At 40.7% G+C, this 144179-nt stretch overlaps 3 protein-coding genes across 4 annotated transcripts; 1 reads left to right on the forward strand and 2 right to left on the reverse strand.

Moving 5' to 3' along the window:
• Window positions 1–35646: 35646 nt before the first annotated feature.
• Window positions 35647–104562, reverse strand: IFTAP (intraflagellar transport associated protein). Of its 2 annotated transcripts, XM_028111308.2 has the most exons (7): window positions 104467–104562; window positions 87922–88077; window positions 59480–59637; window positions 57799–57870; window positions 56357–56423; window positions 44980–45119; window positions 35647–36164 (listed from the first exon to the last, which is right to left on the reverse strand). In XM_028111308.2, the coding sequence occupies exons 2-7, from the start codon at window positions 88052–88054 to the stop codon at window positions 36000–36002; spliced, it is 735 nt and encodes a 244-aa protein (XP_027967109.1). In that variant the 5' UTR covers window positions 88055–88077; window positions 104467–104562; the 3' UTR covers window positions 35647–35999. The 2 variants fall into 2 exon arrangements, with proteins under 2 accessions (XP_027967109.1, XP_027967110.1); XM_028111309.2 differs by lacking the exon at window positions 87922–88077.
• A 349-nt stretch (window positions 104563–104911) lies between these two features.
• Window positions 104912–106495, forward strand: RAG2 (recombination activating 2). The gene has a single exon (XM_028111122.1). It carries the CDS (start codon window positions 104912–104914, stop codon window positions 106493–106495), a length of 1584 nt encoding a protein of 527 aa, XP_027966923.1.
• An 11996-nt stretch (window positions 106496–118491) lies between these two features.
• On the reverse strand, window positions 118492–121676 carry RAG1 (recombination activating 1). Its single transcript, XM_028111099.2, has one exon. The coding sequence runs from the start codon at window positions 121621–121623 to the stop codon at window positions 118492–118494; it is 3132 nt and encodes a 1043-aa protein (XP_027966900.1). The 5' UTR covers window positions 121624–121676.
• Between the last annotated feature and the right edge of the window lie 22503 nt (window positions 121677–144179).

Here is a 144179-nt window from a genome sequence, read left to right on the forward strand (position 1 = left end):
GGAAGAGGAAACAGGAATTATAGTCTCAGACCTTGGACCACAGTTGCATTAGTTCGCCGGGGCCACCATAACCAAGTATCACGGATGGAATGCCTTAAACAACAGAAGTTTATTTTCTCACAGTTCTGGTGGCTAGAGGTTCAAGATCAAAGTATCAGGAGATTTGGATTCTCCTGAGGGTCTTTCTCTTCAGTTCGTGGATGGCTGCCTTCTCCCTGTGTCTTTATGTGGTCTCCCCTCTGTGTACGTCCATACTAATCCCTTCTACTTACAAGGACACCAGACGTGTGGAGTGGGGCCCACCCAAATGGGTTTCATTTTAACCTAATTATGTCTTTAAAGACCCTATCTCCAAATACTGTCACATTGTGATATACTGAGAATCAGGACTTGAACATATGCATTTGGCGGGGGGTGGGGACACCCAATTCAACCTGTAATGGTGATCCTGAGGATAGTGTATATTAGAGCAGACTGTGTGTTTAGTGACAAGCAATAGAAACTAATTCCTGCCAGTAAGTGCAAAGCAGCAGCAAAAGAAAGAAAGAAAAAACTCTAAGGCAGGAATGTAATCATGACTCAAAAAGAGACAGGAACCAAGAACTGAAAAACTCTCAAAACTTCTCCCCCCGCCTACTCCTTCTGCTAATAGGTTTCTTCTCTGTCCACATACCTCCTTTTCCTTCTCCTCATTCCACAGGATAGAAAATGGTCCATAGGCTTCCAAGCCTACACAGGACAGGTATTACCATTTATCCAGATAAATTGGCTAGAAAAACCAGCCCCGATTTCCAGGGGAGAGACTCTGATTGCCCCAGCTTGGGTCAGGTGTTCACCATGGTCCAGCTACGACCCGGCGATGTGGTCACCTGTTTCAAACGTGGCTGTTCTGAGCTTACCCCCATGAACTGGAGTGATCTCTGTAGGAAAGGGGGGCAGGGAGGTAGAGATACATGACCGTGGGCCTGTGAATAGGCCAGATGCTCCAACACTTATTGCTGTGTGGGTAAGGATGTTTGTTTGCATGTCCCTCTCTTTTTTGTCAGACCCCAGTGCATATTGCTTCCCTGCTAACTAGCCTAGCTAGATATTTCTCCTCTTGACATGTAGACAAGAGGTAACTATAGCAACTGGTTGTACAGGTAATTGCTATAAAACATCGCCCGGGGGTTAGAAAGCCATGGAGAAACTGATCCCTACATTAGACCAGGGCATTGGTTCACAGCTAAGGTGAGTTTCTTGTCTCCAGAACAATCAATGTTTTACCTTTTAAAAATAAAGAGAAGTGTGTGTGCCACAATTCTGTCTGAAAGCTCGGGTATCGAAGTAGACCCAGGAGATGCAATTTCAAACAAGACTCACCTCTTCATCTTCAGGTCTGTGACTTGGTTAGGTCTCAGTGGCCTCTAATCGTCTTTGTTATCTTGGCTTCAGCTGCCCACCATTTCCAGAAGCGGGCTGACGGGAAACGACCCTGGTTTAATAACACCACCCTTAGATCTAAAAAGACAACATTCCTTCAGATTTGGCCAGTTCATCCCCTAGAGGACCAGCCAGCCTGTTAGGCATCCCAGAACCTGGGATGATCTCCCTCTTCATTAATCGCCTCTCACCTGGAACTCAATATAGAATTGGAATCACTCACTTTGGAATTGTTGAGATAAAGAAACAGACATAACCTGGGATTTTAAGAGCTCAGCTCCTCTCTTACCAATAGTTTGGGAGACAGCTCAGTAAGGAGCACGTGGAGCCTGGGGCAAGGCTGTCGAGGTTCTAAGCCCTACTCCACCACTTACCAGCTCTACCTTAGACAAGTTATTAACCTCTCGGAGCTTCACTTTCCTCACAGAGCTGTTGGGATCATTAAATGAGCTACTGTACCTAAAGTGTTTAGAGTTATGCAATTTATTGCTATTACTATTACTACGGTTACAATAACAAATCTGGCCTGAAGGGCTAACTAGAGTTGGTCTTTAACAAAACAGAGGGACACTGCCTCTCCATTCCCCATTCAGTGTGCTCTGCCCTCCTGCCCCCCCCCCTTTTTATTGCATTGCCCCAGGACCCAAGCATCTGGGAGCCTCCTGCAACCTTCCCCATCAATACCCACTGGGAACTCACTCCCCAGGTAGCAGCACTCTCTGAGAGTACTGTCTGAGAGGCAGTTCTATTTTCTCTGAGAAAAATACCTTCACTACCTTCTGTTTCCTTTTTTTTAGAGTTTTTTTTTTTCTACTTTTTCTCCCATAGTGTGCACGCATCTATAGCCAGTGGAGTTATACCAATTACACTAAGAAGTAGTAAGATGCCAACCTCCTCAAGCTGTCCCTGCCCTCCATACTCACTGCAGCTTAGTGTGGACCCCCTCATCTCTCACGGGACCATGACATCAGCCTTCCTACTTGGTCACACCATCAGTACTTTAGCCAGTCCACTTCCCATAGTGTTAGGAGTGAGCTGGACAGTTAGGCAGTCAGGGCCAGGGTCTCCAACAAGAAAATATGGAGTCAGGACAGTTAAAACAGCACTGACATCCTGTTTTGCAGCTTAGACAGGACTACACTAGCATTTTGCTTTTCAGCCTTTGCAGAAATAACTTCTGCAAAACGTCCTAAAATAAGACAATTAACCACAAAGCATTTGTTACCATCACGGGCCAAGGGGCAGTTAAGACATAAGTCCCCAGATGTCAGCAAAAAAGACCATCAGCACGTAGACATTAACCTAATAGGTACACAGATGCGTGACCAAAGCCCTGATTGGCATGACTCAGCACACCCTGGTTGCTTAAGATAGTTCCGCAAAACAGCTCATAAAAACCACTAAACTTAGAAACTCCAACGGCAACCCTCTCAGGCCCCCTCCCTCTCCAGGAGCTTTATACTCTTGCTCAATAAACTTTGCTTGGCTGCCCACCACTCTTCGTCTGGTCTACCTCTTCATTCTTTGAAGCAGTATGACCAAGAAATCCTGCAACAATAGTGCTGACATAGGCTCTTTCTAAACACTTAATTACAAATTAAATACTTTTCCAGATAAAAAACATTTAAAGATTCCTATTATGTAAGAGGTATATTCCAAAATTCTTGGCATGGCCCAGAAGCCCACTTCTAGCCCCAACCTACATTTTCAGTCTATTCTCCAACCATTCCACTTCCCCACCACCCTACACTCTAGCCACAGGAAATCAGGAGCCATTGCCATTCTGTGTATTGTATGTTTCCTCCAGCAGGAATATTCTAGCCTTCCACTCCTCTACCTGCTAACTCTTACCCATTTTTTAAGCTGCCGCTCAGCAGACATCTCCTCTAAAAACCGTCTATGGGTCTCCCCAGAAATAATCAATAATGCCCTCCTTTCTAGTCACTTAATATGATATATATGACAAAGTGCTCTAAATATTAGTTTTCTAGACTCTCTCCCACCTTTTAAAAAAAACACTCTACTGACATATAAAAAACATAAAGAATTCCTATAACACAATAGCAAAAAACAAAGAAATCTAAAAAAATGGGCAAAGGACCTGAGTAGACATTTCTTCAAAGAAGACATGAGAGTGGCCAACAGGTATGTGAAAAGATGCTCAACATCACTAACCATCAGGAAGATGCAGGTCAAAACCACAATGAGCTATCACCTCACACTTGTGGGGATGCCAATCATCAAAAACAACAAGAGATAACAAGTGTTGGCGAGGATGTGGAGAAAAAGGAATCCAGGAACTATGTTGGTGGAAATGTAAATTGGTACAGCCATTACGGAAACAGTAGGGAGCTTCCCTCCCCCACCCCCCACTTTACTGTAAGCTCTTTGAGGTCAGGAATCATGTTTTATCAATCTTGGTACTTCCCTCAGCATCAAGCCCAGAGGAGAGTATGAGTTGTGGGAAAGATGTGATGAATGAATGAATGACAGAGGAGGAAGGTGCTATTCTTTACATACAAAGATTACATCACTACAACCCTAACAGTAGACTTCACTTTTGTCCATGTTTCCCAACATTGGGATGGATTATATGGATATGTCCATATTCCCTCATCCTTGGTACTCTGGGCCCAATGATTACAGAATGGCTGAGTGAGAGCCTTCAACAGTCTCTGACTAGGGACAAAGCCAACTGGCTCTACCCTTGAAGAAAATTCTGATCCTGGCCTCCTTATCAGCATCACTCACTCCCCAGCTGAACCCAGGCCCTTGCATGAAGTTAGCTTACAGCATAGTCTGACAGCAGGTTTGAGAAACGTAAGGACAAATCTTCTCTAACCTGTAATAAAACTGAAAAAGCATGTGTGCTCCATGTAAATGGATGGAAGACTCCCTAACTCCATGCCTGCCTTTCTGCCTTCCTTCTTTTCATACGGAATAGCAAATGTGCTGGTATAAACTAGAACATAACAACTCTGGTGGCTGATTAAACTCTTCATCTTAACTCCCTTGCTAATCAACTACAAAAGCCTTCAATACACACACCAACCTCAGAAAGGTTTTATCACTTAATTACTCTAAAACAACCCCACAGGTTAATGCATGCTTGATCTCAAAGGAGTGGCAGTAACCATTATGTTATTAATATCAATTGCACAGCAAGAGAGAAACAAGTAGAGAGAATTCAGGCCTAGAAATATGGCACAAAGTCTGATTTAATGGGATGGGCTGCTTGCGCCTCCCTCCCCCATTACTTCCCAAAACTCAACCTACCATTCTGCTATGGTCTGAAGTTCTGGAACCAGAAATGTATTCCTTTGGGTTGTTTTGGTTTTTTTCTGTTAAAATGCAAATACCATATAGGTAGATCACATATCAAACCATGGTCAATCATTTACGTCTTAGATAAATCTAAATTTAGCCATTTTTCTAGGCACTGGTGTTTATAGAGGATTGAGAGAGAATACGGGGAAGCAGTGACCTGAGTAGTCAGGGCAGTCCTACCATCATGTATTGAAAACAAGGATGAAGAGGAATGAGGTGCTGAGAGAGCAATCCTTACTCGTTTCACGCATGTACTTCCTGCTTAGCGTTGATAAAATTGTATGTACTCAATTCTATGGCAATAAGAGGTTGAGGGGTCTGACTATAGCTCGCATCCTATTCTACAGGATTGAGTTACTGAAATCTGCGGCCTCTAATTTTGCATCACTAGCATCCAAAGAATGAGGGAGCCTGAATTTCAGCTCGTGTTTCACTGTATACGGTGTATGTGTTTCTGACAAGCTCTGGGTCAATAACTTTTGATAAGTCAAATCACAATGTAGGTACTCCAGGAGAGAATTTGTGAGATCATCTTGAAAAATGAATATGTCTTGACTATTTTGTATAAATGCATGCTTTTTTACATCAGGCTTGCTTGCTAAAGAGGTACACTCAGAGTGCGTGCTGCATTTCCCTCTAGAAGGCAGAATGTTTAGAACTCTACGACAACTACTGATTTAATTTACAAAATGCCTGCTCCGGTGGGCAAGGTTCTGCAGGAGAGTCCTGGTGATCTCAGTATGCCTGTGTGGAATGTGCAGAATAAATATGATCATCCCCAAACTGGTAAGAGATTTGCTCACCTGACAAGTTGGTAGAGGAACAAGCAGACAGACTCTTCTCTTGGGAAACACAGGGAATGCCAGGAACTAGATAAGAGAGTCCTTATAGCTACAGGCTCTTATCATAAGAACAACTGATAAAAAGGTATTTGAACAAAAGCCTCGGTTTCATTGAAGTAGTTAATGGAAACTCAAGAATCATTATGTCTACCATGGTGTTATGCAAGGTTAGACACTCAAGTTTCTTCCAACACGGGTCAACAATATAAAGAGTGTTGTGAATAGGAGAGCACACCTTGTATCTCAACAACATAACTTGGTTTGCACATGATGATCCTTAAGAATATTTTCACTAACAAAAATAATTGACTTAAGGTGGTACCTGGGGGCGAAGTGAAGCCGGTCCCCAAAGAACTTGGAAACAAGGGTGTCCACTGACAGACCAACCAAATAAAGGGATCACTGAATAGGAGAAAGGAAAAGTCTACCAGGCTTTTCCAGAAACATAATCAATGATGTTGGCACATTGGGACCCACCTGGACCCCAAATAAATATCCCTCAAAAGGAATCTGTATCCTTTTGCTTTGAATCTTCATTCAGCTATCTACTGATTAATAATATAGCTCGATGCCCAGAACAGGGGCCACCCAGGCACATGCAGGAGTTTTCTCTTGTAAACAATCACTTTGGCATTCGAGTTTATCTGTTAATCTCCTGTGAATTGACTGGTGTGTATTCACTGCTTTAAATCTGATCAAATCTAAGTATATTGATAAAGCCCAATTTCTATAGTCCAGGGACAGTGGTACATTTACAAAGCTGCTGCTTCATTTTACCAAGGAGACTTTTTTATGACTCTATCCTTTCCTTTCCCGCTGATCTTTTTCCATTCTTCCACTGTTGTTTAAAAGGCTAATTTCCTTTAATGGTAGGGCTCATACACAGTAACTATCCAATACCAAAAGAGCTAGTGGATCCCTTTTAATTATGTGATTAAAAAAAAACCTATTCGAGATGGTTATGGAGCAGCACAGGCTGAGAGGCAAGACTAGACTTTATGATTTTCAATAACACCAAAGCTTAAACTTTTTTAGTGCCACAGAATCTGAGAAATGCTATGGGCCCTCTCTCCACTGAAATGAGCAATCACAAGATTTGGAGTTTGGGGTGGTCCATCAATCCCATCTATACAGAGACTTAAGAAGCCTGATCTCATGGGAACCCTTCATCTTGTAGATGGGGAAACTGAAGCTCAGTGAAGGGAAATGACTAATTCAAGAATTACACGACTAGTTACAGGCAGACACAGAATGAGGTCTTTAACATCTTCAAATCAACGTTGGTATGACGAATTATTTTTTTCACTTTATAACAAGGCTTGTTGACATCTAGTAGACACAGTCAAATGCAGAAAGCAGTCAGTACATTCTGCTTGGGCACCAGCCTATCCTGGGACCTGGAAAGGGACCTGGAAAGATCTCCTCACCCAGCCAATCCCCATTCTCTAAGCCACGCTGCATGTAGTTACCAATTCTTTTTTTTTTTTTTTTTTTTTTTGACAGAGAGAGAGACACAGTGAGAGAGGGAACACAAGCAGGGGGAGTGGGAGAGGGAGAAGCAGGCTTCCCGAGGAGCAGGGAGCCCAATGTGGGGCTCGATCCCAGGACCCTGGGATCATGACCTGAGCCGAAGGCAGACGCTTAACGACTGAGCCACCCAGGTGCCCCATGTAGTTACCAATTCTTAAGTCTTCATTCATATTTTTTAAAAAAAGGGGAGCTGAAGGAGGGAAGCAGAGCTGGCCAAGCCAACCTGGAGAAGAACCCAGGAATTATCAGAGCTTCCTCCATCAACCGGAGCTACATCATGCAAACTTTTGGTTTGCCCAGTGATTTCAGTCAAACAAATGTGAGATTCTGGAAAGAAAATAGCCAATTTCTCTGAACTAACTAGGCTGGTCAATGAAAATTGACCATCTAAGGGACCCAGGAAGGCTTCTCCTAAAGCCATTCCTCTGTAAAATATTAACTAACGTGTCTTTGAGGTTTTATATTTCATAAAGTGCTTTCGGGTACAGAAATCAACTGAAGAAGGACAAATAAAAGGGAGGGAAGGAGCAGCAAATCCTTAATATTGAGTGTTTTCCTTCCAAAACAACTTTAAAATAAAGACCTCTTTTATTTAACCCATGAAGAATCAGACTCTGAGTAGTTAAGTAATGTACAAAGCCACAGAGTAATTAGCAGATCCAGGATTCAAATTCTGGTATCTGAGTAGAACCCTATTTTATAGACGACAGATTTAGGTTCTAGAAGGTTAAGTTGCTGCCCTCATTCATGCAGCTCCTCAATATTGGAGCCTATATTTGAAAACTCACGTCTTTATGTCCTACAGCAAGCCATCCATTCCACGGAGTCAATGTTTCCCAGCCCAGCGTGCGGAGCACCTAAACGAGAACCACCCAGTTGCCCATTTGAGAAACACAGGTCTTGAGTAGGGATTCTCAAAGAGACCAACCGCATTCACTACACCTGGGAATTTGTTAGAACGACAGTTACTCAGGCCCACCCCAGACCTACTGAATCAGAAATTCCAGGGGTGTGGCTCCCAACGCTGTTTGACCAAATCGTCCAGATGATTTGAGCACCACTTACCTAACGGCATACTTTCCCTTCATGCCCTCCATAAAAGAAACTCATTTACCCTTAAACCCTTTCTAGAACAATTCTAACACCTGGAACCTCACCGTAGGAATCGTCAAAAGGTTTTCAGTATTTACTCTAAGTCCCTCAAACTTTGCAGGATTACAAACCCCGTGGCATTTGATTGCACCACATCATTCATTTAGTCCCTTTCCCCCAGACGCACTCAGAACTCAGGGGGCTCAAGAATGGTTCAAAGAATTCTATCCTGAACATGTCCCAGAGATTGCTTCCTACTAAAGAGGAAAAATTCCCAGCAATATCATTTGCTTAGAAACATTTCACAACGCCAGTTTTTTGTTTTTTTTTTTTTTTTTATGGAGCAGTTTATATTAGAAAATAGTTTCCTCCAAGAAACCAGCAGGGTAGGTTGTAAGGCTCTGTTTTGGAGATGAGCTTGGCAACAGGATGTTGGTATGTGGGCCTTTCACAGTTTCCTTATTTCTTGGTGGGTGGTTTGTTTTATGACACTAAATGTTCTTCTCAAACAGGTGTTGGCTGTGGATGGAATAAAACTAATTAGTTTGATCTTGGGGAAAACCGAGCCTATATGCCTGGAATTCAGACTGGGTCTGCATTTGTAATTTGCTTGAATTACAAGAGTGTTCTAACAAGGGGTGAAAATGTATTACTTTTCCTGGAGTATGCTATATTTTATCATGGAAAACACAATCAGTAGTACCAAATACAAGTATAATGTTCGCTGGTTAAACCAACACCGTCCTGCATCTCCCAATTTATTGCTTAGCAATTGAATTTACCTGGAGCCCAGCTGTGGGTGAAGGTTTCGCAAGGAATGATGCAACACTGCCACCATGTGGTCCCTGGATAAAAATGGCAACGGTAGAAAGAAGATCCACCCCCATTAAAATAGATGCACTGTTTCCCAGTCCTCCGGACATGCTTAACCTTTCTGCTTGCAGCTCAGAAATCAGCGAGATGAGGAGAGACGAGACTTATTTCCAGATGGACACAAGGCATCAGTCAGACAGTGCACTAGTACTGGGTAATCAGCTTACCCTTAGGAACTCTCATTTTCACCTCTTGTTCAACATATTCTGTTCTTTCCCTCTTCTGTTCCTTTCTTGTTAGTAGCTATTATAGGACTCCAGCTTAATCAACCTCCGTGCCATTCCTGAATCTCAGCTGCGGGTTATTTAATTCCCTCCCCGCCCCCCCGCCCCCCTGCCACACACACACACATCCCCAGCTCAAATCATGGGCCCCACAACCATTCTGATCCTCCAGGCTTCACGAAGTCTGTGCCCGATCATTAGGAACGAAACCATACTCTGGTCTGTATGAGGGAAAGGAGGGGGAGGAAAAAATAGAAAACTCAGAAAACAGTGATCCCTCCAAGTTAACCTGCCTGTTCTTTGACATTTCTTACCCTTTTATGAGTTAGTATAAATATCAAAGAATCTCACAAGCCACCTATAACTTTGGAGAAAAAGAATTATTTTTCCAAATGAATCAAAGACCTATATTGGTAAGCTTATTTATCTGCAAAGACTTGCATTAGGGTTCCAATATCATATGATGACTTATAGTCAGCCATTGAAAACCTTGAGCATGTACCATGTACCACGTATGTGTTACAAGTAATGAGAAAAACAGACATGGCCCCGGCTCTCATGTTGCTCCCCACTCAGGAGGAAAGACACATGTTTAACTTAAAAAATCGTAGATGAGATCTGTTCCACAAAGGAGAAATACCAGATACAATTTTAGCTCCCTCTGGGGGATTTTCTCATCTCTCCCAAGAGGAGGCAGTAAAGGATAGCCCAAAGAGCATGGCTTTTAAATCAGCCCTAGATTTGAATTCAAACCTTCCCGCCCATCGGCTGGGGACCTGGGCAGGTAGCTTAAACTCTTGAAGCCTCGGTTTTCCTAGCAACAAAATCAGTGCATAAGTCTCTACTCTGTGGGGGGATAGTAAGAAGATTAAAGGTGATATTGCATGGAAAGCATGCACAAGTTCTTGGCACAGGATAAATGGTAGCCCCCTCCCCCACTTCAAACAGCATACTTCTGATGACAAGAGTCACTTGATAGCACTCTCTCACACAACTTGATCTTGCAGCTGGTGTGTACACCAGCTGAAGACTAACTGAATATCCACCCAAGAAAAATCTGGTCATCCCACATTTTTACAGCTATCCCCATATTATTAATAACCCTGTTGCATGCAAGGACCTGGCTAGGTCCTCCTTCTCCATGCTATTTCTCATTCTGAAAATACTTGCTTTCAAAGCTAAATGCACGCACACACACACACTCCCAGTATCTGGAAGAGTTCATTATTGGCAATAGGAGATGGAGAATCTCTTTCACTCCCAGAGTACGGCTGACAGCTTTAGTGTTTCCTATTTTAAAAAAGTTAAATTCAAAGTGGCTTTTACCCTCATCCCTGGAGATGAGTTGGCATTGAATGTAAACTGAGACATCTGGGCTGACCAGGAGAAGGCAGTGTAGGGGACTGTTCTATGGCGATAAGCATACCCGTTTGCTGGAATCTGCTTGCTAGCGGCTCTGGCCAAACCTCGTGCCGGTTGTCCCAGGCTCCCAGACCCTCTGAAGCAGCTGGGAAGCTGTTCTCCCACATTCCCTCCACCTTGGGAGGCACTGCCTCCTGCTGACACCTTTATAAACAGAGGTCTGAGTTGGGAGCTTACAGAGAAAGCTGGGAAATATTCATTCCTAAAGAATTTTAAGAAAGATAAAACACATACTGTAGCAGGATCAATATTCACTTACACTATACTCAGATGTACGAAAACAAATAGACTTTTTATTCCTCTGTAATTGATCTGGCTTCCCTCACAGGCCTGCACCCAGTTATGGCAGGAGGAAAAAAAAAATGAAATGTTTGTCCAGCCTAGTAATCTAGTATACTAGACTGGGTATAACGTCTCTGCTTGGAGGACTTGGATGATGCTCAGTGTTTCAGCATCTGATCCCCTTTTCCTCCTAGGATGGCACCTTTGAGGATGGGAACCATGTGGCCTGTGACCTCACAGGGACAGAGGGGAAGTGGTTGGAGTCCTTAAGATGTGGCTTGGCCTCTGCTGCCAAGGGCTCAGGCTGGGCTGACCCCTGGATGGAGACCACTGAGGCATGACCCTGTGCCCTGGACATTCTGCTGGTATCTCTGAAGTCTATGGCTGGCCTGACAATCTACAGACTAGCCTGACCTCGCTTCTTGCTGGCATGGTGGACATACCCCTGAGGCCTGGCCGAGGAGCCCTGATCTGCTGTCCTCAGCAATACCAGTTCCCCTGCCCACAGAAGCAACCCCTTTCTGCCAACCTCCATAGTCTGGCTCTGTAACCCAGGGCCAACTCAGTGGCTCGCTCTGAGGGCATGAGTAATTCTTAGTCCCCTTTCAGCCACTTGAGAATTCAGGCTGGTTCAGAAAAGCCAGGCCCTCCTCTACCTAACCAGGATGTGCTGACCATCGTCCTCTAGTGAATATAGCCCCAGGTTCCTGCAAACTCAGAATCACCCAGATACACCCAGAATCCCCAACCAACTGCAGGTGTTACACACACACACACACACACACACACACACACACACACACACACACACACTTTCTCTTTCTCTCTCCCTGCCCCCACCCAGGTCTCCAGGAATTCAAAACCATGTGTTTCTACCCCATGCCTGAGGGGTAGACAGCAGATTTTCCACGTTCTCGGCAAATTATTCTCTTTCCCGACATCAAGTCTGCCCTACCTGGCCAAGGCAGAGGGAGGAGCCCCTGCATGTGGAAATCTCTGTGCTTTAATCCACTGAGGCCTCCTTTTGATGGGGTGGCGGGGAGGAAGAAGGGCTCAGGAAACCTTATAGAGGTTTGATAGAGGCCTTATCTTACTGCAGAATCAAAAATACTACTCTAAATACCAAACCCAGAATATTAATTTTTTCCCTTTGCATACCTCTGGTAACCCCTCTAAGAGTTTAAGAGGATGCCTCGGTAATCTAGGGAGATTATGCATAGAGAAGTGCAAAATTAAGTTAAAACAAATTTCAAAACATCACCCTGTAATACCCACCCGCAATTCTTCAGCTCTTCAGTTAAATTCTCCAGATCTTTCCTGAGTACCTGCTACCTTCCTCAAGATTAGAAAAAGTGCTACAAGAAGCACCGAAGAAACAGAAGGCATGGTCCCAGCCTCAAGGAAACTTCAATCTAATAGTAAGAAATCCTCTTTAATAGTAATAAAAGGTAAGACCTGACTTGTCTGAATGAGTGGTAAAGTCAATAAAAGCTCTAACTAGCAGTTCAAAAGGCACTCTCCCGACCCCCAACCCCCGATTTCCCTTCCATTTCTGCTATTGTGAAGTTCTTTATGTTTTTAATGTCGCTCTTGAAAGCAAAGCGCTGAAGCAAAGAGAAAGCCAGCAACTGCTCAAGTGCATGTCTGCATCAGGAACAGCAATTCCCTGGGGTAGAAGCTGAGCGGCTGAGGACACCTACCCCGTATCAGGTCTGCATATGCAGTTTGTGCCCATAATTATTTTGATTACCTCACGGGTCACATAAGGCTTTACCAAGCAAACCACCACTAATTAAATATTATGCAAAATGTCTCGTTCCCCTGCATATGTGAAAGAGTCCACGAAAAGAGAAGTCTTACATCTAGTGATTCTGACCTGCTTTAATTTCAGCAAGATCCCTTAAGAGAATGGTAGAGATCGATTTTTTTTTTAAATCAACTTTGGTATATAGAAGACTTAAAAGGACAGAACTAAATGTTGCCAGGAGTTATCCTGGCTCGTGTCTGTTTTCCTTTGTGCCTTTTTTAAGATTAGCATCAACGTGTAATAAGCCAAAGAGCATGAAAATTCACATTCGGAAGTCAAAATATCTTCTACTGAATTTTCCACAGTTGTTTTGAGGATCACGTAGATTTCCACCAAAAGGAAAAACAAAAACAAAAACGAGAAGAACAGGAGACCTATTGACAGGATCCCACGGACAGATGGACAGACAGGAAGAAGGGAAGGTCACTGATCAGTGACGTCCACAGCAGCTTTTCTATCCCCCAACTCTGGCCATCACAGACTCCCCTGGTTTTCTTTATCCTTCTGCTCAATGACCTTCTCCAGCAAACAGATCCTGCAATGGTCTCAATGTCCTGGTCCCTACCCCACAATGTCATGCTATTAGGAAGTGGGACATTTGGGAGGTGATTAGGATTGGATGTCATCATGTCGCCCTCATACATGGAGTCAGTGCCCTTGGAGGAGTTGTAAGAGAGCCTGCTTCCTCTCCCCTGACCACACCGACCCTGCTTCATGAGGATGCCATGGGAGGTGGGCAACGGAGAAGAGAGGTCTCACCAGAACCCAACCTTGCCGGTGCCCTGACCTCTTCCTGTCTCCAGGACTGTGAGAAGTGAATTTCTGTTGTTTACAAGCCCCCCGGTCTATGGGAGTTTGTTAAAGCAGCCAGCACTGAGACGAAGCCACACCTGCTGCTTCATCAGGCTCACCTGGCAGGCCAACACCTGCACGCCGGCCTTCCTCCACACCTGCATGATTGCCCTGCAGGCCAGACTGGGCCAGTTTGGAATGTCCTCATCAAAGGAGGCTGCCCCCTTCTCAGCGGGCCTCAGGGCTTGGCGTCTCTGGCCTTCCTTTTAGATTCTTCGTAGGTAATTCTCAACACACTGCTCAAGCAATTCTTCACTCATGGGATGGCCTTTGATCAACTTCTGTTTCTCAAATTCCTTTAAAAGATCAGAGACAGATTTGTCCATGGAGCTCACATCTGTAGTAAGAGGACCTTTTTCTTTCAGGCAAGGAATTTTGACTTTGTCAAGTGCCTCCTCCGTCACCTGGGTTAGGATCCCTTCAAACCCTTCTGCAATCTTCCCATCACCAAGCGTTTCTCCCAGAGCTGCTCATACTTGCTTCTCTGTTCCAAGTTCTCCCTTTGCAGGACTTTCCCCAGAGCATCGGGGGCCTCTGGCTGCTTGGCAGCACGTCCTTGTGCGGGGACCACCAGGCAGAGCTGGACAGCGGTCTCAGGGCACCCAGGGAAAGGTCCCCCACACGAGCAATTTCCGCTCCTAAGGAACTAAGTTCCATCAGCTTCACTTCCAGCAGGAGGCTGGTTTGCAACCCGAATTTGTCTCAGTGGCCGCAAGAGTCAATTTATTAGAGCTGTCTTTTGGGAATCGGTCACATTTGAGGTATAAAAACTATTTGCTCAGGGCAGACTCTTTAAATGAGAAAGTTCTAAACTGCTCCAAATAGCCTTCCTGGGTCCTGTGCCTAGAACATCAACAAAGCCTCTGAAGGTCTTCTCTTTGAGGTCCATGGAGACATTGGCCCTTGCTGAGAAGGGGGGACACCGGCTCACTACCCAGACTGCTCCCGGGAACTCAGGAACCGGAAGAATTCACTTCCCACCTCCCCTGATGCTCTTCTAACCTCTGCTGCTGTTTTGGCTTTAAATACATCCTCAGGTGATTCTAATTTGCATCCAAAACTGCAAAGACTAATGAAGAATAGATTTGGTCCCCAGGAGAAAGCCAGGTGAATTGAAGAGGGGGTGTATATAAAAAACTTACACAGTTGTCCCATTTCTCTTGAGCTTGGCTTTTATGGCTTTACTTCATTTAAGTATTTTGTGATTTGCTAGAAAATCAGGCAACTCTTCATATATTAAATTAGAGAATGCACTCTACAGACAAAAGAACATAAATATTGGTTGTTGGTGTTTTTTTAATAATGTTTTTGCTTTTGTTCCCCTCTACTTTTCAAGTTGTTAAGATCTGACTATCTTGGTTAAAGTTCATCTAACATCTTTGTGTCAGATGTCTTAATTTCTTGCCAATTAATTGAGGGTAACATGCTAGCAGAACAAGTGACTAGCTGTCTAATGCAAAGTGCAGCTGAATTTTACTTGAATTATATTTTACTTGAATTATAATTCAAGTAAGATAAAATCCTTCGCCATCCCCACATCCTTTTCATATTACCTGATGTCGACAGTTCTCTGCGAAGATGCTCAGGCTTCTGAGCTTTCATAAGCTCAGGAGCTTATAAAAACAATTGCTGGGTCCATCCCCAGAGTTGCTGTTTCAGTAGATCTGGGTTGGGATCTGAGAATTTGCATCCCTAACTAAAGTTCCTAGGTGATGCTGATGCTCTTGCTGTAAGGGTAAATATGAATTCAAAGTAAAAAAAATTAATTCTCCTTGAGGTAAGGAAAATGGAAAAAGACCTTCCCCTACTCCCTTGCTCTTTGAGAGTCTACCTTTAAAAAGTAGTCATTGTAGGCTCTTTCTCTGCCTCTTTGAAATACATGTAAATCTTTTTAAAAGCTAAACAAGGTTCTTGCCAATTTTACAATCCAGAAATGTTTCCTCAAGGACCAAGGAGTCATTTCTTGGAAAGGTAATCATCAAGAAAGATAGGGCCCCATCTCAGTTTCCTGGAAGGGTAAGAGCCTAACTTCTTGGATCCATATTACAAGCCCACCTCCTGTGGGAAATTTACTTTTCCTTTGAATAAAGACACCTGGCAAACACAGATGGCCATCCCAATTATCAGGTGGATTTGGGATGAACTATGAGTGACAAATAGTACTGTCACATCCTCTTACTTGAGGACTAGTTATCATTTATCTTGAGAACATGTATGTAATGGGTTGTATCTGCTTGGCTATATTAAAGGATGAGTTTTCGGGGCACCTGTGTGGTTCAGTCGGTTAAGCACTGGGATCAAGCCCCGAGACACTGCTTCTCCTTCGCCCTCTGCCCCTCCCCCCAACTCATGTTCTCTCTTGCACACTCTGCTCTAATAAAAAATCTTTTAAAAGATTTAAAAAATGAAGAATGAGTTTTTTGTCTTTGTAATTTCTTAGCAGATTGTCTGTGATGCACATCACATTCTAGTTTAATACTCATTTTTAAAAAAACTGTTTTCTTTCTCTTATCTTTGTGGAGAAGTTTCTGGATTGCCAGGAGGTTTTGTTTTTCCTGTGGCTTTTTTTTTAAGGTTCCAAACTCTGTTTTGAATACTTACCATGTTTGTGATTTTTAAAATATTTTAATATTATACCATGGAATTAATATAAAAATTAAACACATCTGAATGCTATTTAGTTGTCTTGGATTAACAAACAAATAGGAATTAAATCAGGAAGGATGGATAATTCTGGAATATTCTGGATAATCTTCAACACGACTGATTATTATAGACCTTGGTTTCTCCATCAGAACCATGAGGATTATGCAACTTGTTAATCAATTACAGGTTTCAGAAGATGTTTAAACATCTTCTCAATATGTCCCAAAGTATAGTAAACATCTAGCTTGACCAAACACAGACTATAGATAAGCCGTCCCATCTATAAAGCTTTGCTTCTTTTGAAACTATGGCCCTTCTGTTAAGGGAAAGATGACAACAACAACACAGTGCAGGAATTATCCAGTGACTTAAAGTAGTCAGGATACACAAAGTAAAGAAATGGGTCACTTTGACATTAGTATAAACCACTACCCTACCTCATCACATTATCTATTGTATTTTTTTTTAAGATTTTATTTATTTATTAGAGACAGCACAAGCAGGGGGAGCGGCAGAGGGAGAAGCAAATCCCCCCCTGAGCAGGGAGCCTGATATGGGGCTCGATCCCAGGAACCTGGGATCATGACCTGAGCCGAAGGCAGTCTCTTAACTGACTGAGCCACCCAGGTGCCCCTATCTATTGTATTTTTATTTGGAAAATACTCAGAGATTTGCTCATTAGGAGTATTCAGGGTTTTTTTTAACTATGCAATGTATTTTAAATCCTAGAAATAAATACTTCCTATACTCTATTTACATTTAAGGAATGCCACAGCAATGAATAATGACCTCATAACAAAGATCAATAATACTTTCTTTACATTAAACCTTTTATCAACCCTAAATCCAAACACAGCCATGCTAAGATAACTGTGAGCAAAAGAAACAATAGGCTATCTGGACTCTAAATCCCTACATTAGGGGCACCTGGGTGGCTCAGTCGCTTAAGCATCTGCCTTCGCTCAGGTCCTGATCCAGGGTCCTGGGATCGAGCCCTATGTCAGGCTCCCAGCTCAGAGGGGAGTCTGCTTCTCCCTCTCCCCAACTTGTACTCTCTCTCTCTCAAATAAATACATTAAAAATAAAAATAATAAATAAATCCCTACATTAAAAGTCATGGAGAGGCCCCTGGATGGCTCGGTCAGTTAAGGGTCCAACTTTTGATTTTGGCTCAGATCATGATCTCAGGGTCATGAGATGGAACCCTCAGTCAGGCTCTGCGCTGAGCGTGGAGTCTGCTTAAGATTCTCTCCCTCTCCCTCTGGCCTACCCCTCCCACCTGCTTGAGCAGGCTCTTTCTCTCTCACACACACACACAAAAAAGTCATATGAATACACTATTTGACTAAACATCATATAGACCTTATAAGGTATATTTTGTTATTTACATCGCTTAAACCAAGATTAATTTTAGCAATTTAGTATCTACCACTGATCACACAAAAAGCCCCCAAATTCCTAAGATCCTAAGGCCTGAACAATTAAAACCATAGTTTTGAATGCAGGGGAGAAAAAAGGAGAGGCAAACCAAGAAACAGACTCTTAACTATAGAGAACAAACTGATGGTTATGGGGCGGCGGGGGGGGGGGGATAGTTAAACAGGTGTTGGCGATTAAGGAGTGTTAAGGAGTGCACTTGTCCTGACGAGCACCAGGAGCTGTATGGAAGTGTTGAGTCACTAAATTCTATACCTGAAACTAATATCACACTGTATGTTAACTAACTGAAATTTAAATAAAAACTTGAAAATAAAATAAAATTGAATTGAACTGAATTAAATTGAATTGAATAAAAAGACCATAGATTTGGAATCAAACAGATCTGGTTTTAAAACCAGGATTAACCATTAACTAACAGTGGGACCTTGGTCAGGTTAACGTCACTGCAGAGGTTCCTCAGGTGAAAGTGAGTTAAAATCAGAGGAGCTACTACCCTCAGTAAAGAGTAGCCATAGTATTGTTATATAATTGCTCCATCCAGCTCTGTCATTCAAAGGTATCAGAGTTCTTAGCTTCGCAGTCGCCAGTCTCTGTTCATGACCTTGGTGATTTGTTGTTTTAAAGAAAGAAAACAGAAGTTGCCAAAATGCTCTCACAAATTATCGTACAACCAAAAGCCAATAAACCTCAGCCTGGCTTCCAAATAAGAAACAGATCCTTTAATTTGTCCCTTTAAGAAATCAGAATTCTGGAGCACCTGGGTGGCTCAGTCGGTTAAGCCTCTGCCTTTAGCTCAGGTCATGATTCTGGGGTCCTGGGATTGAGTCTGGTTATCAGGCAAGTCTCCCTCTCCCTCTCCTTCTGCCCCTCCTCCCTGCTTGTGTTCTCTCTCTTTCTCTCTCTCTCTCTCTCTCTCTCAAATAAATAAATAAATCTTAAAAAAAAAAGAGAGCGAGAGAGAGAAATCAGAATTCTGGATCCACCACGCAGCCAAAAATAAAAACTCAACTGCAGCTCAGTCCTATCAGAGAAACTTACTGCTTTCAACCCAATTTGTCATTCTGTGGTACAAATCAGCATCACGATGGCATGTTTCAAATTAATTAAAAGACATTCCTTTCCATCCAAGGTATAATCAAGGCAATTTACTTCCAAACATAATCAAGAAATTATGTAAAGGAAGATTAACCATATGAGGAATTTTTTCATGTGTGAAGTTAATTGATTTTCATATTTTTTTAATGTTTCAAATAAGGATTCTGAAAGACTGGGTTTTCTAAAATATCTCAACTCAGCAGAGTTTTGAAATACTTCTTCAAAGGAGATCACACTTTTCACCAAAAAGAGCTCCCAAGCTATGGGGACACTGGGGCACTTAGTGAATTGGTCACAGACCTGCAGCAGCTACATTCAGGGTTCCTGGAACCCTTGGTCAGAATTCCTTCTGAATACATCGAAAGGGGCAGGAAGAATAATGAAACATATCCTCTCAGGAAAGCTTGCAGCTCTGTCTTTGAACAGTCCAGGTGGGGGTGAGACGCTTAGCAGCTCTTAGAATGAAAGAAAGGCGAGGGGGGAAACCGCTAGCCATGTTTGCTCATCTCTTAATTCTCTGGGGCAAAAAACAAAACTGTTCACCTGCAACAATCAGGAGGATCGGTACCCTCTACTGAGAGCCAAGTAAGAGCCTTAGTTAGACAGTAGACACACTGCCATTGCAATGGGGATTCGAAAAGGTTTCCCTGGTCCCAAATCTCTAGCTAGCATTTCCACGGCCCCTTAAATTTACTCCTGAGTCACTCCAGTGAAGCCCCCTGTCTGACACAAATACTGCAGGAGGGCAGCATTACAGTACCATGAGCAGTCATCATGCACGTTTGCCCGATGTCTTCACGATTAAGGATCATTTTTATTATAGCCTTCTACAAACCTCTGTGGAGTCTATGTATTGAAAGATCTTGCCAATCAAACTAATAGCATTTATTAACAACCCTCTGTTCCTTATTTTTTTAATTAATAAAGGACAAAGAAAATGGCAATGTAAGCTGTGGTCAGCACAGAGCTACCCACATACTACAGTGAGTTGGTATAATCCCAACCAAAATCCAGTAAGAGCCCAAACTCCACGACCAGAGCCCCTGGGTTAGAATTCCAGTTCTGCCACTTGCCAACTGTGTGACTTTGGGCAAGTTACACACCCTCCCTGTGCCTCAATTTTCTCATCTGTAAGCTGCTAGTCAATTGGGTTGTTAGACTAAATGTGTTAATATAAAGAACTTGTAACACTGAAATATAGTAAATGCTAATTTATGCTAGCTCTTATTTTTTTAACAACTTTATTTCTAGAAATATCTCCAGGAAATATTCCTAGAAACTTGTGTTCCTGGATATTTGGACCTAAGTGAAGGACGTTACATAAAGGCCTTTTAAAAATTTACCTTGGGGCGCCTGGGTGGCGCAGTCATTTAAGCGTCAGACCCTTGATTTTGGCTCAGGGTCGTGAGATCAAGCCCTGTGACAGGTTCAGCACTTAGCGTGGACTCTGCTTGGGTTTCTCTCTCCCTCTCCCTCTCCCTCTGCCACCTTGCCCCCAGCTCGGGTGTGAGGGCTCTCTCTCTCATAAATAAATAAATCTTTTAAACATTTAAAAAATAATAATAATTCATCTTGTTTTCATGTGACTCTCACCACTATAATTAATCAAACTGCTAATACCATTTCTCTGCCCCAGGTGAGGTGAAAATAAATACAAGTTATCTGTAATGGACTGTGTCAGTAATGCTGTTAATCATTTAAACTCTAGGTCTTTTAAAAATGACTACTTCTTCATTCATAAAGTGTTACTAGGATGTACCCATTGTTTCTTCCCCCTGTTTCATTTGGAAACTCAAGATAAGAACTTTTGTCTGATAGAAGACAAGCAATTGAAAGAGGGGGCAGTAATAGAAAGGCAGGAAAAGTCCATTGGTTCGATCAGATTTCTGGGGGAAATAGGTCAAAATGTCCTAACTGGTAAACTATGTTACTATGCCCAAATAAAATGAAGTATCCAGTAATCTTGGCATAAAGAAAGATCTCTGAAAATGACAGTGGCCCTATCTTTCTAAGTGCTGATATGGATGACCATCCAGAGGGTGAGACAGTTGGGCTGTGCAATCCCCATACCAACCATCCTCAGGGCCACCAGCACTTGGGAACAGACTGTAGACAGACACCCCCTGCCCCTATCAGTTTCCAATACTGGCTCTGTAAACTTTTTTTTTTTCCTGGCTCTGTATTCTTAAGAAGGCACTCTGTGGCTTGATTTCTGCATTTGTAAAATAGAGATAATACCTGTACCTACTTTATAGGGTTTTATAAGGATTAAATGAGTTAATGTATGTAAAGCTCCTAGAACAGTGCCTGACACAGATTAGGTGTTATCTAAGTCTAAAACTATTACATTTATTTTTTAAAAAATACAGGTTTCTAGGCTTCTCCCCAGTTCTAGTGAAACTGAATCTGCAAATCTCCCCTGGGTGATTCTGATGGGGAGCAGCTTTGGGAACTACAGATTGGCAAGTTAATTATTATTTTAAATGAAAGATCATTTGGTTATTTCATTTAAAATAAGTCCAAAAGGGGAGTCCCTGGGTGATTCAGTCAGTTAAGCGCCTGCCTTCGGCTCAGGTCACGAACCCAGGGTCCTGGGGTGGAACCCCAAGTCGGGCTCCCTGCTCAGTGGGGAGCCTGCTTCTCCCTCTCCCACTCCCCCCGCTTGTGCTTGCCCCCCCTCTGTCAAATAAATAAGTAAATAAAATCTTTTTAAAAAATTAAATTAAATTAAAATATCTCCAAATGGGTCAAAAGTTACAAATTTCCAGTTGTAAGATAAGTAAGTCATGGGAATGTAATGTACAGCATAGTGACCATAGTAAATAATACTGTGTTGCCTATTTGAAAGTTGCCAAGACAGTCAGTAGACCTTAAAAGTTCTCATCCCAAGAAAACAATTGTAACTCTGTATGGTGATGGATATTAACTAGACATATTGTGGTAGTCATTTCATAATATATACAAATATCAAATCGTTATGTTATACACCTGAAACTAACGATATATGTCAATTATACCTTGATTAAAAAAACATTTTAAAGGAACAAGGCACTTAACAGAAAGAAGGAAAAAATATCTCCAAATGGCCCAGAAACAGAAATATGAGACAGTTTGATGGATCTAGACCCACAGTTCTAAACTGGAATCAACTTTGCCCTCTCCCCACCCCGCCCAACCAGGGCATTCATGTCAATTTCTGGAGGAATTGTGCCTGTCCTAATTGGAAGGGGAGCACTACTGGCATCTAGTGGGTAGAAGCCAGAGATGCTGCTAAACGTCCTACAATGCCCAAGACAGCCCCAAAATGTCAATAGAGCTAAGATTTGAGAAACCCTGATCTAAACCTTTCTGTACATTTAAATTACCTGGACATCTCGTTAAAGTATATGTTTTGACTCCAGAGATTTAGCGTGAGGCCTGAGAGTCTCTCTTCTAACAAGCTCCACCAGAGAGCTTATTAGAATAATCTCAAGCTCCACCCCAGATTTGTTGGATCGGCATCTGTATTGCGACAGTTTCTCTAGAGGACCTGCATGCAAAAGAGAGTTTGAGAAACATTGCTCTAAAAAATCCAATCAGATTCATACTGATCCACAAAAGAGAAAGCTATTTTTCAGACACTGACAAAGAGTAAGATTGAAACTTACTCTCTAGGCGATTTTTCTTTCATTTAAATATGATGGAGAAGTGTAGGCATTTCATTAGATGAGTCCCTGTGTTGGGTTATTCAGATATTCAGAGTAGGTCTTAATCGAAGCCCTACAGATTGCAGGGGTGCCCTGGGAAACTGAGAGGGGAGGGAAGGAGAGGGGAAAAGAAAGAAGGCAGGAAGGAAAAAATAAAGGAAAAAAAGGAGTGCAGAGGAGGAAAAGAAAGAGAGAGGAAGAGGAAAGGTAGGGAGAGAGGGAAGAAGAAAGAAAGGAGGAAGGAAAAGAAAACGAGACCTCGGGGTTTGCGATAGGCCCCACACAAGATTAAACAAAAAGTCTTCTTTACTGCAGGACTTCTCAGAGTCTTTAATGTTCTAATGTGCAATTGGAAATTCAAAGGAACATATTTTAAACATTCAACCGTACAAGCTATTTACTACAGAGTGTCTCAAAGCCTTGAGGAACTCACCTTTGGAAATGCTAGTCTAAGTAAACCATTCTATTTACCTGAGCATGGAAAGGACGGCCATGTCGTCTTCCTGGACCACTCAACTCCTAGGGACTGTGTACCCCTTAGGAACCAGAAGAGGCACTAATAATAAAAATAGCAGCTACCATTTTTATCAAGCACATACCAGACACCATACTAGACACCGATATGCATTTTCTCTGGTCATCACAACAACCTTGCAAGGCAGGAATTAACTTAATTTACTCCATAGGAAAAATAAGACATGGAGACGCTGAGAAAATTACTCAGATCCATGCATCTTAACGAAGCTCGAGGTGCTCACTTAGCTCCATTTGATGGAACATTGTGTTCTGGCATAGGGATAAAAAACCAAGAGCCCCCCACCAGATTCAAATCCTGGCTATAGACATCTGTTCTCCTTGAAGCCCCGATTTCCCCCTCTGCTAGTAAATGGCCTGACCCTCTGTCTGGATTTTGAACCCACATCTCCCTCATCCTTTTACAGGCTTGCCCAACTCCTTCTTTCCCACAAATGAACCCCTGGGATGGAGATCCACCGCCTTGGAGCTCAGGCTCACTCTCAGATTTCCTAGGTGGATTATGTCACCACTTCTAGCTTGAGAGGATGCCCACCCAGCAGATGAAGGCATTAGCAGATGGACAGCTACTGTCTGGGGTGTCCCTTCACCCCATTTGGTACTAAGTAAACTCTGGAGATTTGGCATCTGTTGTCACATTAGAGTAACAGGTGGTCCTCACACTGGACTTGACTAGGCAGCTGATCTTGTCACTTGATCTTCTATGCTCATTACCCTTCCCTCCAACAGATACAACATCCGTACAACATCCCACTATTGAGTAATCATTCTGTACCAGGCACCCTGTTAAGTGCTTTCAGGTATCTCTTGCAACCCTAACAGCACCATGAAGTAGTATTACCCCCATTCAAAGAAGAGTCAAGTAAGCCCATAGAGGGTACATTATTCACACAATCCCCTAATATGTGCTGAACTCAAACTCTGTTCTTCCTGACCCCAAAACTCATCCTCTTGCCTGCTAAGGCCTGAAGACCCTCAATAAAACAGTTAAATGCTCAGAGAATCCTACTGGAAGCAGATTTAAGAGGGGGCACAGACAAATGGTGCGTGTTGCTTGCTTTCCTCATGAAGTTTTCTTGGCAAATATTTCCAACAACAGTTGTGCAAACTGAGGAAGGCTGCTATAACATGCAATTGTATTTTTCCAGCCCAAATTTACCACTAAACGGGACTTTGGTTTATGTCAAAACAAGAGGCTAAAAATGGGTGCACAAGCTCCAATTTCACAGAGATGTGGATTTGTAAAGAAAGCTCATCAAATCACAACACTGAAAAATGGGGACTGTGGAAAACCACGCACAGCCTCCGCCCGCTTTGGGGTGAAAAAGAAAAGCGAGGGTCCTTTATCCTGGGCTTCGAGACCTTAGAGGCCTTTTTCCTCTCAAAAGATATCCTTAGAATATCGGTTACTTCATCTGTAAAGTGAGAGAATGTAACTAAACAGTTTCCAAGTGCCTTCCAACTCCAACTTTTATGTCTCTGAAATGGCAAAACCAATTTCAAATGGCCCATCGGGAGCAACTTATAGAACATTTCTTGGAAGATGTAGATAAAATCGGTCCTCTCCACACATGGGTTTTCCATCATCTGTTCAAGCTCAATTTCCTGCTTCCCTGTAATGTGGACTCCTGGAATTCCCAGTCATTTCTTGTTGCTGCTTTTTAGAGACCCACAGGGGTTACACACAAGACAAGAGCCCTGGACTCCCCATAACCCACTTGGGATGGGGACAAGCCAAAGGAGGAAAGAGAAAGAACCAGCTCTATTTCCCTGCAATGCCTTCCACCTGTCATGTCATGTCATCTTGCCACCCGTACTTTCACACATGGAAACACAATGACATTGTCTAATGGCCTCGACCAGTGCTTCTTAAACTATCAGCGGGGAGAAAACCAGTTTTGTTTGTCTGTTTAATTTCCCATCCATCTCAGTTGGATATTTTATAAAATAGAATGAAAGCAAACTACTGAAAAAAAATAAGTGCTGCTTGGGTGTCACAGCAATTTCAAATTGCAATAAAACTTTCTAAATGTTGACTCTTCATTTCCAAATTTGTCTTGCCCTGCACCTGTAGCAAACAGCTCAGAACAAACAGTTCACAGAACCACACAGGACTGCAGCCCACACCGAGTGGTATTGCCCTAAATCCCTTTTCAATTCAATTCCAGACATATATTAGGCCATTTCGATGTCTGTGCTAGGTGCTGTGGGCACCAGTGATATTTAGATGACTGGCTTAAAACCTCTTTCAGATGCTGAGATGAATCCGAATGAGGCTGGGCCAATTCAAAGTGAGAGTGTTATTAAATAATCCATAGGGTTTTAACCTGAAAAGAGGGAACATTGCATGTGGCTTGAGAAATATCACATCCAAGTCAGAGAAGATGATGTTTAGTAGGGAACAAAACCTCCTATATCATGCAGTGCTGTCTTTGGAAGTTCAGACAAATCCCAACCCCCTATCAACACGTTTCTCTTTATTCTGGCTTTAACCCTGGGAGGTTGAAAGAGAAACCTGTAAAGTAAAAACTTAAGATTCAGCCTCCGGCCCTCTCGCCCACTCACCCTGCCTATAGCTGAGCCCTCACCGAGTCCCCATCATCTCTGCCTCCAGAGCAGGTCCTGAATCCTTCCACCTGCCACCATCACCTCCCACCCGGATTACTGCAATCCCAGCCACTTAGCTGGTCTCCCTGCTTCTTCTCCCAACCCCATCAAAACCCCATCAGGCAGAATTGATCTAGTAAACTATAAAGCACATTAAAGGTTTAACAAGCAACCCAGTGGCTACCTATAGCACTGAGATGAAAATCCAACCCTCCACCATGACCTACAGTCTCTGGATCCCCCCTACCTGTCTGATCTCATCTCCAACAACTTCTGCGTCCCCTCTTTCCACTCCAGCCACAACGGGCTTTCCTCAGGCTCCTCTGACCACCAAGTTTGTTCTCCCTTGAGGGTTTTAGCCTGACAATTGGGTCAACCAGGAAAATGCTTTCTCCAGGTCCCTGCAAGCTGGCTCCAACCTGCTGGTCCACTCCCAGCTCCCCTCAAACCTCCTTCATGAGGTATGCCCTTCCCACCTAAATGCTCTCTGCCACTTCACCCAAACTGATGCTCCTGGTAGCATTTGTCAGCAATAGGCATTATGTCTTATTCCGTGCTTTCACTGAGGAATGCCAGTGCCTTACCTATAATAAGCACTCAATAAATATTTATTGTCTGAGTTGCTACTTAGTATGAAAAATAACGAATTCATTAAAAAAAAGTGCAGTGAAAAAAGCTGAGGGATTTGTTTGCTGACTTAACTTGAGATTTAATTACACAGAGGATTTTGATGAAAAGAAGGAAAAATACTGTAGTACATTATGGTGTTAATGTGTGGGAGTTTTCATTGTTTACCCCTGTCTTCATCCTAGGGTTTTATTAATGAGCCACTATCTTGTATGTGATAATGTATTACAATGAGTTCCATTTGGTTGTGGGTCAAGATAAAATAGCACAGTGTAATTTAAATGAAACAATGTTTATTTGGTGAATGGCAGACTCATTTAACATTTGCTTCCTTCTTTATGCACAACAGCCATGCACTCCCCAAGCTGAAGAGACCCAGCCTCTCTCCCATCTACTTATGGGAGGAGGTAGATGAGTCAGTGGCTCAGCAATCTCATCTGACCTCTGAAAAATGTGAGAATCAAGGAGGCTCCTCCTTGACGGCCACTCGTCAAAGATTCACCACCTTGCCTGACAGCCTTTGGAAGGATCACGGGTCTCTTGACAGCCGCCCGTGCTTTTCTGAAAAGTCGGGCAGGTATTCACCACCTGGTGACTTCTCGGAAGCAGCTCCCGGTGCCAAAGCAGGGCACTGGTCCCAGAGAGGCGGCATTCCCCTCAACAGACAACCTTCAAAAGATGGGCAGGACCTTACGCCCACCTGTGTTAACTGTCAGCTGCCCACAAAAGCGGGTGCAGTGGTGGGAATACCCCTGTTATCGTGGGCTTTCATCGCTGTGGTAGAAAGAAGCCGCTCTTGTGGGCTGAGAGGGATGGATTTCAAGGGTTCCTTTGCCTTTGAGGTCAACCCTCCATTACCACATGATGAACACGTGCCATCTGTGGTCTAGTAAAGTGTCCAACAGGGAAGCAGGACAGGCTAAGAAAATATAACCATAATACAGGCAGAAGGCAGAATACAAATGTTATTTGCCATTGATGCTACATAATCGAGATGAGCCATCTGTCCCCAAAAGAACACAGAGCTGGGGCACCTGGGTGGCTCAGATGGCTAAGCGTCTGCCTTCGACTCAGGTCATGATCCCAGGGTCCTGGGATCAAGCCCCACATCGGGCTCCCTGCTCAGCGGGAAGCCTGCTTCTCCCTCTCCCTCTGCCTCTCCCCCTGCTCATGCTCTCTCTCTCTCTGTATCTCTGTGTCTCAGATGAATAAATAAAACATTTAAAAAAAAGAACACTGAGCTCAACTTCTAGAAAGTTATAAAGTAAGTAATTGTATTTCTGCTCTTAGCTGCATAAAGTGAGGATTTGAAGCAATGAGTCTAGCTAGCATAGCACTTGGTCACCCCTGGATTTCCTGGGATACGGCATCCACTTCTCTTTCCTGTGTCAAAATGGGCCAGTCTGTGATGTTATAAAGTATATATTCATTCTTTTTTCCTTCTCCTACATCTCACCTAAGATGACGTTGGACATGCAGTAGACACTCAAGTGATACTTAGTATTTTCTTAATACTTTCTATTTTGCTCAATTATTGTTTAAAATGTAGTGACTGTCATATTTTGGGGACATGAACATGGGAGCACGCTTTTAGCAAAATGTATTTCATTTCTCATTCTGAACTATTGTGACAGCATTCAACCGGCTATTTATCTGACATATAGCCTATTAGAGTTTAATTTCAGCATGATGAGAAGGGACCCCTTCAGGTGCCATCTGTGTAAAACTCTCTGTGATCCTTGAAAATTGCAGACAAGGACTAAATCAGATATAAAAGACTTGTTCGGGCTGACAAATACAGAAGCCATTATGTAAGTGATGACACGTTCCAGAAATACTATGACCAGCACTTTACGCGGGCACTGACATGTAAGAAGCTCACATGTCCTTAGTGTTTCTGCACACAAAAGCATCTCAAGGCCAACACCCCAGACCTCCTCTGCAACTTGCATATAACCTTCTGCCGGGCCTAAACTGCAAGCCCTTCTCCAGAGCTCTGTGCACCTGCACTCAAGCAGCCAGCTGTTCGGCTTGTTAAAACACAACACAACCGGCAACATGCACCTGTCTACCTTACGCTTACCCTTGGTGGATTGGGGTAAGCAGGTACAGATGCTGTAGGCAAAGCCACAGGCCAGAACAATAGAAAGGAAGAGAACTGAATAAAAACAAATGCTGCATGGTTTTTTGTGGTGTTTTTTCCCTGAAAAAGGTTAACAAACTCCATTTCAGCAATACAAAAAGGCAACATAGACTAATCTGTGGAATTTGTTGGCATGTGAAAGTAAGTCGGATTCACTGCAAAATAACATACATACATGGACATAGAAAATATATACAAATCTGCATCAATTACAGGACGACACTATAACCGAATGATTTAAAGAGAGGCATAAACTATTCTTTAGGAACTCAAGCCTCTTTAGCAGTCAGTTGACCGTTATTTTCCAAGACACCGACCTTCTTAAACCCAAGGACTTAGGAAATCATTTTTGCAGAGGCATCTGAAACCACGGTTTCAAATAAAAATGCCCCAATCTGTGTAGGATTCAAATCCTTCCCAGGTTTGCCCATCCTTGTGGGGGTGGGGATGGAGGGGGAAGAAGAGGAGAATAATTAGTGGTTTTTTTCTGCCTGGTTGTTAAACACCCTAATTACTTCAAGCGTCATTACCACCACTTGCACATAAGCCGTCCTCTGAAAATACTTTTCAATCTAAACTAAAATTGATGCTAATTTATTCTGAGAATATAGCCAATATTAACACAATTTGGAGAGTTATTGGATTTACTTTTTTAATCTTAACAGGGATGTCAATATACTAAGTGCACAAAATGAAGATAATCTACTGGCATCTAAAGTAGAACCAACAACAAAACTCTCTGGTAAGACTGCCCATTTTTATAGACATGAAAAGTACTATAATTATATATCATGTACCATAACCATTATTACTGGCTTGCCATTATTTTGAGACTAAAGTGTCCTCTTAGACTCCTTCATGCAAAATTTACTTACATTAGAATCATATTGGTGTGGCCCCCCGACACACACACTTTTGTACTGGATGGAATTACTTTTTCTAGTGATCTCAGTACCTCAACATTCTGGCCTTGCTTGTACAGATATTTTGCATTCATTCCTTTACCGTAAATTCAATGGGTTAATAAATCATGACATTGGTTACATGTTTCTATAGCAAACTGCAACAAAGGAAGCAGATACTAGATAAATATTAGCTGAATGAATAAATCTTAATTGATACATTTTTAGGGCACTCAACCGGGATTTTATAAGTCCATGATGCCTGTAAGGAGAACAATGATGTTCAAGAGACAGTGCTTCCTAAAGAGGCAAGAATGATGAGATTTGGTGCTTGCCCTCAGGAATGGGAGGGAAATGTATACATGACCAATACAGGGCAGAATGTGACAGATGATACCAGGGTTCTGGGGAAGATGGAATTATACCTGGTTAGGAGAATGAAGTCTTCATGAAGGAGGTAAACTCTGGGGTACATCTTCCAAGGCCGAGCAGAAATTCAGTGCGCAGAAATGAAGGGTAACCATCCAGAAAGAAAGAACAGTAGGAAGGGAAGCGTGAAGGTGGAAGGAAACACTTGGCAGCCACGTGTGGTCTGTTTTGCCTGCTTCCTGGGGGTACATAGGCGCATGGCCTGAATACTAATGTGAGGAGTTTTTAGCAAGTAGACAGTGAGCAGCTAGAGGTAGTTTTGAAACAGAATAAGCGCCATGAAGGTGGACATGAAAGCAATGTGTAAAACAAGCCAGAATGGAGGGAACAGAGGCAATTCGGGTCTAACCAGGAAGGAAGAAGGCTTCCAGGAGAATACAAGTACAAAATGCAGGCCTGAATAACAGCAAGTGGAGAGGGAATGGAATCAAAAGGTAGCCAGAGGCAAAAACTCTGGCAACCAGTGCAGTGCCATAAACAGGAACAGGAGCATCCGAAAGGGGAAAAGGAGCCGCTTTAGAGGATGCGGTGCCTAACACACGAATGCCTTGTACACACTGAAGGCCAGCAGCCAAGAGATCCACCACCCTGAGGCATCTCTCCCCTCCCTCAGCGTCAAGGATCCTAGAACAGGAATCCTAGCCACCGCATGTCCACACCTGAGGCTTGCTACACACAACAGGAATATCCAAGACCCTCTTGACATCTCACGCCATCTCCTACTGCTCATTCATTCAACATAGTAAGTGCAAGTGGTCCCCATCAAGAAGCACTCTTCTTGACGTGATCGAGGGTAAGACACGCCACCTTCACCTTCCAGGTTCTGATGGTCTCATCCTGATGCAACTCTTGGCAGAGCACGGTGTGTTTTCTTGGTGTTTGTCTTTCGTTTTGTTGTTCATGGAAATGGTTTGACTGTTCTATGGATTTAAAAATAGTATAAAATTCAAAAAAGAAAATGATACACCCACTGCGATAAAAGATGTGGATGATAAAGCTGAAAAGAATCTCAGAAAAGAGAGCAAAAAGAGGAAAACAGGAGAGACGGGAGTACAAAACAGGAGAGACGGGAGTGCATTCGAGAGTCAATCTAAGGAGTTCAACATCTGAAATGTGGACATTCTAGGAAGAAAAAAGAGGAAGAGAATGGAAGGAAGAGAATAATCAAAAAATCATGCAAGACAATTTCTCAGAACTACGGACATAGTTTTCTAAACTAAATGGCTACTGAGTGCCCAGGATCAAAGGATGAAAAGAGACCTATGTCAATAAACATCATCCTACATTTTCAGAAAACTGGGGATAACAAGGTTGCATACACTTCCAGAGAGAAAACCATGAAGAGGCCCTTCAGAGCCCGGCCCTGCATCCCCCCTCCCTCCAGGGCCACCCCTCCCCAGGACAATACAGCCCAGCCCCCTCTCCACCCATCTCCCCTCAAACCTAAGGCAGACCATGTCCTTCCTCTGTTTAAACGCTTCTGTGGATTGCACTGCTCTCAGAATAAATGAAAATATAAAGAAAACAGGGGAATTGGACTTTAAGACACTCTAAAGTTTTATAACTCTCAGGAGCATCAACATTTTTGAATGAGTGGATAAAGGATTCTGCTTTACAAATATAAAAATGGAATTTTCCTCTTCCTACCTCTCTCTTCCAGGCTTATTTTCCTTTCCCTTCCCAGTTTGGCTTTAGTCATCAGTCCACACTTCTTAATGCAGATTGTTGGCAATATCAGTATCACATGAATTGCTCCTGAATGGGATTTTTCATGGAAGGAATCATAACAAAATTTCCAAAGAGCAGCTGAGAAGTAGGTGAAGTTCCCGTGTGAACCAGGATTCTCTCAACTCTCCACGGGGTTATGGTGAGGAAAAAAGAAGGGATGTGGAACATGGAACAGTTCTGTTCAGTCAAGCTAGGCATCCCAAATTTGCAGTAACCATCAGATTACCATGAGTCTAGGAAGTAAGAACTTGTATATTCCCATATATAAGTTGATAAGGTATATATAAAAATTGCTCAACATATGTCTAACCGAACTGATTTAATGAAATGGACCTCCAGGTTATTCAAACTAATAAGCTTATCCTTTCAGACTTGATTCACTCAATAAATGTTTATGAACACCTACTTTACTCCAGGCCCTTTTCATCAATAAAAAGAGTAAGTCCATACCCTCTTACAGCTTATGTCCTGGGAGCATCTGATAACAAACAAGGCAAGGTGAGGGGATACACAGTGACAGGGTGGCAGTTGTGAGACAGGAATTACTTTAGATTGGGTGGTCAGAGAGCGACTCTGGGGGAGATACATTTCACCTGAGACTTGAATAATGAGAGGATCCAACCATACAAAGGCCAGGGGAGACCAGGCAGAAAGAAGAACAAGAGTAAAAGGCCTGGAGGTGGAAACAAGGTGGTGTGTTTGAAAAAGAAAAAAGAATAGCAACTGGTCATAACATAACAAAAAATGAGGAAGATAGTTCAAGATGGGATCGGAAAGGTAAGCACGGGCCATATTATGTAAGGGCTGGAGAGGCCTTGGTCAGGAGTATGGATTCCCCTTCACCTATGGAGAAATGTTTTTCTAGAAAATTCTTAATAAGACTTAATAATAAGACTTAATAAAATGCTACTGTATTCACTCACCATCAACTGCCAAGAAACAAACAAAAGAAATGAAATTTTTTTCAACTATCTTTTTCTGCGTTGATTCAACCTTACAGTCACTGAACACATACGGAAAATTTCTTTTTCTAAATGAGGATACAGTTCTATCACGTTCATGGCAAAAGAAAAGAGAATTCTTGATGAAGGAATCAAGGAAATTCAAGATCAGATCTATTTTTTTCTCCTTGTGCCACTCCACATCAGACGGATCCTGAAAGAGGAAGATTGCTCAGCCGGCCACCACACTGAAGAGCCCGGACGGGTGCTGCAGGCGTGAGGGGAAACTGTCTCTATTCAAGCTAGTTTGTGTTGCCACTGCTGCATTATTGCAAGACACTTTTAAAATGTTCACCTTCCCTCCCATTCCGGCAGGCGTTTCTCCTTATCCTTTGCTCTTATTAATCTTACCTCTGATGCGACTACCTAATCCAGGTAAGCATTCTCCATCAATATAAGTGCAGGCTTCCTCTAAAGGCTCTTGGTTAGGGTTTGCCAGCCAGTATAAGACAAACCATTGACATCGATTCAAGGGATCCATGGAGCTGAAAGTCCATGGGTCCATAGCTAGTTAGGGGAAGACTAACGGTACAACTGAGACACAACTAGTTCATTCAAAGGCTTTAAGGAGCCCATTTTCCAGTGTCACTTTTGCTGTAATGCAGTTGCCCCAAATAATGCAGGAATCAAAATGCCAAAAGGAATAAAGCCAAAATCTAGTGCAGAAGCTAAACAGACAGAATGCTCTGCAGTAATGTCCTCCGCCGGCCATTTAGCCTGGCTGGTTCATAAAACGCTCCACTAAAATGTAATTCTTTTTAAACACTTAGAAAGATAGTTGTGTGTTTTTCTCTATTAAAGAACTATTTAAGTCCATAAAATTGAGATGTCTTAAAAATGGCGAAGTCTCTTCTTTATTCGCAATACCAAAATGTTGCATATATGCCGGGAGAAGAGAGTCCCTGGTCTTGTGAACAATTAGATCACAATGTGTTGTCCTCAAGGCAGTGTGTATATAGATCGTGTGCTAAAATCTTGTCTTAACCTCACAGACGCTCTCTCATTCCCACATCGTATCAATCAATAATCCTTGCTTGTTCTACTTCCAAATCTCTAATCAGATCCATGCCCTCCACCTCCACCTCTGCTGCTTTAATTCGAGCTCTTATCATCTCCCACACAAACTATTCCAACAGCGTCCAACCAAAAACTCCTACTGATTGCTCCTGAATCGGCTCAAATATCACCCCCTCGATGAAGATTCCCCAGCTCTCCGTTCATGATTAAATAACTCCACACACTTTGCCCCAGTAGCTTTCGGTGCACACCACTCTTCCAACACAGGCTGCCCTCTAAGGCGGGGCTGGCAAATACAAATATGCACATGTGTGGAATTTTCAATGTTCTAGGAGCCTCACTAAAAAGGCAAAGAGAAATCGGTAAATGTTAATAATATATTTTATTTAACCAGATATATCCATAATCATTGATCCATATCATTTCAACATGTCATCCACACAAAAAATATAAGATAGTCTACGATTTTTCATATTAATTCTTCAAAATCCAATGTGTATTTCATTTATAGCATATTTTAAATTAGGTACTAAAGTTGTCATCAAAAATAAATGATCTGTATTTACCTGTCATAAAATTTGTAGATGAAAAAAATAGATTCCCAGACCCACATTGTTCCAAATGCATACTTGAAAGTTTTATAGTAACTGTATCAAATATCAGCTTTCTAAAAAAAGACTTGGGCCCTTTCTTTCTTTGTCATTGGCAAACAGTGTATTAATTTCAGGTGTATAAAATAGGGATTTGACATTCCTACACACTGCAGAATGGTTATCACAGTAAGTCTAATCACCTACCACTTGTCACCTTACAAAGATAATGGAATGTTTTTGACTATATGTCCCATGCTGTACAATAGATTACCTTTTTATTTCACATCAAAGTAAAATTCACATTTAAAAATTAGTCCCTCAGTCATACTATCTACATGTCAAGTGCTCAACAGCCATCACAGCTAGTGGCTGTTACTTCGGACAGCATGGCCCTGCTGAAATTACTGTATGTATCTGTCTTCCGAACTAAATCAGACCATGTCTAATTTACTACCTCTTCCCCATTGCCTAGTTTAAGGTATGGCACGAAAATAGTGTTTTATGAAAGTTTGTTGACTAAGATACAGAAAAAGAGATGTGGAAATCACCTGACTCTGTGACATTAAATCAAGAATGTCCTTTGTAAGGAATGTAAGTGGCACACACAAGCACAGGCCTGCATGAAAACTCATTAAGCCTATGCACATTTGACTTGTTACTGATTCCTTTAATAATGAAAATTACTTCATACCTACTATTCCCCCTTTTTCAGTGCCTTCACTGTTCTTTTCTCCTTCTGTTAACACATTTATGGGTATTCTTCACAATGAGCACTTTATAATATGCTTCCACATTCTCCAGTTACCTTCTCTACCTGCCTTGCCTTCTTAAATTATATTTTAAGCTGCTGGAGACAGACACCATTCCTTGTACTTTGTAACTATCATGGCTTAATGGCAATACACAAAGTACAAGAATTTAATATACGACATATAATCAATTCTCAGATGCCTTCTTTTTCAGCGGAGCCTCTCCCCAATCAATTCTAGAAGCCCAACCTCTCAGCACGCACATGCACACCCCAGTCTCTGGATAGCTGGGACCAGTGACCACCCCGCACCGTCAGTTCATCTCTGTGTGCTTCAGTGTTTTACCCCCTAGTAGGTGGGACGATGTTTCCAGTCTTTGTTGCAATACCCCACATTGCCTAGTTGCTGTGCTGTCACCAAAATGGACCCTTCTGTTCTGTGCCCCATGGGCACCCTGGTAGGATGGCTGAAGCTGAAACAGGCACAAGCCAGGGTGTCCCAGGGCATTCTGCACAGGGGGTGCCCTGGCAGGCAGGCTGGAGCTGAGGCAGTGTGTGGGCCGGGAGGTCCCTGAGCTCTCCGAGCAGAGGGGGCCCTGGTGGGATAGCTGAAACTAAAGTGGGGTGCCGGAGAGGAGGGGGTTGAGGGGACGGGCAAAATAGGTGAAGGAGAGTGGGAGACAACAGGCTTCCAGTCAGGGGAATAAAGGCATCGCCTAGGGAATATAGATGGCAGCTACACTTGTGGTGAGCGTAGCATAAGGTATAAACTTGTCAAATCACTATGTTGTACACCTGAAACTAATGTAACATTTTGTGTGAATTATACTCAGATAAAAAAAAAATTTTTTTTTTAAATGGACCTTCTGTAGCTGTTGCTTCCTGTCCCCATTTGCCACCTCCATCTCCCCTCGCCTCCCATGGGATTCCACAACACATGACAGCGGAGAATCCTATAAGTGTACAGATCTCTTTGGTCTTGTTAGTTACATCTCCCTCTTGACAAATAACTCTGATCAATTAATGCACAAGTAAATTTCGACAAAGGGAATTATAGTAGTTTTACCTTTTATTCTAATGTTGCTTGCATAACAACAAAGTAAACATTAACACCAAGATGTCTCAGTGAATCAACCGTGGGGTTCGTCTAAGTCTGTGTTGGTGATCTCTCTCTTTTGCTTGGATAGCTCTGTGATCGCATCTATCTCTGCAGGAGTGAACTTGGGGGTTAGTGTCACAACATCATAATCGAATTCTTCATCAAGTGAGAAGGGCTGAACTTCATCTCCGAGTGTCTGTAAAAGGTAGAAGGAAAAAAATCCTACAATCATTGTAAATGAAGAAAAAGTTGAAAACAAACTCCCTATTAATATTTAATTCAACTTTTTTTTAGATTTCAGCACTCTCTGCTGATTAAGCTGTTTTTAAGTAAAGGAATAAATTCAATTATTCAATCTGACCTAATTTAAGTCTCTTAATATGCCCCATTTGTACCATCCTGCATCTGAATGAATATCATTAACTAATTCTGCCCACAGCAAGAATCAGAGAGTATCTCTTGCACACATTCATTACATTTTTACCACTTGTAGTGTTAGGGCTCGAGGCATATGGAGAAACTGAGAGTTACATTAAAATGTGAGAAAACATATCTTGATATTTGATCAACCTTCAATACACCTTCACCATTTACTAAAAAAGACTTGTATCACTATAACAATTTTCAAAGATAAAAATACTCTACACTTAATGCACTTACTTCTTCAGATAATACCTATAGCTCCCCACCCAGTAACAGTGGGAAGTAAAACACACAACATCACCTCAAAAAGTCCAGGATCTCTTTCTCCTCCCAAGAATTTTAAAAATATTATAAGTCAGAGTAGCTGCAAAGCGACCCAATAATTCTGTACCTATTTATTCATAATCTGTGAGTTTTAAAGACTTCCTAAAGGAAGGTAGATATTTTTCCAATAAACAAAAAGAGAACACCTTAAATCACATTGTATTCACCCCTGAAAGAGCCTCTCCTAAAGCAAATGGTGTGTGATACAATGAAATTATCCGGCACCTCTATGTAGCTATATGATATGTGTGGTGATGCTAAAATAATTGAAAACTATGGTTTATGGAAGAATGAAAAAAAATGCCCTGAAGCTATAATCGGCTTTAAACATTCTTGCATTCAAGATTATCTCATTGAGTGGATTTTGCAATGTTCTTAAAAATAGACGATGTAGCTGAGAAACTATGTGCTGTTATTAAAGGTGGGGGGGAAACATGAAAAGTAGGTATCTCCTATCTGTTTGGCAAGTTGCATCTTGCAGTTAGGTGTGCAGTGCTAATAGCCAACATGCAGCCATCTGCCATCCTTTCTAAGTAAAACCAGCAGGAGAACAGACGTCAGAGACTAGTTCATTTCCCCTTTATTTGAAACTGTCTGCGTGCTTTCCTGACAAAGCAATGCGGGGAGCTGCCATTGAGTGAGCGCCCACCTCGTGTCAGGCCCAGTACAAGGAACGGTGTGGGCATCAGCAGTCATCTTCAAACAACCCCTCTTCTGGAACTCTGAAAGGTTAAGTGACTGGCCTGAGGCTGTGCAATGAGTAAGGGAGAGAAGCCAGATTGGAATCCAGGGCAATCGGCTTCAGATAAAGCTTTACCTTCTCAACAAAAACATCAGCAAAAATCAACCTTGAGCTTTTCCCTAAGCCAAGTCATAGACAGCTCTTGGGGAGAAAAGACCTTTTTTAAATAAGCTAAGTAATTCCCATAGCTTATCATAAAAAACATATCCAAGGCTCCATGTAACACCATGACTGTCTTTAAAAGAGCGGCTGTACACAGGAAGCCAATCTGCAGAGTAACCGATCTGTCCATTTTGGTCACTTTCTAAGATTAAATTTATTACCACAGTGCAAGTGACAGAGTGCTAATATTGTCAAGAACAGCTCAGATGAGGAAACATAAACAATAACATAATATGTTCATTTCCTGAACATAAGCATCCTTGCCATCTCCATCTCTACTCAGTAGGAAGCACTGTGGCTGGCAGGCCTGGCCACACCCCCATCCTGAGCTGATTCCAGCGGATCCTGGGAGAGGACCAGAAGGAGTCCCCTCTCTACCAGTGCGTCCGGTCTGATGGGATTCTTATTGCCCTCTTATGCCTGGTTCAAGGCCTGGCATCCACTTGTCGGCCAAGTTTCAGGCTACAAGTACCCACGTGGGCCCACTGCACTAGAAATTTGAACCCCCATCCCCATCCGAAGGCCTCTCAAACCTTACCTACACCTTACCAGCCACTCACGAGATGCAGGCCCTTTGCTTTCACACACCTCCTTTTGGGGCTGGAATGCAGTTTCCAAGGAGATAAATCTCTTTGCTGTGCTAAAAGCCCAGTGATACCAGACCATCGTCCTCACATTCCCTCTACACAACACAAACAACCCTCACATTCCCACCTCCTTCCCCTTTACCTGTTCACTCCATAAACATGTACCGAGTGTTTAACATGTATTAGATATGGGGAACACAGGGACGAAAACTGCAAATCTGTGTCCACCAGGCTTCCTCACTTCAGGGAGAACACAGAGTAAATGAACAATTTCCACATCGTGTGCCATGCTCTCCAATAGAGAAATGCAAAAAGGGACTGCAAAAGCACAGAGGGGGTGTGCCGAAGCTTACCTTACCCTCAGCCAAGCATTGCCACTCTCCAGAAAATCCTACTTGCCTCCCCACTCAGCACCCACTTGTGACCCACCTTGTATTAGCAACCCAGACAAGAGTACAGCTGTGTGTTGGACTTCTAGACTCTGATAAGGGCTCACTCCCATGGCCAACTTAGCTCTACATATGGCCCAACCCATCATGTCCTCATTCCTCTCCCTTGTCTGAGGTCCCAACATACCTTGTAGCCGTAATATCCAAATTATGGTACTAAAGTTGCAGAAGTTTATTGTTAAGTGGAAAAATCTTATTTTCCTTTAAGTTTTTTTTAAAGATTTTATTTATTTATTTGAGAGAGAGAATGAGAGATAGAGAGCACGAGAGGGAAGAGGGTCAGAGGGAGAAGCAGACTCCCTGCCGAGCAGGGAGCCCGATGTGGGACTCGATCCCAGGACTCCAGGATCATGACCCGAGCCGAAGGCAGTCGCTTAACCAACTGAGCCACCCAGGCGCCCTTAAGTTTTTTTTTAATACACTTAAATTTTTCTCGGTTATGGAGTATGATCCCCTTCATCGGTCATTTGGTGTTAACCGAAACAAGAGCAAGGAATAAAGTTTTTAGCTGGTCAATAAATTTTTTTTAAAGATTTTATTTATTTATTTGACAGAGAGAGAGATAGTGAGAGAGGGAACACAAGCAGGGGGAGTGGGAGAGGGAGAAGCAGGCTTCCTGTTGAGCAGGGAGCCTGATGTGGGGCTCGATCCCAGGACCCTGGGATCATGACCTGAGCCGAAGCCAGACGCTTAATGACTGAGCCACCCAGGAGCCCCTAGCTGGTCAATAAATTTGATGCCAACACAAGAGTTACTCATCTATAATACACTTAGAGTTATAAAAAATATACCTAAAAATATAAATTTCTTCACTTGGAAATGGAATTATTAATGGCAGCTATTGTTAGATTAACTCCCTAGGCAATCAGTTCAATGCTGAACTATAAAAGCAAGAAACCAAGAATAGCAGTAATTTCATATTTGCAATGCCAAAATGTGATGATACTCAAGACATTCTAAACCATGTGGGGTTATCCCTGTAATGTGGCCAGTACATCCCTGATTCCAAATGTCAGAGAGGCAGCCTCCTGCAGTCATTCAGTTACTTTTCATTCTTTCCACGAACCCTATGTTCCTATGAAATTCTAGGCGTTGTGCTAGGTGCTAAGGAGACAAAGATGAAGACTTGTCTGACATCATAGAGAAAGGCGATAGACATATAAACAAGTTAGTACAGTAAAACAGAGTAAGTATAAACAGTATACTTAGGGGGTGATGGGAACAGAGAAGAGATACCTAACCCCACTCAGACTGTAAAGTACTGGGAAGGAATCAGAGAGGGCTTCCTGGGATAGGTGGTATCTAAGCAGAACTTTTTTTTTTAAAGATTATTTATTTATTTATTTGAGAGAGAGCGAGAGAGAGAGAGAGAGGGGAGAGCATGAGAGGGGGGAGGAGCAGAGGAAGAAGTAGACTCCCTGCCGAGCAGGGAGCCTGATATGGGACTCGATCCTGGGACTCCAGGATCCTGACCTGAGCTGAAGGCAGTCGCTTAACCAACTGAGCCACCCAGGCGCCCCTCTAAGCAGAATCTTAAAGGATATTAGTTAACAAAGTTGAGGGAAGAAGAACTTTGCAGATAAGGGGAGTTCTAGCGAGCAGCCCAAGGAAATAAAATGCAAAGTTTCACGTGTGAGGATTTGCAAGTAGTTAAGTGTTAAGGTAGAGAGAAGCAAGAGAGAAAGATGGTGCCAGATCATGACGGTCTTATATGCTGTTTATCCTAGAGATGATGAGGTCACTGAAGGATTTTTTGAACGGAAGGTAGATACTTGGTCATCTTTGCATTTCAGGTAAATTCCTTCATTCATTCAAATTTTAACTGAGCACCTACAATGAGGCAGGTGCTGGACAGGTAGCTTTGTACAAAACAGAAAGATGCCCTACCTCTTGGAGATTACATCTACATCAGTTACTTGAAGAGTAAAAAGAGAGTAGATTTGGAGTCAGGGAGACTAGTTAGGAGCCTGCTGGAGCAGTCCAGGCAAGAGATAATGAGAACAGGGAGCTGAAAGCAGAGATGTGAAAATATCATAAAGTAAAACTGGCAGCACTTGATGACTGATTTGGATATGGAAAGGCAAGAATGTGTGAAGGGAAGCAGGTAAAGAAAGACAAGCTCAGTTTTGAACATGTTGATCTCAAGGTACCCAAAGGAATCCAGATACAGATAACAACAGGCAATTGAAAACAGGAACCTGAAGCTCCGAGAAAGATCTGAAGCTAGAGATATGGATTTGAACACAAGCAGAAAAGGTAGTAACCTAGAGATGAAAGTGGATCCAAGTATGTAAGTGGGAAGAGGTTTAGCTGGAATCTTGAGCAACACCAACTCCTAAGGACTGGATGGAGGGAAAACCCCAAAGGAGGCAGGGAAAGAACCAACAGAGAAATGCACAAAGAATCTGAGCAGAGCAGTAAAACGAGAACCAGTGGACCATGAGGGTCAGGCAGAGTAGAGTGATCCATTAAAATAATGACTGGAGGGGCGCCTGGGTGGCTCCGTCAGTGAAGAGTCCTATTTCAGCTCAGGTTGTAATCTCAGGGTCGTGAGATCGAGCCCCATATAGGGTTCCGCACTGAGCCGCTGCACCTGCTCAAGATTCTCTCTCTCCCTCTCCTTCTGTCCCTCCCTCACTCTCTCTCTCTCTCTCTCTCAAAAAAACAAACAAACAAACAAAAACCTGGAAAGTGTCCACTGGGATCTGACAGTTACAGAGTAACTGGTACCCTTATTCTGAATACATCCAGGGCCTGAGGTAAAGAGAAGGCTGTTTTTCCTTTCCTTTTGTTTTACTCCATTTCATTAAGGATGGGAGAGACTTGAACATGCTTACATGTTGAGGAGAAAGAACCAATAGAGAGGAAAAGAGAGAAAGACCCTGACCGTGTTATCATATCAGAAAAACACTCTCAGTGGGTAATGAGGTTTTTCATTTATTTATTTGTTCATTCAATATTTATTGCATGTCCACCATATGCATATAGCACTGAACTTAGCACTAATTCCTACTATTTTTGCTTTTTAATTAAGTGAGCTCATGAAGACACACATCAGTGAATTCAGGGTCCTCCAAGACAAGGGCCACATATGTAATCCAAAGTAGATGTACACTGCAATTCAGAAGACATCACTATGATCTTCAAAATGGCAGCTTTTAAAATACAGTAAAGTTGCAATTCTATTTATGTATTTCGGCTCTTGGCTACAGCGGCACATGCTGGGAATTCTCTTCCTTCGGGTTGGGTTCATTCCAGGGTTCTAAGCTATACGACTCCAAGGCTTTGGGATTACAAACTGAAATTCTGATTTATTTCAAAGAGAAGAATTTGTGCAATGGAAAACCAAATCCCCTGCTACTAAAAAGAAAACAACTGTGAATTAAGTTATTGTGTTATTTTTGCCTACAGAGCTGAGAGAAGTATGTGGATTTGAGGAGTCTCATTTCAAATCTAACTGAAATCTTTTCATAGCCTCTCAGGGAATAGAATTTGCACACTGTTAGAAAACGGCTAGTTTCCTTAAAATTGTTCATGTGACTTATTCAAAGAGAGACCCTGTTACCAGAGAAATCATTTTCGTTCATAGTACGACACAGGCAAATTAAAGAAAACAGAACTAATGCTCAAATCAGTAAGAGCAGCATTTAGCTGTAGGCTACCTTACAAAGTAATATAGTAAATAAACCATCTTTATAGGTGAAAAAATTTAGAGTCCCATTACGAATTGGAAAAACAGGAGATCTCCCACTGAAATACCACAAAAGTTTCTTCTATGATTTGTGGTTGGGGGAAAGGAATGGGAGGAAGAACACCATTTTTCATCTTCCTAATGTAGATTCTTTTTGTTCTATAAAGCTGTCATAAAATTCATCAAGACAGAATTACTAAGGCACGAAGTTATTCACAAACGGAAAAATGGAAGGTTCCTGGCAAATGTTTGACTCTAAGGGGGAGATACACATATATAAAACCCCAGTGACAAAATTAGGAAAAAAATTAAATTGGTCTAATCTGTATCAGGAACTCATAGCCTCTTCTTAGGCAATTAAGAGGAGGTCAAGACATCCAGGATACATTTTCATCTTTGAGACTGATATCACGGAAAGCAGCTACCATATCTAGCCCAAAATTGCCCATTGGTTGGTCCTTACAGGACATATTTGCTAGAAATTGATTATTATGATCTTTTACTGGCAGTGAGTGCTTTAAAATAAGATTGATACTGTTAAACCAAGGCGCAGTTGGTATAGTATTAGGATTATAGACAGTTCTGAGAAGTTTTTCTAACAAATTGTGGTCAGAAATAAAAATCCCAACCAAGATAGTCTAGGTATTCGAAAAACAGCAAAAGTTCTTCATCTATGTTTCCTAAGTTTGCCAACAGAAAATTTGTTCATATCATTTTGACTGCAACATTTAAAAAATGTTCACATTTTCTGGGAAAGAAATTGATGTTCCTTTTAAAGATACAATCATATCCAAGGTTTTAACCTGCATTTTTACTGGCTACTTGATGGATTCTAGGAATCATTCAGTTTTTTTAAACCATCAACAGAAACGATTTTATAACAATTCCTATAATGACACTAAGTGCCATGACCACTGGCTGGTCCAGCAATTTGTGTGGTCACAATGGAAGTCAAGAACATGAACAAGTCTTTAAAAGAAACTGATTCCTGCTAGAAATAACACTGCAATTTTAGTTTCTTATTACTCGGAGAAAGCAATCTGTAATTCAAAGAGCACACTGAAGAACGGCGGTCCCTACCAGTTTATCTGGTAACCAATTCAGGGGTTTAATATAAGCCCGCAAGCCTCCTAGACACATTTCTGTGATATCTGTAAACAAACATATCTGTGATATCTTATTACTCGGAGAAAGCAATCTGTAATTCAAAGAGCACACTGAAGAACGGCGGTCCCTACCAGTTTATCTGGTAACCAATTCAGGGGTTTAATATAAGCCCGCAAGCCTCCTAGACACATTTCTGTGATATCTGTAAACAAAACAAAAACATAGATATCTCTTTCTATGAGAAAGAGGCAATTTAAAATTGAAACGTATGGATTACCTTTGACTGAACGACTGCTTCTGTAACAGAATATCTTTAAGTGACAAGACCGGTAGTACCCAAATGATCAAACAAGCAAACCCTAGGGGGTTTATTAGGAAGCAATAATAAAGAGCCCTTCACCACTTCTTGTACCTGATATGCTTTTAATGTTGGGAGTAAACAGGGTGATCAAAGTCATTACCCAACACCACCAGCAGCCTTGGTTAGTGTGCATTTGTGACTTTCTACATGTGCCGCTGGGACAGTGCAGGCGTGGCAGAGATTCCGTGCCCCCTGATTGTGAAGCGCTTGGCTAGATGACACTTCCCAGCGCCCCTGGTGGCTGGACAGGGACATGTGACTAAGTGGTCACCAGTGGAATGTGAGCAGAAATGAAGAGTCCTGAGTCCTAAGCTGTGGAGAAACATGCCGCTCCCACGCTCTTCTCTGCCGCCCCTCCAGGTAGGACGGTGACCTGAGCTGGAACTTTCACAGGAGGACAATGTCCTGAGGCACAGTGGAGATCCAGAGAGAAGGAACCTGGGGCCCTGATGACCCCAGGAATAGAGCAAATGCTCACTTTATAGGGCGCCTGGATGGCTCAGTCGGTTAAGAATCTGATTTTGGCTCAAGCCCTGATGTCAGGATCCTGGGACTGAGCCCCATGTCAGGCTCCCACTCAGCGGGGAGTCTGCTGCTCCCTCTGCCTCTGCCCCTCCCCCACTCCCTGTTTATGTGTGTGTGCGCTCTCTCTCTCTCTCTCAAATAAATAAATAAAATCTTTAAAAAAAAAATAGAGGCTTTCCATAGACTGTTACATGAGAGAAATAAAGTTCTATCTCCGTTTCAGCCACTGACTTACTATTGGGATTCTCTCCAGCAACAGCTTGGCCTTACCTTAACCAATACAAGATGTTTATAGGACCTCGGAAGCACGAGTAAAAAGAAAATGGCCAGTCCAGGAAAAAAGAGAGAATCTATTGCATAGTCCCCAGATGACACTGTCCTGTAGCATGGCATACCTCATGAAACAAAAATAGTTTCCACGTAAAAACATAACTGCTCTCCGTGTTTAAAAAGAAATCTATACATTAGAGATAAATGGCAGTCAGGGGGACTCAATTAAGCAACATGAATTCTAAATTTTCCCAAAGCTAAGAAAAAACAAAACAAAACAAAAAACACAAGGATATAGCAGCCTTTCTCTGAAAGGACAAGTTACAAAGTCAAGGCAATTTCAAAACTGACTGAACTCCCTATGGAGTACCTCTTCTGTTTGTTTGTCTCCTCCTCCCACAGCGGGCCCCGGCTTGAACCCAGGAGCAAAGGGCTGGGCCACAGAAGGAATGTAGGAAGGGACACGCGTGCATAGGTCCTCCTCCACTTCTCCTGGAAGCAGCAGCGAATCTGTTGGGTACAAAATATTTCATTTGATCCTTTCACCAAGTTCACAATTGACCTAAATCACCTAAAAGCCCACAATAGTCGAAAGAGTGAAGTAAAAATGCTCAAGGAAAGTAGGTTCGTTCGACAATGCCTGTCCTCATTTGGGGATTTACCCAAGGGATTCCCTTTTCCATAAAATAGAAGTCAGTGGTGCATTTATTTTTATCTTATTGTCTCAAGGTCACATTCCATCCAAAAGGTCTGGGAGAAGGATCATTTAGGGACTGACTTGATCATGCCTCTCACCCCCAGCCCAATTTCTACCTCTGTAGGAAAATAAGGCAAGATGTTACCTTTGCCTCATTTTCCCATATTTTCCGGAGGGATGGAGAAAAAGGAAATGAAGTGCTGAATTCATCCTGAAACACTATGGCAATATTTCAAAATATACATATATTAAAAAACAGTGATGCCAGAAGGAAAGAACTTTAACTTTCAGCGGAAAAATGAAGCACTCTGTCATATGCAGAATTCATGGTCTGATGTTTGACGCTGCAAACAACAACATGTTTCCAGCTTGTTTAGCACCATGACAAGAATTCAATAACCAATCTGGGTTTTCTGATCCGTCTATTGTAAGTGGGATCTGTTGCCTTATTTTTGTATATGTGACAGAACACGGGGGCATCACCATCAGATCTTCCACAGCTTTCTTTAAGGGGGACAAAAAATAAAAACAAATAGAAGCACAACAGGCTTCCTCATCAATCCAAGCTTTCCTAGGACCAGAAGGGTGGCTGGAGCTAGCCAGTAACTTGCAGCTGGCTCAGGACGATGCTGCTTGCTCCTCAATGATGATCCTAATGAAGACACTAATTAAGTTCTCAGTGGAAGTAATTAATTAACAACAGGCCCGCCTTGGCTGTTGCCAATAGCAGCATGTATATAGGGAGATAATTAAGCAGGTATTGATATTCAAAAACTGAAACTTACTTGAAATATGTCTCTCACCGCTACAGATAACACCATCACAAAACACGTAAATTACAAAATTCTTAGGACTCCAGCAACAGAACATAGTCAGCCTAGAAACTGGACCTGTGTGTGGGTAGGGGTATCGCGAGGAATAGATACTTCTACTATGATTAATTATTGGAACCTTAAGATATGACTTAATTAGCAGAAATAAAAACAATAGTCGACACTTATATGAGCTGACATTTTATAGGCATCAATTCAGCTCAACCTCCCAACAGTGCTATTACGTCCTGTTTCACAGGCAAGGAGCTCTAAGCAAGGAGAGTAAGCTCATTCAAGGGGCCACAGCTAGAAAGTGTCAGAACTGGGAAGTCTGTCAGCAGAGCCCATACTCTGCCCACGACGTCACATCATGAACTTCTTTTAAACAAGCGATTTCATTACGTAACTCATTGAAGTTTATCAGATTATACAACCAAACTCAGAGCCAAGAAATGTCACAACTATCGCACATTAGCATGGTTAATCAGTATTAAGTACGCTTAAACATTTTATACCCAGAGAAGTAATTTTTTTTTTTTTTTAAACTCAATAAGGTTGATGGAAAGATTGGCTTTCTAATACATCTACTCATGAGCTCAAATCCACCTCCCTCATTGAGCTCCCTGGTGTAACTGCCTGGTCAGGGGCCTGCCAACAACAAAAGCAAGAAGAGAAAAGTTCACGCCTCTTCATGGGAAAGCCCGTACCTATGAGACCACTGGCTGCCAGCTCCAACATTAGTTCAAATGTGAATCAAAATCAATTTTGCTTTCAGAGCTATTTAAAATCTGATTGACAATATTATGCAGTGAGGAGGACAATTCTCTTATTCCTATGCTGAAACTCTTTGGCTCCCTGACGTGTTTGCAGAGAAGGTAGGATTTTCAACAAAAACTGTTTCTTTCATAAAGATTTTACTGCCATGGAAACAATTCCCTCAAAACAATAAGATTCAGTTTCCTCCGCACCTTAAATTCTTGTCATATGTTTCTTCAGTGTAAAAGCAAAATGCACAAATGCATATTCACTGATGCCTAACACAGCACCTGACACATAGCAAATTCTGAACAAATATTTGAGACGGGAAATGATTTCCCCACATCTTGCCTTTTAAACTCCACAGCAAGTATCAAGAGTCTACCTACCAACACGATATTGTGGATGAAGTAAACTATATATAGTCCTTACCCTCAAACACTAAAGTCTGTTCCAGGGGTAGGATTTTCACACATAAAATCAACCCAAGAATAATCAAGAATAAAACTGAACAGCTCTAGCCCTAAAGAGGACAGATTTATAAAAGAGTGAAACTAATATGAACAGGAATAGTCTGGTAAGGCATATTTTATGAAGAAGGCTACCTTATCTTTCAGCCATTTTAAAATCATATGTAAGTTATTTATATACTCACATTCTCTCAGAGAGAAAAATGATTATATTCATTGATGGGGGGGATGGAATTTCTGAAGTTCTCTGTAAAATTCTCCAAAACTGAAATGCTTTATGAAACTTAATCTGATCTTATTAATTGTTGTTTCTGAAATAACCAAAGGCCTTGTTTTCATCTTAACTAAATACCACTATCTTGGCTGATGTGCACTGCAGAGTCAAGGTATCTCTCAAAAGTGAATCTTCATGTTGGATGGCAAGACTGGTTGAAAACATTCCAATCTCTTCTTTCTCAACTACATAAGAATTTCAACATTTACAAACTATGTGTTTATGCCATTTGTCTTTCCATATTAAGTCAATAATCACAAGTCAAAAGCTATAATCAGATAATCTAATATAACATTAAAAAGTAAGCAATCTACCTGACATCTCATAATTTAGAGAGCAATATTTAATCTGCCTGGCATATTTATAAAAAATTAACCAATCTGTTCCTTTGTTGCCATGTTGAAATGGCCAAAATTTCCTGAAATTTTGGGCCCTCCCCAAGACCAAAAAGAATATAGATAAGAACTGCTTTAGTAATAAGGCCTCTTCAGCACATAGTTTTCTGCTATGATAGTCCATCTCACTGGTTCTTGTTCGTAAAAATTTTTGAAGACCCCAAAGAGCTTTTGTTTATTTGGGTTATATCAATCAATATTCATCATATTAGAAATTAAAACTGACAAATTTGCAAACACTTAGTTATTGAATCATTGACAATACCATTATATATTAAAATAAATATTTTTATGAAAAATCTCTTTTCCAAAAACAGAAAATAGTGGGGAAGAAATACTGTTTTACATTTTAAAATTTTTGTAAATGTCTTCCTTAGGAGAAAAAAAGCTAGGTTTTATATTTGCTTCTGCATTCAATTTTGGAATATGCTGTTTCAGTTGAAGTAAATGAAGAAAATCTAGTCTCACACAGAAATGCAGTCGGAAAAGAGAGGAGTACTTTAATAGTCTTTTTATATAATTGTGGATATTTTTCTTGATGCTATACCAGATCTTGACAAATGATAAAGTTTTTAAAAATAGTTTCAATGTGCAACCTGAAGCCATTTCAGTGAATTTTTCATACTGTTACATTAAAATTCATTGGTCTATCTTACACATAGAATGGATCTTTCTCCTATGCATAATTTTGTAACATCATAAATTGGTCATTTGGAAAATATTGGTTCACTGTTTTATGTAGCTCTTCCAAATGTTGACACATTTCATTATACAGTATAAAGATCACATTAGTTAACATCACCAATTTTATCAGAAAAGTCATTAAATATTGGGAAGCTGTCAAGCTCACAGGACTGGATACAAGTTTTCCAAAAATGAATTTTCACTTGATCCACTGCCAATTTTATCATTGGCAATGAACACTACCAGTGTTTCTCTTGAAGAGACAGGCTTACTTGATTCATTCTGAGAACTATAGTTTGTCTGTCAGTCATTCTTTTAAGTAAAGATGTTATTCCATGAAAGTAAGGGGGGAAAAAAAACTAGTTCAGCATACCACTCAATCACATAAGTGTTTTTCCATGACACAACCACTGTATTTCAGAATGCCCCAGAAGTGCTTTGTGCATACTTAGGATTTCAGCACAGAAAACATTAAAAAAGGTGTACTCAAGAATCACGATTTAGTAAGATTAATAATTTCTACCATTTCATCAAGAACATTTTCAGTGGAAAATAGCACTCATTTTTTTTAAAGATTTTATTGATTTGTTTGAGAGAGAGGGAACCAGTGAGGGGAGGGGCAGAGGGAGAGGGAGAAACACACTCCCTGCTGAGCACAGAGCTCAACGTGGGACTCTATCCTAGGACCCTGAGATCATGACCAGAGCCAAAGTCAGATGTTTAACCAACTGAGACACCCAGGTGCCCCTCCAGCATTCATTCTAATTACAAATTCATGACAGTGAAGATTACAATGACTACTAGTACAGTTTTGTGCCACTACCTTGATTTGCACTAAGCTACCAGCATCTTTACCCACATTGCTTTTGCTACATCAGTACAAACATCAACACATTTGACCTCCAGACCTTGGGGTTTCCCTAGGAGTCCCGAGACCACATCCCCAGGGGTCTGCTGGTCTACCTAATATCAGTCTAACCCTCCCACCAATAACAATAGTAAAGCTGGATAAGTTACCAAAAAATCAACTATTTAAAGGCATTGGTGAGCTAGCAGGGCAGCCCAGGACTTGAGCAGCCAAGATCCCAGAGAGATGGAAAGTACTGAGAAGTGAGTCCAAGAGTCTAAGATGCTTTTCAACTCATGGCATTTACTGTTTTGCAAGGAGAAGCTGAGAAGCCGAAATGCAAAGATGAGAGAAGCTAAGAGGCTGAGAAGCTTAGCAGAATTACCAACAGAATCAGAGTGCTATGAAGACGAAAATTAGAGTTCAGGGCCTCCAAGAAGGCGATGCTATGATTTACCCTGAAGGGCTACACACTAGGAATAAGCAAGAACTAGAAGTAAAGCAGCCCCCACAAGGCCTTAAACCCAGTCCTAAATCAGCCCAACCCCAGATTGGATGAAGGTGATCTATTACTACTCTAACTGCTAGCAAAATGTTGAGGAAAAGCTATGCTAGAAAAAGATAACATCATCCAGACCCTACATATTTTATATGCCATGTTCAGCATTTAAACAAAAATTACCAGGTATATACAAAGACATGAAATCAAAAGGAAAATGAATATAATATAAATGGACCCACAGGAGATCCCAGGTATTAGCATGATAAGACAAGAACTTTAGGGACACCTGGGTGGCTCAGTCAGTTAAGCGTCTGCCTTAGGCTCAGGTCATGATCTCAGGGCCTTGGGATTGAGTCCTACATTGGGCTCCCTGCTCAGCAAGGAACCTGCTTCTCCCTCTGCCTGCTGCACCCCTTGCTTGTGCTCTCTCTCTCTTTCTCTGGCAAATAAATAAGTAAAATCTTTAAAAAAAAGACATGAACTTTAAAATAACTGATTAATATGCTCCCCCCAAAAATACATTAAAAATGGATAATTTCAGCACAGAACTGAAATCTCTCAAAACAGATATTCCAGATCTCTTTTAAAAGTTAAAATAACTGAGGGGCACTTGGGTGGCTCAGTACATTAGATGCTGGACTCTTCAATTTCAGTTCAGGTCACAATCTCAAGGTCATGAGATCAAGCCCCACATTGGGCTCTGCACTCAGCAGGGCTGCTTAGGATTCTCTCCCTCTCCATCTGCCCCTCCCTGCCCCCATTCTGTCTCTCAAAAAAAAAAATCTAAAATAACTGAAATATTGATGGTTGTAACAGAAGACAGACACAATTCAAAAAAGAATTAGTGAACTAGAACATAGGTGGTAGACAAGATTCTTTTTTTCAAGATTTTATTTATTTATTTGAGAGAAAGAGTGCTTACACGTGGGGGGGGTAAGCCAGAGGGAGAGAGAGAGAAGCAGACTTCTCCCTAAGCAGGGAGCCAGTCTCAGAGCTCTATCCCAGGACCCTGAGATCATGACCTCACCCGAAGGTAGATGGTTAACTGAGTGAGCCACCCAGGCACCCCAATGGTAGAAAATATTCTAACTGAAGCAAGAAAGGAAATTAAAGAGGATGGAAAATGCAGAAAAGAACATAAAAGATAGATATATGGGACATGATGAAAAGGTCAAAGCACAAGTAATATTTGAAGAGACAATTGTTGAGAATTTCCCAATATGTATAAGAATCTCTACAAACCCCAAAGAAAATAAATTCAAATTAAATAAAATCAAGTAGTGAAATTACTGGAAAAACAAAAGAGAAAATTATAAAAGCAGCCAAATGAGAGGAAAAATATGTTATCTTCGAAGGAACAACAACCAGATTGACATCTGGTTTTCAACAATTAACACCAAAAAAGAAGAGAATATCATCTGTAAAATACTGAAAGAAAATAACTACAAACCTAGAATTCTCAACTGGCCAAAAATAGCGGGAAATGAAATAATACAATAATAGTTGATTAATCTAAAATAGGCAAGAAATGAGAGGGGGGGAAAGACATAAAACTGGCAGGACAGTAGAAAACAAAATTATAAGACACTAGGTTTAAAGACAAATGTATCCGCAACTACATTAAGTGTAAATGAACTAAATACTCCCAATAAGAGACAAAATTTTAGAATGTGTAGGTATAGATCCATATATATAAACCATATGCTGCTTTCAAGGGACACATTAACTAACACCTATTTTGAGGAAAAAATTGCACAATAAATAAAAACGGAAGTGCAAAAGGAGGAGAAGATCGGGAAGATGAAGGAAGACTTACTTCACTGGGTGGGGTTGACATTTGACAGTGATAATAAATCAGATCCCTCTATCTTCAAGTATAGAAACAAAAGAGAAATATATCCAGAAGTCAGAAAGATAAGGACTAAAACATGAGCTTTACAATTAATATAGCTGAATTTGAAAATAGAGCTTGTCCTGCAGTCACATTTGGGCTTCTTACGTATCAACCTTTCCTACAAGTCTAGACCTTGGGATCCCACCTGACAGAAAGTCCACACAGCTGACACCCGGATCCATCCGGGTATAAGAACTGCTTCACATCACTAGAGCCCTTAAAGTTGGGCCTCAGAGAGTAATGCCTCCAGATGTCTGCCTAGAGATGGTTCCCAGCCTCAACTGCACAGGAGAATCACCTGAGAAGCTTTAAAATGGACACAGACCAGACTCCTGAAAAAGAATCTGCAAAGGCAGGATCCAGATATCTAACTTCTTTTTTAAGTGATTCCACTGTGTCTCTAAGGTTGAAAACACTGAGTAAGGTTGGCAAGGGCCCCATGTAAAGTGTGTCTACTATAAGAAAGGTGGCACAGACTCAGAGGAGAAGACATACATCTTCCAAACAGCATGAACTCAAAAGAAGAAACAAAGGGGCTGATCCATAAATACATAGTTTTCTTTTCTCAATCTCTCTAAGTAGATAAAGCCTTACATTTCCCTTGGGGAGAAAGAGATGGAGGATTTGGAAAGGGCGGACTTATCTTCCCAGTCCTATGCTCTTCTCAAGAATGGAATGGAAGTTTCCTTGTACAACTGTGAGGATCGGGCAACAGGTTTGCCCTTGTGGTTGATGTGGCTTTCAAGCTGGGCCTTCATAGATAGGTAAGTTTGCACATATAAAAATTGGAGGAACAGGAAAAAAAAATTGGAGGAAGAGGGATAAAAGAACATTTGGAAGAAAGGATTTTTCTCTCTCAATGTTTTTAATGATCTTCTGGGCAATGAAAGAATGATTTCTTTTTTTTTCTTAAGTAGGCTCCACACCCAGTGGGGGGCCGAACGCAGGGCTTGAACTCAAGACCCTGAGATCAAGACCTGAGCTGAATCAAGAGTTGGATTCTTAACCGACTGAACCACCCAGGTATCCCTGAAAGAATGATTTTTAACAATACTAAGTATAAAATAAACAAAATGCCTAAACTATAAGTTGGCTGAAATATGTGTTTCTGAGCTCAGGACCTTCAGCTACTTCTCCTTTAGATCTCAGGCTCTCAGGGACCTTTCTCTGATCTCATAGACAAATTTAAGTTCTCCTGCCATATGTTCTCATGAGATCTAGAACAATTTATAATCTTATATTAGTGATTATCTGGTTAATGTCTGGTTAATGAATTCAATGAGGACAGAAGCTGGATCTGTTTATTCTTCATTAGATTCCAGGCTCCAGTCATAGTTGTTACACGTCTGTTGAATAAGAGTCCCAGGCCATTCATTGGCTGCAAAAAGCTGCTTAAAGTTGCAAATAAGGAAAGAATTTTTTAAGAAAGAGGTGACTGATGCTTTTGTTAGAATTGGGAGTACTGGACAGCTTGAAAATGAAAATCAAATAAGGTTGCTAATCTTCACACAGGTGTCAGTTGCCTGTTCTCACCCAACACAATCAACCACAGCGTAAGCACACCCACCACCAGTCAAGAGACCTGTATGAGACGGTATGATTCTGAGACTAAGACCTCAAAAGACTCTCTTCAGTCAACTGCACTCAGCCAGAGCACAGGCTCCGCCAACTGAGGGGAAAACATAAATAAAGACAACCAGAAGTTTCTTCCTGCTCTAAGGCCTCAGCATAACTAATACCTATTCCAAATAATCATTTTTCTGGATAAGAGTCTGGGGCCTGACAGTAACCATCAGGTTAACCACCCTATCTTGAATTCAAAGGAGGAAAAAGTGGTTAACTTGATGTCAAATAAACACAGGGCACCAAACTTCGTGACAAATGTTACCCTCAGACAACTGCTTGATTCAGCTGCATGGCGTTGGCTCCTCTGAAAATTTGTCTCTGCCTGGGCCGCCAAAATGATAAGCTGAATCCTGGGAAAGAATCATGCTCCTGAATCTTGGAGAATATTTATGAAAGCAAATACGTGAACAAATAAAATCAGTGATAGAGAAACAATACATGGCTCTCTTCCTTGTTGCCCTGGGCAAATCTGTTGCTTAAACAATAACAACAGGATCTAATCAGTAAACCTCTCAGCTGCCAAAATTATACAAGCAACTTGCCTATTTAAAATGTCACATTTCCCATCTGATACAAATATCTGCTGTCTGCTCACATTCCTACAGTATAATACAAATTAGGCCCAAACTAAAATTCACCTTGGCACAAACTAGTATTTTTTTTCCTTTCAAATGACCCAGATCTTACATTATAAAAATTGTGAAGCCCTGGCGGTCTTTTCAGTAACTGGAATAGATCACTGAAGCCTGGGTTGCTTTCCAGCCCGGTCTGTCCACCTTATTTTACACGTGGGATGGGCTTGACTAGCTCATTCAAGTCTGCGGAGACCTGGTTCCGCCTCAGCAACCTCTTACAAATGCAACACTGCCTGTTATCTGATTGCTGGAAAAAATCATAGTAGTGAGATGTTTTTATGCTATTTTTTTAACTAAAGAAATAGATCTGGTAATAAAAAAAACCACAACTTAGAAAAATATTTAAAGAAAACAATGTGAAAATAATGGAAAAGGTAAAAAGGTTAATTTGAAAGACTGATATAACCATAATCAGATTTGTTACCTATGTAGGTTTATGCCAGTATACAGACTTTCTCGCTAATGGCAGGAAGCAAGAAATGTAAGCCATGAAAAAATGTCCAACCCGTACACTTTTGTGCCTTCCTATAAAATTAAATTTATACTGCCAATGTACTGCATGCAGACCAGAACCATTTGTCTCCAAGTGTCTTCCACAGACAACTATATCAGAATCCCCTGAGATAGTGGTGAAAAATGCTGTCACCAAAGACCTTCTGAATTAGACTCTTAGGAATGGGATCCAGGAGGGGCGCCTGGGTGGCTCCGTCGTCCAGCGGCTGCCTTCGGCTCAGGTCATGATCCCAGGGTGCTGGGATCGAGCTCCGCATCAGGCTCCCTGCTCCGCGGGAAGCCTGCTTCTCCCTCTCCCACTCCCCCTGCTTGTGTTCCCTCTCTCGCTGTGTCTCTCTCTGTCAAATAAATAAATAAAATCTTTTAAAAAAAGAAAAAGGAATAGGACCCAGGAATCTGCATTTTCAAATCTCCTCTTCCCCCAAAATAGTGTGCTTGCTCTACAGACCCGGCTTCCTGATAAGTCCTTAGCTATCCCTTCTGATCCAATCGGACCCCCTAAGCTGCTCACATAGAGAAACTCAGAGATGCCTGGGATTTTAAAGTTAAGAGAACCTCTCCCTGGAGCATGTGATTCCTTTAGATCTCTGATCTCACTTGAACCAAGTAAGTAAGGAAAAAATCCACGCAAAGTCTCCTGGTTAATACAGTGCGTGAGAAACAACCCCTTCAGTGGAGTACTGTGATGTCTGGAAGCCAAATAAAAATGTTAATTGCTTCGAATTACCAAAGCCTCTCAAATTCGGGCAACCAGAGAAGCCAGAGCCACCCCCAAACGGAGACAACATCCAGCACTGTCGCTCTTTGTGATTATAAACAAATCACCTTCCCCAACAATCAGACCATCACCCATGTTTATGAATACCTAAAGACTGTAAACAACAATTCAACACCAGCAACCAAACCCCCAAGGAAACAGCCCCTTCCCTAACATTCAGTATCAACTTTGAGATACTCTTGCATATTAAATTAGGAATGAGAATTTTCAAAACAAACAACTCTAATTTTGAACATATTTCAAAGGTCTTTTGAGCAACAAAGGATACCTATGTTTACACAGTAATGTTAAGCAGGAAGGGAAAAGGCCTCATCTGCATAAACATCACTGGACTAGCATTAAGCCTTTCCCAGCCCAGCTCAATTGGAAAAATGCCCCAAAGAAACATTTACAATATGTCTTTAGTCTTAAGTGTTTGGCTTACATATTTAATAAATATTTATGAAAGTAAAAATTTTGATTTTATTTTTTATTTTATGATAAATTCTGCTATTTTTATGATCAATTGATATGTTATGTATCACTCAAAAATAACTCAATTTACATGGTGCTTCTAAGAAACAGGGGTTTGACTCAAATGGCTCTACTTGAGAAAATTATCCAAAATTCAACCATATGGGGATGTGGGGGAGGGCACCTTTATTTCATTTTAGACCAAAGACTTTACAACCTTCAACAGGCTTTGACCTTTCGGCTGAAATCTTTGTTACTGAAAAAGAAATTGCAGGACTATAGTTTTCCCCTAAGTCAGGGAAGGTGCAAGTAGGGCTTGCCAAAAAAAAAAAAAAAAAAAAGCTGTCTAAAGTCTTATTTGTAGTTTCTGGGAAGAGATCAGGCAGTATAGAGGGGAAATAGAAAGCATACCCTTGCTCTTTTGGGGCTGAGTCTCTTCATCCACATCCAAATCTTCTAAATCTAGGAAATTGTCTACCTAGAAAAGGATTAACATCATTGTTATGTATATTAGACCTAATGAAAAACTGCAATCAAGAATCAATGAATCCACTTCCACAGCATTCAAAGTGAGCAACTGAATCCACTTTTCTAATTAACTTTTGAGTCCCAGCTAAAGGTCTTTGTGTTCACTGTGCTTTCCCAGAGACATCTGAAAGAAACGGTAAATTTGGAAGTTGGCCTGGATTTTGTAGGCGCCATAGTAAGATCTCTATACTGAAAGGGAAAGAACAGTCTGAGGAGTTTTTGAAAAGGGACTTTGTTCCCAGATTCTCTCCCAGGATATATACCACCACCGTGACAGTCCAAAACAGTGTCTCTGTTATTTGTTTTTGTTTTATTGCTTTTGCTTCTCAAGTAAATGATGGTGGTAGGTCTGGCTATTACCATAATGGTCTTTCCCTCTAAAGAGCCAGAAAGAAGAAACTAAAGAAAGCAAAAGAGAAAGGTTCATTCGAAACAAAATCATCCTGCCCCAGGTAAATCACAAGAGAGGTGAGCAGGGCCAAAAATCAAGTGTTCTCTCTTTCGAGCAAATAAAACCGAAAATTACTTCAAAGGTAAAAAGCAGAGCAAATGACCTTTACAGACACAATAGCAGCATTTCAATGAAAGACTATTCCACATGGAATACTGCTTTCCACAGCAAGCTGACAATGAGACATTTCAGATTAACAAAATGGTAACATTTCAGACACGAACTAATTCATCTCAGGTGAATATCAAAGAGTGTAAATAAGAAAATGATTTCACCACTGGCACAAAGGAGACCTCGTAGAGTAAAGGCATAATGTCGAAATGCCTTTTACGTTCATGACCTAAAACATGTTCATGACAAAATGACATAAAATTACAAATTTAGATCTCATAAGTGGAATTCAAAACATAGCCTGGGTCTTTCTTCCCCTAGCTCTACGTCCCAGACCATGGCTTTTATGTGTGAATTAAAAATGGTAGCTTCCATTGTTTGTAAGTACATAACTGCAGTTCTTTCCTGGCATCCAAGTGACAGCAAAAATTTATCTTCCCACGATGGTTTCAGTACTAAAGCTGTTATATTGTCATTTCTCTTAATGGTGATTGTTCAGGGGGACTAGAGTCATGTTTCTCTACTGAAGCACCCATTCATTTGCTAAGCTTTGAGGAAGAAAGATCTAGAACCCAGCCTTAAGATATTTAAACTCCAGTTTAAAAAAAAAAATATATATATATATATGTATATATATATGGACCAAATCTGCTGAATTCTCCAATTTTGTATGAGAGACAGCAAATGGGTCCTTTGGGATTTTTTTGCTTTGTTTTTACTTTTTCGTATTTTTTGCTATGGAAGAAATTGAATCATGCCTTACCTTCACCTTTCCTGCCCGATTCAGATCACCTTGAAAGGAACTGCCAACTTTTTGGCCTTCATCTATCACTATCTGAAAAAAACAGTGGGGGCATCTTGATGAGAAAATGAAACTACCAAAAATAAAGGAGCTGATCTTGTAGCCCTTCAGGCAATAAAACTCCCCTTCCGGTTTTTGTTAATTAGCTATGCATGATGGACCAGATCCACTAAGCCATAGAAGTGGTCAGGGAATAGTTCTCAGGAGGTCTGACTTCTACTTGTGCCTCTAGACTCAACCACAGAATAACCTAGAGTAAATTACTTAACCTCAGTTTTCTCATGTGTAAAATAGGAACACTCCCCACCTCATTACCCCACCTCCCATCCCAACCCAATGAACCTCTCAAGGACAAACCCGAGAGTGCTAATACAACATTTTTAAATTATTAGGAAACAGTATCATTGATCATGCCTCTCCACATGCTGGTTAAAGACTCAGTAGAAAATATAATTCCAATAGCTAGTGATTGCCAGTAGAAAGTGAATCCTCAAGGGGGGAAAAATGTTCTGGGGGTGCCTGGTGGCAGAGTTGTTAAGCGTCTGTCTTAGGCTCAGGTCATAATCCCAGGGTCCTGGGATCGAGCCCCACATCAGGCTCCCTGCTCAGAAGAGAAGCTGCTTCTCCCTCTCCCTCTGCTGCTCCCCCCTGCTTATGCTCTCTCTCTCTGTCAAATAAATAAATAAAATCTTAAAAAAAAAAAAGTTCTGGTCCCATAATCATCTCATTGGAAGCAAGTTCTGGATTTAAAGAATTGTAGGCCTCTGCCGTATATAAACACTTTCCTAACACAGAGAATTTTGTTCCCTCATTTGAAACCACAATCTAATATACAGTTTTGTCCACAATAACACAAGGAAGACATGATGAGCTAGAAAGTAGAAATTCAAATGTTGTAAAAAGTAGAACAGCTTCCCCTACAGTTCCTTGAGAGTTAAAAACCATAGCTATGGAGAATATGAATATTGTCTATTAAGTCTTAAAGATTAGGAACAGTGCATCCAATATTTAATGACTAAATCTTGGAAAAAACAAGATAACAGATTTTACTTTAAGAGATGAATCCAGAGCAGATAAAAGAAACTCCCATTTTACACACAGAACTATAAAAAGGAATTCTTTTGTCCCAAATAAGAGGACAAGCTAAAATATGTAAATAATTTCAAGAATTTTTAGATGGCAGTTCCTTAAAGGAACTTAAAAATTTGGGGCTAACCAAGTTACCATCATAAACATTGGCTGCTCAAATCATGAAACGTAATGATGATTTTTGGGGTGCCTGGGTGGCTCAATCAGTTAAGCGTCTGACTCTTGGGTTTGGCTCAGGTCATGATCTCATGGGTCCTGGGGCGGGGCTCTGTATTGGGCTCTGCGCTCAGTGGGAAGTCTGCCTCCCCCAACTCTCACACTCACACACTCTCTCTCTCTCTCAAATAAATAAATCTTTAAAAAAGACAGAGAGAAAGAAATGTAATGATGATTCTTAATAAAGTTTCCCAATGGCACTCCTTCTAGAATTAAGAGTCTGAGTTACTGATCCAATAACTGTCCAATGTTTCTTACATTTTTTACAGTTTCTTTCTCTTTTTAATTCATAAAGAATGCTTTTTTTCCTGTTTCTATAAATGTCCTATGGTATTACCTGTTCCTCTTCTGAACATTGTGATGAAGTACAAAGAAAGATGGCTTTATTTCTATGATGATGATCACTTGGTTCATTTTCACGAGCAAATTTTATTGAAGGAAATATGTTTTCTGAAGAATCGGTTTCAAATGCTCCTCTTTTGGTCACATTATCCTCTGAAATGATAAGTTACATATTAGAAAACATATGCCACACCCAGTCTAGTTTATTTTGCATTTCCTGAGAGTCTTTCTTCCAAATAACAACAACAACAACAACAACAACAAAAACTGCTCTTCAAAATCTACAAACTGAATTGAGGTACTGAGCACTCTGAATTTTATAAAATTATTTCTAAAAATGCACACAAAGATAACACTGTTTCATTCACTTTTCAACAAATACTTATTAAGTGCTTACTATATACCCAGCTCTGTTCTCAGCCATTGCTAAAAGGTCAATAAAGTACAGTATTTGCAAAACTCTTAGACATTAACTATCTCTTTTTTTTCTAAATTTAAGGGGAGGTTTTCCTTATATGGAAGCAACATATGGGTGATTTTGGAAAATTTGTAAGAGAAAAAATTAAAATTAGAAAATCACTCATAATCTTATAAAACAGAAAAGCTGTAACAATTGTTTTCAATGGCTATTTTTCTCATATTTTATCTGTGAATCCATATACTTCTAAAAAGCAATGTTTGACTATTCTTGACAATTTAAAACTATAAACAAGGGGCGCCTGGGTGGCTCAGTCGTTAGGCGTCTGCCTTTGGCGTGGGTCATGATCCCGGGCTCCTGGGATCAAGCCCCACGTTGGGCTCGCTGCTCTGCGGGAAGTCTGCTTCTCCCTCTCCCACTCCACCTGCTTGTGTTCCCTCTCTCTCGCTGTCTCTCTCTCTCTGTCAAAATGAATAAATAAAATCTTTAAAAAATAAATAAATAAAATAAAATAAAATCTTTAAAACTATCAACAATACCTTTGTACTAAATCTATGCACATTCATGATTATCTTCTTAGGATAAGGAAAGCCTAAGATTAATCCTAAATTAAGAGGTTGAGAAGATAATGATAACATGATGCCATTAACAGAAATGTGGGGGATAAATTTGGATGAGAGATAATGAATTAAGCTTTGATCATGTTCATTTGAGGTGTCAGTAGAAATTGTGAGGGAAATGTCCCAGAGGCAGCTGCACGTGTAGGCTAAAATGCGGGAGAGATATCGCAGCAATAGGTAAGTATCTGGTAAAAATTACACTGGGATAATCGTTTAAGCCATAAAATTGCTTTCTATATTAGAATTAATAATTAGGGTTAACATTTATTGAGTGTCAGATACTCTTTTATGAGCATCTCATAAATCTCATTTAAAGCCCACAACAACCCTAGAGGTAGGTACCATTAGTATCCCCATTTTACAGATGAGGAAACCAAGGCCTACAAAGAGATTGAGTAACTTGTTCAAAGTTACACAGCTGGTAAACAGCACAGTGGGGATTTGAACCCAGGCCTTTTGACTCAGAATCCACACTCCCAACCACAGTGCTATGCCACTTAGAGTAATATAGCAAATGAAGGCAACACGTCCTTAGAGAACAGAAGAATGAAGCAGAAAAAAGAAAAAAAAAATCCCAGAAAAGAGACAAAGAAGAAAAGTTTACAATAGCACAAGAAGAACCAAGGGTGCACAGTACATTCCAAAACCAGAAGTGACTTGCTGCAAATGACAATAGCAAATGCAGGAATCTATGTAGTGATCAACAGAAGAGTGACAAAGAGATTCAAAAGAGGCCAAGGGCAGAAATCAGGCAGATTGGAGAACCCTGTTCCATCCCCTTATGGTGCTCCGCCATGAAAAGGCTCCAGAGTCACAAGGACTGTCTGACCTGTGAGCTTTGTAGGCAGGTATCTAACTAAAGGGGTTACGAGACAGCCTAACCCAGCCCAGTGGTGGCCATGCTTTGTTTCTCTTGAGCTATTAGTTGCATCAGAGTCAATGAGATTCTTTTTCACAGTCTGCTGCAACTCCAGAGTCCTTTCTTTGCTTCCTTCTACCCTATCATTGGCAGAGTTAAGACTTGTAGGGGTATCTATAGGACATTAACACAGGATTACTGTTGGAGCAGAGAGATAAGGTAACCTAGTCTATAACATGTTATTAATACCCAAGAAGCCAGAGCGGGAAAATGCAAGTACTGTATCACTTTCTCTTTAAAAGGGTTGTATTAATAAATAACACAAGTTCAGGCCAGCTCTTCCTGCTGACTTCTACACCAGCATCTGTGGCTCCTAACTAGCTTCCACGGGGAGAGAAGAAACTTTAATTTAAAGCATTAGCCTTGGTAGCTGGCATGGTGGGCAGGGAGGCGGGGAGGGGGGAGAATGAGTCAGGTAGTGGGAGGGTTGCCAAGAATACTGCTGGAGTAACCAACCAGCACTATGAAAGATCAGGTAAGTGAGGTAAAGATGGTCTTAGGACGTCTCCTCCTGGACTTCCTCCCCTTTCACCGCCCCCAGAAGGGTCCTAAATCAGTCCTAGGGCAAAAATAAGCAATGGTAGCAGGGTAGAGTGAGATACACATAGAAATGCTTGGAAACAGAAGTTATGTGAGGAATGAAACAGTTCCTCAAACTCTGTCAAAGTTAGAGGCAAGAAAACTTCCTGTGACTACCTGTCATTCTTCAGTGCACTGTTCTAATAGGTATAGGGAACAGTTTCCCTTCTCCCTGCTTATCCTTTAAGACTAGCACAATGTAAATCTAGTATTGACTGAGAAAATACTATGTCCCGGCACACTATTGTAATAGTCTATTGACTTAAAAACCTCAAAAGCACAGTGATGTTTGGGAAGAACTGATGCTCTGTAAGGACAAGTTCTATTTATTCTCATAATCACTCAATGTATGCCTCTGCCATTTCGAATCACACGCCAGGTGATCTGACAGGTAACCAGATGAAACTCCTTCAAACTAAAAAGCAATATATAACAAAGTCCCAGGTTCTGATCTGATGTTGAGCTATTGTTGGGGTCTCAAATTGAACAAAATATCTTGTTCATCCTTTTAAAACTTCCTTTCATTTATGAAATGAATACCAGAAGATTCAGAAAAGAACTTGTTCTCTCTCTGATGGAACCTACTGTTTAGGCCTTCTTCCTGAACCTTGAAAGTAGTTTCACAAGAATATATACTCTATCACTCCAAAGACCCAGAAGTGCTTCTCATAAAGGCTTTTATCATTTTTTGAAAAAGCAGCAAAAAGTAAATCTCTTGGCAGAATAAGATAGGAAAAAAGTTCTTTTTTCAATATGATAATGTCAAAATGGCAGATGTTGGCACAGCCCAGAATCCAAAGTAACCTAAAGCCTCCCAGAGTTATCCTAGTGGCAAGCCAAACGGGCCACCCAAGTGTCTGTCTCATCTCCTTCTGTTTCTGTGTTCCATCGAGTCCTTTTCCCCCTTTCATCTCATCCCTAACGTTTCTTGCTTTGAAATACGTGTCAGACATAACACACTTTAGAAATCTAGCAGCAATATTTCAGAGCACAAGTAGATTACTGAGACCCGAAAGAGAGTTTCTTTGGACATTTCTGAGTCAAAACTTCAATACAGATGAAACAAAGGCTTTTTACTGTTGTTGTTGTTGTTGTTTTTCTCCTAAAGGTTGCATTATTCTGAAGCAATGGAATTTCAATTTTCTTTTGATACCAAATAGACAAGCTTCCAACAGATCTCCCTTACAAAGCCACTCACTAGACCTACCATGTCTAATTTCAGGTCAAACAAAAATATTTCACTCCTTGAAAAGGTGGAAACCACAGATGCCTCAATAAATTAAACATTAATCACATTCTGATTGTACATCATCCGGATGAAAGTGATCGCTTTCAGAGAACTCCATTTTGAAAAAAATGTTTTACAAATTCAAATCGTCCATATAAAAGCCAGAGTAGACTACACCCCTTGTGCTGAGAAGTATCACCACACTGGCAGGAGAGTTTTCACAGATCAACACAACCAACATCAGAATTCATGACCAAATCTTGACAACAACCTCAAGTGTCTGTACTTCTGCACCATGGTCAATGGCAATATAAATCAAGAGCATGTTCTCAGTCGAGAAGAGATACTGACTTGTTGCTAGAAGGAAAGAAAAATTCACGGGGGGAAATTCTGTACAACCCTGGGTAGTTGCAAAAAGCCTTCTGCAAAGAGAATAGGGGATAAGCAATCATGCTTGTAACAAGGCTGGGTAGTTTGAAAGTCAGGGGGTGATTTTCACATTATATTCCTAGCCTAGAGCAATGTTTCTCTGGACAATAATATTTGTTCTTGATTTGTCCAGCTAAAACTACTTCACTCCACTGCTTCTTGATCACATGCTCCTTGGTATCTGGCCTCCCCTGGAGCGACAGTCATTAGGATTAAATAAGCAATTTAAAAACCAATCAATCATACATCAGAATAAATCCAAAGAAGCTAAATTCAGCAGACAAATGTTTTGTCTAAATTCCCTTTGCAGTGCTCTGAATTCCAACTGTTTTATGTTCTTCATTTGAAAGGGCACAGGGAGGAGAGGATTACCTCAGCCTGGCCAGTCAGGAATAATTGTGCTTTCCCCGAGGCTGGATGATAATTGACTCATTATTCACAGTCATAGCTCTCAAGCTGCCAAGACACAAATGTACAACCCTGGCCCAGAAAAAACGTGTGTCAAAGCCCAAGATGAGGGACACAACAGCAATAAGTTGAAATTTTTGAAACATCCAGTTTTAGGTACTCACAGAGAAAAAAATATGAAGAGAGAGTAAAGTAGCTGAAAGTTGATTTACGGGAAGAAAATCCAAGTGGCAGTTGAGCTATGCAATCCATTCAATCTGAAAAGTTATATTCCAGGCATCAACGATATGCAAGGCAACAAAGATGGGCAAGACCCAGTCCCTGCCCTTACAGAGTTGACAAACTAAGAAGTTAAGCCCGGTATGCCAACCACCAAAAGAGAACACAACTATGGCAGACAATGGAAGGGAGTCCAAAGTAAGAGAACGGCAAAATCACAATAGGTTTGGGAGAATCATAAAAGGCTTCACATAGGCATGGAGCATCTGAGCTGGGCTTTGGAAGGCAGTGACAATTTCAAAAGGTGAGCACTGTTGAGGTTATCCCACAGAAGGAAAACGGCATGAGCAAAGCCCCTGAGGAAGAGTCACAGGAGTATTCCAGGAAGATGGGAGCGTACGTTCAGTGACACGTGGAAGGGCTGATATTTGGAGGGCCTGACAAAAACTCTATAGTTTACCTAGGCCCTTGGGAGTCACAACTAGAGGTGCGCTCTAAGGAGAGGAAATGGGTAGAATGGAGCAGAGTAGACCAGACACTGGAGCTAGCTGTAGAAAGTAGAGGTAGTAATCCAGGTAGGAACTAAAGGAACCCTCAGCAAAGGATTTAAGGAAGGAGAAAAGAGCTCACAAAGGGAGTTCTTTTTTTGTCTCCAAAACAGAAATGAAGACACTATGTCCAAGTGGTTATATTTCCTCCCTCTAGATAACTCAGAATATTCACCTTATCTTCCCACTGCAATCTGTACTATTCTTTTAATTTAATTTGGCATGCCCTGTTAACTTCTCTTTTCTTTTTTTTTTAACAATCTCTGTGAAGATGGAAGTAGATAATACAGCACGCTTGCAACCTGTGAAATGGATTACACTTTGGTGCAAAGGCTACACATGTCACCCCGTAAGATAAGCTCACCTTCCCAACAGATTTAGCCAAGGCCACAGAAGGGAGGTGGCCCACAGTAGCAGCAGATAGAGCACATTTGAGCACAGCTTTCCTTAGCTCCCAGAACTCTTAAAAGGGTGACACCTGCTGCTGACACTGTCTACACAAGGTAGATCTTGTTGCATCCAAGAAGTTCCTTTCTTTTTGTATCACAGTCCTTACCTACTTAAAACTTTCAAGTCTATGCACATACAATTTATTTTCTTAGTAGGAAATATTAAGAGAGACAAACAGGACTCTCCTCGTTCTTGAGCCAAATCCAGAGTCACAAGGCTGTACTGTATACTCATCCAGTGAAGAACATACGATAAAAATCTATGTATCCATGAATAGTAGCTCTACTTCTCCATTACTGAGGTATAATTTACAAAATTCACTTAACTTTAAATGCACAATTCAATGATTTTTAGTCAACACAGAGTTGTGCAACCATCACCACAATTAAATTTTTAGGTCCTTTCCATCACCCCAAAAAGGTCTCTGGTGCTCATTTGTAGTCATTCCCTGTTCCTACGTCTGAGTGCAGGCTAACCACACCACCAATCTATTTTTTATGGCTATAGATCTGCCTTTTCTAGACATTCCATATAAATGTAATCATACAATATGTGAGCTTTGTGCCTGACTTCTTCACTTACCACAACATCTTTGAGCTTCATTACTTCGCTCCTTTTTAGCCATTGTCTGGATAGCTCCCATTTTGTTTTTCCATTCACCAGTGAATGGACATTTGGGTGATTTCCACATCTTGTACCCCCTTGATTCTGATGTTGAGTTTGATCCAAGGACCACCATTGCTAACCCAATTCCGTGCAGTGCCACAACAGGATGAAACCAAAGCAAAAGACAAGAACAGAGTTCTAGCTTCCCTCCACACCCAGACAATGGGAAGAATGCACATACTTACTGAGGCTAAAACTCTCTGATCATCTTATCTCCTCACATGGTCACAGCCTTGGCATGAGGACACTCTATTACGTGGTCCTGTTTTCTTCAAATTTATCTGAAATCACTAAAACTACTTCTCTTGTTGTTCATTGCCTACCTCTTCCCACTAAAATGTAAGCCTAAAGAAAGCAGGGACCTCTCTGTCAGGAAATTACTCACAGTTCCTGAAAGGGAAAATATTCATTCTCCACTCCAAAGGGCATGTAACATTTAAGAGTGAACGTACAGTGATGCTCAACCCTTCAACCAGTGAGTTCACCGCATGCTGAGCTGGAAGACTCGAGGAGGAGTTAAGAAAGTTATAAGACATGGCCTCTGCCTGTGAGAAACATATAATTCATTCTCTTAAAACTTTTACTCACTCAAAGGCACAACATTTTGCATATCTTTCAGCTAGCATTTCCATGTCTAAGAATTTATCCAAAAGAAATAATTAGGTATGTGGGCAAAGATTTCACTACAAAGTCAAAAATGTCTATCTATTCCCTTGGAAACTTTTACTGAATCGAGGCCTTAAATTTTTGCATATCTTTGAATTTCCATGTGTAAAAATGTACCCAAAGGCCATAAATAAGAAGGGTACAAAGATGTAGCTACTGAAAGAATAAATAAATAAGGCCAAAGGCATTACGAGGACCTAGGAGGCTATCCAGAGCCACGCCTCGTCTGCCTCACCACCTCCGTACCTCTTACCTCAGCTCCCCCTCTCACCCTCGCTCCTGCCACTTCAGCCACACTGACCTCCTCACTGCTCCTCCACAGGACCCAGCTGCCGTCACCAGGCCTCCACACTGGTTATTCCCTTGGCCTCAAATACCTTTCCTTTAAGAATCCACAGGCTTTCCTCCATCAGCTCCTTCCCATCTTCATTCACATTTTACCTTCCCAAGGAGGCCTAACCACATCACTCTACATAAAAATGCAACCCTATATCCCCCACCAGCACTCATGATCCCCATATCCTGCTCTGTGTATTTTTTTTCTTTAACAGAGCAGTTACAATCTTCTAACACAAATATTTTTCTTATATATTATATTATATATTATGTTTACTGTTTGCTGCTCTCTCCCCCTTCTAGGATGCAAATTCCCTGAAAGTAATGACCTTTGTCTCTTTCATTCACTTATGTGAGCAGTACTTGGCATACAGTAGGTGTTCAATAAACATTTATTGAATGAATGAGGATGTGCAATGTAACATCATTTATAATAGCCAAAAATTGGAAATAATTAAATGCCCAACAAAAAAGAGAATGGTGAAATTATAGCAAATCCACACAACTGAATACCATGCAGTCTTTAAGAATTTTGTTAAATAATCATATTTATTAACTGGGAAGTTCATAATACATTATGTGAAAAAGCAAGTTACAAAAAGTATTATAGTATGATATCACTTTTATAAAATAATTATAATAAATTTGCTGAATATATACATGAATGAAAATATTAGGTTGAGCCCTTACTATTAATTTAGGTCTATTAATATAAATAAACATAAATATGTATTTGTAGTTTTTGTATATATAAGTATTTAATCCTAATAACACATCTGTGAGATAGAGGTTATTATATCCATTTTACAAATGATAATACTGAAACTCAGAGATTTTAAAAACTTTCCCAGACCACCTCGTTAGGAAGCAGCAGAGCTCAGATTCAAATCCTGGCTGTCTCTAAGTCCTATGTTCGTCGCTAATAATTGTATCTATACACAAACTAATAAAACAGAACAATACAGCAAGGAGGTATACACCCATGGTTTATCTCTAAGACATAGGATTACAGTTTTATTAATTAGTTAACTTTAAGGATATAGCTTCAGCTGTATGAAACAGACACCTTAAGTAAGCATGGCTTAAATGGGATGGAAGTTTATTTCTCTCTCATGCACTAATAGAGATGCAGATAATCCATAATAATATGGTAATTCTGCTTCACGGAATCATTGTAGATCCCAGGCTCCTTCTTCCTTTCTGCTCTGCCATCCCTAGGGCACCACCCTTCTCCAACATGGTCCACGATGGTGCACAACATATTCTTGCTCCAGGCAAGAGGATAAAAAAAGAGAGGAAAGTGTGTACCTCTGTTCCCTTCTGTCGTTAGTGAAGGCATGATTTAAGCTATTATATCAAGGAGGCACCAAAATAGAGCAGCTCAAACAAGAATTTTATTTCTCTCTCATGTAACAGTTTAGGGCAAGTGGGCAGGCTCTGTTCCATGAGATGGTCCAGGGATCCAGGCTGGCAGGATGTTCTGCCATCCTCGGCACATGGCTTCCATCTCTGTGTCTAAGAACCACTCTGACAATTGCCTATTTCCAGCCGGGGAAAAAGGATTAAAAGAGTCTAGGACATGTTTCTTAAAGATATCACCCAGAAGTTACACATATCAGTTCCCCTCACGTCTTACTGGCACAAACTTAGGAAAACAGCTACTATACCCAGCTGCAAGGAGGCTGGGAAATGTCATCTTTATTCTGAGGGACCATGGAGCAGCTAAAAATGTTACTGCTACAGAAAGAGTGTATTTTTCGTTTTCCCGAAGTGTGTGTGTGTGTATGTGTGTGTGTGTGTGTGTGTGTGTGTGTGTTCATGCCTCTGTATTTTCTAACTTTCCTACGTGAACAAAAAAATAAACTTACCTATAGAGGCAAAAAGCATTTTATCTAACCAAGTCTCTTCTAAACTGTAATCTAGGGAGAATACCTATATGTATCTCCTTCCTTCTTAAAAAGTCGTTCCTAGAAATACTAAGGAAAAAATACATGTGAATACATAATATTTCACATTTACATTTTTTATATCATAGACTCAAGATTATTTTAATATTCAACTTTGACGTCCCTCTTTTAAATCCTAGTTACCTAATCATAAAATTTTACACTTGAATAAGTCTCTAAAAGTACCTTCATATATAAAATATACAGCAAAAAAGGTACCAAAGCCACCAAAATTATTGGAGGCGCATTTCCTAGAAGTACAGATGACAAGATGCCTCTATGCCCATGTGGTCTCCCAAGACTCTTGCCTGTGCACTTGCCAATCGCGAAATGCTCATAAAGAACACAGTTCTTCTGGCAATAACACAAGGAGCCACATTTCCCTGTGATGAAGTTAACTCTGGCCTGTACATAATCCTTCAGACTTGGGACAGAATGTATGCTGAACCAAAGCCCACCCTAAAATTCTGTAAGCAAGCATACCCTAGCCACTGTATCAGAGATCAGCAAGATCACAGTAAAATTTTCCTGTAACCCACTGTTCTTTTTTTTACAAAGTGCCTTTTAAATAATATAAAATGGTGACATTAAACAAAAAAATTATGGTTAAAGAAAAATAATGGTTCTTACCCTCTGGGCAGGGGGTATAGACAATTTCATGAAAGCTGTGGACCTTATTCCTAGGAAAATGCAATATATACAAAAGCAGAGAATTTTATGGAATACACACACCTCCCCATTTAGGGCAGATGTCCTCCTCATTTAGGGCATATTTCTGAAAGTTGGTCCAGAAGTCAAGGCTCCTGGTCCGTACACTAGCACTGCTGAACCAAAATTTGGGGACTGATTCCCCAAGAATTCACATTTTAATAAGCACCTCCCAGGTGATACTTAAGGTAAGACTCCCAAGTAAAGATTCCTTGGAGTAGAACGTAAAAATTGAGACTTAAAAAGAGAGGGAGGTACAGGCTTCTCGTTATGGAATGAGTAAGTCACAGGGATGAAAGGTACAGCACGAGGAACAGAGTCAGTGGAATTTTAACAGTGTTGTATGGTGACAGATGGTAGCTACACATGTGGTGAGCATACTACAATGTACTGAGTTGTTGAATCACTATGTTGTATACCTGAAACTAATGTAACACTGTGTGTCAATTATACTTCAATTAAAAAAAAAAAGATGTAGTATCTGGTATCTTTGTCCAAGTATATAAATACCTTTGCTTAAAGGTTCTGTGTAAACATACTATTTAATCTATCCACCAGAGGCCAGTGTAGCATTATGCCCTGAACTGTGTAGTCTTACACTATACATAGACACTACACAATATATACCATACAGGGCTGGTTTTGACTCCATCAAGGGACAGGATGTGGACAGCTAACACCATAAACAATATTTTACCTTTTTTATATTGTAGATTCAAGATTTCTTTAATACTTAACTTTGATGTTTCTCTTTTAAATCATAATTAGTCCCCATAAATAAAACTACACTGGGGTACATCTTTAAAACCTACAAAGTACCTTCATGTAATTTCATCGGATTCACATAACAACCATATGAGACACACTGAGCAGGCAGAATTATCCCTGCTTTACAGATTCAGAGAGATTAAGTGGAAGGCCTGCAGTGTCAAAGAATTAATAAATGCCTAGACCGGGTCTTCTGAATCCTAAACTTGAATAGAACCCTTTCCATTACACTGGCCCTGCTCGCGACAAAGTGAGAAATATAAGGGTAGCACACTAAACTCATAAAACTAAATCCCATCAACCTAAAAAATTTTCCTTCACCCTGAGATCAGTCATGCCCTCCTTTGCCTGCCTATACAACGATGCAACGACTTAAGACAAGTCGTTGTCTTTTATTTACACAGGTTGGAGAAAGTCAGGGAAAGTGATTTTTTTTCTATCCCTTTACAAATAAATGCTTTTTAGGAGTTTTCAAACTTTATGAAGTGGAATAACATCTTCTGCACAGATCTGTAATAATCCAGGACTCACTCATTGGCACAAAGCATTAGAGCAACACAAGAACACACTTAAATTGTACATCTCTTTCACATTCCCTCATTTTTTTTTTCAGGGCACTTCAGGGCATCCCTCATAAAAAAATTTAAAAAAAAAAAAAGGCTTGAAGTCAAAAAAGGAGATAAAGCGGTCTGAAAAATCCACTGTTCTAATCATTCTGATTGCTCTTTTCTACTCATACAGAGGGTTTATTCTAATCTAAAACTGAGTCCCCCAGACCAAAGGCAATAGTCTGCATATTGTTATATCAGCACTCTGTAAAGAGTAGTCAGTATTAGCTTACCAACTGACCTCTAACTGTACAGTCTGTTTGATTGCTCACGTGCCTTCACACATCTAGAGCATGTGAAACACAGCACACCGAAATAAGTAAGAATGACATATCAGATGAGGGACTCTATCTCATTCATCTTATATTCCCAGATTTTAGCTCAATGCCTAAAATATAGCAGGAACACAGTCAATACTGACATGATCTCAACATTTGCAAGAAGAACTGCACCAACACTTTAATTGGGGACTAAGCCTAATACTCAGAAATTAGATGACTGGCTACAAGTACACAAAGCATAATTGATGGAGAAGAGGAGGAAAATGTGGCACTTGATCCACAATCCCTTTTTTCTAATCAGCAATCCATACACTATAAAACCTAAGGCAAAGGCGGGCTAAGCCCAAAAAACACATGAAAATGGTATGATTCTTCTCTGTGCTAAAGAAGTAGTGGGCTTCAAGGAGAATGAGCTAACTGGTGCCACTTAAATCTATCTCATCTGGAGGGAATCCAAGTAGGGGGAAAAAAAAGACACTAACAATCTCAAACTAGACAGACTGTGGTTTGATTTTCATATAAAGAAGATATGAGTTTGAGTGCGATAAAGTTTCCTGTTTGTATTCCTTTGGGTTTAGCTGACCATTTCAAAGAAAATATTATTGTTCTACGGCTGAAAGGTTCCAGATTTTGAAAGCCACCCAGATTTGAATACAGACCCATTCAACTGAATCAAAGGACGCAGTCTTAAGAACACCTCAGTTTCAAGCTACGTAATTTACTCTTTCTCTTCAAGTATAATAGTACATTTAACAATGACTAGTAAAAATAACGTCTCAAGTTAAAGTCAAATGCATACAAAACAACTGTGCACTCACTCAATATTGTTTTCATCAGCCACTTAAAGGTGACTGTGACCATCTTAAAAGTTTTCAGCCACTTAAAGGTGACCGTGACCATCTTAAAAGTTTATTTGGCCACTAGCAGTTTTCTGCTTACATTTCGTAAAAGTTCAAGATTCCATTTGCCTAAGAAAATTCACCTCTCTCATTTATATCCACACACGAAATATATATAACATATACATGCTCAAAACATATAAAGAGATTTGAAGAAAATTATTTATTTGTACACCAAATTAAAAAGCTCATATTTTATTTCACTGAGAAATAAACTTATTGCAACAAAATACTATGCATCAAAAACACTGCCAAAAATAAATTTAATGGTTATAACTCAAAATGTTGTAAATACATAAACACATTTTCTCTCCTTTATCCAATTACACCTGAACTACAGCAGGCACAGAAAACAAACGATTATCCATGGACCAAATATTCATGGGTAGAATATGAATTGTAACAACTGCAGTGGAACATTTACGCTTATATATCTAAAACAAAATAGCTTAATCAGCTCAAAATGCATCATAATTTGAGGGAGGAAATTTCCTTCCACCACTGAACCAGCAGATTTCTGTTTCCTAACTTGTCAATTTGTTCCCTAAATGTAGTGATTTAGTGATGACAAAAGGAATAGAGAAACAAATGAAAATTGCTTAATTACAATTTACAGGTGTTCCCCCAAAGAGAAAGAATAGGGTAATGCTGCTGGGGCTGTTTCTTCCACCGGGCTCTGCTAGATATGATTTCACTTGGTTCAACACTTTTTCCTCCTTCAGCCTTCCAGGTGATATTTGGTACTGTTTTGACAAAGAAGTCACATACATATGGCTACTGATATAAAACCAATATAAATCAATATAAAACCATGAACATTTTTCTTTTTTTTACTCTTCCCAGCAATTAAAAAAAAAAAATGAAAAGCCTTGACAGGGCTTCCTTATTCTCTCCCTTGGGATGCCAGACTAATTAACGGGGGTTTTTTTAATGGCCTGGTTGCTTTCATTAGCAAGTCCTCCTAGGATGCCTCTTACAACTTTCTCTTGAGATTAACATCCCAATGGCCTATGTCTTAAGTCCAAGGAAGGTTAGTGCTATTTGCTGGGCTGTTTTCCACCTTGCACTTCACTGTTAAAACTTACATTTGCAAACGTGCTCCCAAGCTGCCTTTTTTTTCCCCTCAGTGTAGCTAACGGGAAAAAAAAGAAAAAGAAAAAGGAGTAACAGAAAGACACTGCAAATGGCCTGTGAACTAAAAACACCACTCAATATTCAGTAGGGAATTAAAGCGCCTGATAACAAGTGTGCCGAAAATGGAGCTGAGTGCCACCTGGAAGCAGAAAGCCGGGCCGTTCGTTTCCAGCTTCCTCTGGCAGGCAATCTGCCAGTTGCAAGGGTATCAAAACAATGTTAAGCCCACCGGTCTCCGTCTAATACTCGACTGAAAACAACCGCAAAAAGCTACACAGCAAGGATTATTTTTTGTTGCGGTATTTTCTTTTATGAGAGAAAGCTGTTTTTATGCTCCACTGACATTCCTTTCCTGCTCTGAGACTGGTGAGAGGGCTAGCTGCTTTCGCTATTCTTTTCTCTGCGGTATTTTTCGACAGCAGATCTTAAACGCATCCTTCAGATTGGGAAAAGACTCTCTGTACCCCTACGGAAGTTTAAAGATGTGCTTTTCTAACGTTCCAATTCAAAACAGCTTTGGGGACCAAAATGATATGTCAACTTCGGAAGTATGTTGTTTTATGCGCTGTCACCACTTTCATTTTTAATTACATTTTCTAGAAGTTGTCAAGTACGAGTAGTGCTATTCCTTTGGCTGAACTGACGACTCAAAACTTACCAGTCTGGAAGTGTAAAGCAAATCCAAGCCCAGGATTCTAAGCTCTTGACAGAACAGGCACTCAATAAGGAAAGAAGCAAAAGCCTCCTGAAACGAGAACCGTGTACCTTTGAACAAGTCCCTCAGCCTCTGTGGGCCTCGGCCTCTCCCAGGCAAGACATCTGCGACTCATCTTTGTTTTTTTTATTTTTAAAAGATTTTTTTTTAATTTTATTTATTTGACATAGAGACAGAGAGAGAGGGAACACAAGCAGGGGGAGTAGGAGAGGGAGAAGCAGGCTTCCAGCTAAGCAGGGAGCCTGATGCGGGGTTCGATCCCAGGATGCTGGGATCATGACCTGAGCTGGAGGCAGACGCTTAACCGTCTGAGCCACCCAGGCGCCCCATGCGACTCATCTTTGACTTTTTCTTCTCCCTCATCCTCTGTCACTCACAGGTTGCCAAGTGCCCTCAGGGTCTCATTAGCCTTCCCTGCTTTCTGTGTCCCCCTCCCCGGCCCTGGGCCATACCCCTACAGAGGTATTTCTGTTCAGGGTCCTGACTGTTTCTCCCCTCCTTTGCCTCTGACTTTCAAAAATGTCTGCTTCTCTGTGTAGGGGACAGCATTATCAGAATTGTAGTCTAAACCACCAGTTCTCAAAACTACTGGTACATCCAAATTATTAGTTAAGAGCTTTATGAATGTAAAATTTCCTAGACCCCGCACTATAGAGCCTCTCTTTTAATAAGCCCAGGATAGTGTCTGGAAATCTTTAGTCTTATACAAGGTTGACATTATAAAAGTTTTTCTGATATTCAGCCAAGCTTAAGAACTACTGGTCTGCAGCAGTGCTCCCCAGTTGAAATATAACATAAGCCACAGATGTGGTTTTAAATTTTCAAGCAACCACATTTTCTAAAATTTTAGAAAGTGAAGTTAATTTTAATAACATATTTTCCTTAAGCCAATTTTCCAAGATATTGTCATTTCAGATGTAGATAAAAATAAAACTATTATTGAGATATTTTACGTTCTGTTCTCATACTAAGTCTTCAAAATCCTGTGCATATTTTGCACTTAGAGCTTATCTCAATTCAGATGTGAATTTTTCATCAGAAATACTTGCTTTGTATTTGTAGTAGTCACCACCTCTTCCATGAGGAATTTGTTCCAAGACCTTCAGTGGATGCCTGAAACCGCAGACAGTACCAAACACTATCTATACTGGTTTTTTCCAGTACACACATACCTATGATAAAGTTTGATTTATAAATTTAGGTACAGTAAGAGATTAACAAGAATAATAGCAAAGTAGAATAATTATAACAACATACTATAATAAAAGTTATGTGAATGTGGTCTCTCTAAAATATCTTACTATACCGTATTCAGCCTTTTTCTTCTTGTGATGATGTGAAATGATAAAATGCCTATTGGAAGAGAAGGAGTGATGTGAATGAGGCAGGAATTGTGATTTAGCATTGGCCTACTATGACCTTCTGATGATAATTCAGAAGGAAGACCATCTGCTTCCAAATCCTGGCTGACCACAGGTAACTGAAACCACGGAAAGTGAAACCACGAATGGTGGGGGTTGGGGGGGACTACTCTGTATTTCATAAAATTTACATTTGAAAAAACTGATTCACATACCCAAGTTGTCCCAAACACATTTAAAAGTTTTCCAATAACTGCAAAGATGGCGGAGGAGTAGGAGACCTGGATTTCATCTGGTTTCAGGAATTCAGCTGAATAGGGATCAAACCATTTTGAACACCTACGAACTCAACAGGAGATTGAAGAGAAGAATAGCAACAACTCTCTGAACAGAAAAGCGACCACTTACTGGAAGGTAGGATGTGCGGAGAAGTGAATCCGAGGTGATAATCATGAGGATAGACGGCGGGGGAGGGGACCTCCGTCGGCCGCTTCTGGCAAGTGATAGAGCCGCGGAGCACAAAATCGGAACTTTTAGAAGTCGGCTCCGCTGAGGGACGTCGCTCCAGTGGCTAAGCTGAGGGTGGAACCCTCGTGGGGCAGTGTGGTCTCAGGACCCTCGGGGTCACAGAAAGACCGGGGGTGCCTGAGTGCGGCAGAGCTCCCAGGGATCAGAGCAGGGAAGCCGGCTGCAGAGACGGAGCCAAGGCGCGGGCTCTCAGTTCGGGGTTGCCATAAACTGTGATCCGCGGCCCAGTCAGGCCACTGCTCCTCCAGCAGGGACCCAACAAGCAGCAGAGCTGGGGAGACTCCCCTTCCTCCCCCGGGAGGAGTGGCGCAGGAGCCCACCGCAGGGATCTGCTGAGTTTGGAGACTCCACACGGGGTTGGGTGCCAGAGATAGAAACACTCGGTCACAGGCCGGGTGAGCGTGGAGTGCGGCCGGAGACCGGGGACACAGGAGTGACTGACAGCTTTTCTCTGGGGGTGCACTGAGGAGCGGGGCCCCGAGTTCTCAGCTCCTCCGGGCAGAGAATGGGAGGCCACCATTTTCACTCTAGTCCTCCAAAGCTGTACCGAGAGCTTGCAGGGAACAAAAGCTCCTGAGAGCAAACCCGAGCAGCTTGCTTAGCCCAGACAAACAAGGGCGGGGCAATTCTGCCTCTGGCAAAGACATTTGGGAACCACGGCAACAGGCCCCTCCCCCAGAAGATCAACACAACAGCCCGCAAGCCAAGACCAAGTTTACCGATCAAGGAGAACGGGAGAACTCCAGCGCTAGGGGAATACTGCACATAGAATTCATGGTTTTTTACCATGATTCATTAGTTTTTCAAAGTTAATATTTTTTTAGCTGGTTTTTTTTTTGAATTTTTCTTTTTCCCTTTTTCAACCAACATCTTATCAATCCCTTTTTTAAAAAAAATATTTTTTATTTTTCATTTTTAGAGTCACACTTTATCCCTTCATAGTAATTACCCTTATTTTTGGCATATATATATAAGTTGTTCTCTCTTTAAAATTTTGAGATACAGTTTCTTCTAACAGATCAAAATATACCCTAAATCACTAGTGTACGGCTTTGTTCTAGTCTCCTGCCTGATCACATTCTCTCCCTTTTTTTTTCCTTTTCTTTTTTTTTAAATCTTCTTCTTTCTTTTTTCAAACAACTTCTCATCTTATCAATTCCTTTTATAAAATCTTTTATAATTTTCATCTTTACAGTCATCTTCCATCCCTTCATTGTATCAAACCTTATTTTGTACATATATAAGTCTTTCTCCCTTTAAAATTTTAGGAGGCACATTCTTCTAACAGACCAAAATATGCCCAAAATCTAGTGTGTGGCACTGATCTATGCACTAGTCTGAACATATTTGATCATATTCTGTTTTTTTTGTTTTGTTCTGTTTTTGTTTGTTTTTCTCTTTTTTCTTTTTTTTTTCCTTTTTCTTTTTTCTTTCTTTCTCTTTCTTTTCCCCTGGTTTCAGGTCTTTTCTGATTTGTATAGAGTAGATTTGCTGGGGACGTTGTTAACCTGTTAGCATTTTGTTCTCTCATTAATCTATTCTCCTCTGGACAAAATGACAAGACGAGAAAAATCACCTCAGCAAAAAGAACAAGAAGTAGTACCGTCTGCCAGGGACCTACTCAATACGGACATTAGTACAATGTCGGACCTAGAGTTCAGAATCATGACTTTAAAGATACTAGCTGGGCTTGAAAAAAGCGTGGAAGTTATTAGAGAAACCCTTTCTGGAGAAATAAAAGAACTAAAATCTAACCAAGTCGAAATCAAAAAGGCTATTGATGAGATGCAATAAAAAATGGGGGCACTAACTGCTAGGATAAATGAGGCAGAAGAGAAAATCAGCGATATAGAAGACCAAATGATGGAAAATAAAGAGGCTGAGAAAAAGAGAGAGAAACAACTATAGGATCACGAGGGCAGAATTCGAGAGATAAGTGATACAATAAGACGAAACAACATTAGAATAATTGGGATCCCAGAAGAAGAAGAAAGAGAGAGGGGCAGAAGGTATATTGGAGCAAATTATAGCAGAGAACTTCCCTAATGTGGGGAAGGAAACAGGCATCAAAATCCAGGAGGCACAGAGAACCCCTCTCAAAATCAATAAAAATAGATGAACACCCTGACATCTAATAGTAAAACTTATGAGTCTCAGAGACAAAGAGAAAATCCTGAAAGCAGCTCGGGAGAAGAGATATGTAACCTACAATGGTAGAAACATTAGATTGGCAACAGACCTATCCACAGAGACCCGGCAGGCCAGAAAGGACTGGCATGATATCTTCAGAGCACTAAACGAGAAAAATATGCAGCCAAGAATACTATATCCAGCTAGGCTCTCATTGAAAATTGAAGGAGAGATAAAAAGCTTCCAGGACAAACAAAAACTAAAGGAATTTGCAAACACAAAACCAGCCCTCCAAGAAATATTGAAAGGGGTCCTCTAAGCAAAGAGAGACCCTAAAAGCAGCATAGATCAGAAAGGAACACAGACAATATACAGTAACAGTCACCTTACAGGCAATACAATGGCACTAAATTCATATCTTTCAATAGTTACCCTGAATGTAAATGGGCTAAATGCCTCAATCAAAAGACACAGGCTATCAGATTGGATTAAAAAACAAGACCCATCAATATGCTGTCTGCAGGAGACTCATTTTAGACCCAAAGACACCCCCAGATTGAAAGTGAGGGGGTGGAAAACCATTTACCATGCTAATGGACACCAAAAGAAAGCTGGGGTGGCAATCCTTATATCAGACAAATTAGATTTTAAAACAAAGACTGTAATAAGAGATGAAGAAGGACACTATATCCTACTTAAAGGGTCTATCCAACAAGATCTAACAACTGTAAATATCTATGCCCCTAACATGGGAGCAGCCAATTATATAAGGCAATTAATAACAAAAGCAAAGAAACACATTGACAACAATACAATAATAGTGGAGGACTTTAACACCCCCCTGACTGAAATGGACAGATCATCTAAGCAAAAGATCAACAAGGAAATAAAGACTTTAAATGACACACTGGACCAAATGGACTTCACAGATACATTCAGAACATTCCATCCCAAAGCAATGGAATACACATTCTTCTCTAGTGCCCATGGAACATTCTCCAGAACTGATCACATCCTACGTCACAAATCAGGTCTCAACTGGTACCAAAATATTGGGATCATTCCCTGCATATTTTCAGACCACAATGCTTTGAAACTAGAACTCAATCACAAGAGGAAAGTCGGAAAGAACTCAAATACATGGAGGCTAAAGAGCATCCTGCTAAAGAATGAATGGGTCAACCAGGAAATTAAAGAAGAATTTAAAAAATTCATGGAAACCAATGAAAATGAAAACACAACTGTTCAAAATCTTTGGGATACAGCAAAGGCAGTCCTGAGAGGAAAGTATACAGTAATACAAGCCTTTCTCAAGAAACAAGAAAGGTGTCAAATACACAACCTAACCCTACACCTAAAGCAGCTGGAGAAAGAACAGCAAATAAAGCCTAAACCCAGCAGGAGAAGAGAAATAATAAAGATCAGAGCAGAAATCAATGAAATAGAAACCAAAAGAACAGTAGAACAGATCAATGAACTTAGGAGCTGGTTCTTTGAAAGAATTAACAAGATTGATAAACTCCTGGCCAGACTTATCAAAAAGAAAAGAGAAATGACCCAAATCAACAAAATCATGAATGAAAGAGGAGAGATCACAACCAACACCAAAGAAATACAAACAATTATAAGAACATATTATGAGCAACTCTATGCCAGCAAATTAGATAACCTGGAAGAAATGGGTGCATTCCTAGAGAGGTATCAACTACCAAAATTAAACCAGGAAGAAATAGAAAACCTGAACAGACCTATAACCCCTAAGGAAATTGAAGCAGTCATCAAAAATCTCCCAACAAACAAAAGCCCAGGGCCAGACGGCTTCCCAGGGGAATTCTACCAAACATTTAAAGAAGAGTTAATACCTATTCTCCTGAAACTGTTCCAAAAAATAGAAATGGAAGGAAAACTTCCAAACTCGTTTTATGAGGCCACCATTACCTTGATCCCAAAACCAGACAAAGACCCCATCAAAAAGGAGAATCACAGACCAATATCCCTGATGAACATGGATGCAAAAATTCTCACCAAAATACTAGCCAATAGGATCCAACAGCACATTAAAAGGATTATTCACCATGACCAAGTCGGATTTATCCCTGGGCTGCAAGGTTGGTTCAACATCCGCAAATCAATCAACGTGATACAATACATTAACAAAAGAAAGAACAAGAACCATATGATTCTCTCAATAGATGCAGAAAAAGCATTTGACAAAGTACAGCATCCTTTCTTGATCAAAACTCTTCAGAGTATAGGGATAGAGGGTACATACCTCAATATCATAAAAGCCATCTATGAAAAACCTACAGCGAATATCATTCTCAATGGGGAAAAGCTGAGAGCTTTCCCCCTAAGGTCAGGAACGCAACAGGGATGTCCACTATCACCACTGCTATTCAACATAGTATTAGAAGTCCTAGCCACAGCAATCAGACAAAAAGAAATAAAAGGCATCCGAATTGGCAAAGAAGAAGTCAAACTCTCACTCTTTGCAGATGATATGATACTTTATGTGGAAAACCCAACAGACTCCACCCCAAAACTGCTGCTAGAACTCATTCAGGAATTCAGTAAAGTGGCAGGATATAAAATCAATGCACACAAATCAGTGGCATTCCTATACACCAACAACAAGACAGAAGAGAGACAAATCAAGGAGTCAATGCCATTTACAATTGCACCCAAAACCATAAGATACCTAGGAATAAATTTAACCAAAGAGGCAAAGGATCTGTACTCAGAAAACTATAAAATACTCATGAAAGAACCTGAAGAAGACACAAAGAAATGGAAAAATGTTCCATGCTCATGGACTGGAAGAACATTGTGAAGATGTCAATGCTACCTAGAGCAATCTACACATTCAATGCAATCCTCATCAAAATACCATCCACTTTTTTCAAAGAAATGGAACAAATAATCCTAAAATTTGTATGGAACCAGAAGAGATCCCGAATAGCCAGAGGAATATTGAAAAAGAAAAGCAAAGCTGGTGGCATCACAATTCCGGACTTCCAGCTGTATTACAAAGCTGTCATCATCAAGACAGTATGGTACTGGCACAAAAACAGACACATAGATCAATGGAACAGAATACAGAGCCCAGAAATGGACCCTCAACTCTGTGGTCAACTAATCTTTGACAAAACAGGAAAGACTGTCCAATGGAAAAAAGACAGTCTCTTCAACAAATGGTGTTGGGAAAATTGGACAGCCACATGCAGAAGAATGAAACTGGACCATTTCCTTACACCACACACAAAAATAGACTCCAAATGGTTGAAAGACCTAAACGGGAGACAGGAGTCCATCAAAATCCTAAAGGAGAACACAGGTAGCAACCTTTTCGACCTCAGCCGCAGCAATTTCTTCCTAGAAACATCACCAAAGGCAAGGGAAGCAAGGGCAAAAAGGAACTATTGGGATTTCATCAAGATAAAAAGCTTTTGCACAGCAAAAGAAACAGTCCACAAAACCAAAAGACAACCGACAGAATGGGAGAAAATATTTGCAAATGACGTATCAGATAAAGGGCTAGTATCTAAAATCTATAAAGAACTTATCAAACTCAACACCCAAAGAACAAATGATCCAATCAAGAAATGGGCAGAAGACATGAACAGACATTTTTCCAAAGAAGACATCCAAATGGCCAACAGACATGAAAAAGTGCTCAACATCGCTCAGCATCAGGGAAATCCAAATCAAAACCTCAATGAGATACCACCTCACACCAGTCAGAATGGCTAAAATTAACAAGTCAGGAAAGGACAGATGTTGGCGGGGATGCAGAGAAAGGGGAACCCTCCTACACCGTTGGTGGGAATGCAAGCTGGTGCAACCACTCTGGAAAACAGTATGGAGGTTCCTGAAACAGTTGAAAATAGAGCTACCATACGATCCAGCAATTGCACTACTGGGTATTTACCACAAAGATAACAAATGTAGGGATCTGAAGGGGTACGTGCACCCCAATGTTTATAGCAGCAATGTCCACAATAGCCAAACTGTGGAAAGAGCCAAGATGTCCATTGACAGATGAATGGATAAAGAAGATGTGGTATATATACACAATGGAATCTTATGCAGGCATCAAAAGGAATGAGATCTTACCATTTGCAACAACGTGGAGGGAACTGGAGGGTGTTATGCTGAGTGCAATAAGTCAATCAGAGAAAGACATGTATCATATGACCTCACTGATATGAGGAATTCTTAATCTCAGGAAACAAACTGAGGGTTGCTGGAGTGGTGGGGGGTGGGAGGGATGGGGTGGCTGGGTGATAGACACTGGGGAGGGTATGTGCTATGGTGAGCACTGTGAATTGTGCAAGACTGTTGAATCACAGATCTGTACTTCTGAAACAAATAATGCAATATATGTTAAGAAAAAAAAAGAAGAAGAAGATAGCAGGAGGGGAAGAATGAAGGGGAGTAAGTCGGAGGGGGAGACGAACCATGAGAGATGATGGACTCTGAAAAACAAACTGAGGGTTCTAGAGGGGAGGGGGCTGGGGGGATGGGTTAGCCTGGTGATGGGTATTAAAGAGGGCACATTCTGCGTAGAGCACTGGATGTTATGCACAAACAATGAATCATGGAACACTACATCAAAAACTAATGATGTAATGTATGGTGATTAACATAATAAAAAAAATTTTTTTAAAAGTTTTCCAATAACTGAACTGAGTAGCAATATTTTTATTTAAGCTTAAACTAATTAAAATTAAGTGAAATTTAAAACTCAGTGGGCTGCACTAGCCACAAGTCAAGTACTCAACTGCCTGCCACATGGGCTAATGGCTCCAAATTGGACAATGCAGACCTAATGATCACATCATCTGGTAACTGTACATTCCTGAAATTTGCAATGGTGATAAAGCATTGGCGTAGTTCCTTAAAGAACTAAATGTGAATGAAGTAAAAAATATGGATTAAGCTCTCTTATGATTACATAAGATTACTAAAATCTAAGAAAAATTGAAACCTATGTAGAGGTTTTGAAACTCTAAGAGTTTGGAATAATCTCCACCACCAGTTTATAAAGCCACAGGCATTGGTTATTTGTCCTGAATGTTCTACCTCAGGGGGAATTTAATTCTTATATTAACAAGTATAAAGGGAGAGGGAGGTTGAGTTGATGGGATTTTTTTTCAAAGACATGTTGAACGAATAATAAAACACTAAAAGCACAAAGTATTGCAAATGAAATGAGAATAGCATAAAGAGAACTAGAAACGAACTCACACATCAAAATCAGAAACTAAAATCTTTGATCTAGATATAAGAAAACAGGTTAAAGTAGATAAATATAGGAGTGCATAGAAAGCTGTTATGTGGTAATATAAAAACCAGTAGAATCACTTGGGAACTGGATCTTACATGTTTTAAGATTAAAAGAAAAGAATGAAAACCAAAGACTTATCTAACAGTTAATCATAAAATCACAGATTCTTTTTTTAAAAAAAGATTTTATTTATTTATTTGACAGAGAGAGACACAGCGAGAGAGGGAACACAAGCAGAGGGAGTAGGAGAGGGAGAAGCAGGCCCCACTGAGCAGGGAGCCCGCTGCGGGGCTTGATCCCAGGACCCTAGGATCATGACCCGATCCAAAGTCAGACACTCAATGACTGAGCCACCCAGGCGCCCCTCAGTAGATTCATTTCAATTTCTAAACTATTTTAAGTTAAACAGTTGGTAAAATGGGTAACTTTAATGAAAATTAATCGTGTAGCCTGAAGAACAAAATCAGAATAACAGTGTGTGTGTGTGTGTGTGTGAGAGAGAGAGAGAGAGAGAGAGAGATTGAGAATTGCGTATAACTACTATAACCACCCGCTAGAGTTTCTACTATATGTAACGAAATGGACTTGAAAAGATCGAATGTCCATTTCTAAGTCACTGGCTTCTTAAATATATAATTTCTGTGTGACAGCAATATGAGCAGTAACTAACACCCTAAAAAATGGGAGCAGATGGCTCCCAAATCAGATCACGTGGTAATCTTGGTGTGGAAGGAAATTAGAAATAACTCTCACCCTTACTAAAACAAGGTTACATTTCCATCTCCACCATATATTATTTTAAAGAATATATGTATTAGTACTAAAAAACAAATGGAAACATGATCCAAAGGACAATCAACAATGGAGGCATTTTTAACATCTTTCAATTTGGCTCTTATCTGTCAAAACTTCCTACACTCTATTTTATTTATGTCTTAGGACCCAAGGCAAGTTTTGGTTCAGTGGTTACCACAGACTCACCGCAGACATCTTCTCCAATGGGTAGATTTTATTGCCCTCCCCAACCAAGTAGGGGCTGTATGGCCCTCCTATGAGCTCTCACAGAACTGTGCTTTCCTCCATTACAGTACTTATCATACGCTAGTAAGTTTTTGTTAACTTATTTATCTTTCCTCCTGGACTATGAGCTTGAAAACACAAGCTATATCTTATTTTTGGATCCTGATCACCTAAAACAATACACAGACCATTAGGAGACACAGAATTAATGAACGAATAAATGAATAAATCCATTAACAGAAAATCAAATATGTTTTCACATCTGTGTCTTTATAACTTAAGCACGATAGAAATATGTCAGACAAGGAGAGAAAAGCATGTTTTTCCTTTAGATGGATAGTTTAGAAAGACCTGTAAATTAATCACCTTCACAAAGAAACTGAAATGCCAAAGACTGAAACTTAGCCTCTTATCTTTACCCACAATAATATCAACAATATAATAACATCTTCACCAAATAATGAATAAAACCAAAATCTGCACACTGATTTTCTAATACAAATCTCATGACTTGATCTTACTCTCTTGAACTGATGACACTACTGAGAATTCAATTATAACTGTCTGTTTAAAACAAATAATTAATTTGTCTCTTTAAACATTTTGATAGAACATTGTATTTATTATCAAGTATGTATTTATTATCAAGTGTGTATCATGATTAAAAAAACAGAGTTGCTTTAAAAAAAACAGAGTTGCTTTAAAAAAAAACAGCAACAATTGATCAACATCAGTGTACTGGAGCGAGAATTTTGCTACAATATTTACAGTTTCCAACGATTTTCTAACAGTCTATAGCAGTGATGTGAATTTCTTTCAATCAGGCTGTAGTTTAATTTTTTCCAGGGAAATATTAATAGGAGTACTGACCCTTTTAACACTCTTGGAAAGAAAATGAATCCTATAAGCATTCTGGCATATAACTATTATAAAAATAAATAGAACAATTGATTGGGGAAATTTTAATAGACTTGAGAAACCAAACTCACTCAAGAAATGTACATGAGCGTGCGTGGTGATAACCACTTTCACAGAGAGAAGATTCTATGCATCAGCAAAACAACTGAGCCCACCAAGACAAATGAAGGGCTGGAAAGAAGGGGAAAAATTTGAAGAAACAGCCTTCATGTCTTCTGTAAAACAGAGCTAACAACATTCACTTTGATCAGTTCTGGGGGCTATCACTCAATGCCTAGGCTGTCCCTAAGTGCTGTTTGGTTTTTCAGAAAGTACTTAAATGTTTCGGGAGGGGGAGGGGGGACCCAAGGATGCTTACTGATTTAAGACACATTTTTTGCACTCACAGTTCTTTGTGCTTTAAGAGGAATTTTTTCAGGTCATTAGTTTATAATGTGAACTGGCGCCTAGGGATATTTTGAAAGGAGAAAAAAAAAGTGTGCTTGGAGATGCAGTTTATGTGACTTGCATTATCATTTCAGCTCAATTTGGGGCCCAACACTGAACTCGCAATGAAGTCATCACATCTGCAACAGTTTCTTTCTCAGCATGCAGTGACCTTACAGAAATCTGAAAACAGAATATCCCCCTTACCCTCAAAAAAACCTATCAGAACCTCTTTAAAATATCCAAGTGCTTGCAAGAAGTTCTTACTTTTTCAGAGTATGCAAACAAAGTCAGCTTTACAAGTAATTTCCAAAATAATCTGGATTATCAAAATGCCAGAATGTATTAATCCTGCTAGTTTTAGCCTTGTTTCCAGCACCCCACCCAACCATTCACACTGCTCTGTTACGTACAGAGAGCATGGAACAAAATCATTAGGCTCAGAGAAGGCAAACATCTTCCCAAACCCAAGTTCATAGACCAAAACATGATTTGGTCATTAATCAAGATTAATTTGATCCACATATCCTGTCAAAATAGATCATTCACAGCCCCAAAGTAAACTAGCTATTTCCATTTTAATGGAAATATTAAATATTTTTCCATTAAATATTTCCACTAAATATTTTTCCATTAAGTGTAAACAAAAACACTGAGTGGCTCAGACAGTTAAGCATCTGCCTTCGGCTCGGGTCATGATCCCGGGAACCTGGGATTGAGCCCCTCATCGGGCTCCCTGCTCAGCTGGGAGTCTGTTTCTCCCTCTCCCTCTGCCTCTGCCTGCCACTCCCCGCTACTTGTACTCTGTCAAATAAAAAATTAAAAATCTTTAAAAAAAAAAACAAGTCTAAACAAAAACAGTCCACAGTTTAAAAGTGTAAACAAAACAAATATCGATATTCCAACTATCTTGCAAGAGAAACAGGGTAGAATCACTTTTCCTTTTCTTCATTCTAAATACCCTTATTACACATTTGTTAAGGACACATGAGTCATGACTTAAAATCATGAAGTCAAGTATCTTGACAAGTGTCATCACCCCGGGAGATTATGAAACTCCCTGTTCTTAATTGGGTACACATTAGAACCACCAGAGGAATTTTTACAAAATATGGACTCCTGGGCCCCAGCTAAGATTCAGAGGGGGGCCCCAGAATCACCATGCTCTAAAATACCCTCCGTGAGTCCAAAGTGCAGTAAGGTGGAGAACCAACTGCCTCACAAATGTGGATCAATGACCCACAAAGGACCAAATTGAGAGCAAGCCAGCGGCAGGCCATCTGAAGCAGAACCCAGAACAAAGATTACAAACTCAAATGCCTACAGGAGCCACTTGGGTGAGTGAAGCAGGCAAGGTATATGCACACATTTTTAGAATGTGTGAGTGCCATACGGTGTGACAAACAGGGGGCTCACAGGGCAAGGGCTCCCGAGCTCTAGCTGCTATTGCCATCAGGGAAATAAGAAGTAACAGGTCTTCTCTCTTAATCAGAAGAAAAAAAAAAGTCAATATTTTTATGTAAAATTTCCCAACTTTTAAATGTTGGCTCAATTGAAAAAACACATGACACATAACGAAACACACAACATGGGCCTGGCCTTTAGGCTTTATAGTTTATCACTTCCATCTGAAGGGTTGTTTTCATTCTACAGAAATTCTAGCATCATCGTCATAACAATGACAACAACACAATACCTAGCATTCATTAAGTATTTATGTGTTAGCCACTATGCTCAGAGTTTGACTTGGATTACCTCAATTAACCTTCATCAACCTTTAAGGTACTATTATTACTCCCCTTTACTCAAACCCCTCCCCCAAGACCACCTACCCCAAAAAGTGGCAATGGCAGGATCCAAATGGATGCAGTGAGACTCCATAGCCTATACTATGCTACATTTCTTGAAAGTTTTAAATATGCTTTAAAAAACCTCCACTCTTTGCATTTACAGTTCTTCAAAAATAAAAGAATTATACAAAATGGTTTCTCAGGTCACTTTTAATTCTCAAAAGCAATGGCTCTGACTCCATAATACAACTCTTGGTCATATAAAAATGTTGGTATTTATATGCGTTGGTCTCGAACACCTGATTAGCTGATCAAAAGAAAGAAATGAATGGATGCTTATTGCACAGTCTTTTTGAAAAGGCAGCAAAGACATAAAATCATAATAAAATTCTTTATCTCTACTGCTGTAGAAAGTTTACTTCTCCATTTTACCTTTTGAAAGATGAGTAAAAGTGCTCAGAAATTCTTCATATGTTTGTTCATGGCAATTAACAAACTTATCCAAGACTTCTTCAATTAACTGATCTTCATCCATGATCTCCAATTCTGATATTTGGGCAGGCATTCCTATTCAGGAGGCCACTTTATCTAAGAGACAAAGAAAAACAGGAGCTAGGGAGAGTTGTGCAATGCCAGCCTCCTTGAAAAAGCTGCAGAAATCTGCAGAAATTCAGTCTTTCAAGGTGAGATGGGCTTCAAAGGGTATGTCAACCACCCATCCAATAACAATGATAATAGCTAATATATTTTTTTAAAGATTTTATTTACTTATTTGACAGAGAGAGACACAGCGAGAGAGGCAACACAAGCAGGGGGAGTGGGAGAGGGAGAAGCAGACTTCCCGCAGAGCAGGGAGCCCGATGCGGGGCTCGATCCCAGGACACTGGGATCATGACCTGAGCCGAAGGCAGCCGCTTAACAACTGAGCCACCCAGGCGCCCCGATAATAGCTAATATTTATCAGCTACTTATTTGGCACTTACTATGTATCAAGGGCTGTTCTGAGCATGCTAATGTTAACTTCATAACAATCTGAGCTCAGGTCAGAGCGCTAGTTGGTACAAGTAACAGGTTCTAGAGACGGATCCTTAGAACCCATGCCCTTAAGCACTTCACTATGTTTTTCACTCTATCCATTGCATGACACTCTGCCCCCACCATGTACTATTGTAGCCAAACAATTGACTTGTCTGTGCTTAAGTACATACAGGGACTAGGAACTCCGAACATTCCAAAGAAACCTTTGGACAGCTCTATCCAAGACCTCTTTTAAATATCTCTACCTGTACACTTCCCCAACTGGTCCCTGAGCCCCTGAGATCATACTGAATCATTTCAATCCTTCGTATACAGGACATCTTTCCAAATATTTGAACAAGCCTATGCTGTCCCGTCTCAATTTTATTTCACTCACTTAAATTTCTTTTACAAAACCCAGCTCAGAATTCAGTTTCTCTCTGAAGGCTTCAGCCTTCCATCTCCCATCACCACAGGGAGCTGACTGTAATTTCTCTGTGCTGCCCCTTGTACTGTGGTTACTGTCCCACCTAACAGATTGTACTGGAAATAGCTGCATACACTTCTGTGTCCTGGTAGACACGAAGCCCATGAAAGGCAGGGCCCCCGTCCTTTCATCTTTGTATCCCAAATGTTTAACAGCTTAGGATGTGGCATATACAGCTGGCAGCCAATCGATACGAAGCTGAAATTGCTCATTTGAGCAGGTACAGTAGTCCAACACTGCTAGAAGCTGGCAAAACTTTCAACCAAACTTGCCCACTTATTTCACCTGTGCCTTACATGACATAGCTTCAAGTGTTTCCACCCTCCTGCTCAACCTACCTGGAAAAGGTTTCACACTGCCTGCATCCCCCTTTAAAATATGCCATCCAAAAACAAAGCCAAGACCCCAGATATGGTCTGGATCCAGTGAGACTGGACGGACTCTTACATCCTAAATATGGCACTCCTGCTGTGTAGCTGAAGTGCATTCACATTGCTGGTAGCCTCTTCACACTGTCAGTTCATTTAACAGACTGCTAACTGCCTGTCAGCTAAGACACAATGCCTCCATCCTTGCAGTTTGAACTTTGTTTTTCCTTGTGATATTTCATCTTGTTAAATTCCATTCATTCTGTAGGAAATACCATTCTTGCATAGCTTTGAGAAATTTACTATCTACAGAGAGCAGAAGAGTAATTACTGCCTAAGTAGTCAGTATAATTTGTGGGGGATAACAAAAAAGAAGGGGGTTCTCCAACAGTGTACAGCAGGAAGAGAAAGCACCAAGCTTCTTCTATTTTTCCAAAACAAGAGTAATATTTTGTTACCTGTTATTAACTTTATTTATTTGGTATTTATCAAAAGTTTGGAAAGACACAAAAATGTTTTCATAAGACGATGCCCAACCTCATTTGGGGGCAAGACCTGATCTGAATTAACATGAAAGTATTTATGGCTTTTATTTATTCTACTCAGTGTGACTACTCATACATTTCCCTGAAGAAATATTAACGGGCTTGCTTTTGAGGTGCTTTCCCAGACCCCACTGGAGATTTTGTCATACGTGGGATTATCCCCGATTACCTTTCTAAACTCCAAAAAATTCTGAATTCTGAAACACATCTGACCCTAAGCGTTTTTAATAAGGAACTGTGAATCTACACACACCTCACAGGATCGCTGAGAATCAAATGGACACACATGGCCCCTCAGAAATGGCAGCCATGATGATCGTGATGGTAACAGATCAGCCTTAGTATTCTGTCCTTTGCCTACACAAAGACCTGCTTTGACAGTGACCCCTCTGACTCTGAAGGCACTGATGTCACCTAAAGATAAACAAGATAAGCCCTCATGCTTTACACCCCTAGATAAAAACAAGGGTTGTAGAAGACCGAAAACCACAAGAAATAAAATGGAAATAAAATGAAAATTTTCAATGTAGCTGTAGATGAACTCAAAATGAAAGAAACTGTTTCAAACTATTTGTACCTGAAAATTAAATATAGGAAAAAGCATCAGTTGGGGTTTATGCAAATTTACCTGTAACACTGCCAGGCTTCGGCGAGCCAAAGTTTAATAAATTATGCTGCAGTTGCTAGATAAAATAAATAAATTCAAAGGTGGCTATTATTTCACTGTCAGTAGGACATGTACTTAATTACCAGAATGTTCATGTCAATCTGCTTTTCCAGAATTGGACCCCAGCAAAATTCCAGCTCTGAATGACATCAATCTCTTCCTCAAACCATCCTGGGTAATCTACTTCAGCGAGCAAATACCAAACAGAAGCAGCCAGGTTGTGTTTTATATTGCTGTAAATGTCTCCTTGTGGATGCTTTAAAAGTGATAATAGAAATTCTTTTAAACTTCCTTTCCAATTCTCAAAGTGGTATATTTTGAGGTTTTAGCCTTAACACATCTCAGTTTTACCAAAGGGAAATAATTAACAGGCTATGCACAGCATAAATTCAAACTCCTTCAAGGCCTTTAATTTTATTCATGGGGTTATCACAACCCAGGAGAGGAAATGTTTTCATTGACTTTTTAAAAAAAGACTTTTGGAAAATCCAGTTTCTTAAACTGTCATTATTTGAAGAGTTTAACAAATACCCACCTGCAAATTCAGAACTTACCTTATCTATAAAAATACAAATAACCTAATGTTAAAAGTCCCCAGGGACTGACAGAGCAGATAATCATTTACCAGTCAAGTGGTTTATGCAAATCCTAGTGGTTTTCTGGAAGGAAGCAATGCTTTTTCAGTTGCAATTCATGTACATTTGTGTTTTTATCAAGAAGTATTTTTTCTAAAAGAAAAAAAGGGAGAGAGAGAGAGACACTTGCCCATAATAGGGTTGTTTTGGTTTGGTTTTTCTGTTTTAAGGCTTAGAGCTCTGCATGAAAGACCTAGAACACATTGTGACAATAAGTAAACGTGCAGAAATACTGACCAGTAAATCACACACAACATTTCCACAATCACAGCTGCTAGGAGGAAACACAGGGAGGATGTTTTGCTCTGCTTGGACTACTAAATTTCACAGGAAGACCACAGGCTTGGTTCTCTTCCTCTCTAGTCACTAAGAAATGGAGAGAAAAATCATATAACCTTCCTGGAGTCCTGTTTTCTACCACCAAATAATGAAACAAACACCCAAACCAGTTACTGTTCTGTGCTCTCTGAAAGGATATTATTATGAAATATGGCATGTGGAATTCTCACCATTGATTTAGCACATCTTTGATGTTTATCTTCAGATCTCTGCTTAATGCAACCTACCTAAACAAAATCCAACTTTCAGAGGCAAGAGTAGTTAAATCTTCGGAAACAAGTCGCCATGAGCTAGTCTCTCAAAGTGTGTAACCTGCTTTTTAACAGCACAGAGAGTTGTGTGTTGGTAAAAATAGAGTTGTCTTTTTTTAAACTGTGAGGTTTACTGCTGATATTCTAAAATAATAACTAACACATTTTTAAAGAGTTGTGCAGAGGCTGTCAAAATCCACTTTCTCAATTTTTCATAGTTCTGCTCAACAAGAATCTCCTGCTATGCTGAATGGTAAGACGGAATATTATCAAAAGAATTCACCTTGCCTCCGGAAATGAAACCATCAACCTTGGTATTTCACAGGATGGGTCTCCTTTTATATTTTGGAAAATGGGCAAATCTCAAAAAGACCAAATTACACGGTAAGTGTACAGATTTACTTATGTGATAGAAGAGACTCAGTATGAACTGATTTCCTCTTCCTTGACTGAACTACACCGATTTTGCATCCTCTAATATTTTTCATGTCTTTTAGATCATACTAAAAAGAAAGAAATCCAATGACTGAAACTGTCACAGATTCTCAGGGTTGAGAGAAAACTGAAGGTCATCTAGTCCACTGATAGAGAATAAATGAATAAATGTGGGAAAGACACTTTAGGTAGGTTTTTGTCAAGTAATGACTACTGATGAGGAACAGTAATGTGGTTCTCATATCAAAAGTAGTAAAGACATGCTTTTGATTATGAATTTCAAGGCATACATGAAGTCAGCAGGAAATTAAGGAAAAGGCAGCAATCTCACCCAGATGGGTATACCCAGGCGTCCAACTACACTCTGTACCCCGTAACATACAAAACACCCTGAGGCAAAGCAAGGCAAAGTGTGTGTGTGTGCGCAGTAACTCTTCTACTGTGTTTTATCAGGATGAGAAAAAAACATACAATTCTAGGGGTGCCTGGGTGGCTCAGTCATTAAGCAGCTGCCTTAGGCTCAGGTCATGATCCCAGGGTCCTGGGATTGAGCCCCGCATCGGGCTCCCTGCTCAGCAGGAAGCCTGCTTCTCCCTCTCCCACTCTCTCTGCTTGTGTTCCCTCTCTGGCTGTCTTTCTCTCTGTCAAATAAATAAAAATCTTAAAAGAAAAACACATACAATTCTAGCGTCAAAGAATACACTGCACTTCAAGTTATAAACTTCTCCCAGTGAACCTTTCCTAACACTTAAAGGCACAAAACTCTTCATTATCACCAAAATGTTGATGGCATAAGCACCTAGACCTCTACATAAAGACTTCCCCAGGGCAGCTGGGTGGCTCAGTCAGTTAATTGTCCAACTCTTGATTTCGGCTCAGGTCATGATTTCAGGGTTATGAGATTGAGGCCCACTTAAGATTCTCTCTCTCCTTCTCCCTCTGTCCCTCCAGACTTCCTCTCTCCCTTCTCTCTCTCTCTCCCTCCCACTCTGAAAACAACAACAACAAACACCTCCTCTAGGTACACTTCTGCAGTGAATTTTAAAGGAAACCCTTAGAGTTGGGAAAAGCTTGGGGATTACTATTGACTACAGAGCTTACAAAGGCAGAAGCTGTATTGTCAACCACGCAAAGGTCTTAGTAGTAGGCATGTCTCAGCTATATTTTTTTCCTTGACAAAATCTCACTGTGAGGAAAAGAAAAAAAGGAGACACCCATTCTAAAAACTGCATCTAATAAAAAATGTGGGCTAAGTACATGCTTACCATGAATACAGATACCACAAAAGCTGCCTTAAGAGAAACAGATCTAGTTCCTTTCCTAAAGAGGATTATAATCTATGCATTTTATATAGGACTCCATTTTTGGAACAGGAATGACTCTGATGACCCGTGTGGTGATTATTTTTTTAAAATAGAGCAATATGGAATAGGGTGAAAGTATTTTTAAATGAAGGCTGTGATAGGAGTAAGAACAATAAAAACATCTCAAGGCAAAATAGTGCATTTTATAAAAGAAGCACAAAAAAATATAGACAATCTTTAGGACATAAGACCAGGGAAAGAGTTCTTAGACTTGACACCAAAAGCATGCTCTATAAGAAAAAAAAAAGTGATAAATTAAACCACATCAAAATTCAAAACTTCGTTTTGTGAAAGATCTTGTTAAGAAGAGATCTCGTTAAGATCTTGTTAAGAAGAGGAAAAGAAAAATCAGACTGGGAGAAAATGTTTAAATTACACATACAACACAGGACTAGCACATAAAACATAAAGAACTCTCAAAACCCAGTATTAAAGAAAAATCCAAATTAAAAAAAACTAAAGACATCAACAGACATTTTACCAAAGAGGGTATATAAATGACAAATAATCTCATGAAAAGATATTCAATATCATTAGCCATTAAAGAAATAGATATTAAAACCACAATGAGCTATCCCTACACACTCCTCAGAACAGGTGAGAAAAATCATCAGAAAAAATTGTACGAACATGAAATGCTGGCAAGGATGCAGAAAAACTGGATAACTCATACACTGCTGTGATTCGGCCACTCTGGACAGTAATTTGGCAGTTCCTTTCAAAACTAAAAATGGACTTACAATACACACTAACAACCTTACTCTTGGGTATTTATCCCAGAGAAATAAAGTCTTATTCTCATGCAAAAACTTGTATATGAATGTTCACAGAAGCTTTATTCATAACAGCCAAAAACAGGAAACTACCCAAAAGTCCTTTAACGGGTGAATAGTCAAGCAAACCATGGTACATTCATATCATGGAATACTACTCAGCAATAAAAAAGAAAAACTATTAATTTATGCAATAACTTGGATGAACTTCAAAGAAACTGTGCTTAGTGAAAAAAGCCAGTCTCAAAAAGCTACATACATACTGCATGATTCCATTTATGTAACATTCATGAAACAACGTAATTGTAAAGATGGACAACAGACTAATGGTTGCTGGGATTAGGGATGGAGGAGGGGTGGATTCGGATATAAATAGACCATGAGTCTTGCAGTGGTGGTACAGCTGAGTATCTTGACTGTGGTGGTGGTTATACAAGGCTACACATGTGATACAGTTGAACTACACACACACACACACACACACACACATCAGTGTATATGTAACTGGTGAAATCTGAATATGTTCTGTGGATTGCACCAATATCAGTTTCCTAATTTTTATATTGTACTACAGATATACAAGACGTTAACACTGCAAAAGGCTGGAACAAGGGTGCATAAAATCTCCCTATACATTTTTTTTTTTTTGCAACTTTACTTAAGTCTATCCTGTGATCTATTATAATTATTTCAAAGTTAAAAGTTTAGAAGCGGGGGAAAAAAGAACAGGAAAAGAAGGCTAAACCAATTAAGGCAAAAAAGATTTAAGAAAAGAAAATTATCACTAAAAGTTTACCAAGAATGTTGGAACTCATGCATGTTGATTGTCTCCCTCCCCCGCAGAAAGCTCTGGGGGGATGGGAATAACACTAATCTATAAAATTACATGTTTAAGCAGAAACTTTCCTCTTGAAAAATTTGCTTCCCTTTCCGACTCATCCATCCAAGTTACTGTAATGAGGTTTCTTGAGGCTATCATTCATTAAGCCTTGCCATTCATCAGCAGATTGTTTAAAATCAATTTTATTTCCCCAAAATATACTCTTCCTTCAAGCTGTTTAAGTCAATCCAGAAATGTCTGCATTGACTTACCGAGGCAGGTCAACTGAGTATTAGACTGTTTTCAATTACACAGTTATTAATTCCATTAAACAAAGAAAATGCAAACAGTTAAGCATTCAAACTTCCTCTCCCCACTCTCTACCTATTGCTTTTTAAAAAGCAGATTGCCAGTGGACATGGAATCTGGAGGATATACCCACAAGACAAATTTCAGAAAATCTACTGTTTCGGAAATCAGACTTCTTTTTCTCTACCACTTTTGTTTATCCCCTTTGTGGGGAAAGTTCAAGTTATGGATGATCACAAGTGAATACCCTACCTTCACCCCCTACAAGTACATAAAGCTCCTACAAGTACATTAACTCTAGACTAGTACATTTATCAAGAAAAATGTTCAATACATGGGGCGCCTGGGTGGCTCAGTCGTTAAGCGTCTGCCTTCGCCTCAGGTCGTGATCCTGGGGTCCTGGGATTGAGCCCATGTTGGGTTCCCTGCTCTGCGGGAGGCCTGCTTCTCCCTCTCCTGCTCCCCCTGCTTGTGTTCCCTCTCTCGCTGTGTCTCTCTCTGTCAAATAAATAAATAAAATCTTTAAAAAAAAAAGACTGTGTTTAAAAAAAAAATACATGTCAATACACGTCTTTCAACCACATTCAAAACTGATCTCCCATCTTCAGAAATGTAATCAACTACATCAGTGAGTTACAGATGGTAACAGTTAAGTCTCTGATGGAACTTTTTTTTTCAAGGACCCTAATAAAGTTGTGAATCCAGTAGAGGCAGTAGAGTTTGAGTCAACTTTATAGCTCTATAATCATGCAACAATATTTCAATCATAAGAGATTTTTTAGCTCAATTGTAATCCCACCTTCACTTGGGATGCAATGTCCTATTAATGCTTATGTTTTCTCTACTGCAGAACAACTGTAACACAAAGGCATTCGCTCTTAATTAGAGTTATCCCCTTCTCTCCAGCTTCCTGAGCCTGTCAGCCACCTGCACAGTGCACAGCACTGTTACAACACCAGAAAGCTTGCTTTAAAGCAAAATCCACACAGCTAGTTAGGAGCAGGTATAGACAAACCCAACTAAATCAACTCTGCAGAAATTCATTTCTAAGTGTTTCAAAATGCCAGATCTTGCTAATAAAATCGACCTTTTCATTTGACATTCGCTTAAAAGAAATAGGATTTTAAAGATGCATTTCCCAACTATTTTTTATTCTAAATTCCTATGACTGTGGAATAATAAATGAGCTTTAAGAGCCAGTACAGTGCTTTCCCAGCTTCCAATTAATCTCAGCATTTCATTTGCAATTCTGCCTCAATGTATACAACATAACATATATACACCAACGTGGCTTCTATATCCAAAGATAGTAACTAAGAAACACCAAATCCCTCCTATAGGGGAAATTTTTTGAAGTGAATTTTTTTTCTAGTACAACATTGTAAATCACCTCTGAAATTTTTCTCCATTTTATTTTACGGCAAAGAGTCCACCTTAAATCACAGAACAATGAAACATAGGAAAATACCAGTCATCCCAGTCAGGTCACCATATTTAATTAATTGCCCTAAATAAAAAGTGACAAGTCATTTGTCATGTTCTTCTCTTGACAATCCATCATACTAACTGTAGATTGCTTCCTTCTATATATTTCCTCTTCCTTCCTCTTTTCCCCTCTTTGCCAGTTTCAGTTGTAGCTCCCATTAGGGGATTCACTCAAGTCAAATATCTCCTTTTCCTATGCTATTTATATTATTTCCTTAAAAATTAGCCACTTATTTAAAAAGTAAAAACTGTCTATTCCTATCAGAATGCTATGAAAAATTGTCACTAACACTTATTAATTCATTAAGCAACCATGTAATTTGTTTCTCCATTTATAAAATGGGGATGGAAATGCTTGAGAGGAACAAAAACAGTCATGGGTTCACACAAGACTGCTTCTCTCCTGCCTCCCCTCAACCCACCATGTATACACACCCCCACAGCTGTGTTACCCTTGTCATGCGGTTTAACTTCTCTGGCCTTAAGCTGTTTGAATGTAAAACTAAAGGGACTGGACTTGAAGCTGTCTACCATCACTGGCATTCTGTTTTTCTCCAATTATGCTTCCTAATTGTTCAATTACTATGTCAGGACAGCCTGATACTTTCATCTCCGGCTGCTAAATAAAAATTATTTTCTTCTGGAATTGCACTGACTTGCATTCTTTAATTATCCACTGTTTTTGGATGTAAGGTAGGAGAAATCAACATATTTCAGTGGAAGTTTGAATCTGATTCTGCCTCAAGGTTTAAGAATGGGCTGAGCAACCTACAATTATTTCTTAGTGAACTTTTAAGAATTTTAAGGGTGAGTGTAAGAAGCATGTAAAGTTGCTTCGTCCTATTACCATGTATGTTCCTTAAAAGCAAGCCCTGTGTCTGTGATAATTTTTCTAATTCTCCAATGCCTCTGAACATAGTGGATGATCAGTAAATACTGTTGATTACTTCACATTTAGTTTCTATGCTGAGCACTTTAGCAGACTAGGATCTTGACTGAGATCACTGCAAGTTCAATGCCCTCCTAATGGTGTGGCAAAGGCTGAGGGCTTTAAAACCCATTTCCAAATGTGTTGCTAATTTCCAACTGCTTCAGGAAACAAATAACCCATTCAGCAAAAAACTGCCTGTTTTCTGATGTTAGTAGTAAAATACAAAGACGAAAATACTTGCCTAAACATACCCATGGTTTCTATGTCACATTTCTTATTTTGCATTTACTGTGGAGATATCCAATATGTCAACTTTATGAGAGCTGTCACTGATGCTGGAATTTCAAGTACTATAATCATTATATAACACCATAAACAGGTTAGGGAAATAATCCAATACTCTTTTGCAGATGAAGAAAAAAATCATCATGGAAGTAACTAGAAGAGATGATGATGCTTTTTTAAAGGATGGGCCAACACTTCAAATGATGAAAACCAGCCAAACAACAGAGCTACTCAACAGTTTTTAAAAAGTCAACCCTGAAAATATATCCTAAAATTTTGCAAAGAATTAAAATAGTCACTTGTACAAATATATTTATAGTAGCATCATCATCAGACAAGATTTACTGAGTACACTCTTCTATACCAGACATTTTATATCCATTAATCCTTACAATAAGGCAGGTATCATCTCTGTTTCAGAGATAAGGAAACTGAAGCTCAAAAGGATAATTTAGCTAGTAAGTGGCAGAACTGAGACTCAAATCCAGACCTGTCTACCTTTGATCGTGCATTCTATCATCTAAGCCACATGGAAATTGATTAAATGAACAACAGTGGTGGATGGTCAGATAAATTATGTTACATTTACTTAATGGAATTTTAGGAAGTTATTAAAAATTACAAAGGTAAAAATAAAATATACATTTTATAGTGTATATGAAATGTTATATTAAAAAGATAAAACAAAATTTAAATGCATTTAAATTATAACCAGGTAAAATGTGTATATATTTGGATAAACACTGTAATAGAGCCAGATCAATAAAAAATTTTATGCTTGGGTGATGGGCTCATGAGTGGTATGTATTTTTCCTGAAGCAAATGTTTTTAATGAATTGTTTTAAAATTAAATCAGCTATAGTAATCAAGACAGTGTGGCATTAGTGAAAGAACAGACAAACAGATCAATAGAACAGAACTGAGAGCACTGAAATAGACCCACATAAATACAATCAACTGATCTTTCACAAAGGAGCAAAGGCAAGACAGTACAGCAGACAGTCTTTTCAACAAAAATTCTGGAACAACTGGATCTCCATAGGTAAGAAATGAATCTAGCCACAGACCTACACCCTTCATAAGAATTAGCTCAAGTGGATCACAGACCTAAACAAAAAATTACAAAACCATAAAGTTCATAGTTCATGGGAATGGCAACAACTTTTTAGATATAACACCAAAGGCACAATCCATCAAAGAAATAATTGATAAGATGGCCTTACTAAAATTAAAAACTTCTGCTCTGCCAAAGACACTGACAAGAGAATAAAAAGAAAAGCCATAGACTGGGAGAAAATATTTGCCAGAGACCCATCTGATAAAGGACTGTTAACCAAAATATGCAAAGAATTCTTAAAATTCAACAATAAGAAAACAAACAACCTGATTAAAAAAATGAGCTAAAGCTTTAACAGACACCTGACCAAAGAAGATATACAGATGACAAAAAAAGCACGTGAAGAGACGCTCCACATCATATGTCATCAGGGAAATGCAAACTAAAACAACAGTGAGCTACCACTACACAGCTGTTAGAATGACCAGAATCCAGAACACTGACAAACACCAAATGCTGACAAGGATGTGCAGCAACAGGAACTCTCATTCATTACTTTTACTGGGCACTGAGCACTTTAAAGATATTATCTGACTTAATCATTTTGCAATAATCTTTTGAGGTGATGACTTCTATTATCCCCATTTCAGAGAGAGAGAAACAGAGGCTTAGAGATTAAGATAACTCCACTGGTAAATGGCAGACCTGGCAAAGAAAACCAGGTCAGTTTGACTCCAAAGCCCATTTTCTTAATCATGCTGCTGTGTGGTATTACACCGCAGCTCCTGATATCAAGTTGGTAGGAGGCCTCCAATAATTAGAATGACTTTTGAGAGTTGCGTTAAAGAAAATGAGACCCATGGGGCGCCTGGGTGGCTCAGTCGTTAAGCATCTGCCTTCACCTCAGGTCATGATCCCAGGGTCCTGGGATCGAGCCCCGCATCGGGCTCCCTGCTCAGCGGAGCGCCTGCTTCTCCCTCTCCCTCTCCCCCTGCTTGTGTTCCCTCTCTCCCTGTGTCTCTCTCTATCAAATAAATAGATAAAATCTTAAAAAAAAAAAAAAGAAAATGAGACTATTGAAGAGCAATTCAAGATCAAAATGACTGGCATTGGTATTAGTGGTCTCTGCTTTAGCAAAAATACTTTACCATTGGATTCTTAATAGTAGTATTTAAGTCTAGCAATTATATTCATTTTCTTCTATATTTTTCTAAAATGTTTTTAATAAATATATAAATCAAGTTTCAGCCAGATTTTTTTTTTTTTGGTCTTTACAAATAGTGGATTGTGTTTCTATTGTTGATTGGTAAGGAAATAGTTAAATCTTGAGTGTATACCCTGGTGGATATCTCCCTCAACCATCTAAAGACAAGAAAAAAAAAAAGGTCACAGTCAGTTACTCCCGTTAGATCAGTGTTCACTGGAACATCTGTAGGCGCATATACACACTCTGTTTACTGTGAGCCTTCCGCTTGCCACGGTCAGAGTGGGCAGTCAGTGAATCTTCCCCAAGTGCTGACATTTAATACCTGGTTTAGCAGCAAAGATTCAGAGAGGGGTGAGCAGCCCCTCTGGCCTTCAGGTAGGTCCAATACCTTCATTTCTACCAAAGCTAAAAGATGGGCACCCACGTTTGTCAACTTTCAGGGAAAGGTGATGCTCCCCTTTAGCAGTGTGTTAGTTACAGATGGATTGGGTGTCCGGATGGGGAGGGGATGCTATAAAATTTGGAAACTATAGGGCTTTCTTGTGTCAGGCTGCTGCAAGGATTTAATTCCTGTGGCATCAGAGCCCATGTGTTAATCTTAGTATATAAATGCTTCTCTGGCATAAGTGTCAGAAAAAAGACCTAATCCTGGCTTCAGTGCCAGCAAAAAAAAAAAAAAAATCAAATAATGTATGCCTCGAACCTGATTAGCTGTGCAAGATAGCGTTAATTCATGCATGGAATGACTGCAATTACATGAGGTTACCTGCTATTTTGGAGCAATCAGGAAAACATGAGCAACACTGATCAGTAAGATTTAATGCCTCAGAGTATAGTACCTTTCTTTGGGTGGAAAAGAGTTCAGACACAGGAAACTACAAACCCAGACCTCACACCATTAGTCTTCTTTTGATTCTCAGCTATGTCCTAGCTTCACAGTGAATAAATGAAAACCTCCCTGCTGAGGAATGTCACCATGGGGTTGGGAAAATTGTATAAATTTATTGGTCCTCTATTTCTATCTTTTAAAAAGAATCTTTAATGTGTTGACTTTGAAACTTCCTCCGGTTGAAGAACAGTGTCTTCTTTTTCAAAATTTGCCTTTTTTATCCAGCCTATTTAAAGAAAGTAGATTATTTTAGTTCTAGTATAACCTTTCAAAAACTCTTAAAAATCAAGATGTGACTAATATAAGCATATTAAGACCATGAAAAGTATAAAATAGCCTACTCCAGTGAAAACATATTTAAGTTAATAAAGCAAATTTCAAAAACTAAATAAATATGGCAAAATTTGTGAAAACATTTTCAATGTTCCTGTTTATTCTTTAAATACATCAAGTCATCTGGTCATGGTTTAAAATGGGTATTCTAAAAATTAAATGCACAAATACTGGAACTGTATTACAAGATGAGCTAATTCATCCCAACAGTAATAAACCTCACCACTGTTTTTAGGACCCTGCAATCATGAGGTGTACCAAGAGCAGGGCATCAAAGGGAGGACAGGTAAGAAGTCTTTAGGGACCCAAACTAAGCTACAAAAAATGGGTAGTATTCCTTATGCCTTGCCTAAGAATATGTGTCTGCTAATCTACAGTAATCATGTTTTCACTTATGAGAAGCCAAATTCCCTATGACAACCTTAAAATGAAGCCAACAGGCTACAATGAAAACTTAAAAAAAAAAAAAAAAAGCTTGCTGTTTAAAAGCAAGTGTTGTTGGTATATGTTCATCCCTTGGGATCTGGAATCCATTACCCCTGTATGGCTTGCTCTACATCCCAGTAACAGTCTCCAGAGGTTTTTAAAACAAACAGACTTTGGCTTTAGTGCTCCCTCCACCCAAAAATGGACAACTTTCTGACAATCACCACATATCATGCTGAGTGTAATCATTTACGGTTTTCATTTATTGAATTGAGGGTTAGCAGTATTTCCTTTTAATTCCTATGGAGAGCATTTTCTTAGTTCCCATAAGCCTTCTTTTATGTATATTTCGATAGGCCATGAATAAAGAAAACACCCACGTTATTTCATAAGTAGGGCAAGTTGCTGAACCTACAAACCACCATGGTCTGAAGAAGTGACAGGCTTGCCTTCATAACTTCAGTAATAATGCTTCTCATTCACTATGTCCTCACTTGGTTTAATAACCCACAAGATGATTATTAAAATATCACCCCTTAAGGAATCTCCCAAGTAAACTAAAACTAAGTAGAAGAGAACATTTAGCAATTAATTACACCTGATCTACAGAAGCGCTTCAAGGCAAAACGCTCCCCCCCGCCCAACATCTCATTAGACTGACCATAGATTCTAAATGGTCCAGGGAATCTTTGCAGGGAGAATAAAAATATAGTGTCAACTAACATTTATTAAATGCTCATTATATGCCAGGCACTGTGCTTTGTGACTTGTATGTGTTATCCCATTTATCCTTCAAAGCAACCCAATGAATAGGTACTAAAACGATTCCCATTTTCCAGAAAAGAACAGAATAAAAATAGCTTGCCCAAGATGGTTACACAGCAACTAAGTTTCAGAGCCCAGACCTGGACTCAGACTTCAAAGTCTGCATATTTAATGAGGGTTTAGAGAAAGGGAAACAGAAGAATAAATGAATTATTTCCTGTTATTTAAAATGAACTCACCACCTCCATTGATATGCTTTTCCAATTCTCATTAGTCTAAAAAGTTAATCAATCTATACCCACTGATCAGATCCCAGATCCTAAATCCTATCTCACCATCTCCAATGTTATAAATATCATCTGCCGTGACTGGCAGGTAATTGTGTACTAACAACCCTACTTTTGATAAGGTCGAGCATAATTATAAAAACTATCACAGTGTACAAAGCCCTGTTCTGAGTGCTTTACATTTATTAATTTACTAATCATAACTAACATTGACCAAGGAAGTAGGTAATTACATTTTTACAGATGAGGAAATTGAGACAGTGAGATATTAAATTACAAGTTCATAGAGTTAGTAGGTGACAGAGACAGGATTTGAATACAGCCCTTCAGCCCTCAGAGTCCAGACTCTGAAGAACTGAGAGTCATATTCAGAGACACTGTTTCAAACTGTTTTTGAAGCATATTAACAATTTACTCTTAACAGTCAGGAATCTGTACTACTTTGTTTCCTTTAACGTTTGGTGCCTAGGACTTCAGTCTACAAACAGGGAGTACATTATTAAGGCTCCTGGAATCTAAGGTAAGTAATGATAATAAAATTTGATCAAGCTTACTTCATCTAGTAAATAACTTTTTTAAAAAAATATATAATACTAGGATTAAATCCTGAATAATTCTGGCCCCTCTTTGCTTAGCGTCTGCTTACTACAGAGTTACTAAGGAATTATTTCAAATGTCTTGGGCTGGAAAGAGAGATCTGAAAAACAGCCACTAACTGTATTTTTCCTAGAGAGGGAGAGAGAAGGGAGGGGCAGGAGAAGAAAAAGAGAGTGGAGGAGGCAGGGAGGTGTTTAGGAATCTTCTCTGCCTCCCTAAAAGAACCCTAAAAACGTGAGCAAGAGCGATCGAGGAAAACAGGGGGCCTTTGACGTGACACTTTCTAAGATCTAATTACAGTGTTTCCACTACTAAATCATTATCAGATAATTTCTTCCCTCTACTCCAGGTATTCAGAGACCGATCTCTGGCTTCCGTAAAATAGTCAAATAGTCACAGCTTTTGTGACCTTGGTGTTCCCTCCCCCCCCCCGCCCCGTCCCGTCCCGTCCCAGCAACCTAGGGTTTGCAGAGGTGCAACTGAATCCAGTCCCCCAAAGCGTCCGGGCGGAAGGAGTCTGCAACGACTTCTCGACCGGGACGTCCCTTTAGGCTGCGGTTTCCAGGCAACCCCACTAGGTCCAGAAGCAGTTGTGCTTCCTACTGGGTCACCTATTTAAGAGTCCCCAGCGGGTCGCCTGACGCCCCTCTTGGTGCTGCGGCCTTCCCGTAACCCGGATGTTGGGTCTGCGTCAGCCACTCTCACCTCCCATTTCCTAGTTTTCCGCCTTGGCTCCCATCTAGTCACTTCGCACTTTGAGCGTCTTTATTCAGCGAGGCATCCTAGGAGTCTCCTCTCCTGTACCAGAAAAACATGAGCCACACATAGAGAACGGATTCCTGGGAAACGTAGTTCTTTCCGCCGACAAGCGGTGAATCTGTGAGGAGAAAAGGACTACAATTCCCAGAAATCGAAGGGAGGATAGTCCTTGTCTAAAACATGTCCCAGTTGCTTGATCCTACTGGGAAGGAAAGTTCTGTGGCTCGTCGCTAACCTAGCTGCCTGGATTTTGCTAATTCAGTTCCACTACAAGCTTGTGGAAGAACTTTTTTTTTAACAAGATTTTTACCTGTGAAGTGATTTATGTGAAGAGTTATATGTTATTTTTTTAAATTCTTTCAGATAAAAGATCTACACAGGATCAGAAAATATGTCACTACAGATGATAACAGTCAGTAATAACATAGCCTTAATTCAACCAGGCTTCTCACTGATGAATTTTGATGGGCAAGTTTTCTTCTTTGGCCAGAAAGGCTGGCCAAAGAGGTCCTGCCCCACTGGAGTTTTCCATTTTGATGTAAAGCATAACCATCTCAAACTGAAGCCCGCACTTTTCTCTAAGGATTCCTGCTACCTTCCTCCTCTTCGTTACCCGGCCACTTGCATATTCAGAAGCAGCTTAGAGTCTGAAAAACATCAATACATCATCCATGGAGGGAAAACACCAAACAATGAGCTTTCAGATAAGATTTATGTCATGTCTATTGCTGGCAAGAACAGCAAAAAAGTTACTTTTCGCTGCACGGAGAAAGACTTGGTAGGAGATGTTCCCGAAGCCAGATATGGTCATTCCATTGATGTGGTGTATAGTCGAGGGAAAAGTATAGGTGTTCTCTTTGGAGGACGGTCATACATTCCTTCTTCCCAAAGAACCACAGAAAAATGGAATAGTGTAGCTGACTGTCTGCCCCATGTTTTCTTGGTGGATTTTGAATTTGGGTGCTCTACATCATACATACTTCCAGAACTTCAGGATGGGCTATCTTTTCATGTCTCTATTGCCAGAAATGATACCATTTATATTTTAGGAGGACATTCACTTGCCAATAACACCCGCCCTGCCAACCTATACAGAATAAAGGTTGATCTCCCACTGGGTAGCCCAGCTGTGAATTGCACAGTCTTGCCAGGAGGGATCTCTGTCTCCAGTGCAATCCTGACTCAAACAAACAATGATGAGTTTGTTATTGTTGGTGGCTATCAGCTTGAAAATCAAAAGAGAATGGTCTGTAACATCGTCTCTTTAGAGGACAATAAGATAGAAATTCGTGAGATGGAGACCCCAGATTGGACCCCAGATCTTAAGCACAGCAAGATCTGGTTTGGGAGCAACATGGGAAATGGAACTGTACTCCTTGGCATACCAGGAGACAATAAACAGGCTACTTCAGACGCCTTCTATTTCTATATGTTGAAATGTGCTGAAGACAATGTGAATGAAGATCAGAAAACGCTCACAAATAGTCAGACATCAACAGAAGACCCAGGGGACTCCACTCCCTTTGAAGACTCAGAAGAATTTTGTTTCAGTGCAGAAGCATATAGCTTTGATGGTGATGATGAATTTGACACCTATAACGAAGATGATGAGGAAGATGAGTCTGAGACAGGCTACTGGATTACATGCTGCCCCACTTGTGATGTGGATATCAACACTTGGGTACCATTTTATTCAACTGAGCTCAACAAACCTGCCATGATCTACTGTTCTCATGGAGACGGGCACTGGGTCCATGCTCAGTGCATGGATCTGGCAGAAGACACGCTCATTCATCTGTCAGAAGGAAGCAACAAATATTACTGCAATGAACATGTGAAGATAGCAAGAGCACTGCAAACCCCCAAAAGAGTCCTACCCTTAAAAAAGCCTCCTCTGAAATCCCTCCACAAAAAAGGTTCTGGGAAAATTTTTACTCCTGCCAAGAAATCTTTTCTTAGAAGGTTGTTTGATTAGTTTCACAAAAGCCTTTCAAATTCAAGTGCATCAGATTTTTAAACCTGTTTTAAAGAATCATAACAATGATGAAAATTGTATTCCTATTTTTTATTGAAAATGTCTATGTTTTCTTTTAATCTTATGAATTAAGTGCCAAGGAAAAGTGCTCATAATACAATGCTAAATACTTGAAAATCTTTTACTCAAAGGTATCTTAAATGAGAATTTCTGACCTGAATTTTTTCATTCAAGGAATCTTAAATACAGAAGCAGTAAAAATAATCAAGATATACTTATATCTTTCATATGATTTTTGGTTACAAATAAGCTACTTAAGACAAAGTTAAACTGATAAAGAAACTAACACCCAAAGGAATTGAATGAATTATTTTTGCACAATATAACAACTTGGTGATTGACCAAAAGTTAAAACCTAGATCACTTGTGCCCCATGCTAGTGCTCTCTGTACACCTCTAACTCTAAACTGGCCTCTTGGTTATGCCTGCGAACAGAAAAAGTTCCCTATAGCTTATTTAAACCATAAGACAGTCTCCATTGACATGAAGGAAAAGAAAAGGAATCTACATCAAGTTTGTTGTATTTTATCAAGTTACCTGCATGAACTTTCTTCAGAGGATCCCCCCACCGTCTAGTTCATGGATGATGAACCAAGTCCACTCACTTGAACCAGTTCTTTGAGAAATTTAATGAAAACTGAAGTCCACTGCTACTTAGCATTCTGGGGAAAGAGGATAAGTGAGAGCACACTAAGAAAGGACCACCGATTAAATCTCATAAAGAACAACAGTATTATTTCCCCCAAATAAAAAAAGTTCAAAGGATTTTCTAAAGTTAATAGGTAGAAGATTTTAAATGGGGAAAAATAAATTTGTGCATGTATGCATCTAGTTGATACATGGAGTTTGCTGCCAATGAAAATTATAAAATCAATGAGATTGCAAAGGTTCATTTAGATACTTTCTAGAAAGAAAGTTAAAAATACTGTTAATTTTGAGGCTTTAAGACATCAACTGATAATAAGATGACCTTAGAGAAATGTCTTTCCTTTTGGAATATTTTTCTGGCAAAGCATCTCGCCTTATCCTAAGAGCTTAAGCCATAGCTTCTTATCCATCAGTCTTCACTGAGAGTCCACAGTGTGTGAACTACTATGGCCAGATTTAGGGGAAATGTGACTATGCAGGAGATAAAGCCCTGGAACACAAGCTCGTCTGCACCAGTTCCATGTCTTAGATACTAAAAGTAACTTGGATGAATTAAATCATGTTCAGTTCATTTCAGTAATGTTGCTTAATGAATATTCCGTTTGAACCATTTACTGTACCACTGCTCTGTTGTTTTTGTCACGTATGTAAAACTAATAAAACATTAAAATGTCTTCTGTTGATATTGATTTCCTCCAATTATTAATTGCCCCAATTAGGGACAAAATTTTACTATTTAATTTTCTTTTTTTTTTAAGATTTTATTTATTTATTCATGAGAGACAGTGAGAGAGAGAGGCAGAGGGAGAAGCAGGCTCCCAAGGAGCAGGGAGCCCGATGCAGGACTCGATCCCAGGACTCTGGGATCATGACCTGAGCTGAAGGCAGACACTTAACCATCTGAGCCACCCAGGCGCCCTACTATTTAATTTTCTCAGGATCATTTTACTTTGATTTCTTTTTTTCTGTTAACAGGAAGTGGTATACGTTAAAACTGAAATATCCTTCATAGAATTCAAAAGAGTTATTTCCTCAAGAGGTAGATACATTCCCTTATCTTTACTTGTTTATAGTGACTGAGTGGCTAAAGAATTATTACCACATTTGTCTTGTAGTCAGTGAGATTAAGATATGATAGTCTAAGTGATTTAATTCTGAACTCACTGGGTTCTATAGTTAAACTCGAATCCCACCAGCATAGCTATTTTTGTGGTGTGTACGTGTGTGTGGTATATGAGTGTGTGTTACAAAAGCAAGTATTTTGGTTTTGCTCACCACATACTCGAGTAAATAGGTCTTTTTAAGTCACCTCACCAGTGAGTCCATCAGACATGACATTAAAGATAATGAGGCTTCTGTTCTAATAAGCATATGCAAACATTCAAATGAACCACATTAGAAGAGTACTCACTCCAATGATATACTGCTTTTGCTTAAAACATTTCTCTCTTTTTTAGGATTTTATTTATTTCTTTGAGAGAGAAAGAGCACGCGAGTGAGAGTGAGTGGGAGGGGCAGAGGGGGAGAGAGAAAGAATCTGAAGCAGAGTCCACACTGAGCGCAGAGCCCAATGTGGGGCTCCATTCCACAACCGCCGTGAGATCATGACCTGAGCCGAAACCAAGAGTTCAACCAAGTTCAACCAAGTTGCGCTTAACCAACTGAGCGACCCAGGTGCTCCATGCTTAAAATATTTCTATGACTCACATTTCAGTCACCTTCAGGGCCTATGGTTCATTTCTTTGAAGAAACTTAACAACTGTCCCTCTTCCACCATCAGAGATAGAGTTGGTTTCTGGAAACAGACAAACATCAACCAAAGCCTGGTAGGGTATAATGCTCTGTGTTATATTACCACTTAGGTAAAAAAAGGAAGTCTGGGTACAAGCTACAAGATGGGCTTTCTGATAGGGTTCATAAGTAGGTTCTAAGGATAAGTCTGGAAACTGTTTACACCGAATAATATCAATAAATAAGTATATGGCTTCCCAAGGTGATCATTTTAGTCTACAAGTATGAGTGCATTTAATGTGTCAGGAGGAAGGGAAGTGTAAGGAAAAGGAATAGTCTAAAGTCCCTGGGGTGAGATGAAGCTTATCATCTTTGAGGAACTGAAAGGTAATCTGGCTAAAGCACAGGAAACAAGAGGAGTATGGAATGTCAGGAGCCTAAAGAGATAAGCAGGGGCCGGCGCCCTGTGGTCTTCATTAGTAAAACAAAGTCACATACAACTTCGTCCCTACTATTTGCCCTGTCCCCTCTAAAGCCTGTTTCACTACTCCTTTCACACGTAGTGCTCAATTTCTAGAAATGGTAAAATGATAATATTTCTAGCGAGAACCCCTAATTGTCTCCGTACTCAGGGCTTTTCATGAGCTCATCCTTTCTGCTGGGCATAGCTTTCCTCTTGTGCTTTATCACTCTTGCTAATAACCTCGTCCATCTGGCCCATTCCTATCCACTCTACATCTCAGTTCAGATACCTGCTCCCCCCGGGAAGACTGCTCTGAACCCCATCCCCTCCTTGATGGCTATAGCACTTACAAATCTCTGCATATATACTCAGAAGTACAAGAAACAAAACTGTATTTTTCAATAACTCACATTGTATTATGCATCCTTTTTACTGTGTGTTGGAAATTTAATTTTGATAGATTTAGGGTCCTCCCTCTTCACCCAACTTTTTATCCAAATTCCAGGGAGAAACATAATGCTGAGTTGCCAGGAGTAGGAGTGAGTGGGAGTGAAGCATCTGGTTCTTAAGGTCATCATTCCTTCTCACTAGCTTCTGCTACAGCATCCACACTCCCACGGGGCCTGAGGTTATCAGCTTAATGACTCCTGAGTTGTATCTCAGCCTTAACTACAAGACATCATTAGATCTAGCTCTCTCTCAGCTGCTTTTGGGTCCCTAGTGGGCTCTCACATGGTGAGGAGGAGATCATTCAGGCCCTTCCTCTCCGACCGTGGCCACAGTTCTCTCTGTGAGGCCACCTACAACTTGTCTGTTTCTGCACCACTCTTGAGCATTTCATGGTAAATTTAGATTGAATAAGCAGCCATTCTAATATACAGTGACAAGAATTCCACATTATATATATGCCACCAAATTCCACTCTAGCATAGAATATTGCCTTTTGACTTGGAATTTAACATAAATGATACCATATTTCCCCAAACCTAGTTCTGTCAGAAAACATCTAATAAAGTACATTTATTACTAAGAGAGCTAATACCTCATTCTGTCTTTAGATATTAATCCAGTAAATGTGTATTCATTTACATTATAATTTTTAGAATAAGAAGGAAAGTTGTCAATAACCCCCCTTTTAAAAGGCTGATGAGGGTCGCCTGGGTGGCTCAGTTGGTTAAGCATCTGCCTTCGGCTCAGGTTATGATCCTGGAGTAGCAAGATCGAGCTCCGCATCAGGATCTGGGCTCAGCGGGGAGTGTGCTTCTCCCTTTCCCTGGTCTCCTCCACCCTGCCTGTACTGAAAAAAAAAAGGCTGATGAGTAATTATAGCTTAAGGATAAAGATCCCTCAAATCTCTGGCTTACTTCCTCTATTAGTGGGCCTCTTCGGGGTACCCATCAGTAAACATTGATTGAAAGTCCAAGATCCACAATAAATATTATGGGACCTGAAAAAGAACAAAGAAGAGCCCCCTCTTCGGGGAACTTACTGTCTTACTGTGGAATGGGGCCAGGGTCAGGGCAGGAGACTTACAGAAAGTGAAATCGTACACTTAAAGCAGTTGGTGACAAATTTGAAATAGTGTAGTGCAAGCTATCCCTGCAATAACAGTTTACTTTTCTTATTTTAACCTGGAAGATATTGGTAAAATTAAGAAATTGGACTAAGATATCTCTACGTTTCCTTCATTATACTGACGTTTGCTGAAGAGATGTTGTGTCCAAGACAACTGTAAGATGTAAAAAAGATGGCTTGAAGTGCCATGCAAAATGTATAGTGATAACTCAAAAGAGGAGGGATTTGGGTGTGTATGTAAAAGATGACCAAATCACCAGTTTTGAACCATTAAAAAACATGAATGTAGTGTCAGAGAAAGATATTTGGACTTTGTCCCTGGTTCTGGCATACCAAAGCTCCTAAAACTCTTGGAATTTCTTTTCTTCTTCTTATTATTATGTTATGTTAATCACCATACATTACATCTTTAGTTTTTGATGTAGTGTTCCATGGTTCATTGTTTGCGTATAACACCCAGTGCTCCAATGCAGAACATGCCCTCCTTAATACCCATCACCAGGTTAACCCATCCCCCCACCCCCCTCCCCTCTAGAACCCTCAGTTTGTTTCTCAGAGTCCATAGTCTCTCATGGTTCGTCTCCCCCTCCAATTCCCCCCCTTCATTCTTCCCCTCCTGCTAGCTTCTTCTTTTTCTTTTTTTTTTTTTTAACATATAACGTATTCTTTGTTTCAGAGGTACAGGTCTGTGATTCAACAGTCTTACACAATTCACAGCACTCACCATAGCACATACCCTCCCCAATGTCTATCACCCAGCCACCCCATCCCTCCCACCTCCGCACCACTCCAGCAACCCTCAGTTTGTTTCCTGAGATTAAGAATTCCTCATGGGCACCTGGGTGGCTCAGTTGGTTAAGCTCAGGTCATGACCTTGGCTCAGGTCATGATCCTGGAGTCCCTGGATCGAGTTCCGCATCAGGCTCCCTGCTCTGCAGGGAGTCTGCTTCTCCCTCTGACCCTACCCCCCTCTCATGTGCTTTCTCTCTCTCTCATTCTCTCTCTCTCTCTCAAATAAATAAATAAAATCTAAAAAAAAAAATTCCTCATATCAGTGAGGTCATATGATATATGTCTTTCTCTGATTGACTTACTTCGCTCAGCATAATACCCTCCAAACTCTCGGAATTTTTTGAGTGATAAGGGTGATAGGAGAGACTTTTGTTCTTTTTTTGTTGTTTTTAAAGATTTTATTTATTTATTTGAGAGAGAGAGAGAGCAGGAACAGAGGGAAGGGCAGAGGGAGAGGGAGAAACAGACTCCCCCCTGAGCAGGGAGCCCAATGTGGGGCTGCATCCCAGGACCCCAGGATCATGATCTGAGCTGAAGGCAGACGCTTAACCGACTGAGCCACCCAGGCACCCTGAGAGTCTTTTGTTCTAATGAGGCCACTCTTGACAGCCCTAGATGGCTTCAGGTTGTGGGCTGGTCATCAGAAAGACCAAGCCTTGATGAGAAGCTTCAAACTTTCAGCCACACCCCCCAAATTTCCCAACTTCTGCCAGTGATTTAATAAATCATGCCTACATAATGAAACTTCCATAAAAGCCCCTAAACAACAGGGTTCAGAAGGCTTCTGGAGTGGGAGGATAGTGCACCCCAATTCCATGGGGACTGCAGCTCCCGCACTGAGGACACCTCCAGACCTTCTCATCTGGCTGTTTATTTGCATCCCTTATAATAAACCAGTAAATGTAAAAAAAGTGACTTCCTGTGTTCTGTGGGCCATTCCTATGAATTATCAACCTTGGGAATGAGGGTTGTGGGACCCCCAGATTTATAGCCGACCAGGCAGAAGTGTGGGCAGCCTGGGCACCTCATTTATGGCTGGTGTTGGGGTGGGGGAGTCTTATGGGACTGAGCCATTCGCCTGTGGAGTCTGGGCTAACTTTGAATAGTTAATGTCAGAATTGAATGGACTTATGGGACATCCAGTTGATATTAGAGAGCTGGAGAATTGATCACTGTGGGGAAAACCTTTTCAATGAACTTCTTGAAGACAAAAATGGAAAGATGCCTAACGGAGCGCTAGGTATTTATTTAGACCTTGATCAGACTTCAGGATAAAAATACGCATACTTGGCCTGCAACTAACTCAGTGTGTATTTGGTAAAGGCAGAGATACATTGTCACTATGAGGAGGGGAAAAAAGGATTATATAGAAGCCAAGGAGAAAAGGAACTTCCCATGAGAAAGGGAAACTTCTTCATGGGAAGAAATGCTAAATTTATGAGAAGATGATGCTACAGCCGAACCTCCCTTCCTGTCCTCCTGCCTAGGGTTGGCCACAGTTGTCTGAGGGAGTGAGACGTGAATTAGTAGGCCCTGTATAACTGACATCAAAAAATGCTTGAAATTGCTACTCTGTCATTTAAATATATATGTGTGACCCTTCTCTATCTTGAACAAATCCCCTCACATTTATACCTTCTGAAAGTATTTCTCACACCCCCGACTTGGCATGGATGGCATCCATTGTCTGCTTAAAACTCTTCTTCAGAGATTTCCATTTGCACTGGGGTAGGGCTCAAAGTCTTTACCCAGCCCACCACGTCCTGCATAATGAGGCCTCTGCCTGATTCTCCAGACACACACAACCCTTTCCTGACTTCACTCAATCTGTTCCTGCCAGAGGGACCTTCCTTCTGTTCTTAGATTCCAGCAATCACTCTCCACCTCAGTCTTCCCACAGGCTACGTCCTTTTATTTACCAAAATAAAAGGTAAGGATGTGAGATGATGGATGTGTTAATTGGATTATGGTAAATATTTTACAATGTATATCAAATCATTATGTGGTACACTTGATAGACAATTCTGTTTGTCAATTTTATCTCAATGAAGTTGGAAAACAATAAAACAAGGTAGGGTAACAGTTAAAAAAGAAATCAAACCAAGGGTGTGGGGGCAGTCCTTAAGGCTCCTTGAGGTGCTGGGAATTAACCTGTTACTTGCTGGATCATGAGTTCCTGGAGGATGGGGCAGGCTGCCAGAATGGAAAGGGTCCTGGGGCCTTCAGGACACAAGCTATTTGCCTACAAGTACAAACATATTTCAGTATTTAAAAAACCGGTACGGTTGCACAGAAGCACCAGGCTGAATCTCTGCTCTGAGCAGAAGGGAGCTGAGAGCTCTCTAGCAAAGGTGGTGCTGAGATGCTTGAAAATTCATGGATGAAAAGGAGGCCACCCGGTCATGTGAGGGCCGAATGGGGAAATTGTGGAGCAGTGCCTCTGCCCTTCACTGGCTGAGCTAAGCTTCAGTGACCAGACTCACAACACGGAGGTAATAGCGGTACCCACTCCGAAAGGACCCAGTGAGAAAGCCATGGGCAGTTCCTTCCACCTTGTTTGCTAAGTGGCAGGTGTTGCTGGTTTAGTAGTAATACTATTATCACTGTCATCATCACCATCAGGAACTGCCCTAGACAAGAGAACCTGGGATCCAGCTCAGTGCTGCCATTATCTCTGTGACCATGGACAAGTCAACCACTCCGATCAAAATTCTGAGTATATCAAAATGTGAGTTTTCTGGGGAACAGACCTGTATTTTTATCAGATTCTCAAAAAGAGTAAAAAACTACTGATTTTCAGGTATCTGGGTAGTTGAGTTGGTTAAGCGTCTGTCTTCGGCTCAGGTCATGATCCTAGGATTTTTTTTTTTAAGATTTTATTTATTTATTTGTCAGAAAGAGAGAGAGAGCGCGCACAAGTAGGGGGAGTGGCAGGCAGAGGCAGGAGAAGCAGGCTCCCTGCTGAGCAAGGAGTCCCATGCAGGACTCAGTTCCAGGACCCCGGGATCGTGACCTGAGCCGAAGGCAGACACTTAACCACTGAGGCACCCACGTGCCCCAATAAATAAAATCTTTAAAAACAAAACAAAACAAAAACTACTGATTTTCAAATTCTACATTTTCAAAAGGTTTACTATTCACTTCAAATATCCAGAAACAAATGGTCTCAGCTGATATTAGGGTAAATGATACCTATTAATCACTATTCTGTTGCCCTTTATTCTAAAGGCCACCAAATTTATTCTGTATTTCCCTCAAGAAATATGTGTTACTTCATTTTTTCAAATGTTGCACTCAATAGGATTATCACAATAATCACACAATACATGTTCTTTTCCAAATTTTAAACTTTTATTTCAAACACTTAAACATAAACTTGTTAACAATAACCACAATATTAATAAGAAGTGAAAATATTAAAATGTAAAAGTAAGTACTGAAACACATACTTTGTTTCATCTCAAAACGTTGGACGTGGAAACATAGGTCATCTGCATCAAATAAATTCCATTGCATCCTGGCACCTGAACTTTCCCTAAAACACAAAAAATAAGGCTCTTGGGAGTCATTAACAAACTTTATGATTATTTGTTAAGAAAACAAAGTGAAGTGCAGTTCTGCACAAAAATCTTACCAAAAATGATTTCCAGGGTTTATTTATGTAGATTACTATAGTTCAAGAGAAGAAAATAAAATAGAACAAAATATCCACCCTTACTTAAAATCTCTTAACATTAAAAAATGGACCATCTCTCATACAAAAACTAAAGACACATACAAATCTGCACTCAAAAATTATTTGCATCACACGATGATTCGTTCCTCCCAAACACCACTGGTGCTTACAAATCCTGCCTCCTGGTTGTGTGGAATTTGAATTCTGTTTGATGTCATGTGAGACCTACATACTCAATCAACAAAATCTTTATCTTCATCTATATTTTGTGAAAACAAATTGAGGCAAAACTAAATTCCAGCTCACCTGGAAGGAAAAGACATCTTTTCTCCTGCTCTTGTTTCTACCAGTGCATGTTTATGAATCCCAAAGCACTTTTTGACCTTCCCTGGCCCATTCCTCAGTTTTCATCAGCTATTATCACTGGTCCCTGCAGTGTGCCTCCGTGGGTTGGCAGGAAAACTTGTAGAATCAGGTTTCATGGGAGGAAAATACATTGCCCTTCTGAAGTCTATACTCCAAAAAAAAAGATGCATTCAGTGTGGTGAATTTCCCTAGAGTATGTGACCATATTCACAATGGGCATTGTCAAAAATAAAACTCGAGAATAAAACCAGGCCTTGGATATTGCAATCTCAACAATGAGGGCTAACATAACCATAGGCAGAATTTCTACGTACTGAAATGTCCGCAGCCAGATGTTCCTGGGGCTTATCAAAATGGGATCTGATTAAGATTATTGGGAAGGTTGTGTTATAAATCATGCTGTTCATCACATGCATTCAAAATAGTTCCTACAATGCTAGAAAAGGGGAATTTAATATTGTAAAGTATTTACAGTGCCACCAATCGAGTAACAGAGTGGAAATGGGGAGGAGGGGGAGGAAAATCTACAAATAACCAGCATCCAGCATGTTTCCAGAAATGAATGATTACATGAATTTAGCTGTTTATTAGTGCGGAGGCATGCTGTAAGGATTAAATAAGAGGAAGGGAAGGGGTGACACAGAAGCCCATTAATTTGCAAAATACAAAACTCGACATTTCCAAGAAAAAAATACAATTAAAATGTGTATATATTTTTGACAATTAAATTACAAATGTCTTTGTAATTTCTATATATGTTGTATATAAAAAGCAAGGAAAAACTGCTGTATTTTTTAATGGAAAATACGGGGCTCGATCCCTGCGAAAGCACCAAATGCATATCATTTAGGATAATGTCACTGACGCATGTTTGACAACTAAATTACACAGTTCTCTGATATACTGTGTATGAACAGTGGCAATTATGGCCAATAAAATCAAAGAAAGAAAAAAACTAATTAACACTAACATATCATTATGACTCACTAGCATATGAAATTCTATGCCTGCTCTAAATTGCCAGCAATTGGCAATTCCCAAATTCGTAAAGATGAAGACAATAGTTTCCAAATAACTGGAGCCACCGGAGATTTTGGGGGGCTCTTGGGAGCTTTACCATTACTTTCTTCTATCAAAGGGCCCAAAACACAATAATGACTTACAAAACCCACCCATGCCTGCTCCCAAGAATTATAAACTGCAGTGATTAGTTTGGGATTCTAAACAAATTATGATACTGCCTTATAAAAAAAAAAAAGATGGTGGTTAATTTTTTTGGTAGAAAGAATATGGAATTTGGAGACAAAAGACCTGAGTTCGAATTCCAGATTAGACATTTATTATTACTGTAACTTTGGGCAGATTATTTAACCCTCCATCAAGTGGGAATAGTAACAACGTCTACCCTCACAGAGTTGTTGTGAGGAGAAATGAGGCAAAATGAATGTGAAAATATTTTAAAATGGGGGAAAAAAAACACTCTACAAATGTTAACTCTTCTTCTGCGCTATGAACAGGCTTCATCTAAACTTAGCAGGTGAGAAAATTACAAAGGTATCCTGCTACAAAAATCTGAATACGTATCCTGCTACAAAAATCTGAAAACACTGAAAATAAACTGATCTTAATAGAAAGAGTAACATCTTACAGAGAGAAAGACTCCATGAAATCTGGATTTAGTAAAATTGACCCAGGTTTCATATGGAGAAAAGCTGACAGAAATTTTCAGTAAGACATTAAATCTGTTTTTACACAGTGAGTAAACCCAGATCTTAAAAGCCTCTGTGGCTTCAAGATTCTATAGAAAAGCATTGGAGACACTAAATTAATTGAAATTAAAAAGTAAAAATAAAAATCATACTTGGCTACTGATAGCTAAGTAAAAATGTATTATCAGAAGACTTAATAAATAACTGTAGATAACAGTTTTATTCTTCCAACTTTATTACTGAAAAATTCATAGTCACCGATGACCTTCTAAATTCTCAAGGTCACTCCATGGTGACATCATTGAAACCCAGAAGAGGGCTGATTTTCCAAAATTTTCCTGGAAGTAGGGTATTTCTGCATAAATGTACCAAGTGAGAAAATGCATTGAGAGCACTCTGTGAAGGTCATCATGCCATACAAGTGTGTAAGATGTTATTATTAGAGAAATCTGAAAAGCTTTTAAAGATTTTTGAATCATATGGCATGAGCCCAGATCTGTGAAATTTACAAAATAAAGAATTCCACAGAAATGGTATAAAAAAAAAACATGTATATCTCAATACAAAGTATAATAAACTGAAGGGGTGGGGAATGAAAACCACAAGACAAATTCCTTTCCTGGCTTCCAGGGCTGTTCTTTGACAACCTTGGCTTTGCTTTTCCATGTCACTCAGTTACACACAATGCACATCTTTGTTCATCTCTGGTCCCCTGCAGTTACTCCTGTTCTGAGTTATTGAGCTTTCAAATAACTGATTTCTCCTGTTGCTTTTCTGAACTCCCGAAACGGCTCCAGCAATCAGCTCATCAGTTATCCATTCCTGACATGGATTCAGCACCGTGGGCCTCTCCCATCTGCCACTGTTTGGGTGGCGAAACCCCACACACAGGAGTGAAGGGTGCGCGAGGAGAAGGCCTCAGTGCAACCCAGAGGAAAACTTATTTGCAAAACCAGCTCAAAAGTGGCTGCCCTTCTTAAAATTCCATCGAATCTTGAGTTTCCAGAGAGTCCTCCGGGCCTAATGGGTCCACTACGCCTGACTGCGAGCTTAAGGTAAACCCAGAGTTTTTATACGCATTATGAGCATTCATAAACTTCTGCAGGTATTTGGAGGTATACAGCCAGTGGTGTTTCAAGACATCTTCCATCTCATAGCATTTGGACTGTCTGGCATTCATTTTTCGGAAGCGCCTGAACAGTTTGTTGCCAGACTCATTTCCCTCGCTTGCCCATGCCCCAATGGAGCCATCTCTCTCAATAATTTCAGGGACGTGTGCCAGGGTTTTGTGAAAATAATTGGTGATTTTGCCCTCATATCTATACTTGAACTTGGTAGAAAGGAGCTCAGCAAAACGCTGTGAATTGAAGCTATACTGGCAGAGGGATTCTGGGCACTCTTTTGCGGGACACGTTGATCGCCATACAGGCTTCATCTTCAGGTAAAGGTCCATCAGCTCCCTCAGAGCTTCATGCCTCTCCTCAGAGGGAATTAATTCACAAACTGCTTCAACTGTCTCTTTGGTCATGAGCTTCCTGGCAAAGTTGCCATTCATCCTCATGATGGGTTTCAGGTTCATCTTCTTCCGGAGATGCTTGTCCAATGTAGCCTGCCATCTTTTCCTTTCCTCTTTGGAAGCATTGGGATTCCTATACACCTCCCCTATCTCTAGCTGGAAAATCTTGTAGAACTCAGCTGCGTTGCCAATGTCACAGTGGAGTGCATCTATGGAAGGGACAGTCTCGATGAAAGGTTTCGATGAGACCCCTTTCACCCGATCCCGCAGTTCTTCCACTGACTCGTGGTATGGGTTGGAACGCCAGACCTCATAGCGCTCCAGGTTCTCAGAGTGGCTTCTGGTGATGGAGTGGAAGACAAGATTTTGAGAGGCTTCTAGGCGGGTGGTGTCACAAAGGGTACAAATGTAGACTGAGCCAGAAGCCTCGAGGCCTTCGACTTCCCGGATGAGTTTCTCATCATATCCGGTGCCCCTGAAGATGAACTTGAAAGTCCGAAGGATGCCTCCCATCTCAAGCATTAATTGGCTGCTCTTCATGGCCTCCCTCTCGGCAATGAGAGGACTCAGGATGGCCGTCAGGGTCTCGTGGTCAGACTCATCTGCCAGCATGAGACACAGGGGCTTACAACACAGTTCAGAGTTGGGTTTGACTTCTTCAAACACCTTCACATTTTCTGAGCCATGGGCTACAGTAATTTTCATGACCGTGAACGAAAACCGAACTGCCTTTTCTGGAACTGCTGGCCCGCTCCCGTGCTTCTCGCTCACATCTCCCATTCCGTCACAAGACTCCTTCACCACGACGGTGAAGGGGCCATTCAGGTAGTCATCAAGGTCTTGGGCTCTCATGCCTTCCAAGATGTCTTCTTCCATGTCCATCAGAGCAGATACCAAAGCCGAATCGTAGCGGAAGCGCTTCGCAATGGTATCCACAGTGTAGTCATCCACCGAGGAGGACAGGCCGGACAGGCCATCAATAATGCCCACGTCGGTGCTGGAGGACACGTTCTTCAGAGGGGGCTGCCACTCAAAGGGGTGGTAGCCTGGCAGGAGGACCTTCTCAGCATTCCGAAGGGCATGCAAAGGCTGAAAAATCTGCCTCCCGGTGATGGCTTTCACAGTCCTGTACATCTTGTGGTACTGACTGCAGCTGAGGAAGGTGTTGACACGGATGGCCAAGCACACAGCTGGCTGCAGGCCAGAGCCCCGTCCCTGCATGATGGCCTCCAGCTCGTCCGCTTGTCTGTGCTCATTCCTTGCCCTCAGCGCCAGCAGGAACAAGGTCAGACACACGGATTTCACATCTCCACCTTCTTCTCTGTCGGCAAAAGCCTTGACTTGCAGCTTGAGCTCCCTCAGGCGGTGCTTCTGAGCCCTTCGGGTCAAGGACAGGAGATGCTGACGGGGCCGACCCCCTTTGTTAATATGCACAAAAGTCTCTTTGGATTCCTTGTGGCTTGAGACGTGGTGATTATATTTTTCTAGGCTTACCTCCTCGTTGCACTCCTTGGCTGGACATTTCACCATCAGGGAATTCAAGATGCTCAGAAAGGACTTCACTGGACTCTCCAGGTTGGTAGGGAAGCAGGGATATTGGCAACAGGGACAGTTGCTGCCTATGACTTTGAGGCATCTGAGAATGCAGATCCTGCAAAATACATGCTTACAGGTGGTCTCCACAGGGTCAGCCAGAATGTGTTTGCAAATCTGGCAGGAGATGGATTTCACAAAATGTGCTGGGAAGTCCACTGCAAGAAGCTTGGTACTAAGATGTATATTACTGCAGTTGGAAATCTTCTGCATCACTTCCTCGCTGCTAATCCTTGCCGGAGCTCTTCTCTTGTGCCAATGGGCTCTTCTCGCTCGGTCAACCACAGTTTTGAGTTTTTTGCTGAGCTGCCCGTTTGGCTGACGACTCTTCCTCTTGAGTCCCTGGCGGGCAGTGTGGCAGATGTCACAGGATGGTGTGTGGGGGTGCCACTCCATGGTTGCATTCCTTGGGAAGTAAACCTCACATGGGGCACCGCTAAACTTCCTGTACAGGATGCGCCAGCAGCTATGGCAGAACTCAGTGGGGTGGATTGAGTCAACATCTGCTTTCACATCGATCCGGAAGACCTTGGCAATGAGGTCTGGCCAGGAAGTGGCTCTCTTTTCCTTCTTTCGTAAAAGGACTTGGGTTTTACCATCCACAGGCCCGTGGACTGGATATCTCCTATTGTGCCCGTCAGTTTTAAAAGAATTCCCACAGATACGGCAGAGATGTCGAAGGTTGGCTTGGTGGATTGCTTTGTCTCTTGCTTTCCCATCATCATGGGATTTCTTCAGAAACTTAGGGTGAGCATTTAATGCTGGTTGACTCAGAGCCGGCTTCTGACCATCAGCCTTGTCCAGGACAGCTGGAGATTGCTCCAGAGAGGGTTTCCCCTCAGAGGAAACTTTCTTTTCTACTTGAGCTTCTTCGGGTGCCTTTTCAAAAGATCGTACCCTGAACAGTTTAAATTTCCATTCTGAAAATTTAATATGTGGGTGCTGAATTTCATCTGGGGCAGAAGTGAGTCCCAGGGTGGGTGGCAAAGAGACAGCCATGCTGATTGAGATGCCTGAGAACAATGAAAACAAGTCAGATTAAGAAAAACATTCAATAGCCCACGGATGCATCTTGGAAGGAATACATATTAATACATTCAATTATTCATTCATTCATTGATCCAAAAAGTTACTTATTAAACCTCCTATTTTAATATACTCTGTTAGGTGCTGAGCATACAGCAGAGAACAGTCATTCCCCGCTTCAACCGTGTACATGGTCATCTACACCAACATGCACCACTATGGTTCATTTTACGTATATATGTATGATCTTATTTTCTTTCCACCAAGACCTTAAAGTCTTTGAGGACAGAATTTTGGAGTGATTCGTCTCTATCTCTCCGACATTCCTAGTACACATTAGGGCTGAATAGTTATTTGCTGAATAAATACAAGGAAAAACTGACTAGTAAAACCACAGAAAAGTCATATTTTCTGCTTGTATTAGCCTCATTGCACTAGCTGGACAATATATTTCCAGCTTTTTAAAGCAGTCTCCTGGGAGTTTGGTTGTTTATTTCTTCCAAGCAGGTCATAAAGGGATGATAAAGCTACAAAACCAAAGAAACTAATTACTCACTACTTGAAAGGATGAAGTGAATTTTGAGGCTTTATGAATGCTAATAGTAAGTATCATGGATAGTAATTATGCTTACAATTTTAATTAATGAACACTGCTGTAAATTATAAGGCTGTGTCTACATTAGAAACAAAACACCACAGAACTCTCTAAACCTGCAACAAACCGTAGTATGAACATACAAAGAGTCCAAAGGGCTTTTAAGATTAAAAATTCAAGTCATCTCAGGTAAAAATCACACAGGCCATCCCGGAAGTCATTACTGGACAATGGTCATTAGCTTTATAGTTTGTAATAAGAAAAGGCAGGAGTAATATTTTTCTTTTGATAAAAAAATATTAGCAATTGCATATGCCAGGAAACCCTACCAATCTGGGTAGTGCTGCAGAGAAAAATCTGCAAATGCCATTTGAGTCCTCTCTAGATCCAATTAGCCCAATATTTTCAAAATTCCTTAGTACATATCACTGGAAAAACAGCAACTGTGTCTCAACCCATCATCTATCTCTCCCAGATTTGCCAGGGTTAACACTCTTGACCCACAAATTATGTCAAGCAAAACTTTTTCCCCCCTCAATTAATTAACTAACCAGATTGGGGCGCCTGGATGACACAGTCGGTTGGGCGTCCGACTCCTGATTTAGGCTCAGGTCATGATCTCAGGGTTGTGGGATCGAGCCCCATATCAGGCTTCGTGCTCAGTGGGGCGTCTGCTTGAGATTCTCTCTCTCCCTCTGCCCCTCCCTCCCCACTCCACCTGGCTCATGTTCTCTCTTTCTCTCTCTAAATACACAAATAAATAAAATCTTTAAAAAAAAAATGAACTAACCAGCTTGATGATACTTTTATATAGTCATGTGGTCATGGAGACTAATCCTCAGATGAATAGCCAGGGTGGGGTGGGGCCTGGGGGGAAGGAGGTGCAACGGCCAATCCTGACTGCTGCTACCAAAGTTTTTCTTTTCTTTTCTTTTCTTTTTTAAGATTTTATTTATTTATTTGACACACAGAGAGAGAGAGCATGAGCAGGAACACAAGCAGGGGGAGTGGGAGAGGGAGAAGCAGGCTTCCCGCTGAGCAGGGAGCCCGATGCAGGGCTCAATTCCAGGACCCTGGGATCATGACCTGAGCCGAAGGCAGACGCTTAATGACTGAGCCACCCAGGCGCCCCCCAAAGTTTCTTTTTAAGTCATCCCTTTTTTTTAAGATTTATTTATTTATTTGAGAGAGCGAGAATGAGAGAGAGAGAGAGTACATGAGAGGGGGGAGGGTTAGAGGGAGAAGCAGGCTCCTTGCTGAGCAGGGAGCCCAATGCAGGACTCGATCCAGGGACTCCAGGATCATGACCTGAGCCAAAGGCAGTCTCCCAACCAACTGAGCCACCCAGGTGCCCTTAAGTCATCCCTTTAAACTAATGAGGGTTGTTCCATCTTGCATGCTCTAGGCTTCAGAGGCTGATGTTCTTCATGAAAACTAAAAGCCAGTTTCCAAGACATGGTTAAAAAGGAAATCCTGTTAAATTGTTCTATGTGCAGGATGGTGTGAAATCTAAACAATTTCAACCATCTCAAAGGTCTCATTAACCTCAAAAGTATTTCAACTGCAGCCCAGCAAACACCTCAACATTGCTTAGGGTTCAGTTATGTTCCTAAATTCTATCCTGCAGCAGGTGTGAAGGCCTCCCAGGTCTCCCCTGCCCCATTGGCTGGAACTCCTTCCCAAATGCCTTTTCATTCCATTAGACTTTTCCTACCCAGTCTTTTCCTAACATGTTTATTCTCTGATTTCCAAGATATTTTGCGTTTTTATTTTTAAAAACTGCATCACCATCTCCGGAGCTAAATAATGAACTTTCACAATGAGTAAGTCAACCACAGGCATGTTGGAGGGATCTCTAGAACTATCTCCCCTCCCTACCCACTCCCCTCCTGACTCCCACTGGCCTGAAATGTTATGTCAAACTCTGCCAAAACACATTTGTTTAAATACTCCCAGAGAAAGCAGAACATCACCAACCAATTATTAGCCCTTGGCATCCAAATCAAATGTATTTGTTTTGTTTTCAGTTCAACGGCTAAAACTTTATCCAAACTAGAAGCAAGAAGAGGGTAGAAGGGATGTGTTATTCTTCTTGCTCTGAAGGGGAATACACACCAAGATGCTCATCATGGTTATCTGTGGATGCTACGGATGTTTTATTTTCTTTTAAAAAAAAAAGATTTTATTTTTTAAGTAATCTCTACACCCAAAATGGGGCTCGAACTCACAACCCCGAGATCAAGAGTCACATGCTCTACCAACGGAGCCAGCCAGGTAACCCCAGCTTTGGATGTTTTATACTTTTCATCCTTACCTGTGATTTCTACTTTTTCTGAAATAAACATGTATTACTTTTAGAAGGTAGAACTTTTATTTTTTTTTAAGATTTTATTTATTGGACAGAGAGAGACACAGTGAGAGAGGGAACACAAGCAGGGGGATTGGGAGAGGGAGAAGCAGGCTTCCCGAGGAGCAGGGAGCCCAATGTGGGGCTCGATCCCAGGACCCTGGGATCATGACCTGAGCCGAAGGCAGACGCTTAACGACTGAGCCACCCAGGCGCCCCGAAAGGTAGAACTTTTAATAACTAGATCTAATGAGGTATGTTTTATCTATCTGGCTAACAAAGATTAAAAATATTATTACTCAGCATTAATGAAGGTATGGGGAAATGCAAGTATCTTCATACATTCTTGGGAGGAATATAAATTGGTATAATATCTCTAGTGAACAATTTAGCAATGTTTTTAAAAAGTTTAACTATATCTTATCTTTGGTGCAATCAACTTGCTTTTAGGAAGTTATTCTATAGAAACATTCCTACAGGTTATTTATTGTGTGGGAATAACATTCCACAGGTTATTCCCACTGTGAATATTTCATGGAGAGAGACCGAGACACAGAAAGAGATTTGTTTTAAAAAAAATTCTTTTTTACTTTAAAAAAACAGGAAATAGCATAAATAATCACCAATAGGGCATTATTAAAAAAACTATGGGTCCAGATATACAATGGAAAACAACAGAGACATTTAACATTTCCATAAGCATTAATGCATATGTGCAATTTCTTTTTTTTTTTTTTTTTAAATATTTTATTTATTTATTCATGAGAGACAGAGAGAATGGCAGAGGGAGAAGCAGGCTCCCAAGGAGCAGGGAGCCCGATGCGGGACTCGATCCCAGGACCCTGGGATCATGACCTGAGCCGAAGGCAGACGCTTAACCGTCTGAGCCACCCAGGCGCCCCGCATATGTGCAATTTCTATATGCATCAGTGATGCGGAAAGATACCCACGTGACAAAGCAGAAGACAGGACAACAATAACTATTAGGATTCCATTTATGTACATTTGCCCACACCTACAAGTACACACATTCTGGGAGCATGCGCACTAAAATCTTAACAATGTTTACTCTCCAAAAATAGAATTGACACTGGTAAGAAGGTCTCTTTAATTTTCTATTTATTCATTCTTACATCATTTTGATTTTTCACCACAAACACGTATTATTTTTTTAATTTTGTGATCAATTTACTTTAGGGAAAAAATGTTTTAGAGACTAGAATTATATGTACCCGTTGTTACTTCTCTTTATAACTTCCCAAATCCGCCCTCCCCCCACCTTCCCATAACTTTTAAGACCCGGCTAAGCCTCAAATCTGATCAGCAACCTCATTTTTCTTTTTTTTCTTTTTTAAAGATTTTATTTATTTGAGAGAGAGAATGAGATAGAGAGAGCATGAGAGGGGGGAAGGTCAGAGGGAGAAGCAGACTCCCTGCTGAGCAGGGAGCCTGATGTGGGACTCGATCCCTGGATTCCAGGATCATGACCTGAGCCAAAGGCAGTTGCTTAACCAACTGAGCCACCCAGGCGCCCAGCAACCTCATTTTTCTTTTCTGGTAAACGTGTACAAAGGGAACTAAAATATGGACCTCTACACAGCACAAAGTTGGGATTAAGTAAGAGTCATCGTGCGGTCATTGTTCAACACTTGGGAATCTTACAAATGCCTGATCTCTCTGCTAACAAAAGGTCTCAGCAGCAGACCAGCCTCACTTGCCGGCTCAGCCCTGTTCCCAGGAGGCACTGCCATCTCAGTGTGGCCACCACCTGCCATCACAGCTGTGGGGTCTTCATCAACACAGGGCACAGATTCATCTGGACAAACCAGGCTGGGATGGCTTGGCCCAGGTAGCATCTCCTACTTCAGGAGGCTGAATCATAGCAGCGGCACCACCTCCCACTCTACACACCCTACATACCCTATACACACCGACATCCTAGCCCTTGGCCCAGTCTCCTCTCTCCACATCTTCGACTTGATCTGTATACAATGTCCAAGTGAGCACTGCGTGCCCAAGTGTGACCCTTCGTTGTCGCACCTACCCCCCCATGCATCCATCCATTCACTCCATAAATGCTATTCTCTACTTTCTGCCAAACACTGTCATCAAAAAGTTGACAGCATCAGCAGGCTTTCTATAAGTCTCAGGCATCCACAAAATGACCCAAAGATTCTTTCCCTTCCTCCAGGCAACTTCTTGCTTGAACTACTTCAGAAAGAGAAGGGCACTGTTGCAACCCCTGGTCTGGAATCCCAGTTCAAGAACATAATCTCTGTGTAGGGTCTCTATAGTGGCAATTCTCAAAAATCATCATGTATTAGAATTACTGGGGAGCTTGAGTTTAAAAAAAAAAAAATAATGGAGATCATCAGGTTCCAGAGATTCTCACTCAGTTTATCTAGGATGGAGTCCAGAAATTGCATTTGTTAAGCATTTCAGGGATCCTGCTATGAGTAGCCCACAGTCACACTGAGAAAAGCTGGTGTCCTACCTACTCGAATCGAATTCAGGAAATTGCTGGCAATACCTGGGAATACCTGGGAAACTACATTTCCTCCCACCATGGAATTTGTTTGCTGATTTATTTATCATGCCTAGACAAGCACACCATTTCTTTCCAAGAGTCACCTTTCCTTCTGATCATTTATTTACTCATCCATTCAAGAAGCACTCCTTAAAGGTTTCCTCTGCCTATTCATTTACAGCAATTTGGATGTCTGTATCTTCTCTGTGAATCTACATTGTCTTCGAAACTTAGCTTCTTACTCCTTTCCAATTTTTATACATTAGAAAAAGAAAAATCAAATTGTTGTTAGCTTCCCTTGATCCTTCCCCTCATTCCCTGCAAGGAAAAAAGCCCAAGTCCTTCTGATGAGAAACATAAAAATGTAATAAATATTGTGGCTCAGGGCATGAAAGTTATGAGTGTTACCTTGCTCAGCAGGCTGCCTGGCCAAAGTGTTGGGATGTCTGTAATTCGGTTGATATTACTTGATACCGAAGAGAAGGCAAAGTGTGTTCTCCTCCCCCTCTTTGCTCTCTGGTCCCCCAGAGCAGACTGCTGCATTATTTATCAGCTTCCACTGTCCTTCCCAGCCTCGCCCACCACAGACGGCTAACCACACAAGCCAGCAGCCAATCACAGGCCAGGAGCCCCCAGCTCCAGTTGGCACCTGGCCCTTCAGGAAGCTTAGCCGGGGACCCGGGTGTCCCGGGTGTGTGCTGGAGCATTGCCAGAGCTGCCAGGTCACTCTCCAAGACTGTTTGGGTTGGACATGAACTTGTCAACATAAGCTCTGGCTTCTGCCAAAAGATTTGATAGCTCTGTGCCTCAGTTTCCTCATCTGTAAGAAATACCAATAGCATATACCTCAGAGTCAGTGAGATTATAAGGTGAGAGTTATCACAGGAAAATACAGGGACAGTGTCTGCCCTTAGGAGAAACTCATCAAATACTGACTGAGATAATTTTTATTATTATTTTGAAATAAGATCCAAACCCGTCCCAGAATCCTCCTACTGGGTCAATTCTCAGTCAGGGAAGCTTGCGCTCCTTGCAACAACACTGGGTTTTAAACATGACTAGTGTTTTGTAGTCAACAGATTTGACTTGGATTTAAATCTCGCCTTAGGTCTTCAATATATTACTTAAACTTTGGGAGCCAGAATCTCCTCATCTATAAATTGGATTGATCATTTTAGCCCCAAGCAATAGGCCAGGCTTCTAAGTGCCTTACATATTATTTAATCATCCCAACAATCTATACATCTGACTTTATTATCTCTAAAGAGGAGCAATACAAGCTTAGAGCAATGGAGAACTCATCCATGGTCACACAGCCACTAACTGGTAAATGTGGGGGTCCTTAACCACTCCACTCCACTGTAAAAGAATATTGAAAGCCAATTTGTAGTCGTAGTGGGAAACGACTCAAGAATGTACTTCTGTATACTTAGTACCATCTCTTTTTCAAACCCCATTCATAGTTCTGAGGTCAGCTTTATCCCCAAAGTACCTCTCTGTCCAGCTAATATGTGAGGGATCCTCTCGTTCTCATTTGATTCTTAGCAAAAACCGTCAAAGAGGCAGGTGCAAGGATTTCTCTGTGCTGTGCTGCCCTCACAAGACACTCCTCTTATATTTCCACTGTTTTGCACTTGGGCCTATTTAACCACACAACAGTCCTAAGGACACAGTTCCTGCTCACTGAGCTAACAACAGAACAGAAGCCATTGCAATCATAGTGGGAGAGATGGCCTGTGGCTTCTAGGAGCTTCGGTGTGTTTGTGTCCAAGGGGATAGACCCATCACCTGAGGTTCATATGACACTGTAAGACCAGGCAGGTGGGAGCTGAGAATTTTCTAAAGACGGTGTCCATGTTCAGATCAGCAGGAAGTAGGGCCTCGAGGATGGGTGGGCTTTATGGCCCTCTTCATTCAGTGGGGTCAGGTAGAGAGGAGACACAACACAGCAGACATGGAAGAAGATGCCCTTCCCATCCATCCTCCCATACTCCAAAACCCTGCATCTTTACTGGACTCACAGAAAGAGAAAGGGCCAGACGTTCTTGCTTCATGTTGAAGGAAACAGGATATATCTCATGGAATTAGAAAAAGCAGTGAGTCCCAGCTTCCAAGGATCAGGCAGGCTTCTAAACACTCACCTAGAAGTTAAGTGAAACTAAGGTGGCCAACCATCCCACTTTTCTGGAACTTTCCTGAAGTCCAAGCAAACAGTGTCAGTCCAAATCAGAGTTGGAAAATTTCTCTAAGCTCAAAAATTCATAAATGGAATCCTTTTCAATTTTTCTTAGGGAAGTTAGATGTTCACAGAGACTCATCAAAGAATATACACCAGGGCAGAGGGTCAGTTAGCCAGAGAGCTTGGTCTTTTTTTTTTTTTTTTACCATATTTATCATAGATTTTTGTATTGTCTAATTTTTTAACACATGACTATGTGTTACCTTTAAAATAGAAAAAAAACCCATGAGATTTACAAATAAGTAAAAGTACTATTAATGAATTTTAAATGAGGCAAAATAAAATATTGGGTACATATGAAGATATACTCTTCTAATTTTTTTTTATAAAAGTCTGGATTTGTATATATCAGATTCTTCAAGGGCAGGATTTCCAATATTTCCTTGTTCTTCCCCATGACACCCAGGGCCTTTTTCCCATCCACGTTGAAAACGTGTCACTGTCACCTGCCCTCTGCAGAGAATTAAGATCTCCTGTGGATCATCAAGAAAAAGAAGCTGAGCCATGAATTCTTGTCCCTTTTCCTGGCCACTAAAATTCTACCCAACATTCTTGCTCCAGATCTTTCCCACGTGACAAACCCCACCTGGAGCAAACTTGCACTTCCATCATAAAAGAGCAAAGTCAGAGCTGCCTAGGATGCCACGTTGTTCCAAGCAAATTAAAAATAAAACACTGCTGACAGATCTTGGCCAAATTTAGCAAGAGGAAAAGTATGAAAAGGCCAAACCAGCGTTTGGACGATTCGATGCCAGTTTCCAGCCTTGAGCACAGCACTCCCAGCTGAGCGATTAGCTGCAGTTAATCCTGGAAGTGTCCACAGGCCCTGCACTGGCCTGGCTCCCTCTGCACATTCACACCTGGCAGGCTGTCCCTCCTCTTCCCAGCCTCTGCTTCGGAGCCCGCAGCTCTCCTTAGCAAGTTGCCTGCACTTACTACCCTTGGCTCTCTGCAGGCCCTTTTAAGAGAACTTTTCAAATTCAATTTCTTCCCAGAGAGCCATGAGCTCCAGGTGCTGATATCAACCAAAATCTACTCCTGCAGCCGTGGTCTGAGTGTGTGAACATGGCATTTTGCGCTCTTATCATAATCCAGCAGATGCTATTTACTGACATCGTGATTACATATATAAGCTTGTATTTATGTATCTCCAGCTTGCAAAACTCCTGCCTCCTAACATCACCAATCTGAATGCCAGAGCTAAAAGGGAACTTGGAGGTTATCTGACCCAATGAACACATTTTACAGGTGAGAAACAGTCCCCAAAGGGCAGTGTCCTGCTCAATGTCACAGGAGGGAATTAGTAGCAGAAACAGCATTACAAACCAAGTCTCTAGGATCCCAGGACAAGATTCATTCCACTGCGCTGGAAAGGGAGTATCCCTCCCTCTCCCGCCCCCGTGCCATCTGGCTTCCCTCAGCCTGGAAAGGAACTTGAGTTGGCAAAGAAGCAGAATCTTAATAGGTCACTGTTAGATGAGAGCCTTCAGTGATAATGCAAACTTGCCCCAGCACTGGGAGAAGAGAGCCAGCATCTCTACATGCTCATTCCTCCCCCACTTCCCCAGTCTTGAAATTGCTTTCTAATTAACTCAATGTGGATTATCCCTGTTAGTAAATTTTCTAATGTGTTATTAATTGCTCTAAACCTCAGCTGCAGCTCATTCTCCAAAAATTCAGGAGTGCCGCAGCGGGCTTTCTGAGGTTAGCTAGACTGTTTCTATACAATTACTGCCATCATGTGGGCAAAAAAGTCTCTCAGGAAAAGCCATTCATGAGACTAAAAAGTCTCCTGAAGTTGGATCCCAACTGGTTTCAGGAGTCATTAAGTTTGGTTCTCTTCTCTCCTCTCCTTAACCTAACTTCTACCCTCCCCTTATCCCAGCTTCTACCCTCCCTAACCGTCCCCTCCATTCATCACCTACCTCTGTAGGAATCCCCCATAATTCCTACAGATGAAGAAACAATACCCAAAGCTGGGGCAATCCAAGCAACTTGCTCAAGACCCCACACCTAGTTAACTGCAGTCTTCCACTGAAGTCAAGGTCCAACATGAAACTCGCTACTGCTAACTGGCCCCAGAAAATATGGAACAAATACCTTCTCCTCGCTCCTCAAGCAAGTGAAGACATGAAGACTGTGTTTTTGTGAGGGAGTCTGAGGAACTGAGAAGTGATGTCCAGTGTTTAGGACTCTACTAGACATCCTTTCTAATTTGCAGGTATCCGTCCCATCTTCAAGCCCCAAATATAGGAAGTTGTGTCTTTCTTCCTTGTCCTATCTAGCTGTAAGAGTCTAAGAATGAGTTCAACATCAGTGTAGGATGAATTTGATCGAAATTTCTTAAAGCTAGAATTCAAGTTCGAGGAATGAGCTTTCTCAGCCTAGGGTAAACATAATAGCCTGAAATAAGTACTTGCAGGACAGCAAAAGACAATTTTACAAAACACTGGGCAACAAAAAGCTCTACAATTTGGGGGTTCCCAAAATTTCACAATAATTTTGGGAGGGTGAGAAAATGATACTTTTAAACAAAGGGACTTTAACTGCAACTTAATTTAATTTAACTGTGTTTCTGTCGATAGTTACTATGTGGCTTGATTTTCTATATAAGGAGAACAATTGCTATGTTTTTAATAAACGTTAATGAAAAACTATGTTCTTTTCAACTTATGAATAGTGGTTCTAGAGAGAGATGGAAAGGTAGAATCAACTCCTGGTTATTTTCATGCAAAAATCTGCCATTGAATTTTCTGTAATATGTTTCTAAAAAAAATACTTTATAATTTACTATGTGATTTAAATGCTTATCTTGTTATACATTTTTCCTAGGACATTCCTCCCACTCAAACAAAGAGCACAATTTCCAAATGCAAGTAAAACCTCACTTTGCCATTATTATTACAGAAAAGAGAAATGTTTGTATCTTTATTTCCACATCTAGCGATGGCTATTAGTAGTAATAATTTACTTCATTATGTAAGTTTCTATAAAGACTGGGTGGCTCAGTCGTTAAGCGTCTGCCTTCAGCTCCGGTCATGATCCCAGGGTCCTGGGATCGAGCCCCGCATCGGGCTCCCTGCTCAGTGGCAAGCCGGCTTCTCCCTCTCCCACTGCCCCTGCTTGTGTTCCCTCTCTCGCTGTGTGTCTCTCTGTCAAATAAATAAATAAAATCTTTTAAAAATTTCTATAAAGACCAATCTGGATTCTACTCTTTCCTGTCTTCATGTCAATCTTAAAAAATATCTTTGTTTTGTGATAACAAGGGGGGGACTAGCTGAGTTGAGCTTTAGCTGAGATTTGCCGTCCTTTGTGCTTCTAGCAAAAAAGAATATACCATCATTCTCCTCCAACATCCCTCAACATTTCCAATCTCTTCAATACCTTTCACCCCTCCAAAAAATCACCAACCATAACAAAAACCCATGATTATCTTTCACTAGTATGTATTACATATATTAGACCAAAAAAAAAAAAAATGTTCTCAGCAACATGACATCATGAAGTGTTCTCAGACCTCCTAGGTCTTTTTGTGGCTTCTCTTTTTCTCATCACCCACAAACCATTATGTAGAAACTACGTGTAAGATACCAGGAATCAACTCCAGGTTCAATGGCCTTTTGGCAGCCTGGACTCATGACTCCCTTTCTCCAACAAAGTTACTTCTCCTTGGTAACAAACAGTAACAGAGTATAGTGTTAAAATAAGTTGTGGTTTATGCCCGTTGATTTGAAGGTGAGTGTTAGGGGGTGAATTGTGTCTCCCAAAATTCACATGATGAAATCATAACCCCCATGTAACTGTATTTAGAGAGAGAACTTTAAAGAGGTGATTAAGATAAAATGAAATCTTTGGGGTGTGCCCTAATCCAATCTGACTGATGTCCTTTCAAGAAGAAATGAGGTCACATCTAGAGATGCACCAACAACAAGCCAAAGAAACCAAACCTGAGACATCTTGACCTCTGACCTCTAGCTTCCAGACCTGTGAGAAAATTAATTTCTGTTGTTTAAACCACCCGCTCTGTGGTATTTGGTTATGGCAGCCCAAGCCGACTATTACTGTATGGATCAAATCTCTCATCCTGGACACTTCCCTTATCCACCTACCAAGGAGGAGGAAGCTCTTTAAATGGTCAAATCTGAGGATACTCATTAGGCCTCAGTCTTCATGAGCAAATATGGCTATCATGGCCATTATTATCTGTATGGTGTTGGGCTGTGGTACTGGGTACTGCAGGCTTTTGGACTGACACAAACCTGAGTTTAAATTCTAGCCCCAACTCTTGCAAGCTGTGGGATCTTGGGCACATTTCTTAACCTCTCTGATTCTATTTCCTTATTTGAAACTGGGAATAATAGTAGTTCCTGGTGGGGTACCTGGGTGGCTCAGTTGGTTAAGCATCTGCCTTCGGCTCAGGTCATGATCTCAGGGTCCTGGGATCGAGTCCCACAGTGGTCTCTCTGCTCAGTGGGGAATCTGCTTTTCCCTCTCACTCTCCCTCTGTTCTCTCTCTGTCTCTCTCTCTCCCTCAAATAAATAAATAAATAAATATTATTTTTAAAAAATAGTATTACCTGGTAATGTTCTTAGGAGAATTAAATGAGCTAATACACTTAAGATGCTTAGCACTCAGTTAAACACAACGTTGCCTCAAGAGCTCCCCATCCTCCCCCGAAACCCTCTCTCCTCACAGTCTTTTCATCTTCTTTAAAGGCAACTAACTCAGTTTAAGGTAAACTCCTAAAGTCATCCTTCATTTATCTTTCTCTAAATCCTCACATCAAATCAGTCAACAAATTCTAGTCCTGTTAAAATTACAAGTCAGATCATTTTACTTCTCTGATCAAAACCCTCCTGTAGCTCCCCATCTTGGTTAGAGTAAAAGCCAAAAACTTCACAAGGACAAACAAGGAGCATTACTTTTTCCACCCACTTACTACAGCCACACTGACCCTTGTGCTGGTCCCCAAAAAGTCCATATATACCTCTGCTTGCTATCCTCTCTGCCTAAAATATTACATTAGACACTGCCGTATTAGACAGGGTTCTCCAGAGAAACACAACCAATAGGCGGTATCTCTATTCTAGAGATCTAGGAGAGGAATTTATTATGAGGAAGTAGCTCATATGATTATGGAGGCTGAGCAGTCCCATAATCTGCCATTTGTAAGCTAGGACCCAGGCCAGCTAGTGGTGTAAGACCCAGTCTAAGGGCAGGAGAAGACTGATGTCCCAGCTGGAACAGTCAGGCAAAGAGAGAGAGAGAGAGAGAGAGGGAGAGACAATTCTCACTTACACCACATTTTTTTTTATCTATTTAGGCCCTAAACAGATTAGATGATGCCTATCCACACTGAAGAGGACAAACTGCTTCACTCAGTCTACTGATTGAAATGCTAATATCATCCAGAAACATCCTCACAGACACAGCTAGAAATAGTGGTTAGCCAAATATCTGAACACTTTGGATCCAGTCAAGTTGACACATAAAAGTAACTATCACAGCTGCCTCTGACTTCTAGGAACATGCAGTCTAATGTGGAATTACAATAAACAGATCTGGGATAGTTGGTAGGGTAGAGAGAGATAATGAGATTATGAATCAAGAGTCGAGAGATATGATATGTATTTTCTGCTCTGTCACTATGTAGCTCTGTGATCTTCAACCATTCATGTAAGCACATGGAGTGATGATTTTCTCAGTTTAGCCTTATGTAAAAATGGGTAGCACCTACTTTCTAGAATCCTTACGAGGATTAAATAATTAGAGGAAAATGCCTGGCTCCGAGTCTGATGCTATGTAGGCATTTAATAAACATTAGGTGCTAAATGGGTATACTGGAGAAATATCCACCCCTTAAAAAAATTTGAATTAAGCTTGCCTTCTGAGAGTTATACTATAAAATCAATCCACAACAAATCAGAACAAAGATGTGAAAAGTCACCTCAAGAGGAGAAAATACAATAGTTTTCAGGCCAAACAAAACTTGAGGACAGATATTAAAATATGAAAAGAATTTATTTATTTTTTTTAAAGATTTTATTTATTTATTTGAGAGAGAGAGCATGAGAGAGAGCATGAGAGGGAAGAGGGTCAGAGGGAGAAGCAGACTCCCTGCTGAGCAGGGAGCCCGATGCGGGACTCGATCCCGGGACTCCAGGATCATGACCTGAGCCGAAGGCAGTTGCTTAACCAACTGAGCCACCTAGGCGCCCTGAAAAGAATTTATGAACCAAAGTAAGGTGGTTGGTTATTGTTATGAGCTGAATTGTGTCACCTCAAAATTCATATGTTGAATTCCTAATGCCTAGTACCTCAGAATTGACTGTATTTGGAGATAGAGTCTTTAAAGAGATAATTAAATTAAAATAAGGTCATAATCCAAAAGCACTGGTGTCCTTATAAGAAAAGATGAGGACACAGACACACACACAAGACTATGTGGAGGCAAGGGAGAAGATGGCCATCTGCCAGACAAGGAGAGAGCAAACCAGACAGAAGAAACCAACCCTGCTGACACTTTGATCTCAGACTTCAAGCTTCTAGAACTGTGAGACAATAAATTCTGGTGTTTAAGCCACTCAGTCCATAGTGCTTTGCTATGGTAGCCCTAGAAAATTAATATAGTCATGGGCGCCTGGGTGGCTCAGTTGGTTAAGCGACTGCCTTCGGCTCAGGTCATGATCCTGGAGTCCCGGGATCGAGTCCCGCATCGGGCTCCCTGCTCAGCAGGGGGTCTGCTTCTCCCTCTGACCCTCTTCCCTCTCGTGCTCTCTGTCTCTCATTCTCTCTCTCAAATAAATAAATAAAATCTTTAAAAAAAAAGAAAATTAATATAGTCGTCAATGGAAACTTAGAAAGTCGAAGTCAGAAAGACCTACAGATATACACATATATTCACCAAAGAAAGGGGGCTGTCAACCCCAAAAAATGCCATCTTCCTATCACTAGGGTGTGTACAGATTGAAGAGCACCTCAAGCTATCATTGCCTGAAATCATTAGGCTTTTGAATCACCCAACTAAATCCTTTTGCTCTGGTTGGATTTTCAGCAAGCAACATTTTGACTATAATTTGATTTTCTATAAGTTGATATCATATATACAATGGAATATTATGCAGCCATCAGAAAATGAAATCTTACCATTTGCAATGAGGTGGATGGAACTAGAGGGTATTATGCTGAGCGAAATAGGTCAGTCAGAGAAAGACAAGTATCATATGATCTCACTGATATGAGGAGTTTGAGAAACAAGACAGAGGATCATAAGGGAAGGGAAGGAAAAATGAAACAAGATGAAACCAGAGAGGGAGACAAACCATAAGAGACTCATAATCTCAGGAAACAAACTGAGGGTTGCTGGAGTGGAGGCGGGTGGGAGGGATGGGGTGGCTGGGTGATGGGCATTGGGGAGGGTATGTGCTATGGTGAGTGCATGAATCACAGACCTGTACCCCTGAAACAAATGATACATTATATGTTAATAAAAAAAATAAAAAAATAAAGTTGATATCAGTTCTTTTCTGTCTGTCCAACTGAGGCCAGCCCCTCCCCCACTTATAGTGACTCTACCAGGGTGATCAGTCTCACAGCCCTGCCTTCCTCACTGAACCAAGGGCAGCTCCAATCAAATTTCCCAATTCCTTAGAATTGGCCAGAGTTAGTCACATGACCCTCACAGGCAGAGTCTTTCTGAACAATTGAGAGAGAGGGACCACCCTCCTCTCTCCAAGGTTGTGGACCCAAAGGATTTCATAAGTCTGTAGCTGCCAAGGTCATCATCTTACCTTATGGCAAAATCTACTTGGGAATGAAATCCAAGTAGGCAGGAGAAGGAGAGAGGCAGTAAGGAAGAACTGATGACATCATTTAAACTCTTGGATCCAATTAGGTCTGAACCTCAGAGCCTTCTCCATGATAAAAGCCAAGAAATTGCACTTTCTCCTTAAGCTAGGCTGATTTGGATTTCTGTCCCACAAAACCATAACAAGTCCTGACTAGCATACACACAGATCTTTTCTTCTGCCATTGTGAATCTTCTAAGAAACCATGGCTTCTTGGAAATTTGGGATAATACCATAAGCTTAATTTAATGAGTGAGACGTTTGAAACTTCACAGCCTGTCTTAATACTGGTGGGCAAGGCAAAAATTGAAAACTTTCCTGAGTTATAAGAGCCAATAGCTCCTTTATTTATTTATTTGTTTATTTATTTATTTGCTTAATTGGGTCAAATTTGGGTTTCTGATTAAAGCAAGGATCTGACTATCTTTTGATCAGGGGTACAATTATTAATCAGAAAGTCAAATAAACTATTTTTAAAGTCTTTCTTAAAAAATCAATTAAAAAGATGTTCATTGCAGCACTGTGTTTTTGTGAACATTAAAAACAATGTAAATGTCCATTAGCAGAAGAGCAGAGACTGGGAGAAATACAAATCAGTCCAGTCTTCACGGACAGCAAATTTGGCAATCATTGTCAAAATTACTTGTGCACTGTAGTAGTCTGCATGGGCTGCCATAACGATACCAAAGACTGGGTGGCATAAACAACAGAAATTTATTTTCTCATGGTTCTCAAGACTAGAAGTCCAAGATCAAGGGTTGTGGTAGGGTTGGTTCCTGGCGAGGCTGGTTTCCTTGGTTTGAGGATGGCTGCCTTCTTGCTGTGTCTTCACATGGTCTTTTCTCTTTGTGTGTGAATTCTGGTGTATCTTCCTCTTCTTATAAGGACATCAGTTCTACTCGATTAGAACTTTAACCTTGTGACCTCATCTATCCTTAATTACCTCTTTAAAGGCACTATCTCCAAATATAGTCACATTGAGGATTAGAGCTTCAAGATGAATTTGGGGACAACCCAGGTCAGTCCATCACATGCACCAATACTTTGACCTAGAAATTCCACGTCTACTAACTTATCCTAGGGACATTCAAATACACTTGAATGCAAACAAAATGATATATGTACAAGATTAATTAAGACCTGTTTGCAGTAATAAAACACTGAGAACTAACATTGTCACTATCTTTTCAATGGAATATAATGAACACATAAAAAGGAAAAAAGAAACTGTATTTATATGGAACAATCTCTAAGAGTTCTTGTTAGTGGGGGAAAAGCAGGGAACAGAACAATGTACATGCTATTGCACAGTTAAAAAGAGGGGGGAAATATGTGCAAACATATTTTGCTTGTATATGCATCAAATATCTCTGGAAAGATGAGCAAGAAAGTAGTAACACTGGCTGCCTTCAGAAAGGGGAACTGTACTGGAGAGACGCTTCTGGATTCTTCCAGTAACTTTTGAATTTTGAAAGGTTCTAGGGAAGAGCTGAAGAATTGGTTCCTTGCTTCATCTAGTCTCCAGAGCAGCAGTGGGGAGGAGAGGGAGAAACAGGGAGCCTGACGTGGGACTCATGGGCCTTGATCCCAGGACCCTGGGATCATGACCTGAGCCGAAGGCAGACGCTAACCGACTGAGCAAACCCAGGTGCCCCAATAAATAAATCTTTTAAAAAGCCTATTTAAGAAAACTAAACATGCAACTACCATATGACCCAAGAACTGCACCCCTGAGTATTTATCCCAGAGAAATAAAAATTATGTTCACCCAAACACTTGTACTCAAATGTTCACAGCAGCTTCATTTGCAATAGCCAAAAAATAGAAATAATCCAGATGTCCTTTAACAGGTGAATAGTTCAACAAATTGTGGTCTGTCAATACTGTAGTACTCAGCAATGAAAAGGAACAAACTAGTGATATACAACCTGGATGAATCTCCAGAGATTACGCTAAGTAAGAAAAAAAAAAAGCTAATTCCGAAAGTTTACATATTGTATGATCCCATTTGTGTAACATTCCTGAAATGACAAACTTTTAGAAATGGAGAACAGCTTCATGGTGGCCAAGGGTTAAGGAGGGTGTGGGGGTGGGAAGGAAGTGAGTATGGCTATGGAGAGACAATGTAAGAGATGCTAGTAGTGCTGGAAACTCCTATATCTTGACTGTATCAAGGTCGATATGCTGCTTGTGGTATTGTACTATACTGTTGCAAAATGTTACCATCCAGGGACACAGTAAAGAGTACATAGAATCTTCATTATTTCTTTCAACTCAGTGTAAATCTGTTAGTTCAAAGTAAGTTTAATTTTTTAAGTAATATTGAATAAAAATGTTTCTAAATCTTAAGGGAAAAAAGCAACGTACTTTATTTAAATTCAAAAGTGAAGGGGAAAACGTTTTTAAAAGCCTATGTATGTATACATTCCTTCTACTATTGTGTACACTGCTAGATAAACTTTGAATCATGAACCAATGCCTTCCCTTTATCAGCAAGAGGAACTCAGGCAGGCCACTGCCACTGTCTTGGGAGGGAGAACAAAGACAATTCTTAACCTTCCAATCGATTCCAGTAGATTTGGACCAAGTTCTAGGCCATCCCATTTCCAGATGTGATCAATATCCTGGGGAGGAGAAGGGGTTTTGGAAGCAGAGTGGAGGAGAGGAGACAGACCGAGCAAGATAGAGATGCTGATGAGAGCCCCCAAGAAGGGACCCTGGGCTCAGCCCAGCTTGAACAAAGTCGAGAGAAGGGGAGGTAACAATAGCCATGTCGCAACACGTTTGGGGAATCTGAGAACACACAGTATCTGACTTCCTGGGTTTAACCTGGAAAAATGAGCAAAATCTCACAGTTGTACTGAAGGATGCCTTTATGAGGCCCAGCAACAGAGCTGATGACACTGTGTGGGGGTACAGGGGATCGGAGGTCAGAGACAAGGCCATGGGTTCTCTGAGGCTGGAGTCTGGAAAGGACACAGGCAGTGGAGAGAGGAGGAAGCAGAACTAAAGTCAGATGACCAGTGATGAAAAGGAGTTATGTCCACAGATACCGGGATGTGATGAAGTCCACGCCCAAGCCCCTAAGCATATGTCAGCCAGGCTCCCACCTTCCATCTCCAAACCATAATGTCAGAAATGTCAGTGCCACCAAGGAAGAAGGATAGAGGACAGGAGAGAAATTACAGGAGCGTTGGTTTCATCTGAAATGATTGGGAAAATGAGGCACTGTTTAGATTAATTTGTCTGTCTTCAGATTGAATGGGAGTTCCTAATGATGACTCAGTTGGCTTCTGAAAATAAAGAAATTCACTTACTTGCACAACTGAGATTTGTAACTGCTCTGCATATGGATTTTATAGATAGTTTCTATTTGTGTATATAGTTTTTAATATATATTTTATAGTTTTATGTATTTTTATAGTTTTATGCATTTTTATTTTATATATTTTACATAATTTTTATTTATATATTTTATTTTATATTTTTATATATTTTATAGATTAAAATATATACTTTAACATTTCTTTATTATATAGTTTTTATATAATTTTTATATATAGTTTCTTTTTTTTCATATTTTTCTATATTGAAGTATACAACATGTAACCATAATTATTTGATATTGAAAATAATCCAAAATGTGATTTAAGACCCCAAGATCAACAACTACTGACACCTAGCTTTGTCACCTCTGCACAGCCCTGCCAGCTCATATGCCCCTTTGACATGACTGGAAGTCCCCCGGTTTCTCATGTCTTTTAACGCCACAGAGACTACACTCCCAAATTTTAATATTCTTTCTCCCAGCACTGCTCTTCTCTGTTTCCTCTGGTGACCAGTGGAAGGGTGGCTGCTAAGAGACCTTCTCGGGGTGTCAGGCATTGCCGTTGTGAAAGGCCATCCAGATGCCAAGCTCTGGTTACTTCTGGGGAGCCTCTCCTTTTTTATGGGCATCCTGCTTTTAACAGATGCCACTAACTAATGATCCCAAATCCCAAGGCAGCCTCTCAGTGAAAGATTACAAAAGAAGCAAAGGGGAGGGAGGGGATGCCCGCAATTTCACTGTGTGCCACCTTCATAAGTTTTGTGCTATTCAAACCGCCTGCCCTATTATTTAATATTTGCCTCTAAAGGAAGTCACCTTGTTTACGTGAGGAAAGATTTTCATATGTTATCTAATGGTAGTAACAGAAAAACAATCTAGGAGGGAAAACACTGTCTCTGTTAGAAAGGAAGGTTATCGAGTGCCAAGGTCTACCGGCACCAGACGGATACTATCTCCTTTCCAGTATCAAAAGGACTCAAAGAACACTGGAAAAGCAATTCACTGTTAATGCACATCCAACGCGAGTATGTCTCCACCTACAGTCATCTGGTATCCTACCTAAAATCACTTCATGTACCATCACAGGACTTTGTAAAACACCAAAGGATATGATGGCTAAGACTCCTCCCAACTCAAAGACTCCTTTATGTTACAAATCATTCCACACCTGGCCCTGCCCAGCTGACGGTGGAAAGTCAATTCAGGAAATGCCCAGTGGGTGGCAGCATTGAGACCGGTGCTGCCCAAGCAAGACCTTAATATAGCTCGGGTTGTTTACAGCCTCAGCCTGCTCCAGCTGCCCTTCCTCCTCACCTGCTGTTTGTCTACATCTGCCTCTAGGTCCCCAAGGGAAACAACAGACCGGCACATCACTTGGTGTGCAAACCAGAACTGGGGCTCCAAAATATTCACATTGGTTGGCAGAAGGCCCAGCCTCCCATCCTCACTCCTCATGGAATCTGAATTCACCATCTGAACCCAGGAAACAGAAAGAATCAAGAAGATCCCTGTGCCCTGAATCCAATTCAAGGTTTTAAATCAATCAGCCAACCCTCCAGCATTTTTAAGGGTAGCATGGTGTTAGACGGGAATTACAGGACATAATAACCTGCTGCTTGCAAGCTATGTGTTAATTGGGCAGGTGATACTAAACCTGTTGCTATTAATGAATGGAACAAGAGAGGACATAACTGCTAAATTACATGCTAGAGACCATAAAAAATGTGAAGTTTCAGAAGAGATTAAGGGAAACCCAAGCAGACCCTTCTTTTCCAGTGCCCATTAAAAAGCCTATAAAACATCTAAAATGCAAGAAAAATTCAGCAGGATCAGGTATTAGGGATAAAAATGAGACACAGTATCCCCAGGAGGAGTCCCTACAGATTAGCAGAATGATGCGTAAGGTGGGGATGTGTATTAGTCTGCTTGGGTTCTTGTAACAAAATACCACAGGCAGGGTGGCTTAAACACAAACCTATTTCTGACAGTTCCAGAGGTGGGAAGTCCAAGGCCAAAGGGTCAGTAGGTATGGTTTCTCCTGCAGCCTCCCAGATGGCCGCCTTCTTCCTGTGTTCCCACGGGGTCTTTCCTCTGTGCTGACGTGTCCCTACTGCCTGTTCCTCTGCATGGAAAGACACCAGTCCTATTGGATTAGAAACCATTCATATGGTATCATTTAGCCTTAATGGCCCCTTTTAAGACCCTGTCTCCAAATACAGTCACATTGGGTGTTAGGGATTCAACATATGAATTTTAAGGGACACAACTGAGGCCATAACAGGGTCCCCATCCACTCTTCAATTTTTGCAGAGAAAATAGGCTGGAAGGAAAACAGGAAAGCAAAATGAAGGAGGTGGAGGGAATGGAAGGAGGGCAAGGAGGGGAAAAGAGAAAGCCCATTGATGATAGAAGCAAGGCCCCAGGGATACCTTCCAACTTGAAGATGGGAAGGGAGGCTGCCCTGATGAGCACGGTTGCTCAAAGTAGAAAAGCCTTGGAGCGTGGGGCAGAAGAATCTGCCTCAGATAAGCAGCTGTTCAAGAATCTGGGAAGCTGGCTCCAAAGGAAAGAATACAAACCCATTCCAGGCAAGCAGTACTGCACTAACCAGAAAAACAGGCTGAGGGCAAAGTTAAAGAGCCTCTCAAAATCCCCCCTAAAATCCTCTCTGCCTCTTTGGAACTGCAGCTTAGATGCACCTAAGATTTATTCTGAGTTCAAATTCCACTATGGATTCGTTTTACCGCATGAAAAAAAAATGTCATGAAACTAAAAGGGGTCTGCAAATATACAATAGGTCAGGTGCCTCTCCTTATTGACCTTCTTATTCTGCCAAATAAGAACCCGTTGAATCAAGTAAGAACTATCCCAATATGAGTCTCTTTGCATTTGCATTGAAGAGTTTTACATTTGGTGAGAAAGCCAGCGTTGTTTTTCCTACCAAGGTAGGTCCAGCCTTAAACTCAAGCTGGAACTGCAGGAAGCCCTGGGGAGGGCAGATCTGAGTGTTCCAATCGAAGTAGACTTAAGTATTCTTTAACATCGGCTCTACATAGAATTCTCCTTTTTCTAGGATGAATAATAGAACTCAATCAATATGAGATCTATGAAGAAATTTTATAGCACAAAGTAACACTCTTCTGATGACCAAATAATTCAGTGGGGAATGCTTTTTCTGAATCAGAAGAAAAATGGGAAAATATTTATTTACTTTTGTCCCTAGAAAGAATCGTCTCAATTGAAAAAGAAGGAGCCTCGATGAGGAGATAAGCCAAGATAAGAAGGAAGGGCAACGAAACTAACACCCAGGGAGAAGACATAAGACAAACACACTGGATGCTATAAAAGACCAATTTGCAACTTGGTGGTACAGAAGACAAACTGGAGAAACACTCTTTGATCACACAGGACATGAATAAAGAGACGAAAATAACGAGAGAAAAAACATAGGGATAGATACTCCGGGACAAACGAAATGGTGATGTGAACTCCCAAGAATGGTGGTGTTCCCCCAAAGTTAATTGAATCCAGTTAAACCAAATGGAATAAAAGCCTTACTCCAGATAGAACTGAAGTCAGTTTTCCAGCACTAAACAAAGAGGGAAAGATCATCACCATATTCTGATAAAGATAATGAGCTGAGAT

This window comes from Eumetopias jubatus, unplaced genomic scaffold (genome assembly GCF_037043125.1).
Source record: "Eumetopias jubatus isolate StellerSeaLion01/CBP00866 unplaced genomic scaffold, mEumJub1_p1.0 scaffold_13, whole genome shotgun sequence".
Lineage (NCBI taxonomy): Eukaryota > Metazoa > Chordata > Mammalia > Carnivora > Otariidae > Eumetopias > Eumetopias jubatus.

Bases quoted from the DNA above. Each gene is read 5' to 3' on its own strand.
- IFTAP (XM_028111308.2), bottom strand. From the start codon at position 88,054: ATGCCTGCCCAAATATCAGAATTGGAGATCATGGATGAAGATCAGTTA. The intron at 57,871-59,479 runs GTAATACCATAG...TGTTTTTTTCAG, and splicing joins AATGTTCAGAAGAGGAACAG to ATAGTGATAGATGAAGGCCA. The intron at 45,120-56,356 runs GTATGCTTTCTA...TGTACCCAACAG, and splicing joins TCAGCCCCAAAAGAGCAAGG to ATTCGCTGCTGCTTCCAGGA.
- RAG2 (XM_028111122.1), top strand. From the start codon at position 104,912: ATGTCACTACAGATGATAACAGTCAGTAATAACATAGCCTTAATTCAA.
- RAG1 (XM_028111099.2), bottom strand. From the start codon at position 121,623: ATGGCTGTCTCTTTGCCACCCACCCTGGGACTCACTTCTGCCCCAGAT.